The 124,584-nt window shown below is 39.8% G+C and overlaps 2 protein-coding genes and 2 pseudogenes across 5 annotated transcripts; 2 read left to right on the forward strand and 2 right to left on the reverse strand.

Moving 5' to 3' along the window:
- Window positions 1-11,080: 11,080 nt before the first annotated feature.
- Window positions 11,081-75,466, forward strand: Anxa4 (annexin A4). Of its 3 annotated transcripts, none has more exons than XM_005003361.4 (13): window positions 11,081-11,222; window positions 39,735-39,774; window positions 47,207-47,294; window positions 52,873-52,967; window positions 59,757-59,870; window positions 60,852-60,942; window positions 62,304-62,383; window positions 64,004-64,060; window positions 65,959-66,052; window positions 69,017-69,112; window positions 69,831-69,889; window positions 72,426-72,551; window positions 74,335-75,466. In XM_005003361.4, the coding sequence occupies exons 2-13, from the start codon at window positions 39,766-39,768 to the stop codon at window positions 74,392-74,394; spliced, it is 969 nt and encodes a 322-aa protein (XP_005003418.1). In that variant the 5' UTR covers window positions 11,081-11,222; window positions 39,735-39,765; the 3' UTR covers window positions 74,395-75,466. The 3 variants fall into 3 exon arrangements, with proteins under 3 accessions (XP_005003418.1, XP_003468978.2, XP_013007051.1); XM_003468930.5 differs by having other exon boundaries at window positions 11,085-11,222; window positions 72,429-72,551; XM_013151597.3 differs by lacking the exon at window positions 11,081-11,222 and adding an exon at window positions 12,589-12,613.
- On the reverse strand, window positions 53,845-55,376 carry LOC106027488 (hypoxanthine-guanine phosphoribosyltransferase-like; annotated as a pseudogene).
- Window positions 75,467-78,760: 3,294 nt separating the features above from the next.
- On the forward strand, window positions 78,761-119,057 carry Gmcl1 (germ cell-less 1, spermatogenesis associated). Of its 2 annotated transcripts, none has more exons than XR_010040600.1 (14): window positions 78,761-79,198; window positions 85,321-85,444; window positions 88,089-88,185; window positions 89,223-89,320; window positions 91,461-91,573; window positions 92,404-92,469; window positions 94,565-94,649; window positions 97,289-97,379; window positions 102,598-102,735; window positions 104,201-104,270; window positions 107,239-107,314; window positions 111,911-112,056; window positions 112,364-112,451; window positions 117,959-119,057. XR_010040600.1 is itself a non-coding variant. In XM_003468929.5 (14 exons), exons 1-14 carry the CDS (start codon window positions 78,939-78,941, stop codon window positions 118,085-118,087), a joined length of 1,581 nt encoding a protein of 526 aa, XP_003468977.1. In that variant the 5' UTR covers window positions 78,766-78,938; the 3' UTR covers window positions 118,088-119,057. The 2 variants fall into 2 exon arrangements, 1 of the variants encoding a protein (XP_003468977.1); XM_003468929.5 differs by lacking the exon at window positions 112,364-112,451 and adding an exon at window positions 112,515-112,602 and having other exon boundaries at window positions 78,766-79,198.
- Window positions 104,536-104,660, reverse strand: LOC111756583 (small nucleolar RNA SNORA73 family; annotated as a pseudogene).
- Window positions 119,058-124,584: the final 5,527 nt, after the last annotated feature.

Below are 124,584 nucleotides of genomic sequence, written 5' to 3' on the forward strand. Positions count from 1 at the left end.
TTCTCGTCACCTGTCTTGATATAACTATCATCGAATCACTGTTGGTATTCATCTTTGGATCTTGTTCGAACTGCATCATTTGTCTCCCTGATACCTTTTTCTGGACCAGGATTCAATCCCAGATTACGCAGGATATTTAGTTGCCGCCTCTCTTTAGCCTTCACGGATCTGAGACACGTGGGCGCTGACTGGCCCTGTTACTTCAGAGCAGCACTAGCTAGTCACTTGGAAAATGCCCTTGATTTGTGTTTGTCTGAAAGAAGCCCTCAGGATTAAAATTGGGCTTGTGTCTCTGCAAGAAGTGACGTTGTGTCCTTCTCAGTTTGTGATGTGACATCCAAAGGAACATGATGGCAGGACGTCTCATGGGGCAGTGCTAATTTGGATCACTCGGGTAAGGTGCTGTCTCCACTGTGAAGTTATGTTTTTTTTTTTTTTTTTGTCTTTTTCCTTTTTATCGGTACCAGGGATCGAACTCACGACTGCCTGCTTGCAAGGCAGGTGCTTACGCCGCTGAGCTAAACCCCCAGCCCCTGAAGTTATGTTTTTTAGTTAATAAATATAGAACGAGACAATATGTATATGTAACGGTTTTAATCATGCCTTTAATCTATAATTGGTCTGTTTTGTTGTTTTTTGTTTGTGGTGCAGGGGATGAAACCAGGCCTCGCACAAACTAGTCAAGCACTCACCACTGAGCCACATCTCCACCCTGGTCTTTCTTTTTTATTCTTTTCATGTCTTTTGATGAGAGCAGAAACTCTTTAAGTTTCCTATATGGTTAATAGCTTCCAGTCTAAGAAATGCTAATCTTCCATGAAGTCAAGATGTTCGCCCGCGTCTTTGCAGGGACCGGGGACGGTCATTCCATTCTGTGCCTCTTTGCCTGCTAATTGTTTCACACCGAGAGGGCCTGGAGAGCAGTGGACGCTGGAGGAGGCTTTCCTCTGACGTCTCCTTGTCTGCTCCCTGCCAAAGGAGAGCAGTTATCTCTGGTCCCTGCTAGGGACTAGGACAGGGAGAAAGACCGGGGCTGTCAACTGAGGTCTGGACAGACTTCAGTCACTCTTGCCTTCTGTTTCAGTTGTGCTCAGTGTTTCAGAGAGAGTACTTCACAATCCTTTGTTCCATAGGCTTGGTAGACTTTGTCTCGGGCCATTGTTTGTTTCTCCAAGCCCATTTTCTGTGGAGTCGTCTTGCACAGCCTCCATTGATTTTTGAGTATTTAATGTCTGGCAATTTCTTTTTAAAATATGATTACATGAGCAAACAGCAGAACACAGCTGTGATTCTCAGTTGGAGAGGATTCCTCCCTGTCCCTCTCCCCAGGGCATTTTTGGCAAAGTTTGGAGATATTTTTGTCACAGTTGGATGTGCGTCTAGTGTGAAGTCAGGGATGCTGCTGAACATCCTACAATGCCAGGATGGTCTCACAAAACAAAGGATTATCCAACCCAAAATGTCAAAATGCCATTCCCAAGGCATCCCACCATAGAGAGAATTTCCAGAAAAATGTCACTTAGTATTTATTATTTTTATACATTGTTCTTGGATTTTGGTATTTTACATGGCATCGTGTTCTACAGTGACATTTTATAATATTAGAGTTAATTTTTTATTACTGGGTTATGAATCCAACTTGACATTTTCTTATGTTTATAAGATATTATAATTGCTGAGAAATAATTCTGCATGGACTTTGTTTCCTTTGTTTCCATCTCCTGAACAAAATGCATTAAGAATTTATTCAAAGATGTTCGTGTAACAGACAGACTTGGGAATCTAAAGAGAGACTCCTTGCCGAGATTTGGAGAAGTCTCTCCCTGAACATATTATAGGATAATAAAGCTAGAAGTGTTGCTGTTCCTGTCTGGAGATCTTTCCTTTTCCAGGCTAGAAGACCTGGAAGGATGAGCAGGTTTATGAGTTGTTCCCCTTATAGGACGAGGGATTTCTTGGGTTCAGGGTTTGTCTTAGTTATTTTTCTCATTGCTGAGACAAAATACCCAATGCCCAAAGTTAACAAGGAAAAGGTTTATTTAGCTTTCAGTTTGTAGAAGTTTCAGTCCATAATCAGCTGGCTCCAAGGTGGCACACAGCAGAAAGGCAACCGTTCACAGCTGTGGAAGACAGCAAAAGCAACAAGAGAGGGAGAGACAAGCCTGTTTCTGTCCCTCATATTATATGCAGGCTACCTGCCCTAGGGTGGGTGTAAGACACCCTTAATCCTAGCCAGAACGATTCCAAACCAATCAGTGGACTGGTTTACTAATCATGTCTCCTTGATCCCAGCACTACACACTTTAGATCTGACCACTCTGAAAAGCCCATCACTCATGACTGCATGAGATTTTGGGGGGACATCTTTTTTTTTTTTTTTTTTTGATACTGAGAATCGAACTCAGGACTTTGCACTTGCCAGGGAGGCTCTGTGTCACTGAGCTATATCCCTAGCCCTGGAGGGGAGGGAATCTAGATACAAACCATAACAGTGCTCCTCATCTGTGACCCAGATCCTCTGGATTGCCCTGTGTCTACCTGGGGCTGCATCTGCATGGTCCCACAGAACTGGAGATAAGGGGGACCTCTGTGAACCTGAACCACACACAGCCTGGTCTGCTGTAAGAAACTGTATAAATCTATCTGGGCTCACTGTCTCTTCACCGGAAGAATCTATTGAAGTGTAGTCAATTTCTAGACAGAGGAGCCAGCAACCACCATATCATCATTCATATTAAAATTCATGGATTAGTTTAGTCACCAGTAGCCTCCCTATGTCTGTAAGGGTACAGCAGAAAGAATGGAGGTTGGGTTCAATCCGATCAACTATCTGAGACTTATTTCTTAGAAGCGGAGTCCCAGTTCTAATCTTAGGTACCTCGTACCTCGGTACCAAAAGGTGGCCTGCGATTACTGAGTCTTTGCTGTTTAAGTGTAGCATGGCTGGCTCCTTCCTTTTGCATAGTCTCATTCTCACGTCCCTTGTGAAGTTCTCCACCAATTAGCCAGGCTTTCCTGGACCTGGCAGCAGCCACAACCTCTGCTTACCCCTAAAACCTCTCTATAAAAACAAGCACTGTGTTAAAAGGTGGGTTAGGAACAGGACCTCTCAGCCTGGACTAACAGCTGCTTCGTGTTGTGACGGCCAAGTCAACTGCAGTTGCACCAGGGTGAGCCCCATCCGTCCAGGTATTTATGAAAACAAATGAGACCCATGCTTATTCCTATGATCAGAGCTCATTTTCATAGCAATGGTTTTATATGGCTGCACTGCAGCAGGAAAGGCCCAAGCTAGAAGCCCACATAGGGCAGGGGATGTAGCTCAGTGGTGGAGCCAGGCCCTGGGTTGATTCCCAGCCCTGAAAAAATAAATAAAATAAAAAGCCAACAATGGAGAGAAAATGCCATTCCTGACAGCTGCCAAACTTCTCAGGGGGACGAAGAGTGGGGGGAGATACTTCCCTGAGAGCAATGGTCTACAAATGCATTGATATTTGATTATCAAATTATGCTAAAATTTATTGATTTAATGCAAATGATTAGCCTTCTTGTGGTCAGATAAAATTTCTCTTTTAGTTGAGCTGCAGTAGCTCATAGTAACCAAACAGAATTGATATATGGGGGAGGATCAGGTATTAGTCCTTAGATACAGGGGGAAAACTGACTTAGCAAATGCTGCTGCTCATTCTTACATATATTTTCTGTAGAGAGAGTGTGGCTTAGTAATCAAGTGCTTACCTCCATGTTCAAGGCCCTGGGTTCCACCCGCAGTACTGGCAAGGGAAGATAAACAAGATGCATATCCTGTGGAACCTTAGACTACCTGTTCATAGGCAATGACCTGACATCTAAGTAGTCTCTACTGTTTAGGGACTGACGTCAGGAGAATGGGATTGGAGGTGCTGCTCCTAGTCTGTGCATTTGGCAGTCATGAAGCTCTGAGATCCCAGTATCTGACAGTGAAATAAATTGGGCACACTTCTTGTGCAAGAACAATGGAGTTCACTGATTGAAGACTCCTGCAGGAGGCCTGTATTAACAGGCTAATTATAGACATACCATCTATGAGTTGCCATATTGTACCTTACACTGCTTAGGAGCCCAGGCTGGAAGGGAAGCAAGCTGTGGGGCCATCGCTCTTATGTAGGAACCAGGACCCAATGCTTTTATCTGTAGAAAAGGTGAGTGCTGATCACAAGGCATAAAAATGCCACTACCACTGTATCCTAAGAAGGGCTCCCCCAAATAACCCTGCACATGTGTGATTTAGCAGATTGGAAACAAGTTTTTCATGAGCCCTCCCTTTGCAAACATTGTATAGTTGTTTCATCAAGCTTAGTGCATTGTTGTGACTTGTGGTAGAAATAATCTTTCATATAAACTCAGGGAATAGGGATTAGTACCATCTATGATCCCCAGATAGGTTGATACTTAGCAGAAAAATATACAGAAAGAAGACTCTCTCTCTCTGTCTCTTTGTTCTAGAATTTTTATAGTTAAATATTTTTCCTGCTTACTCATCCTTGAAAGTCAAAAGTTTTATCCATGCTTTGCATTTGTTCCAAAATGAGATGAGCTAATTCTTTCTGGCTCCCTGCCTGTCTGTTTAGATACTGCTGGAATCTTCCTCTCACATCTTAGGCTGCAGAGCTGGTTACCTGCCAGCAAACAGCCTGAAAGAATTGTGGATGGAGCCATCTGGAAAGGGATGTCACCCCTGCAAGATTTCGTCTCTGTGCTTTCCAAAGCCATTGATCAAGGGAACAATAATTTTCTGGTCTCCAAGCCTCACTTTCTTCCTGGCCAACGGCCAGATTGGTCATCATCCTGAGACTGTGATCAGGATGTCAGAGAAAACACTTGCCTTTCGGGTTAAAGATTCCTCTCTTTATCTGCTTTGTGCCATGTCACTGACTATTGGGAGGGGAGATTTAGCCCTCTGGACTAAAATCCCAGCCTTTTGTGGAAATGTATTGGTTATCACTTGCTCTAAAAAAGATTTCATGCTGTGAAAAAACAGTCACTACTATTGCTGTTATTAATAATTTTCAGCACGGAAGGTTGACCCCAGGGCTTCATGAATGCTAAGCAAGTACTGTGTCACTGAGGTGACCCCCCACCCCAATAGCCAGTTGTTATTATCCCTCATGACTCTGGTGACTGTGCAGGCTTACCTAGTTGGTTCTCCCTGAGCTCCTTATGTGATTTCCATAAGATAAAGGAGGATACTGGAGTTGTTCTGAATTCCTTCTCATTCTTGTGTCTGGCGCCGAGTCCGGGAAAGTCACAGTTTCCCGGATTCCAGGGCTAGCTTTCCTATTTTCTCTTGATTACCTTTTTGTTCTCCTCTTTGTCTTTTTTCTATGCAGGTGGCCCAAGAATTCAAGCAACCATAGATTGTGTACTATGTCACTAGTCCCAGGACATCTGCCTGGGTGCACCTGTACTAAATATGCACAAAATTTTCCTTGTCATCATTCTCTAAACAATACAATATGACAACTATTTACACAATATCTACATTGTGCTAGGTACCATAAGTAATGAAGCGATATTTCAAATTATATGAGAAGATATGCACAGGTTATATACAAATACTAGGCCGTTTTATAGAAAACACTTGAGCATCTGCAGCTTTTGGTATTCATAAAGGGCCTAGATCCAGTTCACCAAGGGTTCAGAAAGATGAAAGGACAACCTAGAATATTTGCTAACTTTGTTATCTTACCTCCCTACTGAGTTTTTGCTTTTGCTATCACATTTTTTATTTGAAAGATCTCTGATTCTCCGAGTATTCCTTTTAAAAGAGTATCTAGAAGACTAAAAATGGTGAAATAACCCCCAGGAGCAAAACAGCTTCTCTAGCATCTAGTATCAAAACACCTGGAAAACAACAATTTAATAAAGAAAAAAAAAAAAAAAAAGAAATAGCTCTCTAGGAACCAAGAAAGAGCTGACAGACAAACTAGAAGCTACAAAGAAACTGAACAAAAGGCAGAGAAAAGACGAAGTATTCTGCAATGCTAGCCCTGGCTCCCAGGGAGGACAGCCTGCTTCTGTGAACACAGGATAAGTTGGGGGTGGATCAGCAGCCCCAGGGGGAGACAATGGACTGGGCTGCCAGCACACCTCCAAGAAAAGCCCATGGTTATTACAAACTGCAAAAACCATGTGAGGGTTTATTCTGAAAGTAACTCCCTCCACGTGACAAACTAGAGTCAGAGAAGAAATCTGGTACAATATCCACCGTATTTGACTGTTTAATCAGTAGCCAGCTTGAACAGGGTTAATTATTTAAGACTGAGCTACAGAGCAACTACACTTTAGGATTTCTGGGGTTATGCTACCACATTAATGGCCACAAGAGACAGTTGTGGAGAAGGAGTGGGCTAGACTTAGAGCACCAGAGAAAGGACACAGGGGTGCTGTGCTCTGTGGTGGGAACCCAGTCCAGTTGCACATGATTTTCAGAGGGGGCTGGTTCTGAAAGCGCTGGCATTAAGTCCAGTGGACTGCTTGATCCCCCACCTCCACCTCACTGCTTCTGTTCAGCACCGAATTCAGTGGTCTGTTTACTTTATCTGCCTCTGTGACCAGAGAGACACACCTCAGCTCTGACAGTTGTCACAGCCTGGGGTGTACAGACAGACAGAAGGGCGTTTGGAAAAGAGAGGGGCACTCACAAACCCTCAAGCTGTGAAGCTAGGCAGAGAAAGCAGTGACTTGGAGCCCACAGTGGGACACAAATTAGGAGCAGCTGATAGGACTACAGTCCTAGGGCACACACTATTCATCAACCACAACTAGCAGAAAAGGTGGGGCAAGACTCAGCATTCATGCACAAAAATATGAGTTATATCAACTTATCTGTGTTAAAGATATAACACATGCATATACCAGCACAATCCCTAATAGCAAAATCTTGGAAGTGCTCTGTATGTCCATCAACAGATGAATGGATAAAGAAAATGTGGTATTTATACACTAGAGAGTACTATTCGACTATAAAAAATATAAATTTCTAAAAAAAGATTGCATTTCGAGGCAATAATGTTCAGTGAAATAAATCAGACACAGCCTAAATGTCACATGGCTTCTCTTATATAAGAAGCCCAAAGTATAAATAATTAAATGGAAAACAAAAGGTAAATTGGAAACAGGAGACAGATCTTTTGCAAATGGAAAGGGAACAAGAGATAGAGGGAAGAGAAAGGGAAGAAAAGGAAACCAAAAAGAATTGAGATGTGCCGTGCACATGTACCAGTTCCCTCGGTGAATGTAACCATTATATACTACAAACAGGTACTTCTAATAACAGAAGTAGTTTTAAATAAGATTATGCAATTTTTATTCTGATTGTATTCCTCAGAGACCAATAATAGATCTTCAGACCAGGGATATATCTCAGTGGCACAAGTGCCTGCTTAGCAAGCACAAGGTCTTAAGTTTAATTTCTGGTATCAAAAGAAAAAAAAACTAATAATAAATCCTCAAAGTTATCCTCTTTATTCTCTGCTTCTTTCCAACTTTTTTTTTTTCTGGTTATTCATTTTGGATTCTGTCATGTCAATTCTGATGACATTTGGTTTCTGTTCTTGTTTGCCAAGAACAAAATACCGGGTTAAATTTGAATTTTAGATAAATAATTTTTAGTATAAGTCTGTCCCATTGTAAGTATTTTATATTTCAGTAAAATATTGTCTGAAATTAGGGGCTAGGGATTTAGCTTAGTGGCATAAGCACCTGCCTTGCAAATATGTAGTCGTGAGTTCAATCCCTGGTACTGATGAAAAAGAAAAAAAGACAAAAAAAAATATTGTCTGAAATTCAAATTGAACTAGGTGCCCTGTATTTTTGTGGCATTGCTAAGAGTGAGACCTACACTGCTGCCCGAGACTGATACCTGCCTGAGTTACTGGGCCCTGATAAGGGGGAGTTTACTAACAGGTTGCTTCAATTTCACTGAGTAACTGTTTACAGTCTCAGTAAGGCTTTGCTCAGATTCCGCAGAGGAAAGTATTCTAAGTTTCCCACCAGTGAACATAATTCTGGCTGCTACAGGAAGCAAGTGGAGAAAGATTATCAAGCAGCTGAATATTCACATCTTAATTTTCACATGGCCTCTCAAGTTTGGTACAGTATGTTTCGCCTTATGTTCATCTAACAGCTTTGATTAAAGATGGTGCATATTCTTTGCACACACACACACCACGTTCAGGGACGAAGCCTAATTTCCCTTCCTTTGAATCTGGGTTGGCCCAGTGATTTGCATGCCCTATAAGGAATAAAATAGAAATCATGCCCAATAACTTCCAAGCTTAGATAATGAGAAGCCTGCTAACTCCTGGCTGGATTTCTTGGAGTATTTTTTCTGGAAACCCTGAGCCTCCAGGTAGGAAATCTGACAGTGCTGACACTGCCATGTAGAAAGTGCACATCCAGGTGCTCTGGTGGACCATGCCAGCTGAGACCAGTGCTGGACCTTCGGCATATGCAAGTCTATGAGACAGTCCTGCAGACTGGTTGAATACTGTCAATTGACTCCACCAAGAGACATTTATCGATGCTATGTGGAACAGGAAATTTGTCCAGCTACACCCGGTTTAAATTCATAAAACCCATAAACCCATAAAAATTTAGAGATAAAGTAAAATGGTCATTGTAGTAAGTCACCAAGTTTTGGGATCGTTTCATTTATTTATTTATTTATCTTTGTCTTTTTGAGACCGGGTCATACTCTGCAGTTCAGGCTGGCCTTGAGCTCACTTTGTAGCCTAGGCTGATCTCAGACTCACATCAATCCTCCTGCCTCAGCCTCCCGAGTGCTGCTGCGATCACAGGCATATGCTACCATGTGCAGCTGAGATAGTTTCTTAAAGAGCATTCAATAATAATAATGCTGCAACAGCTGCCCTATTCCAGAGACCTTCTTCTTTGTCCCTTCCTGTGGAGGTGCTTCCTATTTTCCACACAAGGTGTGGTCACAGCTGTGCAGGTGGGGAGCGGAGACAGCAGCTGCTTCCCGCAGGTACAACAGATCTCCTGCTTCAGTCTATCTATTCAGGAGAAGCAGCTCGTGCAGTAAACGCCTTGGTGTCCTGAGAATTCCTATCCTATCATGTTTCTTCTTGGCTTTCCCTGCCTTAGCACAGGAGTCAACTTTCTCAACTCTACTAATTATCACCTGACTCTCTGCTTTCCAGGTTCCAAAACTTTGTTATTATTTCTTTCTTGTTTTCTTGTCCTTGTGAGATTTAAAAAAAAAAAAAAATCAACTCTTGGCTTTAACAGGGTTCAAGAGGGATGAAGTAAATACACATATCTATCCTGCTGTTTGATTTGTAGCCTCCTTTGAGTCTTTAATTTCTTCAATTCTATTATTTTTAAAAATAGTCTTAGATCGGGTTCCCAGGGAAGCACAATCAGACACAGGGATTCTTGCGTTTAAGTGCAGAGTTGAGAGTGTTCTCAGCAGAGCCCGGCAAGTCAGTGAGGCAGGAAAGACCCAGGCAGAAGCTATGCAAAGATATGAAATTCTGCTGAGGGTCAGCCTCGGTCTGACCCCTTAAGACTATTTATTACTGACTTTTTGTACCCCATAAAGTCCTCTGTCCAAGGTTTCCCAACCCCTGGCCCCAGGGGTAGTTTTGGGGAGGAGGCAGCAGGGTGCTAGGAGCTGCCTGCACCTGCCTAGTGTAAAGAAAAGCAGTCTCTGTGTGGTGCTAACAGCGTTTGTTCGTTGTTATTGGCCTTTATTTTTTTGTATACCTACTTTTTTCCCCTCTTGTAGTACCGAGGATTAAACTAGGGCCTTCACACTGAGCTACACCCTCAGCTTTTCTTTCTCATTTTGAAACAGCGTCTCACTATGTTGCTAAATTGCCCAGGCTGGACCAAATTCATGATCAGCCTGCCTCAGTCTCCCAAAGTTCTGGGATCACAGACATTAACACTCATGTTCCGCCATAATTTTTATTTTTTAAGGGGTGAAACAGTCTCTCTAACCTTTCTGAGGAAGCAATTATACTTATTGCATTTTTTTAGTATTTTCTTCAGTCAGTTCCTAAACTGAAGCTCAGAAACTGAGTCTCTCAGACACATAGCAGAGCTAGATCCAAATCAGTCTGACCCTAAAACTTACCCTATTAACCATGTTAAGTCACCGCCTCTAACCACATCCTTACGAAATAATCTAATGTTACCTCTCTTGCTTCAAGGATGCTAGCGACTTCTTGGATTTTAATCTGTTGTATAGCAAACCTTCCCCAAAGCTACCTATTCTTTGTTAAACAAAATCAAAATTTGCCTATGGATGCAGCATATTCATTCTTCAAGCACTCACCGAGTACCTACTATGTGCCGGAAGCGTGCAGCACATGGCACAAAGGTGACCTCGACCTAGTGAGTGGCTTCACGCGCTGTGTGTACAACAGGGGAAGCAGAGAAAAACAAACAAAAGTGCGTTACAAGAAGCGAGCGGTGCGCAGCGGCCGACCCAGCAGCTCCTGCCAGGTGGTACTAAGCCCTAGCACAGTAGTTTTCCCGTGCAGAAAGATGAGCGCTGCTTCTCCAGAACCCTTTTCCCAAAGGTTTCCCCCGCCTGCTGGCCGCGCCAGGAAGGAAACCGTTCCCGCGAGCCGTGAAGAGCGGCTGCAAACTTTTTGGAACGCGCGTGTTCAGGAAACGCGGCGTTCCGATTGCACGTTCCACGTCCCCAGATGTGGCCACCAGGCCAGATGTGAGCCCGCGGTTAGGCGCTGTTTTTCCCGGGAGGCGGCTCTGATTCGCGGGCGGCGCGGGGAGCCAGCGGCGAGGTCGCTGCACGCGGCACCCCGACCGCACGGGGACGCTGGCATCCGAGACGTCGAAGGTCTCCGATCCCCTCTGCAGGGACGGGACCCGGGTCGGCGGTGCCCGCGGGCTGCGCGATCCAGGAGGGGCAGGAGCCGGAGCCCCGAGTGGGGGGCGGGCACTGCGGGGTGCGGGCCCCGAGGGGGCAACGCCAGCTCCGCCCAGGGTGCGCGCTCCGGCGCCTAGGTGCGCTCGCCCTGGGAGGGACTTTCCGGTCCCGTGGGCAGACAGACAACCAGGAACTCGGGCTCAGTCTCCACCCCGAAGTGGGGCGGGTCCGCCGGGATAAGACGCGCGGCTCGGCCCCGACGAGGCGCGTCCTCCGCAGCCGCAGAGGGAGAGCGCATCGCGGCGTGGTCTCGGCGCGGCAGGTGAGGTCCTGGGACCCGGGGTGCAGAGCCCGGGAAAGTGGGGCGGGCAGGGGAGAAAGGCTTGCAAGCACCTCCCGGGATTCCCAGCCTCGAGCCCGCCGGGAAGGGAGTGCCCGCCGCCACTGGGTGGAGGACCCGGGATCACTCCCTGTGGGCAGGAACGTGGCCCTTATCCCGGGCACCGTACGGAGGACCCTCGATGCCAGAGACCTGAGTGGTTATTGACTCTATATTCTGGGCTTGGGCATTAAAAAGACAGGATCGAGAGTAATACTTCCTGCAGCCTAGTCTAATATCTTTTAGGTTTTACTTTTTAATTCTCTTTTCTCTTTTTAAGAAACATACTCTTTATCCTTAATCTCTCGCCCTTGACCCTCCTTCTGTGTCTGGTGGCCTCAGCACAGTGCGTGGCACACAGGAATCTTGCTGTTATGAGCTCCTTGGCTTGTGTTTGCCAGAGTACAGTGCCACTGTCCTCCTGGCTTAGATGAGCTGAAGACTAGGAGGCCAAAGAGGATGGCTTTTTAACACTGTGCCTCCTTGAAGTGTTCCCCAAGTGGACGCAAGACTCCTGGGAGCGCTTTGGAGCATTGTGGATCTGGAGACACTCACAATTTTCCTCAAAATTGTGCATGTGGTCTCTAACCAGCTCTCAGTAACTGGGTGGGAGCCCTCTTCCTCCCACGGCTCATTAATTCCAGGACAGCACACTCCTTAACACTGCAGGCACTGTATGAATAGTCAAACCCTAGCTCTTCAGTTGCCCGTGAATTCCCAGATGAGAGAGTGGTAGAAGATCAGGTAGGAGAGGAAGGAGACAGGAATGAGAAAGCGGGTAACATCATGCCACTCAGCACCTGCTGACTTCCAAAGGCCAGATCAAATCAGACTGCTACTGATTTGGGAGCAGAGTCAGAAAAAAAAAACCATACACACTTCAGCAGTTGACCCAAAGATCAATGTCTGGAAGCTAATGGTTACCACTTTGAGCACCTCTTATAACTGTAGAGGCCAGAGGTAACTAAATTGTATTAATTTCATGAGGTTTCAATAAATTTAGTATTAAAATACTTATTTATATAAGGTTTTTCTTTTCCTGATGTATACCTGTTTTTGGCAGGCTCTGTATGTGCACATATACATATACCCATATACACACAGACACACAATTACTGGATCAGCAGCCTGTGTGAGTTTCCTCTTAGATGTCCTTGCATTTGGTTGGGAATAATTTTCCTCTGAAAACAGTTTAGAGGGAGAGCTTCCTAATCACCCCCAGACTCATGTCCTGCAGCACTTTTTCTGTTTATGTCCAGCCACTCAGAAGTCTTTTTTCTGATCTTGCATATCTGCTCGTGGGCTGAGTCTGCTCTTCTCTAAAGGAGACAGAGGTGAGTGGTAGGCACGGGGAAGAGGGCAGTGTACCTGGGAGTTCTTCAAATTATAAAATAAACGAGAAGGGATTTCCCTTGGAACTCAATTTCATCCAAATGTTTGAGGATTAAAAACACTTTTTATATGAAAGCATGAAAGATGTATTTTATAATAGAATAAAAAAATCATATAACTTTTTAATCTGACTCAAGAAACTTTAAAAAAGTATTGATTGGACTTTGTCCGTGATTTGGTCCACACCTGGCTCTTGAGGCCTTGTCTTCTCTGCAGTGAGGGCTACTTGCTGAGCTCGTCCTCCTTAACCCTAACCCTAACTCTAGCCCTGACAGTCAAAGCTCGCTCATCTAATCATCCTTCAACCTGAAATGGGGTTAACAGCTTTACAGATGAGAAAACCAAGGTTCCAAGCCACAGTCGTTGGTCAGGGTCAAGGTCAAGGTCGGATAACTGAAGAATGGAGGTTTAAGTTCAGATGTAGATACCAAAGCCTGTTCTCTTCTCCTGTCTGCCCAGCTGTGAATCCATCTCTCCAGCTTCTTGTCAGGGTGTCATATGAAACAGAGTTGGAAGAATTGAAGCTGGCTGGAGCTGGAGCTCAGTGGTAGAGTGCTTTACCTAGTGTGGGCTAGGACCTAGGTGCCATCTGCGTTATCACACACACAAAAGAACTGGATTTATTTCAACAAAAAAGGAAAACCTGTGAGTCTCTGGTGGTGGAGGTATACATTAGCAGCTCTAAATTCCTTTTCTTTCCCCCTGTGCTGGAGATGGAACTAAGAGTATGTTCTACCATGAGAACATCCTCAGTTTTTGTTTTTTTGAAACAGTGTTTTGCTAAATTGTTCACACTGGCCTTGAATTTGTAATCCTCCTGCCTCAGCCTCTCAAGTAGCTGGGTTTTACAGGCATGCACTGCCACATTCACCCAGTAGTGGCACTAAATTCTTGAGGAGTTTGGCACGTGGTTGAGTGAATAAACTTCTTCATTGTGGCACTGGGCAGGAATAGATTGGAATTTTTTGAATGGTGGACTTGTTGAGTTTGAAGACGTGCCTTTTGAAGGCCATCAGCTGGATGGCTGTTGGGAGGGTGAGACCTCTATCACCTTTTTCTGCTGAGGTTGTAAAGGGAGAAAATTAAGCTGAGATGACATTTAAAGTCTTAGTTCCCAGGCTTCATGGTACATCAGAATCCCTCAGGGAGCTTGTGCAGTATACAAATTCTTGCTCCACTCCTCAGAATCTCCATCAAATAGGATAGATTGGGGTCCAGAAATCTGCATATTAAACAGGCTACCAGCATGACAGTGATTCAGATGTTTTTAGGACCTCACTTTGAGAAACTATGCTTTAGAAACATTTATATAAATATGTGCATACTTGATAAATTGAATGTAATATTAACAAAAACATGACTTTCTCAGGGAAATGCCGGCTTGTCACTATGCTACAAACTAGGTAATGCTGAAATTCTGTGTAATAACATAAATACTAAAATCTCATTTGTAAGAATAGGGTGTTTTGGGGGGGATTGTTGTTTGCTTGTTTTGCCAGATGTGGTAGTTAATACACCTCTAATCCCAGCCCTCTGGGAGACTGAGGCAGGAGGATCACAAGATGAAGCCCAGCCTCAGCAATTTAGCAAACAAAATTTTAAAGATACTTCTTTGTTATACCCATTACACTCCTCTGCGATTTAACAACATGATTTTTCCCCCTCTAAACTCAACTTGGTCTTAATACTTTTACACCAATATATGTATCACTTCTAGACCTTTAGCTCCAACTGTAAGTTTTTGTTTGTTATTTAACATAATTAAAATTGAGATGGATTAATACATTAACTCCCGTAGGAACTTAAGATTTCTAAAGCATGTTATTGGTCTTACTGGGAGCAATTTGTTAGTGTTTGGTTGTATTTGAATTGGACTGAGAGATTTTGCAATGGGAACCTAAACCACCTCATTTCAAAAATTCTTTTAATTTTTATCAGCACATGTTTGCAGTACATGATTATTATAGTCATTGAGTTAGCACTTGTGCATAATACATCATAATTTTTTAAATTTTCTCTTTCATTCGCCTTCCTTTTCTTTTTTCTTTTTTTGTCTTTTTCGTTTTTATCGGTACCAGGGATCGAACTCACGACTGCCTGCTTGCAAGGCAGGTGCTTATGCCAGTGAGCTAAATCTCCAGCCCTTCTCCTTCCTTTTCTTCCATGTCTTGGTTCTCTTATCATTTGTGAAAGATCTGTCTCACTACTTCCAATTATCTTTTATTTTTCTGTGTAAATTATTTGTGCTTTTTCTCATATAAGAAAAGACATGTGATATTTAAACTTGAGCATCTGATTTATTACACTTAACATTATTGCCTGAAGGTGCATCCATTTTCCTATAGAGGACTCAAATATATTTTTACAGTAGGGCAGTACTGTATTGTGTATCAATACCTCATTTTCTTTATCCATTTATTTGTTGATGGTTATATAGGCTGCTTCCAAAACTTAGCAATTATGAATTCTACTGCTGTAAACATGTATACTAATACTTTTGAAGAATGTTTTAAAGGTTCAGGGTTTTTGTTGTTGTTGTTTTTTGTTTTTTAGGTTTAGGTTGTCTGATGTCACTAAATTACCACATTGCTTCTTGGTCTAGACTGCTGGCCATAAAAACTAAAGTGAATGTTACATCTACAATCAGCATCACATAAGTGTCCATCAGTAGATGAATGGATAAGCAATGAGGTATTTATATATAGTAGAATACTATTCTTCTATCAAGAAGGATAAAGTTGAGTCCTTTCTAGAAAAATGGATGCACTTTGACACCATTATGTTAGATGAAATAAATCAGACACAAAACTTAAACATCACATGTTTTCTCTCATGAGAAACTCAAAGTATAAAAAAAATGCAAGGCATTTTTCTGGATTCAACTTAGTGTCAACTTTTGCTATTGCTTCTTTTTGGTGCTGTACAAGGATCTATTGACTCAGCAGTTCACCTTCTAAGCAATACAGACCTCTATAAGAATATGATTTAAATGATGGATTTCCTCTTGAAAAAAGTAAACACATAGTTAACATTTTTCATATAGAGGGGTTTATAAATTTCCTTTAAATCCAGTGATAGATATCTAGAAAATATCTAAAATGTTAAAAATTGTCCTGATATTTGGAAGTGTTTGTTAAAGAAACAAATGTGTTTTACCTTTCATTCTAGCAAGATATATTTGGATGTGTGTAGAGACATGTTCAAAGATACATAGGTCACGGTCTTCTTTTAGTAGAAGATTGGAAAGAATCTAAACATCAGAAAAGAATAAGTTAATTATGGAAGCACCATGCAGTACAATACAATATACTGTTAAAAAGAGATGCATGTCAATAGGGACCAATATAGAATATTGAAGTGCACTTTTTTCTTTAAAAAAAAAAAGCAGAGTACAGCTTTGCATGGTACGCTGCTATTTCTGTACATAAAATGATGGAAGTTATTTCTGTTCTTACATGCTTGATAAGTACTTGCTTAAGTACTTCTGGGAAGAGATAAAGGAAAATTACAGTAGTGATGTGGATTACGTCAGAGGTGAGGTGTGTGAGACTCTCATAGACATCACTGTGTACCTTTTTGTATTTGAATTATATCATTTGTATATTATCTATTAATTTTTTTAAAAACAAAGAATTATAGCCATCACCTTTCAATTTACTTTGCTTATAAAGAGGGAAAGGTTGAAATGATATATATAACTATCAGATTTTCCAACCTTGAAATTATTATATGATCCTATACTTCCTTATTTGTGTACAAAGAGCTAACATGCAATTACACTTCCATTTCCAATAGGATGGAGTAACCACTGGTCATTCTTCCCTTGTGTTTTCATTGGGTTATTAATTCATTTTGTGACATGCTAGCTGATTCCCAAAGGATGTAAGGTGCCTTGAGATGGATGGCAGGGAAAGCTGTTTTTAAGCAGGCTGAAGGGTTCCATTGAGTCTTTAGCTGCAGAAGCAGAGAGAGGAGGTGACTACACCAGGTCCTGTAGAATGGATAAATTTCCTGGGAAAGAGAAAGACCTTGCAGCAATATCAGATCATGGACCCAAGGAGTCTGGCCTTGACTTCAGAGCCTGGATCTGCTCTTCAGCTAGACTGCCTTAGTCTATGAGGGCTCTGTCTCACTGTGTTCTGGAACCTCTGTGTCCCAAGCATAGGTAATGTTCACCAGCTATTTCCTATAAGCCAAATCTAGTGTCAAGCATCTGGAATATGGGTCTGAGAAAACAGATACTGAACCAAGATAAGGTACTGAACCTTGATTTTGGTGGCCCATGCTGTGGGATCAGGAGTTGTCCCTGTATCAAAGGCAGGCTTGGAGGCTCAGCACCTCAGGGACTCGTGTGATCAGAACCTAGGCAGGAGGTAAGTGGCTCCTGCCAGAGGGACAAAGATTCATTTATTATATACCAGGCACTAGAAATTCAAGAGTGAGGCACATAGACCCTCATACAAGGAAGAGAAATGAATCAACAATTTAAAATCATAAGGCCGTTGTCTTTCTTTAAAAAAAAAAATCGTTAAGACTGAGTCAGGTATGGTGACATGAGACAGAAGGGAAAGGATCCCTTGAGTCCAAGAATTTGATACCAGCAACATGCAAGACCCTGGCAAAATACAACAAATAAAACATAAACAAATAAACAACAGGACTATATGATAAGTGACTCCCTTGGAATGACAGGGGAGGTACCCCTAAATCCATTGTGGACAATCAGAGAAGGCTTCCTGCATGGGAGCCTTTAGGTTGTGCGTGGGTTAGGAGAAGAAGGGCTTATGCACAGACATGGTTAGAAGGGAAGTCCACGGCACACTGGAGCTGCAACACACTGCTCAGAGCAGAATGGTTTCAAAGGGTGGAGCTTGAGGCCCTCAGAAACCCAAGTCCTCCTGGAGGCCTTGGGGAAATGGGGAAGATCAGTGTGGAAAACAGGCCCTCGACCAGTGGTGGTGAACCGTGGCACATGTGCTGCGGAGCGCTGTTTATTATCATTGAAAGCTCTAAAATGTTTGCCATCACTTTCCCAGAGGGTCCAGGATTCCATCAAGAACTTCTAGGCTGGATCCTAAATTTCTATTTTTGGGGGCTGGGGATTTAGCTTAGCCGCGGAAGCACCTGCCTTGCAAGCTTGCAAGCACCCAGTTGTGAGTTTGATTCCTGGTACCAAAAAACCAAAACCAAAACTAAACTAAATTTCTATTTTCTTTTATATCTGCCCAGTACCCAAAATAGTTGTATAGTATAGAGAGCTGTTTCCTAGATGTTGACTCAGTCCAGAAGTTTTATATTTGTAATCCCATGGAGAAGTTATTGGAATCCTAGCAAGTTGATTCTAATCTGTCACTTCCAGTACAACCCAAGGCGAGAATAAAGACGCTAAGATATGTATATAATTATGAGGAGCCCGGGGTGGGGAGTCCTAAGTCCAGCCAAGATGGTGGTTCACTGGAACAAAGGCCACCACCCAGGGCCCAACTCAGGTTTTATTAATTCTCTGAAGGGAGTGGCTCCGAGAGCTGGGCTAAGTAAAAGGCCTGAGATCACCTCTGATACGCAGAGAGAAAGAAATGCAGAGAAAATAATCTTGCATAACACACTTAGGTAGTATCTAATATTTTGGGGTCAGTGCTTCAGCTCTGATACACAATCATTTTCACCCAGGGAAGTCATAGCCTCGAGGTGCTGTCCCAGCTGACAGTGTGGAACACGGTTCTCCATCCTGCCTGGCTGGAACATGTTTTTCTGGGGGGTCACTGGGCAGGGAAACGGTGACTGTGACTGTCGCCTTGGTTTAAAGATTACACATCGGCTCCTCAGCCAGCCCAATTTACATTGCTAAAAGCCAGTTGAAGGGACAAAGACATGGTCTAGGCAGCTCTGTACACATCAATACATGGAGTTAGGGCCAAGTTTATCCAAAATGGAAAGAACTGCTCATCTTTCAAGGAGAGTACTCAGGTGGTTTCCCACAGGGTAGTAAATGTTTTGAATAAAAGGTTTTTAAAAAAAAAAAAAGCTGGCTTTTACCAGAAGGGGAATAATCAAGGCAAAGACTGAGCCAGGGAGAAACATGATTCTGCTTCCCTGCCCCTAACCTGTCCAGATCACCAGCCTTTATCTTGGACATAGTCTTCTCTGATTGACTTCATCTGGGTTAGGGACCTCTGCTATGTCCTCCTCTCTCTCTGATGCTCCATCTGAGGGATGCTCATACATCCTGCATCTGGTTACATGCCTGACTCCTCCACTCAGTCCGAGGGCATTGACTATCCAGCTTCTATTGTTGGCCTAGCATGTCCTGAACACGTGATGGGTGTGTGCTAAAGTATGTCCAGGGAATGGCTGATTTCCCGTGAAAATTGAGTTCCTCCTCTGACCTCACAGAATGAAGCAATTTTGAAAACTTGCTTTGCAGTCTTTATTCTACTGCCTGCTTCTTTAAAGTGTCCTGAGGTTCCAGCTCAACTCCAAACTAAGTATTCTTTTAGCCAGTAAATCTTACTATTTATAATCACAGTTGAAGCCTCATGTTTATGGTTCTTTCTGCCTGGCAAACTTTTCCAAAGTCTCAGTCATGGGAGAGCTCTTTGAATCTCTCAGGAAAGTTCCTCCGCCTTCTGCCACCCGGCAACTCTGATAATAGTTCGCACCTGCTGCTTTGTCATCAGATTAGCTAGACACCTGCTGTTTCTTCTATTGGGTTACCTGCTCCTTGAGAGCAAGCTCACATCTCCTCAATCTTTGTTTCTCCTGCCATGTATATGACAGTACATGATAGGGGCAAAACAAATATTTAAGGAAAATCATGAGTGCTTATGTCACAGCCAGTGGCAGTTCTAGAACTGGGAAGGCCACTTGAGTAAGAATCAGGGCCTGGACATTCGTGAGAAGAGAATAACTGGGCTGTTTATTTTAACTGAATTAAGTAAGGTCTCTGGGCCTTGCTCAAAGATTTACTGACTTGAGTTCTAGAGTTCAGGGTCTCCCCCAAAATATGTATTTCTAAATGCTTGCAGGTGATTTTTTGTGACCTTTGAGCGTGAGAACTTCCCTCCAGGTGCCATTCTGGGCACTTTATATTAATTAGAGCCCATGACTCTGGACATCACATCTTATAATACTCAAGGTCAGAGGAAAGCAGGACCTTACAGTTAACTGACTTTTTAGTCTGGGAAGTTTTCTTTCTCCCAAAAATACTTGTTAGAGTTGAGCTTATTTCTCATTGGCTAGAAGTGAGCCATATGGCTACTCCTAAGTCACTAATGGCAGTTGGAATGAGCTGCCTTGGCCAATCATTAATTCCTCCTGGACTAGCCCTACCATCCTGGTTTACCAAGACCCACCCCAAAACAGAAAAAAGATACTCTTAAGGGCAGGGGGAGAGGGCAGAGGAGGTTGACATCATTGTAAATTCTCAAAGAAATCCTTGACGATAGTTTCAACCATCCCAGTTTCATATTAGAATAAGCCAGCTCTCAGCAATGGGGTTAAATCTGGAGGGCAGACCAGGACCTGAAACTCAGCTCTTGTTCTAGATTCTCTGCCTGCTTCCTCCATCACAGCCCACGGCAGCTCCACTGTGTGGGAAAAGAAATTAATCTGGAGTCCCACAAATATTATAAAATACCAGATCAGCCTGCCAGGAATAACACATATTTTCAGGGACTGGTTCTGAGAACGCCACTGTTTCCATGTGCTTTAGTGAATACAGCTCTTTTGGAGTCAGATTTATGCACTCCCCTCTTTAAGCCTTTCCCATAGGCCCTTACATGATATAAAGTTATGAATGGCAGGCCATACCTCTGAAATGCCCAGGGTGGGAGGGCAGGAGTTTGGAGATTTTTTTTTTTAATATAAATACCTGGAATCTGGGATCATTACCACAAAACCAAGCTTCTTAAACTTGAGAATTCACAGAATCATTTGGAAGGTTTCTTAAAGCCCAAAGTGCTAGAACCTACTCCTGGAGTTTGGATCTAGTAAGGCCCAAGGATTTGCATTTTAAACAAGACCCCAGTGAACACACTAAGTTGGGTGAACTTCCTTCATATTGAAATAGTGGTCTGATTTTATAAAAACAGTAGTATAAGAGAATCTTAATCAAGTATGTGGCACATTCTACCCTTCTCGGGTTCTTATGTGTTCCTTATTGAAGCCAGCCTACTCCAAGTCTCTTGATCCTAGTGTCTGGTTAAGATTTATCTGGCCTCCTATACCTTAGTAACTGTGATATGGATCTGTTTTTTGGAGATGAAAAGATGAAATAAGGTCCGTGCACCCTCCCTCCAGGCTGGAATGGTCATCCAGACACTAGCTGTGACCCTAAATGCTAATCTAAAAATCCTGCTTTCACTTTAAAACTGAACAATAGTCAGATATATGCTACAACATGCATGAACCTTGAAAATATTATACTAAATGAAATAAATAATCTGTGCATAAAAGGACAAATATTGATTCTGCATGTATGTGGCACCTGGAACAGTCACATTCATAGACACAGAGTAGAGGTTACTAAGGGTGAGGAAGAAATGGGGCGTGAGTTAGAATTCAGTGAGGACAGATCTTTTGGGGTGATGACAGATCGTCAGAATGGACAGTAGCAATGCAGGACAGTGTGGGTGTACTTAATATCACAGAATTACACACTTTAATAGCATTAAAGTGATAAATTCTGTGTATATTTTACCGTCGTATTGAAATAAATCTTCTTGTCATTACTATTGGTCTCCTAGGGGTATGCTGAAGTGTCTTTGTATTGTTCGTGATAGCTGATGGTTGAATTGCCAGGGATTTTGCAAGCTGACTTTTTTTTTTTTTTTTATTTAAGAGGAAAAAGAGAAAAACACAGAACAAAACAAAGCAGCGTAAGGTTACACATAATACAGAACTACAAAAAAAAAACATAACAGTAAGAAATCACCTGTTAATAGATTACATATTATCATCTTGGAAAGCAAGCTGACTTTTAAATTCAGCCAATATTTAAAATTAAATGATATATGAAGTTATGATTAAATAAATATATTAAAATATAAATATTATAAATAAATTTCATTTAAAATAACTCATTCCTAATATTTTACTATCTTTTACTGTAATCTGTTATATCTAAGTGGTAGATATATCAGTTAATGATGTGTTACTGCCCATCTAGTCTCAACTCGAACTTCAGGAACGTTATGTTAGTAACTTGGAATCAGTTAGGTGGCAGATATTCACAATGAAGACAGAAGTGACAGCCAATCAGGATTTTTTTCTTATTAGTGTATGCTGGCAATATATAATAATTCATTTATCATGGGGAGTTGGTACATGTACATAACACAGCTTAATTCTTTACTTAAAAAGCCCTCTGTTGGAGCTGGGGATTTAGCTCAGTGGCATAAGCGCCTGCCTTGTAAGCAGGCAGTCGTGAGTTTGATCCCTGGTACCGATAAAAAGGAAAAAGACAAAAAAAAAGCCCTCTGTTAAGCTTATCAGTGCACTCCTGTCCCGGCCTGCGGGTAAGTCTGCGGAGACCCTAGAGGGGGAGTGGGGATGAAAAGGAAAGGAGATACAAAGAATGGAGACAAGACGAAGGCCCATCAAGTCTCCTTTATTTAAGGAATGAGTATCAAATATATAGGGTATTGGGGAAGAAGAAGTTGGGTTCTGAGATGTCAGCAGGTAACTTAGCAACAGTGGCAAGACTGAGGGTTATAGGTTAATTCAATTTTTCAAAATTCCCGTGCGCAGACTCATAAAGCGGACTGATTAGCATAATTCCTGAATTGGCCAAACAAGCTAGGCAAGGTGCTGCTTAACTACCAGACTTAACTCTTAGAGGGAGTTAAGGTGGTGCGGCCTGCAGATATAACGTGGCAGCCAATTACAGGGCTTCCCACACTCTCCTGGTCTTACTGTACCTACTATGGTGGGTTTGGTGCAAGTTTGCCTGGCATGGTGACCCTTGCCTATATCCCCAGCACTCTGGGAGTCTGAGGCAGAAGGATTACAAGTTGGAGCCCAGCTTGGGCAACTGTCTCAAAATTTAAAATATTTTTTAAAAAGACTGGGGCCGTATCTCAGTGCAGAGGTTCTAGGTTCAAACCCTACTATAGCCAAAGCCAACCAACAACAAAAAACCCAAACAAACCAGTTTATGGAAGTCAAACACCAGTCACTTGGGATTTCTTTAACTGAATTCTAGTCCTTTCCAAATAACCCTGATTTGGGGCATTTTTGCTGTGTTTTAAAAAGAAATGGTTGTGGCTAAGGTTGGTGGGAGGGGAACAAAATGACTCATGGTAAGCAAATTACTTTAACCTCAGGGTCAAGTTTCCTCAGCCGTAAAATGAAAAGGATCGAAGAAAAACTGGTAGTAATACAGTAAAATAAAATTATTGTTTTAGCAATGGAGAACAGTGTTTTCAATTGTTACTGCAGACAATTTCCAGTATACACCTGAGAGAATAACAAAAAAGACCCCATATAACGACTCGTGTTCCAGCTCAACAATTATCAGTATTTCACCAGAAAGAGAGAAAGAGAGAGAGAAATAGCTGAATCGATTATATGCTTGTATGCATGTTAGGTGGTGATGTGGAGGGAAATTACGTAGAAGCCAAGCCAGCCATGCTAAGTAGCTTTAATTTATCCTGGGCAGTAGGGTACTTTAGGATATTTTGACACAGAGTGGAGTATGAGAGTGGTAAAAACAGTATGCAGATTTTCAATTATGGCTCTTCTGACACCGGTAAAGAATGTGCTACAGGAAGTTTGGTGGAAAGTCATAAGGAGCAAAAGGAGAATAGTAACAGGAATGAAATTGAAGGGACAGATCTAAGAAATATTTGAAAGAGAGAATGAATGAACTTTGTCACAGTTCTGTTCATGAGGGTGAAGAGTCAGTCGTGAGACACATCTTCTGGTCAGACAGCTATGTATTGGCATCTCACTCGTTCATTCTTAGACATGTCGAGTTATTGGTGGCTGGGGGACATCCTTGTGGACCTCCAGCAGGATTTCAGAGCTGAGAAAGGGCAGTTGCTATGCTGTCATACTTCACCCTTTTTACTGTGGTGGAATGAAATACTTGCCCTCTGTGCCCTGTAGTTACAGTTTTCATGCTTTAAGTCATTCCCTCCAAGATGTGCTACCTCCCCTCCTGTGGACAGATCTGTGTCATTTCCTTAGTATCTGGCACTCAGGTGCTCAATAAATGCTTAAATGGATAACTGAATAACAAAAGAAAAAATGTAATATGACTCTATCAAATATCAGGGGTGTCCAATAATATCCTAAGTGTTTCTTTTGGATAATTAAGTGGGTTATTTTCCAGGATAGGCTCTTCCTTTAAATATTCTGAAGTTTTGTTCAGAATGTGGATTGGAGAAGGGGTGTAGCTCAGGAGTACCCCACATACTCAGAGAGAGAGAGAGAGAGAGAGTTTAGAATGGAACAGAGAGAAAAAGAAAGGAAAAGAGAAAGGCCAGAAGGAAGAAAGGGAACAAGATAGAAAATTAATTGATATGTCCAAAGTAATATCATTTTAATACATAATCAATGTAAAAATTATTAATGCAGTATTTTGCTTCTTTATTCTGTCTTAATCTGGTTGATCTTTTACATTGGCAGCACTTCTGAATTTTATTACTAAATTTTATTACTAAGTCAAAAAGATTTAATCTGTATTTATATTTCATATTTTGTTTTCACATAAATTCGCATGTTCAAGTTATTCAAACACTTTTAAATGTTCTAGTAATTAAGTAAATAACAAAAAATAAAATTTCCTGTAGTGTTTGCATCCACCTTGGGAAAAAATGGTTCTTTTTAAAAAAAACTCTTTTTGATGTGAAGAGCCTATCATTTTTAAAGTCAAGTGAACTTTTGTCTGTCAGTTCAGTCTTTTTGTTATTATGCTTGTAATGCTTCTGCCACTTCCCACATTTCTACATCACAACAAGCCCTTGTTTTAAATGTTTTTTTTTGGTGGAGGTCAGTCTGGACCTTGTTTTAAATGTTAAAGTGACCTTTATTTAAACTAGAAAACCAGTACAGTATATCATAGTCAAAATAACAAATTGAATTGCAAATAACAATTGAATAGTTACCCCTGTTACCTGAGCTGACTGCGAGTCATAGTCAAATGAACACACTAAAATACTGCATTAGTGCCGAGGAAAGCTGCTCGGAGCTTTCCGATGAAGCTGCTGGAGCCAACTAGATTAGTAGCTGCATATGATACTAGAAAAGACGCTGTGTGCCTGACAGGTGGGCTGTACATGTATAAAATTAAAGTAAAACGTAGCCCTGCAGAAGCAATTGAGTTTTAATAGAAAAATACAAAACAACTTGGTTTCTTCGTCACTAGCCACTTACCAATTGCTCAGATCTTGCACTTCGATGCTGTCTGTCAAAAAACAGGTGAACAGAACACCCTTAGGCTCATCCTGTGTGCCTTTTGTGTTGGCATAAACTTTACAAGAGGAGACAGTGTCTGTTTCTGCCAGGTTTTCTCTTTGTCATCTCCGCTTCTTTTTCTACCCCATAATGACTTTCTCTGAAGAAAGACAGTTGTATAATGCAGTATATTAAATGTGCCTCTTAGCTCACACACTGTCAGGGTTCTCTTTCCTGAACTCATCTCCTTGAATTTCTTCTGCGGTCCTGGTTTCCTTCCCAGCATCTCTTGGTAGGTTCAAGAGTGACCTGAGCCAGCGATTGGCCTGTGAGATACCTATTTGCTTACTGCTGAGCGAGTGGAATGAATGGGATGATGTTTTGGGGGTAAGTGCTCACCAACAGAATTGGTAAAGAACACACACACACACACACACACACACACACACACCATTCAGCAACATCTACCTTAAGTTAATATCATTTCCTCTGGCTTCAGACATTATTTCCTGTCAATCTTTTCAGTTTGTTTAGAACACTCTTCCCTTTCTTCCTTGTGTCTTCACGAGGATTTGGGAGGGGGATGGTTTTTTGGAGTACTAGAGAATTGCACCTGAAGCCTCATGTTAGTCAAGTGCTCTGTCGCTGAGCTATAGCCCCCACCCTCTTCATGAAGACCTGAACAAGAAACTGGTAGAGACTTGAAAGATATGTGCAGAGAACTGGCATATACCTCTCCTCAAATACTTATTTTACTTGTGGCAAGAGCATTAGAAATTTATTCTCAGTGAATCTGAAATATACAAAACATTACTATTTACCATATTCACACTATGCAACGTATCTCAGAGAAAAAAGAGCGCCCTATTCCTCCCATCTAAGTGAGGCTTTGTACGCTTTGACCATTAGCTCCCCTTTTCTCCTCCCCTCCCAAGTCTGCAGTAACCACCGTTCTACACTCCGCGTTTTGTGCTCCACTGTTTTAGCTTCCACATCTAAGTGAGGACTACAGCACTTGTCTCTGCTTGGCTTATTCCATTTAGCATAATGCTCTCTCCTTCAATCCATGTTGTTGTAAGTGACAAACTTCTTGTTTTTTAAAGCTAAGTAATACTCATTTGTGTATATGCACCACTGTTTCTTTGTCCATTCATCTGCTGATGAACACTTGGGTTGATTCCTCAATTTAGCTATTACGAATAGTGCTACAATGAACATGGGAGTGCAGACATTTCTTTAGCATACTAATTTCAAATCTTTTAGGTATTCCTTTAGGGAAGTGAGACTATTATTCAATCATGTGGTCATTCTACTTTTGGTTTAGGTCCGGTTTGGTTTGGTTTGGTTTACTAGTGGTGCTGGGGATTAACCCCAGGTCCTCAGGGTTGCTAAGCATGCTCTCTATTGCTGGTTTACACACCCAGCCCTATTTTTAGTGTACTGAAGAACTTCTGTACAGTTTTCCATAATGGTTGTGTTAATTTACATTCCCACCAATAGACTACAAATTTCCTTTTTCTTCACACATCTGGTACTTTAGTTTCTTATTCAGATCCAGTCTATTCTATTCCCCTCCTGCATCACCAGGATTTTGCGAACAAAGATGGAGATGGTTTTAATTTATGTAGGAAAGATTGTAAGACAAAGAACATATGCTAGCCTCAGGGCTCTTACTTTGCTCTAATGAGGTACACTTGCTTTATCCCTAAGATTTATGGTACTAAAACAAGAGGGTACCAAGAGTACTGACCAACCTTGGAATCTGGCTGTCAGGCTATGGTGGCCTATAGTTTGTGAGCCATAAGGAGAGACCAGGGTGGCCAGGTACAAATTAGACATAAGAGAATCTCCAGGAATAAAACAAGCAAGGCCTGGAGAGCACTGTCAGTACCACATAATCAGCCAGCTGGGGTTCCTGTCTGAATTCTCTCCTGTCTGGAGCAGGTTACTTACAGTGTTTATAGAGTTAAGTAGGAAAATAGAGTTAAGCACTTGAGCACTTGACTCTAAAATAATTCTGAGAATCTATTAGAAAACATGGCATAACCCTGTGGCAGAGCCTCAGTATGCTTGACAGATTTTCTCTTGGAATAATTACTATAAGACATGATTTCACCCATGAAGCTGTGCAAAAGCCATATGGATTTTTGGATTCCACTGAATTGGATTTTGCCTTAGTGTGGATTTAAATGAAAGGTAGCAGTATGCATCTGTGTGCAAGGTTGACCATATGTATATTATTTTATTGAGGCATTATACATGCATTAAAATGCATTAATCTTAAACATGATTAGAGGTTGTAGGTGTATGTGTGTTTGTGTGTGTGTGTGTGTGTGTGTTACTGAGCTACAATCCCATCCCTTTTTAAGTTTTATTTTGAGACAGAGACAGAGTCTCACAGAGTTGTATAGGCTGGTCTTGAGCTTGTGATCCTTCTGCCTCAGCCTCTCAGAGTGCTGGGATTATGGGTGTGCACCATCATGGCTGGGTTAAAACTATTGTTTTTAATTCCATATAACCAAGGAGAAAAGCAAGGCATGAGAGACTATATCTTGGCTCAAATCAATAGCTAGGATATATCTGTAGAATTGGAAACCCATGTGATTCTACTCAAGTGCTCTAGCTACTTTGTTATGAAAGAAGATGGTGTAGTCATTGGGGAAGTTTGCTGAATGGCTGTTATGTAAAATTATCAACCAAGCTGGGAAGTTGGCTGCTCCATCCTGAGATCTGAACCTTCCTGTGCTGTTTCCCATCAGAAGATGAGATGAATTCTGTGTCCAAGGGTACATGTGCTACCTATGATGCCAGCATTTTCCAGATTTTGGATCAATCAAGAAAACTAAACACATTATTACCACATGCATTACCCAGAAGGTGGACCTATCACTCACCTCTAGAAAGATTGTTTGTGATCTACAGAATGAAGCAGTGAGCTGAGCATTCTCTAAATTCTTTTCTACCCCTGGCAGAAACACACATTTTCCCTCCTGCTTTTTTTGTATACTTACATCTCAGCCTTGGAGTTGCTCTTAGGTATGGTTTGCTTGACGGTTTGATTAGAAATACAGGAAAATGAACTGTGAGTGATCAACAGAATGGCGTGTTAAATCTGGAGGGGCCAGTGCCTCTCATACTATAAACAACTGCCATCTACAGCTTGAAAAAATGTCATAGCTGTGTCAGTCTCAAGGCTTTGAATGAAGGCATGTTTTCAGTTCACAGCAAGGCCTAGAGGAGCTATTTCTGGACTTCTTTTCCCCTCCCCTTGGTGCCTATTGGACAGCATTAATTCTGGGTTCATGATGTCTCCTCTCACTGGTTACAGACTAAGGGTAGCATGTCCCCACCTGCTTTAACATGGTGCCGGCCCTGTTCTGTTTTAAGACAGGGAATATACATGCGCTCTCAGCCCTTGTGCCCTCTCAGCTGGAAATAACACATTCTGACCTTGCATCTGCTCACAGGGGCGTTTCTTAGAGCTGGGTCACACTTGCCCCTCAGAAATGCTGTATGGCTGAACTTGGGCAGGAGCAGGCGGAAGTCAGAAATGTGCTACTGTCCTTAAATGATCTTAGTAGTCCTGGTGGGAATAGCTGGGAGAGGATGGCCCACCCCTATTGAGATAATAAGTCCCAAAAAGGTGATACCAATAATCCCAAGCCTCTGCTCATCCCTTAGGGAAATATGTAATACTAATACCATTGTGAATTTGTGGTCCCCAACAGGAATATTTTTGTTGTTCTGTTTTGTTTTGTTTTTAGAGCTGTGAAGAATAAGAAAACATTTAGCTCAGCAGGAGACATGATAATTTAAAGTTTTTACTCCAATATTATTCTAAAAGCTTCCAGAGTTATCATTTGCCTTTATCTTAATTGTATATGTATGTACACATATGTACTTGGCATATTGTGGAGTCAGTGGAGTCAGATCTGTGAAAACATTTTCCACACCATCTCCTTGTGTGAGTGACCAGGCCCCATGCTTAACTTCTTTGAAATTTAAGTTATCACACCAGGTTCACTAGATAATACAGACAAAATGATACAGTGTTGACAAAATACCTGAAATTCAATGCTACTCAGTGGTCAATATTTACTTAAAGTCTGTCTGGCTCCAAAGGCCAAAACAAGGAATGTGAACCAGCTTTCCTAATGCCCGAACCTACTTACAGTTACAAAGCTTCAGTGGAGGAGGGAGCAGGGAGCAGGGAGACCATGACCAGAGCTGGAAGTGACCACTCAACGGTTACAGAAAAGCAAGCTGTTACCAGCAGCCTCAGGAGTATCTGTTTTAATGATGGGATTTTCTGGGATGCAGAGGGCTTAGGGGATGGTGTTCTGTTACGAAGACTATAGTGGTGGAAATTAACGTGTACCTTTTGGCACCTAGAACAGTACTGGGCACAGAGCAGACATTCAGGTAATATTAGTTGAACGACCGAAGGAATGAATGTGAAACGTTAGTGAACCTATTGTATGAGTCCTGTGCGGTCCCATGACAGTGAGCAACAATCAGTGTTGTCATTACAGCAACTTCTTGTTTCTGTGGTCACTGGCCTTTGAGGAAGGGAATCTAGTTTGTTTCCAATTAAAAAGCAGAACAAGAGAAAGGGAGGGAGGGAGAGAGAGATAGACAGAGACAGATAAGAGAAAGGAGGGGAAGAGAGAGAAAGAGAAAAGAGAGAGAGAGAGAGAGAGAGATGATCAGCAAGAAAAATAAATCCAGCCCAGCCAATTCCAAAGGTCTCTAGTCCATAGATGTTGCCAGGAGTCACTCAGATAACAAAAACAAAAAACAGAGCAACAACAAAAAAGGCCTTAAAATCAGAAGTGCTATGTGATGCAAGTTGAATACAGTACTCAGAGAAATAAGGAAGGTTCACTACACATTCATAATATATTTGTGTCTTATTTGGAGCTGTTACATGAGGAAACTGAGGCAAGACACTTACCAAGGCAGGGATTGAAATAAGCACACAGCACTCAACCAGTTTTCCCAGCAATCATTTAAGCTTCACCGGTACTGAAAATGTAAATGTTTAACCCTGACTCTTAGTACAATATAAGCCAGACATCAAGTCCATGCATGTAATCCTACCTTTTTAGGATGTTGAAGCTGGAGAATTGCAATTTTTCCCCTAACCTGGGCAACTTAATGACTTAGCAAGACCCTCTCTTACAATAAAAGCAGGGCTAGGACTACAGCTCAGTGAGAAGGCCCTGAGTTCAATACCTATACACCCCCCCCCCCGCCAAATCTATTAATACAATATAGAACGTATCACAGCAAATTTTTATTATATCATCCATCTGGCTTTGAGATAACTACTGCATCCCAGTCTGACTGTATGCTAACAGTGTGATCTCAGGCAAGACACACAATTTTTCTAAACCTTGCTTCTTACTTGTATAGTCAGATAATAACAAGGGACTTTAAAGGTTAGTGGGCAGATTAGTGAAAATAATGTAGAAAAAGTCAGTAAATGTTTCTTGACTATTGACTATTTTTAGACACAGGAGTCATTGGAATTAAGTAAAAACTAATGGACTGGGATGATGTGGAAATGACAAGATTGGAGAATGAGTCAGGTTATTTTAAATTACATGTAAAATACCAGTTTCAAAATTATAGTAATAAGTGTGTTTTTTAATGTGTGGGTTGAAGTTGTTTACAAGGGTGTGAATAAGGGACCAAATTTTGAACAAAGAATTGTTAAGTTGTCAGGTGCTAGGTTGGAGATTCTTACCTAAAACTGCTTAATAGGCAAATGTTAGAAAATAAAATCTCAGAAAATGTAGTGGAAATATCTCACTGATTTTTAGTAATGATTCATGAATCAGGAAGCATCCAGGCTACAAAGGAGAGGGAGTTCCATTGGCGGTGTGCAAACGATTTTTTTAAGGCACAAGGAAATTTATACACACACACACACACACACACACACACACACAAAGTCAGTATTTCACATTACTATTCTTTAAGAGTTAAAGCAGGGAGAAATTCTTATTGCTTAGGCTCAAGTTGAATGGGCTTTTTTCTCAACTGCTGGAAATTTCCTGTTTTGTTTTTAAAAAATCGGTATGTTTGGAGATTTTCCGGGCTTTAAAAGTTTCCATTTGAGTACACGACATTTAGCATGAGTGAGACCACTTTGGTCTGATCTGTTAGGATTCAGTAGGGGCTCAGTGTAACACTTTCATTTAACACAGGCTTCCAAATTTACATGTGTTTACCTTATTTAATATGCTTTGAATAAAGGTTTGAATATATTTATAATCTCTGATTGAAATTCCATCCCTCGAACAAAACTAGCTGTAGAAGGATCTAAGTTCCAAAAAAAGGGTTGCTTTTATTTTCCTATTTCATAGCCAATTTTGTAAGTCTTTTAGTGCTTGGGTGGGGCTCCATCATACCCTCTACAAAGTCTAAATTTGTCATCCTTGTGGGATGTAAGACAAAACCGTGTACCAAAGAAAAATAGTGACTGACTCACTCACATGTGATCTTCCAGGGAAAGGAGAATTTGCCACGGTAAGAGTGTGCCCCAGACAGCAGATCCCTTCCTGACAAAGGCTCAGACAATCTGTCCTGGGATGTGGGTCAGTGTTGTGAACTTGAATGGAGGCCACCACGTTAAGTTTGGATTTCAAGGACAGTGTCCATTTCCATGATGAATTCACTACAGAAAAACTGTATTCATCAGTGCACTAAGAAAGGGTTCAGCCCTCGGGGACAGGTTTATACACACTCACACACACACACACACACACAGTTTATTTACATTTATTTACATTAAGAAATAGACCATTATGTATACAAAAGTTGTTGCACTCCACTTAAGAAGCCAAATTCTAGAATTCTAGCCCAAAATTCTAGAATTCTAGCCCAAAATTCAGTTGGCAAGCAGGAAATCAAAAGAGACTGGGAGAGATAATACTTTAAGAGATAAAATTCATCTTTGAAGTGGGACACGTCTGGGAGAGTGGCATGGTAAGTTTTTTTTTTTTTTTTTTTTTTAATCTTTTTGAGACTGGGTTTCGCAATGCAGTTGGCCTTGAACTCACTGTGTAACCTAGCCTGGCCTCAAACTCACAGCAGTCTCCCACTCAGCCTCCCAAGTGCCTGAATTGCAGGCTGTGCCACCACACCCAGTGGTATGTATGTGAACATGTGAATATTTTAAAGTAAGTCCTTGTGCCAGTATTGAGTAGAGCTTCTTTCAGGGCTGGTGAGCCCAGCTCTTCTTTAAATATGCTAATACCTTTTAGCAAGCCTGCTTCTTTGGGCCCAGGGGCCATTTGTTTACATTGACATAACTTTGCATATCTTTGTTTTGATGACTATTTGCTGATTTTACTTTCTAATGCTTAGGGGGAAAATCTACTTGTTCCAAATTCTAGGTAAGAGAAGAGAAAGTACCACACTGTTGCTGTAAATGGCCCACTACCCTGTAGGTGAAATCAGAGGTCTTTGTTCGCATTCCCACTGTCTGCCACAAAAGCTTAAGAAACTGTACTTGAGTCAACACCTGGCTAATACATTCATCGATATAGTGACCATATAATTGGAGGACTTGTGGAATAGTATACAGTTGTTCTTCTGGGCAACCACCTGGAAAGTAAAAGAGATGTACCCTCAACATACCTAATTTTTCCTTATGAATCCACTGTAAATTATTAATTTGTTTAATCTTGCTTGAAGGAGGTTGCACAAATGTACAACTTATGTTTCCATAGGTAACTCCTATTGGCATAGGTCATATATTTAGGTTCCAGCTGTCTTTCAGTTGTTCTAAACTTGTGTGTCTAAAGTTCTATCCCAAGCCCTGGTTAATAGGGTTCTGACACTGTTAGAAAATGGCAGTCCCCCACCCACATACTGTACACCCGCAGGTTTTTTAGCCATCACCCACCAAGAAATACATCACTTTCAGTCTTTACCCTTCCATCTTGCAGGAGTCCTGGTGTTTTTGGGGTCACTTGAACCACCCCTGAGAGTGGAGTGCATTTGCATTTTGCAGAGTTAAAAATTGAGGCATAATTGCTGGTTATTTTGCTGCTCCTGAGAAGCAAGTTTGTTGTTTTGTTTTGTTTTGTTGTCTTTTTCCTTTTTATCGGTACCGAGGATCGAACTCATGACTGCCTGCTTGCAAGGCAGGCACTTATGTCGCTGAGCTAAATCCCCAGTCCCGAGAAGCAAGTTTTAAAACCTCAGTACAAAGTCCAAGTCATTGTGAACCTGGTCATATTGTTCAGTTAATGGTACTGTAGGAAGGCCCTCAACGAGAGAGAACAAAAGAATCAAGGAAGCAGAGAGGGTAGAAAGTTTCCTGCCCTGGTTCTGTAAAGAGCAGGGCACTGCAGGGCAGGAGGGAAGGTGGGAGGCTTTTGAAGTGGAAGCTTCTAGAAGCAGGGTCATTCATCCATCCCGGGGCTGGACATTTCATGTAGCTGAGGAGAGTCTTACAGCGGTTCAGAGAGGCAGATCTTTCCTTCTGTAACCCTTCTCTAGGCCTTACTAGGAGCCAGACACTGTACTAGAAAGCAGTTGTGTGGGCTCAGTTTACATGTACAGTTGATATCCAATGAGAAAGACTAGGAGTAGCACATTCTGGCTTCATTTCTATCGTCTATTTAAACACTCATTTGGTACTGGTAAAAAAATAAATATACAACAGCTGTCTGTTATCAAACTTAAATAAATATGCAGCACCTGTCTCTGTGTACATAGATTTACACTGTGTGCTGTCTGCATTTTAAAATAAACTGGCTAAAGCACCTGGTTTTCAAGTATGATGCATGTTTTTCCTTCCTAGCAAAGTATGTCTAGCACCTTATGTAAATGTCCCTCAATAGTTCCATAAGGTTATGCTCAGTTTTTCCACTTGTTGCTGGAGTCAAAGGAGTAGAAGTGTTTGTATTAAAGGTTGTCATTTTGGGGTGGGTGCCCCCCTCCCTGGTTGTTCACTCGTCAATTTTTCTAAGGCTATGTGGAAGTGAAGAGAGGGGCCTGGCTCCTAAAAGCTGTGTCTGCCAAGCTGTCAACCAATCAGCAACTCGGTTCAACTCACGAGCAGCCTTTTGATTCTTTCTGTGCCTCCTTCTGTTCTGATGTGAGTTAATCATAGCGTTTACCACAATCAGGCTCCTGGTGTGGTCAGCAGATGAACAGCCGGGTTATCCTGAAGCATGGTCCAGCGTGGCTTCCATACAAAGCACAGCAGCTGATTCATCTGCAGTGTTCCACTAGGCATCTCTGTGGGGAGAGGGACAGACCTCACAGTGGCGTTATCCAGCCCACCGGTGTTGCCTTAAGAACATCCTCTTGTGTGCCTGGATCGTGCGCATCCATCCATGATAGTTCCATAGTGACCTCTGGAGTCACATCAACCCCTGCATGGTATGTTCTTCTACTCTGTAGCTTTTGAAACCAAAGACAGTGCCCCTAAATTGCTAACTGTCTTGGCGGCCAGAGTTCTTGGTGGTCCTGGCACCACCAAGGTTCTCTGTAGTCCTGGCATACTTTTTACCTTGGGTGGTCTGGTATCAAAACCCAACCCAGCGCTTTCCTTTAATTTCATTTTAGCTACAGCAGATAGCAATTTGTAAAAAGGGATTGAATAGTGCACCTTTTTCTTGTTAGTTTACATTTCCTTATGCACACAGTGAAGTAACTTCTCACACATTGGGTTAGTTTCTAAATTCCGGCAGTAACTTTTACCTTTAGTAGCTAATCCTGGCATTGTGCTCTTCCACATGTCTGTCCCGTAATCAAATCTTTCTCATCTCCCCTCCTGTCATCTTTCCCTTCCCAAATCATGTTTCGGTGAACCCATGGCACCAACTGTGTGGGCAAATGAACTGTGTGTCTCTGTGTAGTGGGCCTTCCATATCCACAGGTTTACATCCCTGGATTCAACTAACTGCAGATTGAAAACATGTTTTTAACAAATTCTGGGTGTGTGTTGAATTGTATGAGGTTTTTTTCCTTGTCATTAGTCTCTAAGCAATATAGTATAATAATATGTACGTAACATTTACATTACGTTAGGTATTTTAAGTAATAACAGGTAATTTAAAGTACATGGGAGGATGTGTATAGATTGTAGGCAAATACTATACATTTTGTATGAGGACATAACATTCCGGGATTTTGGTTATTTGGGTCCTGGAACCAGCCCCCTCTGAACACAGAGAGAAAACACTTAAAGCTTCATTTGGGCACTGTCTGGAGGTATGATATAAAGTTCACAGCCATTACTCCTATAACAAAAAAGAAAAGCATAGCGATTTTCACTGACTCAAAGTTCTGCATGACACAGAGGCCTGCAGAAAGGAAGACTTCCCCAAGAAAATGCTGGTTTTATACTTAGCTTTGATGAAAAAGGGACAGCCATATAGAAATGCAATTGGACAAAAGAATTTGACTTAATGATAAAAAACTGAGGGAGAGGATCCAGCAAGACTTCTGCTCAGATTCTCCTCGGACTCTGTGTAGCATTCTTTTCTCCTGGGTACAAGATAGGACCCCTCTGGAGTGAGTGTCTTGTGATCTACTATCATACAACACAGGTCAAAGGTTTTCTTTATGGCCAGTTCCTACACAGGGAAGTGGGGGACAGTTAGAGCAAATTGTGAGCCTTATGGCTTGTTTTGGAGGGGAGAGAGTTTTCCCGTTTTCATGACCTGCCCTAACAAAGAGGAATGCTGGTTTCTCTGACTGACTTTGGGAGAAACCAAGAAAGGTAACAGGTAAAAGAGCAGAAGGTTAGGGAAACCTTGGTTCTGAACCAGAGGCCTTCCATTCTCTGGTTCAAAACCAAATCCCCATACCCCAGGGTATTGTGATCGGAGCTCCAGTGACCAGAGGGTGGCGGACAGGGAATTCCCACCGCAAGCATTTCTTCAGTTCTCTGTGGACAACTCAATTCTGACACTGTCTATGTGGAGTTACTGTCATACTTCATAGGTTGAAGGCCCAGTCCTTCTTCCCCCTCAGAGGCCAGCCTCAAATCTGGGTTATATTTCTGACTGACTAGCCCCAAAGCAGAGGTTCCACAACCCTGTGTGTTGTGTTTAATTATTTGCTAGGTTAGCTCACAGAAGACAAGGAAGCAGTTTATCTACTGGAGTATTGGTTTATCATATAAAGGTACCACTCAGCAAGACAGAAGAGATGCATAGGACAAGGTCTCCAAGAGGGGACATCGAGCTTACATTCTCTTTGCTCCTTCTGGGTTCTTAAAGGTGCATTACTATGACTGATTAGATCTTAGCCATTGATGATTTAAAATAGGTCAACCTCCAGTGCTCTTCTCCACCTGAGGTGGGGATGAGATGGAGCTAAAAATTCCAGCCCTCTTAATCACATAGTTGGTTCCCTTGGTAATGAGTCTGCAATTTTGTAGCAATGCAAGAGATTTCCAAAAGTCACCTCATTGACACAAAATCAGATGTTTTGAACAAGAAAAATGCTCCTGGCACCTTTAATGCTCTTACCATTTCAGGAATTTCTAAGAGTTTTGGGAGTTCTATGCCAGCTGCAGAATAAAGAACAAATGTGTATTATAAGTCACAGTATCACAGGGCCATAATCCTTCTTCATCTCCTGTCACTCCAGCCCCTGTTCAGGAGGCTTTCATTTTTCCTTTAAGATTTTAAGCACAGTAAACTTATTTCTGTGTCAGGCCCTTTGCACTAAGTGCTTCTTCTACCTAAAAGAGTTCTCCTTCAGAACTTTGAATGACTGGCCCCTCAGGACTTCATTCAGTCCAGGTGTTAGCTCTTCAGAGAAGGTTTCAAATCACTCTGTCCAGCCCCACTCCCGCCTGGTAACCTAATCTTGTCATCCTCCGTACCAGGGGTCACAAACATCTCCTGTGAAGGGCAGGATACCTTTGCGGTCCCTATAGTCTGTCAAAGTTATTCTTATCTGCTTTGCAGCACGAAAGCAGCCCCAATAATACATAGATAAGTGTGTATGGCTGTGTGTCAGTAAATCTGTATGTATGGAAACTCTTAAAAGACAACATTCCAATAAATCTAGTTTTGCTGATCAGGCTACAGCCTGGATCAGAGACAGTTCAGAATGCCTGGGTCTGCACCATGGCCAGGTTTTTGTTTTTGTTTTAAATTTTATTTAAAGAGGAAAAAAAGCAAAACAGAAAAAAGGGTAGAAATAATACAGGATTTCAAAAACAATAAACAGTAGGGGCTGGAGGTTTAGCTCAGCGGCATAAGCGCCTGCCTTGGAAGCAGGGAGTCGTGAGTTCGATCCCCAGTATCGATAAAAAGGAAAAAGACAAAACAAAACTATAAACAGTAAGAAATCACTAGTTGATAAATTGGCCAGGTTTTATTTAAGACCAGAGAAAGTGATATATAGAAAATGGAAGTGAAACGCAGTGACAGTCTGATTGGTTACAGCTCTCATCTGTATTATTTGAAGATGGTTTGAACAACTGCCCACTTGTGATTGGCGGAAACTCAGCTACTTGTTACAAGGGTACGTTACAGTCCATTTGAACATCAAATTAGGTTACAGTTCACCATATACATGGAGAAATCTTTAAGCCAACCAAAATGTAGAGTGCAGCTTTAAAACATATGTAGAAATACTACAATTTCAATTTCACATAATTTCTACTTACCATGAAATAGTCTTATGATGTGTTTTTGTCAACTGTTTGAAAATGTGAAAACTATTATAGGCTACGAAAGCGGCACCCATGAGCTACTGTAGTCTGGATACCTGTGGATACCTGCTCTATGCCATTAGCAAATATGTGTTTATTTATTTATTTTTTTTTTGTCTTTCTCTGTTGCTTGATTGTGAGCTCCATAAAGGAGGTGCTTTGTCTTCCTCATTGCATTCTGTCTGCCAACTAGAATAGTACCTGGATATAAAGGTGCTTTATAAATTTCTGGTGGTTGAATGAATACTTCTATAGTTCTTGAGTCACTACATCTAATAAAGCCTTGCTCCCTAAAATCCGTATGTGTCATACCCTCAGTCCCACCCCTCCCTCTCAGAGCTTCCCCTCTGTCTGGCTTTAGTCTCTTAAGCCTTCCTGACTCTTGTTCCTGGGGTCTTGCTCACCCCAGTCTTCTGTATAGTGTGGCACCTTGCTAAAACATCTTTCATTATGCCATTTCTCCGCAAGTAAAAAGCTCACTGCTGCTTTCCCAGTTCCTACATTGTAAAGCTAAATTCTTTGGGTGCCTAAAGCCCCTCCCAGTCAGTTCCCACGCTTTTGCAGCTGTATCTGTGTGCCTTGTTGGCGTTGAGCCCTCTGCTCCCATAGCCTCATCTCCTTCTTAGGCCTAACCTCCCCCGTACGCATTCACACCTCTGATCTTTGCTCAGGCAGTGCCCTAGAACCAGTTGGCTTTTCCCCTAGCAAAGGGCTGAACTACCTTGTAATTCAAGGCCACTCTGCATGAGTGTGGGGAGACCAGGAAGAAAGGAGCTGTGCCAGAGAAAGCTACAGGATAAGAAGGGAACAGATCCAAAAGGACTGAAGTGGTAATGAGTTGAACGGAGAGGGACTTAGTTGTTGAAAGGTACTGCTTGATGGGGTTGTCCAGGCCAGTGTTCTTCAGGCTACTGTGTAGACAAATGTTTGGGGAATCTTATTAAAGTGAGGATTTGGGCAGGAGATCTGAAGGTGGGTCTGTGAGATTCTACAGTTTTAACAAGTTCCCAAGATGCCCAAATTTCTGTGCTAGGAAAACTTGGTGTCAACAATCTCACTAAATGCTTAGAAAAGTTACCTTGTCCACATGGCTTAGGTATGGGAGAAGGAGGCAGTAAACCAACCCATCGGGGGCCTGCCCATATAGCATGAGAACCCCCCAAAACAGTCCTAGACTATGGTGAAGATGCTTCTTGCATTCTGAATAACTAAAAACAATGTGTTAAGATTCAAGTCTTTTTTTTTTTTTTTTTTTTTTGGTCTTTTTCCTTTTTATCTGTCCTGGGGATCAAACTCACGACTGCCTGCTTGCAAGGCAGGCGCTTATACCGCTGAGCTAAATCCCCAGCCCCGATTCAAGTCTTTTTGATGAAAGAGGGACAGATTTGAATGAGTGAAACTACAATAAAGGGAAGAAGCATCTTTAATCTGAGTTGAAGGCAGTGAAAATGGCTTTTGTGAAATGAACAAATTCTAACGTTGGCTATGCTGCCGGCCTGCTAGCACACACGCGCGTGTGCACGCACACACACACACAAACACACACACACATACAGAATTTATAGCCTAGGGTGCTGTACTTTTCCCTGATGCTGACGGATTATCTCTTCTCTCCAAGGGGACACTTTTTCCAGTCCACCAAAGCATACAGTTCAGAATCTTTGTCTAGTTTGATTTCCAGTAATGGTGTTTCACCCTAACAAAACAGGAATCATTCCTGTAGTATGTATCACCAAACAGAAGAGCAAGTAGGAACTAGTTTGTTGGCATAATAAACACAACTGTTGTAGCAGAGTTTTTTATTTAATGATTAATCTGGCTCTGGTATCTTTGGCTAATGGATGGATAGCTGAGCTTTGATGAAGTTATGTGGCTTAATCTCATGCAAATGATAAGATGTCCTGCCTAGTGCTTTTCATAGTGCTTCCTTTATCTCAGTAAGTTACCCTCTGCTTTTTTTTTTTTCACAGAGGAATTTCTGCTGGATCTTGACCCAGAAACATGGCCATGGTAAGTACCATAGTGGAGTGCCTCACCCAGCTGGTGCCAGCTACAGACAGGTACAGGATGTGTACTCAGGGAGTGTGGACTTCAAAGCAATTGCTCAATTAGAAGGGTGAGAGAAGGACAGGAAAAGGCTGTTTCTTCTTCCATTATTTTGAGCATCGTTTAAATTTCTTTCAGGAGTATTGCGCGATTTGACTCTGAAAATTCAAAGACATAATCTTGTGAATGCTCTTAACATCGTGAGAAGACAGAAACAAGTTATAGTTTTCTATCTGTAATACTCTGTTCATTTTAGAGCACTTAGACAAATAAAAAGGGCCCCCTGGAGACGACTACTGTCCATGTTTATACCTCATCACTTCTGGCTCCTGGGCAGGGTGTTTCTTAGTAATGATGATGCTCACCATCTGCCTCTCTTCCTCTTCCTGCTTTCCACTGGGGTCAGCTCCTCAGGCCTTGGTTATCTGATCTACTCGACAGGCATGGAATTGGATCCCTTCGAAAGTTTATAAAGTTCAACACTGAGCTGGAAGCTAAGCCCCTTAGCTTCAAACATGTTTCAGCCGAAGGCTGGCCATCTGCTCTCTACCCATGCAAAAAAGGTTCTGAATACACAGACAGTTTGCATCCTTGGTCTTCTGGGAAGAAACAATAGAAGTAGAACCTTACACCTGGAGAGATCTAGAGATCCCACCAGCCCTAGATGCTTTCCTTTAGGAAGTGGATGTATAAACTGTTCTGCACACACAGCAAATACTCTTGAAAATGCATTGGAGATTTTAGAATTTTCTTTCTGATTCCTGATAGTCAAAGACTTATACATATCTGATCTCAAGTCTATTATGCTTTAACTTGAAATTCATAACCATTTCATACAAAAATGCCCTGCTTTGTATAGATATGGCAGTAGGCTCTGGGGGCTCAAAATGAGTAGGGTACTTTCTGTCTTCTGCATGTGAAGATTGTAGCCAAGTGATCTGTGAGTGTGCTCTACAGAATCACCTCAGTTGCTCTCCTCTTTCCTCCCAGAGCCTGTTTTTCCATGACAACTGTCATTTTACTGGATAGAAAAAAGATGCTTTTATTTTAATTTATTTATTCTTACCTTTTTTAGATAGGGTCTCACTATGCAGTTCAGGCTGGCCTTGAACTCATTTTATAGCCCAAGCTGGTCTCAAACTCACAACGATCCTCCTGCCTCAGTGCTGGGATTGTAGGCATGTGCCACCATGCCTAGTATTTAAGACGCCTTTAAAGAAAAGCAAATTATGTGATATAGTACAATATTAACGTTGTCAACTATTTTCTGTCATTTTATTTTAGACCCTACTCACACAGAAAATGTTTAATAACAGTAATAAAAGCATAAATCAAATTTATGTATTCTGCACTCCACAGTTACTATAGAAAAAATCTCAGAATAAAATGATAAATGAAGTAGATATAAAAGTTACATATTAGCCAGGTGGTACACACCCATAATCCCAGCTACCCTAAAAGCTAAGGCAGGAGGATCACAAGTGCAAGCCCAACCTGGGCAATTTAGCAAAACCCTGCCTCAAAATTTAAAGAGAAAAAGGTCTGAGCTATGGCTCAGTAATGAAGCACTTGCCTAGCATGTGTAAGGCCCTGTGTTCAGTCCCTTGTACTGCCAAAAAAAAAAACACAGAATTTTTTAACTTTAATCTATGCTGATTTATGTTTGTGAAACATTTTATATAATGTTAAAATTATTTGCTCTAATATTATAGTGTATTTTAGAGCATATTAAAATTAGTATATTAAAGTTATTTACTTGAAGTACTTTAATTTTTAAGATTATTTTAACTTTTCCAAATTCTCTCGAGTGTCCATATTTTGTTTGTTTTTGAGTTACTCAGGATTGAACCCCGGGCCTTGCACATGCTAAGCAACAACTTTAGCACTAAGTTATACACCCAGCCCTTTTAAAAATTTTATTTTGAGATAAGGTCTCAATAAATTGCCCATTCTGGTCTCGAACTTTCTGTCTTCCTGCCTAGCTTCCGTAATATCTAGGATTGCAGAGTTATACCACTGCTCCTGGCAACAGTGACCATATGGTTTAAAAGTCATTGTATTCAAGTATTTTAAAATTGTTTTATGGAGGTGTAATTGCACATAGTGAAATGCACAGCCTGTGAGGTTGTAAGTAGAGTTCTGACAGGTGATCATACACATGCAATCAACTCCTCCATCAAAATGGGACATTTTATTACTGCAGGAAGCTTCCTCGTGCTCTTTCCAGGCCATTCTGTACTCTGTTTTCCAGCCCGGAAAACTCCAGCTCTGAAACACCACCACTGTTTTGCTTGTTATCTCTGTAGATTAGCTTTGCCTGTCCTAAAAACATTGTGTAAGTTGAATGAAAAATGTGGACCCTTTTGTGTCTGACTTCTTCCTCTGAGCATTGTATTTGCTGCAGTTCATCCATGTTGTTGTATGAAAGTGGGGTTTGCTCCTCCATTCCTTTTCAGTGCTAATTAATATTCCATTGTATTACAATCTAACCTTTCTGATGCTTCTCATCTTCCCACAATCTCATTGATTGTGATACGTTACCTATTTCTAGTCATTCACTTTTGTTATTCTTTCCTACATGCTCTCTGTTTGCTTTGCCTGACACCACAGTGAACCTCCCAGGGCTGGGTGGAACCCCTCTCTTCCCTAATCAGGTAATGGTACATCGTGCCCTAAAATTTAATCAGTACAGATATTTACAGGGCTAACGAAGAACAAATGTCTTGAACTTTTTCCAGGAAGAATAAGGCATTTGTAATGCTGAACCACATCTCTCTATCGGTTCATCTTGTTATGTATTAATTTTAATCTCCTAATAGTATCTCTGAGCAATCCAGTGTGCTATGAAGTTCAGTGTAATGTTTGAATACCATCCAAAAAATTTCAGCACTCGAGTTCCAAAAGATTCCTTTGAAATGTTTTACTCAGAAAGGAGTTTTATGGCTGAGGGTGTAGCTCAATGGTATGTTTGCTTAGCTCATACAAGGACCTAGGTTTGATCCCCAGCAACTGTGCCCCCAATTCCAAAAAAAAAAAAAAAAAAAAAAACCTAGGTTAAGCTATTTTGGAATTTTGACAGCAATTCACCAATTTGTTGAAAAATATTAGAAGAAAAGAGGTAAGTTACCTATATTAGATTCCTACAGCGGCTGTAACCAAGCACCCTGAAACATAGTGGCTGAAAAGAATAGAAATGTATTGCATCACAGTTCTCAGAGTTAAAACTCCAACATTAAGTTGTCAGCATGGCCCAGGATCTCTTGAGACTTTCGATCGTAGGCAGTCTTTGCTTGCTACCATATAACTTCAGTCTCGGCCTTTGCTGACTTACAGCATTTGCTTTGTGTACCTCTGTCTTTTATTTTTTTATTTTAAAGATAGTAAAACCTAATAAAACAAAATAAAGCCAATCAAAACAAAGCAGTAAAATTGGTACAGAACTTTGAAGCAGGGTAATAGGAAATTAACAATGGCTACTATAGTATATCGTGTTATCTTCTGTCACAGTAATATCTCTGTCTTCACATAGACCTCGATTAGGGATGTCTTCGCCTGTTGGTTTAGGGGTCTACTCTATTCCAGGATGACCTCATTGTAATTACTAACCCTTCCAATGCCCCTGTTTCCATGGAAGGTTCTATTCTGACATACTGAGGTTTAGGACTTCACTGTGCCTTTTTTGAAGAAGGTGTTTAACGGGTAACAGTGCCCAAGGAGGTTGAGGTCATGGATCTTTTTTTTTTTTTCCCTCTCAAGGGTGGAGGTGGTGATGCCTAAGTCCTGGATATTGACCACCTCCAAAACAGAAAAGCCTGGCATTGTAACAGAGAAAGCCCATGTTCTGTGACACCTGAGGACTTGAGTGGGCTGATGTGCTCATTGTGGGTCTCAGAGGTCCAGTACAAAGTGTCTAGCACACAGGACTCAAGTCTGGTTTGCCAGAAAACACAAGGGCATAAAAATCCTGCATTTCTTTAGATGTGTATACAATGACTTTGGACCAAATTAAATTACCAGACACCTTTAGCTCTAGTTTGTACTATTTTATCACCTTGTACAAATGCTCTGTGTAGTTTCTGCTTTGGCATCACCCTATAGGCATGCACTGAAGAGTATTATCAGCAAGACATAAAAGAATCTCACTGTTTATTATGGCAGTGTTGTCAAGTCATATTTAAATGATGATGATGGTGATGAGGTATTGATAGCAATGCAGTTGGAGTCTTTGTTTTAGTATTTACTTTTTTCCAGGTTCTGGTGCCAAGTTTTTTTTTTTTTTTTTTTTTTTTTTTGGGTACCGGGGATTGAACTCACAACCTTGAGCTTGCCAGGCAGGCACTTAAGTCACTGAGCTAAATCCCCAGCCCCTATGCCAAGTATTTTTCTATATTATCCTGTTTCATTATTACAACAATCTCATGAGTTATTATAATTATTCCCAACATACAGGTTGGAAAAATGAAACTTCTCATAGGCCATGCAATTAGGAAAGTTTGAAGACCAGATACGAACCCGGGTCTGTCTCACTGTAGTGCTATGCTTCTGTCCCCTAAGGAGGTGACAGGGACTTAAACTCACCCTGGGCAGGTTCTTTTTGTGCATGGTTCTGGAAGTTGAACCCAAAGCCTCTGCTCTAAGTTACCACCTCAGCCCCTTTTTAATTTTAATTTTAATTTTTATTTTGAGACAGAATCTTACTAAGTTGCCAATGGCAGGATTTCAGCTTGCATTCTTCCTGCTTTGGCCTCACAAAGTTCTGGGACTCCTCTGGACAGTGTACTCCCCTGGGTTTCCTTGGTCTCCAAGAGTGGTCCTTTCCCATCATCCTTGATGGGTTCCCTGTCTCTGCCGGACCTGCAGTGGGGCCCTCTTGTCCTGAGATCGCTGACCTCATTCTTTACTTTCTCCCTGGGTCATGCTGCCATGTCAGGCTCCAAGCAGCTTCTTAACACATTGTCACACAAAAACATTTCAGGACACATCCCTGAGAGGTGTAGGAGGATTTATTAAGCAGAATCAGAGAAGTACACACTCAGAGAAAAAGAGTATGGGTCCTTGACAGGTAAGGCACTCTATGGTCTGTGGTTAGGGAAATTGATATGGTCTTGGGTATCCTTGAAATGGATGATGTAGGATATTTACTATTTTTTAGTCACTTATTATTTACCTAGTGTCTTATTTTTTTAAAGATCAGTTTGCTCATTAGTGGGCACAGCAAAAACTGACTATCAGATAAGCAGTTTGTGTACGTTTGGAGTTTAGACGTGTGGTATGCAGTGAATAGTACCTGTACTGTCTGCTTGAGAGTGGAAGCCTCTGAAATTTACAGATTTATAGCATGAGAAGAAAAAGACAAAAAAAGAAAAAGGTCAAATATATAGACTCAGTTTCTTTAGACTCAGGAATTTCGGGGTCAGGGGCTGGAAGAAAGACCAGTCTTGGGGTAAAAAGGCCTTGTAACTTCGGATAACCTTGATTGTGTCTTAAAGTTGCATTTTGCTACATCTTCCTTAAAATTACAGCTTGATCATCTCCTTTTCACCTATCTTGGTTTCTTCTGTCCTATCCCTCTGCTCCACGCTAAGCCTCTCATGGGTGGAAGTCGACCACTCCCTCCATCGTTAGCCTCTGGACAGTGTACTCGCCTGAGTTTCCATGGTCACCAGGAGTGGTCCTTTCCCATCATCCTTGATGGGTTCCCTGTCTCTGCCGGACCTGCACTGGGGCCCTCTTGTCCTGGGATCGCTGACCTCATTCTTTACGTTCTCCCTGGGTCATCTTATTAAATACCATCCAAGTGCTAATTAGGCCAGTGGTGGTGAGTCTATGGCACATACGTTATTGTACTTTTCTTTTGACAAAAGATGTTAATGTAGTTGGGTTTTTTTTTTTTTTTTTTTTCTAAACTAAATCCTCAGTGTTCAGGTTTAATTGCAGTGTTGGTGCTCTGGGATAAGTAACTGGATTTTGGGTTGCAGTTTGGCACTTGGTCTCTAAAAGGTTCGCCATCACTGCTTTAAACTTTTCTTCTACACTTACTTGGTCTGACCAGCTGTCCTTTTGACAATTCCACTTAGATGTTTAGCAGACATCCCAAACTTAGCCACTGTGAAAACAGAACTTCTAAATCCTCCCTTCCTACCCCTGCTCGCTGCCACCCCCAGTGGGGACATTCTCCTCCATTTTTTCCCATCTGGATGAGTGACAGCACTGTCCACCCAGCTGCTCAGAGAAAATGATTTAAACTTGATTCTCTCCTTTCCTCACCTCCCACACTAGTCCATCAGCAAGTTATGTCTCATTTGCTCCAAAACCTGTGCAGCGTCTGTCTAGTTATTCCATCTTAGCTGTTTCACCCACGTCTGACACCACTTCCCACTCCCAGCTTGACTGAAACCCCCAATGGGTCTCTGAATCTCAGTGTGGCAGCTGGCAGGATCTTTTAAATATGCAAATGAGGTGATTTGGCCCCATTTCCTGGCTTCAGACCTGTTGGTGGCTTCCTCTCAGGCTTTGAATAAATACAGATACCTTACTCTGCTTGGAAGGGCAACCTTGCTGAGGCTCCCCAGCCTATTTCTTTGATTTTCTTCCCTTTTTTATCTTTAATTTTTATTGTGGAAAGGCTGGATTTTTTGTTTGCTTGTTTGTTTTGATACTGAGGACTTCGCATTTGCCAGGTAGGCGCTTGTGCCGCTGAGCTATATCCCTAGCTCTGGGAAGTTTTAAATACAAAGATAATCAGAATACTGTAAGTACCCCTTTGTGTACATAGCTATCAATGATTATTAACTCAGTCAATTTTATTTCTTCATTTTCTTTCAGCATTGGTGGTATGAATCAGGGCCTTTACACCGAGTATGTCCCCAGCTCTTTTCTAATTTTATGTTTTATTTTGAGATGGAGGCTTGTTAAATTGCCCAGGCTGGCTTGAATTTATGATCTTCCTACTTCAGTCCCAGGGTGTTGGGATTACAGGCCTGTGTCATCATGCCTGGTTTATTTCCTCTTTATCTTTATCTTTATTCTTCATAGCTGTAATTGGATTCCTGCTATCTTTTCATTTCATCTGTAAACACACTTTCCGGCCAAGTTGTTTCATGTCATTTATCTCTCAGCCTAAATGTCACACCTTAGAGGAGTCCTGCCCAAAACACGGCTTTGTAATACTTCTCACCATATAGAATATTTATTTGTTGGCTTGTTTGCTCTCACCTTCCTCTTACCTAGAGCATCAGCTCCCTGGGGTGGAAGCTTATCCCTTAGTCACTTTTGTATCCCTGCCACCGGACTAGTATCTAGGCCATGGTAGGTGCTTAGCCAGTATTTGCTGAGTGAGATGCCTCCATGTTGGCGAGATGCCGCCTCTCAATCACATCATACTCTGTGTACTCAGGCAACCAAAGGAGGCACCGTCAAAGCTGCTTCAGGATTCAATGCCATCGAGGATGCCCAGGCCCTGAGGAAGGCCATGAAAGGACTTGGTAAGTCCCACTGCAGGTGAATTCTCCTTTATGTATGGTACACCACAGAAGTCAGGTATGTGTACTGGCGATCAGGAGTCTCCTTTGGGAAAACACAATGGGAACAAGTTAGCCTTTTAAAACAAATTGGATAGGAGGGTGTGTTAGTCAGATTTCTGTTTCTATAACAAAAATACTTCAGATAATCAGTTTAAAAAACTCGTAGTTTGGGTGGTTTCAGTCCATGGTCGGTTGGCCCATTCATTGTATTAAGATAGCGCATCACAGTGGAGTTTGGAGTGGAGGGTGTGGTCCCAAAATCACCTTCAAGAGCAACTTCCACTCGGCCTCGCCTCCTAAAGGTTCACCACTCTCCATTAACATCAAGCTAGAGACTAGTGCTTTAGCATGTGGGCCCTTGGGGGACATTTTTGATCTAAAGTGTAGCAGAGGACATTAATACTTATTCATTTTAATACAGACTTTTAAATGTAATTGCACTCATTGTGAATTTCCCCAACTCTTTAAATCTGCTTTGAGCTACAACATTATGAGTCTCTGCGTGAAACTTAGAATTGTATTTGTTTTCCAAATAGTGTTGGTCCATGTATGGTGTTCTGAGGTTTATAAGGCAATTCCACAAACATCTTGAAAGATATATGTAACAACTCTGATTTAGTCGAGGAAGCCATTACCGACTATTACTTTGCCCTGTGTTACAGGTGTGAAATTGAGACCCAGGGAGGCTCAAAGAACTCTTACCAGATCACGTAGGAAATGGCTCTGAGCCATGACTTGCATTTGTCAGCTCCAAGTCTGCAGCTCAGACCTACAGATTCTAATTACGAATCCTTTCCCTTGAGTTCCTGCAAGTGGGACTGCAGAGATACAGCTGCGGCAGCCCCGGCTACAGTGTGAGGAACCTTATGTGACAAGGCTCATGCTCCTTCCGGGACACTACTTTTGTTAGGCCCTGGAGGCCAAAGACCTCATGCTGGATAGACAGAGTCATTCAGGGTGCACAGCAGGCTACCCTGCCTCCAAGACCTTGCCTGGGTGGACTTTTGATGAGGACATTTTTGAGTGAAAACACTTGACTGTGAGACCTTATTTCTTAATCTTTCTATCCAAAAAGAGTTCATTTTTCTTAGCCTCACTGCTATAGATAGTAACATTAGTAATAATAGCACATCTTTATTAAGCTCTATTGTTGTGTCAGGCATAGATACTTTACAAAGATTATTTGTTCTTTATCCTGACAACAGCTTGCTTTGCTGATCAGAGGCTTAGGTCAGGGAGGCTGACTAACCTGCATGGGCAAATTGGGAACTCAATTTTTTTTTTTTTTTTTTTTTTTTTTTTTTTGTCTTTTTCCTTTTTATCGGTACCGGGGATCGAACTTGCGACTGCCTGCTTGCAAGGCAGGCGCTTATGCTGCTGAGCTAAATCCCCAGCCCCTGGCAAATTGGAACTAGTGAGTGAGGGGATTCCAGGCAGGTGATGTCAGGCAAAGCGACTTCACAGCTGGAGTCTAAGCCCTTCTGCTGCCCAGCTGACCACCTCTAAGCAGACCTTTGTCCTGACTCTGAGTATTCTCATTTTCCCTCTTTTGTAAATAAAATGGAAAATGTACCAGGTCTACTTTTTTTTAGATTTATCCTAATTCTTTGGTATAGAGCAAGAACACTGTGATTCAGAATGTGGACCACATGTGTTCAGAATTCTCAAAGCAAGAGTCAGGCAGCAGTTAGCAGAACCAGTCCTTTTTCAGGCCGGAAGTTGGAAGAGGCAGGAGACAGCCCTAGTCTGGGGACTGAGGGTGTAGCTTGGTGGTAGAGTGCTTGCCTAACATGCACAGGGCCCTACGTTCAGTTCCCAGCACTGCCTAACCGCACGGCCTGGCGGTCAAATAATCTACAAATGCTAGGACAGCACAGAAACCTCTGCAACTAGTTTGTGATATCATAATGATAAGAGGGGCACAGATAAGATCCTGTAGGGCAGTGGTGGTGAACCTATGGCGTACATGCCACCAAGAGCCGGAAAGCTCTGTAAGGTTCCCCATCTCTGCCTAGGGGATGAAGGAGAGGAGATGACATTTCATTTGGGAGCATCAGGCAAAACTTGTTGGAGGAAAAAAAAAAAAAAAAAAAAAAAAACTTGTTGGAGAATGGGGAATCTGAGATGAGCCCTGGGTGATGAGATAAATAGGGGACGTTTCAAGTGAATGGAGCTGAGGCACAAGAGAAACAGTGGCTGTGTGGGAAGTGGCTTTCGGCGGCAGCAGCAGGTGCTTGCAGAGGAAGAGGAGGTTGGTTGGGAGCTTTAAGAGGTGGAAAGTATCAAAGGGAAGTTCTGGTGGTGCTATTGAGAGGATCACAGACGTGGGGGTGGCAAAGGCACTGTCCAGGGAATCACAGGTGTCAAAATCAGGACACAAAGTGGAGGTGGTCAGGGAGACAGCTAAATCAATAGACTGCTAACGAAGGGGTCAGGAGACTGGAGGGCTGTACACTTCGGTAGAGTCAAGTTTAAGAATCTGACTGCCTGGTATCATTTTATATGGATATTTACAATAGAAAAGGGGAGGTTGAAGGGAGGCGCCAGTGCCCTGTAGGAGATTCAGCAGGCCATGGGGAGCCATGGTATATTTCTGAGCAGGTGAGGGATATAATAAATTACTTATTTATCTATTGGTTTATTTTGTGTTACTAGTGATTGGACCCAGAGCCTTTGCATAGAGCTAAATCACCCACCCTTTTGTTTCATTTAAAAAAAATTTTTTTAAGTCTTTTTTTTTTTTTCTTTTCTGTTTTTTTTATCGGTATCGGGGATCGAACTCACGCCTGCTTCCAAGGCAGGTGCTTATACTGCTGAGCTAAATCCCCAGCCCCTAAATTTTTAAGTCTTAAAACAGGGTCTTACTAAGTCACTAAATTGGGGACTGGGGATTTAGCTCAGCGGCATAAGCACCTGCCTTGCAAGCAGGCGGCCATGAGTTTGATCCCCGGTACCGAAAACAAAACAAAACAAAACTAAGTCACTAAATTGTAATCTTCCTGCCTCAGCTTCCCAGAGTCCTGGGATTACAGGTGTGTGCCACCATGCTCAGGGAGACTTTCCTTTTAGGAAAAAGTTGCAAGATTCTGGCAAGTTGTTTTTGTTTGTTGGTTTCTTTTGTTTTGTTTTTGCCTGTTTAAATACACCTCACTTGTTTTCAGATGTCTGGCAAGTCTTTGCAAAATGTATGGTGACAGACTAAGGTCAGTAAAAATGTCTAAGCTGATGGGTCAGTGAGGATTATGATGGCCTGTAAACACTGTACACCTAAAAGTACACCGATTTGTTGTGGGGAATCTTTGGATACTTTGAAAAGCAAAAGGTAATTCAGATTGTTTTGAGTTTTTTTAAAAAATCATTTAAAGCCATTCTCTGGCAATAAGACTTTTAAAAGTAGTTTTCTAAGTCATCTTGCTTTATGTCTGATTTGTTCAGATGTAGTCTTTATTTGCCTATAAGTTGATGTGGCTCTAAAATTTAAAAGCTGGTGTTCTTAAAGGAATATGGGAACGTTAAAAATGACTGCAAAGGGGGCTGGGGATTTGCTCAGTGGCATAAGCGCCTGCCTTGCAAGCAGGCAGTTCTGAGTTCGATCCCTGATACCGATAAAAACGAAAAAGACAAAAAAAAAAAAAAAAAGACTGCAAATATGCAAACACTTTAATGCTATTTTCTGCATTGGTGCTTTTAAAATTCTTTTATTTAAGAATTTTTATTAACAAGGGGCTGGGGATTTAGCTCAGCGGCATAAGCACCTGCCTTGCAAGCAGGCAGTCGTGAGTTTGATCCCCGGTACCGATAAAAATGAAAAAGTCAAAAAAAAAAAAAAAAAAGAATTTTTATTAACATTATTTTGTTTGGTAAGTGCTTTTGTGATGAACCATTAAAATTCTTAACATTTTATTTGTTCTCTAATGCAAAAAAAAAAAGATTCTGACAAGATCAATTAGGAAGGGAAAATACTAGTGAAGATTTTTACAGTTTACTAAAAAGAAATCCTGCAGTTCTCTGTGGGAGTCAAAAGGATGCATGCAAAAAAAAAGATGCATGCAAAAAAGCTACAGAGCAAGATTTTGCATGATTTGGCAGGAAATTTGAATGTTGAGGGAGAACATAAAAACAATCAGAGCTATCTTGAGGTTTCAGACTTGGCAGCTGGAGGACGCATAATGCTTTCATAGACAGGAGGCAAGCAAGAGGGAGTGCACCTTCTCCCTCAGCTGGGAGTTCAGAACCAGCAAAGGCCAGTGGTATCTATTATCTTTTTCTTTCTTTCTTTTTTCCTTTTTCTCTTTGTCCCTTTCGTTTTTCCTTGAGTTTCTGAACTGCATCTCCAGACCTTTTTTATTTTTTATTTTAAGACAAGGTCTCCCTGAATTGTCCAGGCTGGACTGAAAACTTGTGATCCTCCTGCTTCAGCTTCCCAGACTGAAGCAGTTGAGATTACAGGCATGTGCATAGGCATGTACTGTCATACCTGGCTCTCTGTCTTTTACCCTATAATATATAAACTTAAAAGTTTTATAGCCTTGGGGGCTGGGGATTTAGTTCAGTGGCATAAGCACTTGCCTTGCAAGCACACGGTCATGAGTTCGATCCCCAGTACAAAAAAAAAAATTTTACAGTCTCATCCCACACTTCACATTTTTCTAGATTTCTAATCTTGCAAAGAACATTTATGATAAATGCATATTTTTTCATCCAAGCATTTTAGTAGAATTCCTTCTGAATTACATTACAACTTTTCATACAGCATAAACAGCAAGGAAACAGAAAATTTACCAAACATCACATGAGTGTCCTGCTATTATAGAGATGAGGAACAGATTGGGAAAATCAGTCAAAACTTTCCTTGTAAAAGCTGCTCTAAGCAACAGACAAGCAAGATTTGAAACATTTCTAACTTGTAACATAAGTTTTGGTGGTCTGTTGTATAAAATGGGAAAAGGGAAAAATAATTTGAAAATGGAGACTATGGGAAGGATAGCTTGAAAATTAAAAATACAATTATAATTTTAAATTTTACAGTACACTTAATACACTGAGCAGCCAGTTTAAACTCTACAAAATAACAAGTCAGTGAGTTAGAGGAAAGTGTGAGTTGTTTTAAAACTCAGAGAAAATAATAAAGAGGGAAAAGGTAAATATGCAGAAGATATGAGACCCAGGGGATAGGAAAGGAATTCCAGAGGAGAGGAAAAAGAATGATCCCAGCCAACGTTTATTGAATGTGTAGTAAGTTCTGGGCTTTGGGCTGAGCAATTCTCTGAATTATTTTATGTGCCACTTGCAACAGCCCAATCAGAGTGAATACTGTCCTCATTCCCAAGTCACAGGCAAGAAGACTGATGCTTGGAAAAATTTACTATTTTACTATGTAAAGGGGAAGCTAAGATTCAAACTGTTTTCCAGTAAAATAGATATACTGTCCTTTCTGAGCAAGCTTTCAGCGTTTGGTGAAGGCAGTTGTCCCCAGAGAACCCACTTTCCCATTTTGCTGTCAAATCAAAGTCATTCATTGTCTCTGCCACGCCTGTAGGCACAGATGAAGACGCCATCATCAGAGTCCTGGCCTACCGCAGCACGGCCCAGCGCCAGGAAATCAGGACGGCCTACAAGACCACCATCGGCAGGGTAGGCACGGGTGTCCTGCTCCGTGTGGGTGACAGGGACGTCTCGGGCAGTGTGGAAGGAAGCAGGGCATCTCCAACAAGATGCCTGAGGGAGTCCTGTGTCTTAAAAGATGAATCCTTTGTCTTGTTTTGGTTTGTTTATTTGTTTTAATTTATGTGTATTTTTATAAAACTTGACAATGATTAACAGGAAATAATCTTGAATTAGTGGAAAAAAGAGTCAACTCTGCAGAAACATAGGGTTTTTTCCAACTAAACAAAGCCTCTTAGATGTTTCTGACTTTTCCAAACACATGATATAATGAAAAATAGTCAATCACTTCTGTTCTTTCCTGAATATACAAATATTAAAATACCAATTAAACACCAGGCATGATGGACGCACACCTGAAATCCCAGAACTCACGAGGCTAAGACAGGAGGATCACTGTGAGTTGAGGCCACTCTGTGCCACACAGTGAGTTCAAGGCCAGTCTGAACTATACAATGAGACCCTGTCAGAAAAACAAAAACAAAATAATAACAACAATAACAACAACCAATCAATTAAAAAACTAATATTTCTCTCTAAATTTTTCTTGCAGATACAATTTCAGTGTTCTTATTTAATAATGGTATAGTTTATGAGATAATTTTTTTTCCATTCACAAGTTAAGTAATCCACTCAATGGGAACTGATAGTCTCTAGACTCATAATGCAAAAAAAAGTTCAGGAATGCAGCAACTGACATTTTCAAGGTACAAAACAGACAAAAGTCTGATTAGGTTCATGCTGAAAGCTTTGCTAAGCAGATGACCACAAAAATAGAACATCTGATAATTTTGCTGGTTGTATCAATGGGACTCCCAAAGTTCGTTGATTCAAGTTGAACTCTTTCTTACCTGAGGCTTTGTGGCTCTTCAGGTGCACCAATGACACAAATGTAATTCAAATTCCTGAATTACTCATTATAGTCAACAACAACAACACCTTGTCTGGAATTTCAAATCCAACAAAATCTGGCCTGATATCCAGCACCTCAAGGGGTCCTTTTCACCAGCAAGCTTGTGACCTGGACCATCTTTGGACTGTACTGCTTGATTAAGGAAAGCAATATTTACATTGTTTTGCCAGTGTCAATTATATTCTCATCGTTCAGGATATTCTTTCCAGTGAAAATTGAGAGCTCATCTCCACCCATTACTTCTATGTCCTCTGTTGACTGATCTCTTGAGTCAGATAAAATCTACAGTCAAAGGAATGGTTTATCACAATTTCTATTCAGTGCTTTACTGTAGTCCAGCAGGTCAACAAAGTATGTGTAGCCCCCCTTGAGAACACAGAGGGCTACAGTGTGACAGCTTCCCATCTCTGCATCACGTCTCAGGCAAACCTTTCAGTACTGTCCGTGTTTAATCCACGAGGAATAAACACTTTTTCCAAAATGTTGACATAACGATTAGTATCTAATTACAAATCTGGGGCTGAGAGCCCCCATAATGAAGCCTGCGTTGATGGCACTAGGAAAAGGAAGATGGCAGAGGGGCAGAGGAGCAGGAGGCGGAGGCCCTTTGTCTTGTTTACAAATGTTCCTGGAAACAGTGGTTACCTGGGAAAGTGTAGGGCAAGAGGATGAAAAGAAGACAGTTACAGGGAACAGCTGGATACGAGGAACAACTTCCAGTGTTCTCTAACACACAAAGATATGTACAGTAGACAGCAATTAATTATTTCAAAAAAGCTGCTTAAGAAGATTTTGAATGTTCCCAACACAAAGAAATAGTCAATGGCCTACATGATAAATATACCATAGCTATCTACACCAGTTACCCTGATCTGATCATTATATACTGTATATAGATACTGAAAGGTCACATCGTACTCCATAAATATATACTACGTGTCAATTACAGATAATTTTTTTTGAGAGAGTCTTTCTATATAGTCTCTCCTGGCCTTGAACTCACCATGTATCCCAAGCTGATTTCATACTCATGGAAATCCTCTTGCCTCAGCCTCTCAAGTGCTGACAGTACCAGTATATGGTATATCACCATACCCAAGAAAAAATGAAAACATTTTTTTAAATGTCATAGGTGAATATTAACTTGGAAATACAGTCAGGATATATTGTTAAATAAGAAATGCATTGAAGTTTGTGTCTACTAACATTTTAATCTCAGAGCCTCTGTATGATGTTAAGTTATTGAGAACATTTTAGTTTTTGAAATTATATCTATTAATATTTATGATACTAAAAATGAGGATTTTAAAGCTAAGTAATTAACTTTTTTTTATAGTAATTAACTTCTTAATAGAGTCCTTTCCCATCCTGGTCACCATCCAGGAAGTTTATATTTGTAATCCCATGGATGTGTTATTGAAATTCTGGCAAATTAATTCCAATCTACTACCTTTAGTGCAACCCATGGTGAGAACAAAGGGATTTAAGACATATTTACAGTTAAGGGCAGCCAGGGTCCAATCCAGCTGAGGGTTCATGAAACAAGGGCCCCAACCCAGGGCCTAATCTAAATTTTATTAATTCATGAAGAAGGAAGTAGCTAAGGATGAGTGACTGTGAGAATGGCAGGAATTATGTGAGCTGAGCTAGCTAGGAGGCCAGAAAGCACCTGTGCAATATTCAAAGAGAAGGATATGCAGAAAGACCAATCTGCATAGCACAACTGAGGTAGCATCTAATGTCTTAAGAGGCTGGTGCTTCAATTTCTGGTGTGTAAACTTTTTGCCCTGGGAAGTCATCGCTTCTTATCTTGAGGGTCAAACCCAGTTGACAGCCCTGGAGCACTGGCTCTGCATCCTGCTGGTCTCAAACATTTAGGGAGACACTGGGCTGGGGGAACAGTCAACTGTCACTGGCTTCAAAGATTACACATCAGCACCTCAGCTATCTCTATTTACGTTGCTCAGAGCCAGTTGAAGGGAAAAGGAAATGGCTTAGCCAGCTATGTACATATCAGTACATGAGATAGGGCCAGGTGTAGCCAAGGGGAGGTAATTACTCTTTATTCAAGGAGAGCTGTCCAGGCGGTCTTATACACTTCTTAAAAATAAATATATTAGGACTTCTGGGAGAACATGGGGGACAGATAACAGCAACTACTGGAGGCTCTCTGAAAAACTAGGCTCAGAAGCCAGGTATGGTGCGGACTAAAGGGACATAAGCAGGTGGAGTTATGCTCTGCTGACTCAGGAACGAACTCGGCTGAGAGAAACCAACTTGGAATGCAGTCCTGGTGCTAAAACAGGAACAGAAAAGCCTCGCTGCTGAGGCTGGACCCTGCGCCATTGGAAGCCGCGATTTGGGTTTCCCGCCGCGCGGTGGCTGGCTGCCTCTACATCGGCTCGGCAAGGAGAGAGATGCGCGGAAGCTCTGAGAACGGGAGTCTGCGAATGGAGTCGAAAACAGGACGGGCAGGGAGGCATGTTCTGACTTGTGGCGAGGTGAGTGAGAGAAACTGACACTCCACCACAGTTTGACTCCAGCGGACTTTCTGGGCCCGAGCAGTCCTGCGGGAGCAGGGCGCGGTGGCAACTCCAGCGACACATTCCCCTCTCGGGCAGGATTGGTGAAAAGTGCCTGGCCTGAGTGACGCTGCCGGCGGACCCCGTAGGCTGGCCCAACCCAGATCCCAGAGCCTGACGGAGGCCGGGAGGGGCGGGCCCCGCGTGGGCTGCCTGGTGCGCAGTGGTGAGCGGGAACACCTAACTGGCGCAATTCGATCAGGCTGTGGCTGACTAGGAGAGAAGCTGGGCCTCTTATATAAGCTTGCATATATAAAGAACAGAGAAGAAGAGGCAGCATGGGAAGAGGCAGCAACAAGAAAGGCTCCTCGGCCCCCAATTCTGAGAAACAGGCAATAGCAGACACCGCACCAATACACATAAGGCACCATATAGAGAGCCTCATAGACCAATTCAGGAATGAAGTTATCAATGACCTGAAGCTAGAAGTATGCAAAATAGTTAGAGAAATGCTAAGTACCACCCAAGAAAAAACAGGTGGTGGAATGGAAGAACAGAAAAAGAGGGGAGAATTGTTTGATGGAGAAAACAGGGAAAGCATAGAATACGTGAAGCAGGTTCAAAGGGACTACCAAGAAACTAAGAAGTCTATCGAAGACTGGCATAACAGCTTGAAAGAAACTAAGGACAGACTATCTGAACTGGAGGGCAGAATTGTAATATGGGAGAATGAAATGAAAAACTTCTTAAAAATAACAAAGAAACAAACAGCAATAATACAAAGACAAGAAGATGATAAGAGGATCCATAACTTAAGGATTAAGAACATAAAAGAAGAAGTAGGGACACAAACAAATGAACTACAAAAGCTACTCACAGAAATAATCCAGGAGAATTTTCCTAATTTAGCAAAAGGTAAAGATACTCAGATGTATGAGGCATACAGGACCCCAGCTACCTACAACCCAAACAGAGCAACACCCAGGCATATAATAATAAAAATTCCAGAAATTCAATACAAGAACAGAATATTAAAAGCTGTCAGAGACAAGAAACAGACCACTTACAAGGGAACACCCATCAGAATTACAGCAGATTTCTCTGCACAAACCATCAAATCACGAAGAGCGTGGGGAGAAATAATTCAAGCTTTGAAAGATAATAATCTCCAGCCAAGATTGAGATATCCTGCACAACTGTCCCTGGAAATTGATGGAAAAACAAGGTGCTTCCAGGATAAAGAGGAACTGGGGGAATTTGCAACCACCAATTCCACTCTACAGAGAGTATTGCAGGATATTCTAAAAAAAGAAAAATACAAAGAATCCAGAAATAGTGGAGGCCACAACTAATGGAGCAGAGAACAAAGTGAAGAAGACAAACTGACAGCTACTGACAGAATAAGAGCTCAACAGAAATGAGACAGAGAAGATTGGATGATAGGAAAAGCTATTTTGGAGAAAATGACATCTTAATAGGTAATACTGATTTAGTATCATCTTGTTGTGAAGTCTCATCTAGCTTTTGTCCTTCTGTCTCCAATGGTCTAAATAGGTTGTATCTTACTGGATTTTATTATGTACGATAGTATAAGCAAAAATCTTTTAAAGACAAGGAGATTATACAGAAACCATTATTCATTTTCTGTTAGTCGATTCTAAATACTCTAATGCTGTCATTCTCTTAAATGGTTTTACATTGTTTTGATATACTTAATGCTACAGTATACGAAGTTGTACTCAAGGGTTTCAAGGAAAGAGACAATATGGTAACTACTTTTAGGTCAGGATTATCTGGTGGTGAAACACTATTCTGCTTAAATGGTTATGTTTTGATCTGTGCTGTTTCGTTGTTATGCCCTCTTTTATCTCAATCTCCACTCCATTATTTACTTTTTTAATACTTTTTTTAAAATTTTTATCCTTTTAATTAAAGGAAAAAAATAGCAGGATATATTATAGTAACCCACTTTGACTTTCCATTACCTCGATTTAAAGCCCTGTATTACTCTCACCATCTGGTTTTTAACTGATGTTCCCCTATTCTGTTTTGCTGGATAGTATCAGGTTCGAAAATTTAGGCATCAGCTGTGAAGATAATGAGATTCATTATAACGCCCATTCTCGTTGACTTTTATCTACTTTTGAAGACCTACAATGTCTCCAATGGTTTGGTTTTGTCGGTTTTGTTCTTTACTGTTTTGTTCAATTGTATTATAACTAATGGTATAGGCAATTCTATTAGAGATAGCGGGAGGCATTATGATAACCATTGTTGATCACCTTGTATTATGTTTTCACATTATCTATTATGTCCACCCTTTTGCCTTGACCGATTCTGTTCTGTTATGTCACATTTGGTTTTACTCTCTTCCAAAAAAGTAATAAGAACCGTGAGAGCAATGAAACCCAAAATGTGTAATAGTCATTGTACAAAAGAGAGGAAAAGAAAGTGCTCTAAACTATATAACTGCATGTATATTTAAGTGTATAAGATAGAATATGATATCACAGAGTTTTATTGGATCATTGAACAGAACTGTTTGCAGTATCATTGATGGAATGTCCACTTTACAAGCTTTAATTTTGTGACTTGAACAATTATTTCTAAGATGACAATATGTAATCCATTAACTAGTGATTTCCTACTGTTCATTTTTTTTCTGCAAATCTGTATAACTTGTACCCTTTCTCTGCTTTTTTTTTCTTTTCTCCTTAAATAAAATTAAAAAAAAAAATAAAATAAATATATTAGGGGCTATCGACATAGCTTAGTGGTATTAGCGCCTGCCTGGCAAGTGCAAGGTCATAAATTTGATCCCCAGTACACCCCCAAATTTTTTTTAATTAAAAATAAGTAAATATATTAGATATATGTTCCAAAATAAAATTTTAATGTGAAGCTGGCTTTGTTTCACATTTTATAAATCTCTGTAAAGTGTGACTTAATGGAGAAGATAGCTGGATTCTCATATCTGCATCTGCATTTAATTTGTTGCAGTATATGATTTTGTTTTTAGATAAATGAAGAAAATCTGGTCTTGTACAGAAATGTAGTAGGAAATGAGGGGAGTGTTTTAGTTAATACCCTAGCTGTAAATATGCATAGATATGTTGAGTAACTTTAGGAAAACTCCACTGTGTACTCTTGAGAGCATGACAGTAACAAGGCAGATAAAGTCTTAGGGTTACTGTGAAGACAGTCAGACCTCTCCTATGGCTTGGAAGGGTCGTGAAACCCTGGAAACCCCCCAGGTCACAACTGGAGAGCGGCTCATTTCAATTATTGTAGGTGTTTAAGCAGGGCTGCTTTCTCTTGTTGCAGGAGCTGATAGATGACTTGAAGTCCGAACTGAGTGGCAACTTCGAGCAGGTGATCATAGGAATGATGACACCCACCGTGCTATATGATGTGCAGGAGCTGCGAAGGGCCATGAAGGTGCGTGTTCTTCCCCTCTGCCTGCAGAGTGCTTGGCACAAACACTGAGGCTGTGTCTCCCAGCCCTTCCAAGGGTGGAAAGCAAAGTTATTTCTCACGACGTGAGGAGAAAGGTTTTCCACTCATGATCTCATGATGACACCTTGGAGACTTTCTAGTACCTATAATTTAAAAATTGTTTTCCAGAAAGTTAAAGACTCATGTGCTCCTTCCTGTGGCTCAGGGAGCAGGGATTGTAGTTATCTGTGTGGAACCAGGGCCTCGCACATTTGGCTAAGTGTGGGCTGTGCTGCTGAGCTCATCCACAGGAGTGATCTTAGTTGTGCTTTTGGTGTCTTTCTGGAAACTTTCTTGGTGTGTCAGTTACTTTTGAGCGATGGAACTTCATGACTGATGCCCTAGTGCCTCCAGGTCTGCTGTTAGTTTAGAACTGGCAGAAGAGTTCCCTACATGTAAGACCACTGTGCGTGCCCGAGCAGTCCTCTGGGCCCTAATTGGGGTCAGTTGATTTTCAGTGATTGACACATGACACATAAATGCAGTTATTCTCCTCAACCATATTAAAAAGGACTTGACCTTGTAGAATGCTCTGAGAAAGCAAAGAGGCAAAAGGTCTTTGCCAGACGATTCTACGCTTCATATGAAGAAAACAGTAGGCCACGGAAAGATTAAGCCTCCAAAGCACAGAAACTGTACTGAACCTGGCACTTGAAACCAACACAGGATAAACAGGCCCTAAGGGTTTGTTATAACTAGTAATGTGTATGGTAAACACTGGATTTGGAGGAAGATAATTAAAAGTTAACAAATCCTATTGCTAGGACTCAGTGGGTTGCCTTTGTCCCCTGCAGGTTTGAGTCTGTATTCCTTCTGTATCTGGGACTCAACTTGTAAAATTTTTTTAACCAATACCCCAAAACAGAAGTGTACACCAGCTCAGTATGCTGGTTCACAAAAGCTGTCCTCTGGTTTGCTGTGCAGGGAGCTGGCACGGATGAAGGCTGCCTGATTGAGATCCTGGCCTCGCGGACCCCCGAGGAGATCCACCGCATCAAGCAGACCTACCAGATTCGTATGTAACTTGTGCAGTGGCCCAGCTGAGGTTTTGCTATGATTGGAGAACAAGATTAGCAGTGGATGGCTATCCGTTGACTAGACTGTCTTCCTAGGCACACCGACCACAAGGGGTTCATAAGCACAAGGCTGTCCTTGAGGCAGAACCCTGTCTAGGCAGATGTCTGCTGGTCAGCTTCTGTAGACTTCTGAAGAGAAAGACATCACTCTGCATAGGCTGCCCAGTGCACTGTTTTATCAGCCTTCGAGCAGGAAAGTTGTTCCTTACAACCAAGCAAAGAATCAAAAATGCTTGTTTAACATGCTGGCATCAACAACTGATTCTTAGCATTTCAAAGGAGGGGCTGTCTGGCCCAATTTTTGACCTCCAGAATGGCCTGTGTGTCCTGCAGCCTTCTCAAAATGATAGCCATTAATCCTTTTTGAAAAGCCTCCAGATGATGCTACGTATGAAGAAGTTTTTAAAAAAAACTTGCCTTTTTACCCTAAGAATAGAACAGAAAATGTAAAAATATTTAGATTCTGTGGTGCTTATTTGGCATTGTGTATATTAGCTAAAAATGTCCAATGGCATTAGGTTGGCTAAACAATAAGTGGTATAGTCCTACAATGAATTAGTAGTCCGTAAAATGTATATTGCAAAAATGTATTAGTTTATTACAAAGTGTGGTATCTAGGTAAGTAAGAAGAACAAATCAAAACTAACAGGCAGCATCTCTTGTTAAAAGACAGAAAAAAATAAAGATTTACAAAATGTTATCAGTGATTTCAGTCGTCAGTATTTCTAAATGATTAGAACACAGAAGAGTTTTCTCCTCTCATTTTACTTATTTTTTCCCCTAAGTGTTCTCTAGTCAACATGTGTGGCTTTTGTAGAAGAAAACAATACGATCTGAGACACTGGTCAGTGTTCAGGATGGGCAATTCTAGCTCTTAGCAGTTTGGATGTAGCACCCCGGGCCTACCCCTGCGCCATGCAGTTTCTTTGGAGGTCTTCGAGGCTGGAGTGTCTCAGGACACCTTCCACACCCCTCACTGGGAAGCGCTGCTCTCACCATGTCCTTCCCTGATTCTACAGTGGCCATTCAGGGCAGAGCCTGGCCAGTGGGAACCAGAGGGAAGCACTGGGCCTGGTCTTCTCAGGCTCACATCTTCAGAGACAGGCATTTCCTGTGCCTGTCTCATGACAACATAAACTATCTTGAATTTAGTTTTTGAAGAAGTGTATGCAGGGGAAAGTCTCGTGGTGACCTGCTACAGCAAACACATGGGTCGGGCAGGGATGGAACCCACTGGAGGGTGACACAGAGGTGGGCAGGACTCTATAGCCTGATGTAACTAATTCCACTTTCTTGCTAGAATATGGACGGAGCCTTGAAGACGACATTTGCTCTGACACTTCATTCATGTTCCAGAGAGTGCTGGTGTCTCTGTCAGCTGTGAGTCGCTGCCTCTGTCACTGCTTCTGATGGGGGATGGGTTTACTGCAGTGTTCACTGTCCACCCCCTGTTTCAGCCTCCCTCATTCCTTCAGCCCCCCAAATATGACTATTTCCTAAACGTTGCTCCCGGGATTTTCTGTTCTTTTACCTTATTTGTTTTTCAGAGCTCCTGAGCAGTCATGTACACCCATTTGATCAATGCTCATGAGTCCTTAATATATGCCAGGTACCCCTATTCCAGCACTGCAAGTTATGAGGATGACTCACGGCGGGTTCCTGTGCCTTGAGAGTTTATCCTGTCCTCAGATACACAGGTTGCTATCAGGCATGAAATGATTAAGTGCCCCAGGAGAGCGTGTAGCAAAAGGTAGATTCAAGGAGAGACTTTGTTTTGCAGAAACAAAGAAAAAGCTTCACGGCAGAGATGCTAGTTGGGAGAGTACTTGGAAGATTTGTAGGATTCCAAGAAACTGAGATGTGGGTGGGCACGTTCCAGGCATCGAGGAGGCGGGAAGCATGGGGTGTGTTCCGGGCACACTTGCCTGAAGGGGCAGAGTGGTAATTGGGAAGCAAGCTGCGAGCGAAGACTGTGATTCTGTGTTGCAAGTTTACACTTTTAATTGGAAAGCAGTAGGGAGCACCGAAGGTTTGGGTGATGAAGATGATGATGGTGGTGACAATCATGATGATGGTTGGAACTGTGTTTTCCTAAGAGGAGTATGATAGTGATATTTGTGAAGAACAGTGGCGAGGAGGTGGGGACTGGGAGACCAGGGAGGAAGCTACATCAGGTCCAGGTGAGAATTTAAGCAGGATTGGATGAGGGTGGAAAGAGCACTGCCAGAAAATAAAAGACGATGTTCAAGACATTCCCTGTGACCTCCCTCCTGGGCGGGAAGCCTGCCTTTCAGGGCATTTCGGAGGTTTCTGTATGGCTAATCTGCCGTCACCTTATATTGCTCCTAAACTGAACCTGAACTCCTTTTCTGTCCAAGCCAGCTCATCGTCCTGCCTGGCCTGTGTCTGTTACTATTATTGCTGGAGATGGTCCCCAGCTTTCATTTAGCCTTATCTCTGACATTCACTTAAACAATGCTTGCATGTTTCTCTTACTGTCTTCCCATTTTGCCCTTCCTCCCATTTTCCTACCCTGAGCAGCCATGCCTGAACCACAGAACACTGAGGCAGTTCACAATAAAATAACCAACCCGAGGTCCTGGCACGCTTTAGGATTCCTCTGGGCCTCCCTTCTGCCTTCCCTGATCAGAGCTGTGGTGGGCAGGGGGAGATTTCATGGCTTCCTCAGATCCCACCGCAGGCTCAGATTCTCTTGGCACTTCCGTGCTCGAGCCCCTTTCTGGCACAAGCTGATCCTAGGGTGGCTGGTTTGGAAAACACTCTGCTGGCCGTGTCCTCTAGGCACAGCTCAGAGCCATGGTAACAATGTAAGCACAGCCAGAGGACTTTGTCCTGTTTCCCGGAGGCCCAGAGTTGCACCCTTGTGGCATTTTGTCACATTACCATCTCCTTGGGGGGCCAGGCCCTCTGTCTTGAACTGTGCCCCCAAATCTTGATGGACACTCTTTTACTCTGTCCATTTGTCTTCCTTGTCCTCAGGGTGGCAGGGATCAAGGGAACTACCTGGATGATGGTCTCGTGAAACAGGATGCCAAGGTTGGTAGAACCCACGTTTCTTCTTTCGGTTTTCTTCTCCGCGGTAGGCAGACAGGCTTCCTTTCCTACCTCAGTGTATGAGCCAGGCGGGGGCGTATAAAGATTTCCACGGATAACCTTCAACAGCAGGTGTCTTGCAGGGGTACTCGGGGCGGCACTAAATATCATTCTGTCTTCACTTCTGGATCTCAAACTTCTTGATATTGGGATAATTATGTGATGAGCTCAGGGAATCACTGATTGGCTTTCAAAGTAGGGTGCCGCCTATGCTCTGTTTGCTATGCATGTTTTTCTTCCCCACAGAGAATATCCAGTAAGACCCTGTAAGGGTAAAATTACTATCAAACCCCAAGAGATGATTGTTTCTCTGGCACTAACCCACAAATGCTTTTCCTATATCAATCTCAATAGCCAGACAACACTAATAATAATAACTCATAAGCCAGGTATGCTGGTGCATGTCTGTGTAATTTCAGCTACTAGGGAGGCTAAGGCAGGCAGACCACCTGGCAACCAGAGATCAGCCTGGCAACTTGGCAAGACTCAAAACAAGATATAAAAAGTTCTGAGGGTATGCCAGGCATGGTGGCACATCCCTGTAATCACAGCATTCGGGAGGCTGAGGCAGGAGGATCATTGTAAGTTCAAGACTAGCCTGGACTACAAAGTGAGCTCAAGACAGCCTGAACTGCAGAGGGAGACCCTGTCTCAAAAGACAGAAAAAAAAATTTAAAAGTTCTGAGGGATATAACTCAGTGTATGGCACCCTTGGATTCAATCTCCAGTACTGTGATAGAATAAAATGTAATAATAATAAAAATAAAATAGTAGCTCATAAAAGTGGGTACCAAATATTTCCCTAAGGTTTTATACTCAGTGCATCATTGAATTCTTGCAGTAACTCTATAAGTACTACTATCCCATTTTACAGACAATGAAATTGAGGCTCAGAAAAGCTTCTTGTCAAGTTCAGACAGCTAACAGAAGAACTGAGATTTATACTTGCATTTTTAACCAACATACAACCATAGTGAGGGACTGATTCCACTCCGTGTGTGACTTATGAACCACTGTTGTTTGTGCAGAAAATAAGCTGTGGCTTCCATTAGAAGGAAGGGGGTATGTATGTCCCTTAGGCATCAGTGTTTTAAGGGAGGCACCCCAAGGGCATGCATTCCTATCAAACCAATGGAAGCTGGGTGACTGGGTATACCCCAGTCTCAGAAATCACAGGATCTCCTATGCCATAATTTTTTTTTGAGACAAGATCTTACTATGTTTTCAGGCTGTTCTTAAACTTGAGGGCTGCAATGAGCCACCCAAGTACATTGGACTCTGGATGTGCCACTGCTCCCGGGCATGCTTTAGTAATTAAGGCAGTATATTAGAGGTTTTCAATAAACAGAACCAGTTGAATGGAAAGATGATAGGTAGATGACAGGTAGATAGATAGATAAATGATAAATGCCTCTTGACCTACAGTGCGATTATGTCCCAAAATGCACTTGCATGTTGAAAGTTGTAAGTTGAAAATGCATTTATTATTACCAAACCTACTAAACATCCTGGTTAGTTAACAACACAGTACATCTTCCTAATGCTTCTCACATTCCAGTAAAGCATCATACAGCTGTAAATAGCCTGGCAAAAGATCAAAATTCAAAATTTGAAGTATAGTTCTTACTAGCCATGTATCACTTTCTTACCATTGTAAAGCTGAAAATTCCTACAGCAGTCAGGTGTAAGTGAGGAATCTTCTGTTACGTGTGCATGTGTGTTTTTCTTTCCAGCCAACAAAATAAAACTAAGCCATTCAGCTCTCTAGAGTTCTGGAAGTATTTGCGTGTGTGCTGGCACATTTCTTTGATTTTTTACACTTGTACTTTTCTTGGCGTCAGGACCTGTATGATGCTGGAGAGAAGAGATGGGGAACAGATGAAGTGAAATTCCTAACGATCCTCTGTTCCCGAAACCGAAATCATCTGTTGCATGGTAAGCACTTACCTCACTTCCCAAAGACACTGTTTCAAAGATAGTGAAACGTATATTCCCCTAATTAATTTCCCTCTTGGTGCAGAAAACTGACTGTACTGAACTGCCTTTGATTCTTCCCTTAGAATGTATGAGTCCAAGGTCGCAAATAAGGAATAGTTTCTGAAAAATTAATTATGAATACCTACAATGTATTCATAAAAGTTTGACAGGAAACCTACCTTCATAGTTGGTCCTTTTTCTTTTTTTTTTTTTTTTTTTTTTAATTTTATTTAAGGAGAAAAGAAAAAAAAAGCAGAGAAAGGGTACAAGTTATACAGATTTACAGAAAAAAAATGAACAGTAGGAAATCACTAGTTAATGGATTACATATTGTCATCTTAGAAATAATTGTTCAAGTCACAAAATTAAAGCTTGTAAAGTGGACATTCCATCAATGATACTGCAAACAGTTCTGTTCAATGATCCAATAAAACTCTGTGATATCATATTCTATCTTATACACTTAAATATACATGCAGTTATATAGTTTAGAGCACTTTCTTTTCCTCTCTTTTGTACAATGACTATTACACATTTTGGGTTTCATTGCTCCCACGGTTAGTTGGTCCTTTTTCTAAAGCAATCCTAATACTTCCATTTTCACTTAGTTATAACTTTGAAAAAGTCTTTAGTACATCAGGAAAAAAATAAAATAGAAATGTTAGTTGATGTTTATTCCTTTTGGACATCCAAAGAAGTAATTTCTTTAGGGGTTAGGTTGCAGTAGATGAACAGGGGATAATTCAGGTTTTATTTCCTATGTGTGGTGTTTTTAGTCTGTTTCTGATCATTCTAAACTTTGTAATGTGCTTTTAACCTCTTTGGGGGAAAAGATACTACAATTGTAGAATATTTGTTTCAAGCTTATAGTCTTCTTGTACATGGCAATAAAGATTTAATAGGATATTTCAACTTTTATACAGCTGTTTATGTGCATCACAATTTTATAAATCCACCATACCCCTGTCATACACACACAGATTTACAAAGCTTCTGGGAAATTTGAGAAGAATGAGTTTGCCAGATTGAAACATAACGTAATTGAAACATACAACTCATTTTAAAGTTGTAATTATTTCAGATATTCTACAGGGACAAAAAATCGATTACTCCTAATAATAAATGTCATAGGCTACCATCAGACACACCAACTCTGCCATCCCTTGACTGATTTCAGATATCACAAATCTCCCCCTAATGGTACAGCCTCAGAACTGCAGTCTCAGAAGGTGATTTAGTATAGTACATCCATTCTGTAAGAATGTTCACTTCCGAGACACAAAGGCAGTAGTTAGGTAGGTATAAAATATCGGCCTGTAAGCCATGGGAGAAAACGTTTTAAGCACTTTTTGAATAAAGAAAACTTCATAATATTCTTGCAACCAACAATAATAGTGAAGATTCTAGATTACCATTTTGTTAATAGTTTTCCAACTTCTAGATGTGGTGTTAGGCTACCATAAGCATTGTTTCTTGCAGTATCCCAATGGAGTAATAATAATCTCCTCCAATTGACAATGGAGAAAACAGGCTCAGAGAATGTGTCAGTTTAATTCCAAGCAATATACACTGACTCCAACTCAAGTAAAAAAAGAATTGGAAAAGAAAGAAAATGAAAAACACTGGTGGCTCGTAAAATTGAAGGGAAAGTAGAATAACTTCAAGAACAGAAATCAAGGCAGTGTTGGGCATCTCCCTAGAAGCAATTCATAGCTCTTATTTCTAAGGCAGGTTTGCTGGCTGATGTCTGGTCTCCATTTAAAATGCGTACTTTGGGGGTAGGTATTGTAGTGTGTGGGGGAGCATTTGCCTACCTGGGTGAGGTTCTGGGTTCTGTCCATACCACCAAAATGAATTTTATACACCCCTTCTTCAGACTGTCTGAAGTAAAATCTCTGGGAGCCATACCCAGAAACTTCCTGGGTGATTTTTTTTTTTTTTTTTTTAAGACTGAGTCTTGCTGTAGAGTTCAAGCTGGCCTTGAACTTACTTTGTAGCCCAGATTGGTCTGAAACTTGCAACAACCCTCCTGCCTCAGCCTCTTAAGTACTGGGATTGTAGGTGTGTGCCACCACACCCAGATTTTTCTTATGTTCTTTGAAGGTAAAAGTAATTCCATGATTTGGGCCATTCCCATGATATGCCCAATTTGAAATTTTCAGGAAGGCAATCCTGACTGGGTGAACTGCTCATTTGTTTGGTAGAAGTTATGATGTATGTGGTTGGATATGGGTGTTCCTACATGGACAACCTATGAGAGTCACCTTAATTGAGACAAGACAGTATGCCAGAGAAAGAGATAGTTAGGAGATAAAAAAATATATATATAGATCTCATCTAAGAAAGCTCCAGAAGATGAGAGCAAAAGAAAAGAATAAATTCCATCACATTAAAAAATACTTGGCAAAAAAAGCAACAGAAATTTAATTACGTTAGTATCTATTAAAAGAGGCGAAGCAGCTGTTATCAAATGTGACTCAGTTTTGAAGAGGCTGAATTGCTTTAATTCTGATGAGTCAAAAAGGAAGCTGAACATGCAGGTGACTGCTGAGGCCTAAACAGCAAAAGGACACGTTGTGTGTTTTAAGGGAACAATGAGAAAAGAAAGCAAGTCTGCAGAGGATGTCTCCATTTATTTGTGAGGAAGCAGCATCTAGTTGAGGGAAGTGACTTACCTGTGTCCTTCAGGAATCACAGTTCTCTTTCCTCCTTGCCTTAGTCCCATTCTGCTGGGCCACAGTATTCCTCCACATCTCAGCCTCATTGCTGGTTACTGCACTCTTGATATATGACAAAGAACAGCATAAAGTTTTACTAAAAGATGCTCACTCTAAAATAAAAAAAAAAGATGCTCACTTTATTGATACATTTTAGTTTTGTGTATTCTTTTATATTTTGATGCCATTTTGTTATTCTTTGTAGTTTTTGATGAATACAAAAGGATATCGAAGAAGGATATTGAGCAGAGTATCAAATCTGAAACATCCGGTAGCTTTGAAGATGCTCTGCTGGCTATTGGTAAGACTGTAGGAAACGGGGAACAGAAAAACAAATCTATTGATTTTCCTCCTCACTCTCAGTTTGTTGTCAAGGGGTCTAGAATTCTGACTTTCAGAGAGCAGAATTGTTTAAATCACTTATGATACATTCCCGGTTTTTTGTTGGTGGTGGTTTTTCAGATAAGGTCTCCCTGTATTCCCCAGGCTGATCTTGAACGTCTGACCTCAAGTGATCCTCCTCCTTCCTCTGCCTCCCAAGTAACTGGAAACTACAGGCACATGCCTCAGTGCCTGGCTAATGTTCCAGAATTTTAAACAAGAAATATTGTGTACAACTTTTGATTGCTGTCGCACCTTATTTTTTTATATCTCATGCTGTTAAATCTCTTGAGAAAGCTAATACTATATATACTGGCTGCGTCTTGCAAGTCTAATGGTTAGAACGAATCACTGCTCTCATGGCAGACATAGTAATTATTGTGAAATTATATGTCTCCTTTTGCTTGGATGATCTTTTATAAATTATTTCTGTAGGAACATGAGAAATTAGGAATACTTTCCACCCAAGAAAATGCCTACAGTGTGGCTTATGATTATGAAATGTAGCATGCCCAAAATTTTTCTGGCAAAGCTATCAAGAGATATTCTTGTTACTTTGGTTTTTCCTTGATATTTTGTAGAATAACTGTCACTTTTCTCAGAGGTTTCTCCTGTAATCTTTTTTTTTTTCTTGACAGTAAAGTGCATGAGGAACAAATCTGCATATTTTGCTGAAAGGCTTTATAAATCTATGAAGGTAAATGGCTTCGTTTTTTAGCATCTGAATGTCTTTGGTTTATCTGTGTCTACCTTCTTAGTTTGCTTGTCTCCCCCACCCAGATTTCAGCTGAAATATCCAATTTACTTCACCATTTACTTTACTAAGTACTGTTAATAATAATACTAAGTTAATTTTTATTTTTTACCCTACTAGGAATTGAACTCAGGGCCTTTGTACTGAGTGAGCTATATCCAAGTCCTGTCATCAAATTTTTTTATTTTGAGACAAGATCTCACTAGCTTGCTGACTAGCCCACTGTTGGCTAGAATTTGCAATCCTCTCAACTCACTGATTGATGTTAAGTATTTATGATGTGTGGATCACGTTTCTTAATGTTTTATATATGTATGGATTAATTTTATTCTTTTTTTAAAAGAAGATAAAATCAAGGAAAATAAAACAATCAAACCAATCAAAATAAACTAGTATAAGTGATACAGGACTTCAAAACCGTATGAAATCAGCAATAGTTACCATACTGCCTTTTATTGTCTTCAAAATAGCCACAGATACCTTCAGACATAGTAAAAATCAAGCAGAACAGAATGGAGTAGAAAGAATAAAAACAAAACAATGAATGCAATAAAGGATTTCAAAATAAGCTAATAGGAAATCCAAAATGGTTAACATATGGGCCAGGGATTTAGCTCAGTGGTTTTAAGTGCTTGCCTGATAAGCACAAGGTCACGAGTTTGATCCCTGGTACCAAAACAAAAAACAAGACTATTGTAATCCCCAATACTGTGTACAGTATTATCTTGTGAAGAAGGGGAGTGGCTCAGGGATGAGTAACAGTGAGGATGGCCAGAATTATGTAAGTAACTTGAGCTGGCTGGCCAGGTGGGGAGAAAAGCATCTCTACAAATTCCAGAGATAAAGATATGCAGAAGAGGGGCTAGGGATTTAGCTCAGCGGCATAAGCGCCTGCCTTGCAAGCAGGCAGTTGTGAGTTCGATCCCCGGTACCGATAAAAACGAAAAAGACCAAAAAAAAAAAAAAAAAAGATGTGCAGAAGGATCATTTCATACAATCTAATTAAGGTAGCAACTGAATTGTTTTGAGAGGCTGTTGCTTCGGTTTCTGATATGCAAACTCTTGTGCCCTGGGGAGTCATAGCCTCTTTACTTTAAACTCTACCCAGTTGACATTCCTGGAACTATTGGCTCTAACATCCTGCTGTGTTCATATCCTTTACACGGAGAACAGTATGGAGAACACTATTCGAGGAAACAGGACTATCTGTTGGCTCTAGAGATTACATACCACCAGTAACTCAGCTAGCCTTACTTGCCATTCTTAGAGCCAATTGAAGAGAGAAGGAAATACGATAGCCAGCTCTCCATCTCAGTATAATGAAATAAATCTCCAAACAATCAAAGCTGCAGTAATTGTTTTGCATTCAAGGAGAGTCACTGGAGTTGTCTCCCACAAAAACAAAACAAACAATGGTTACCATAATATGTCTTGCTATCTTTTAAGTAGCTGTTCATGCCATCAGATTTAACATAATCAAACAAAACAAAAGAAAATAAAACCAAACCCAAGAAAACAATAAAAATGATACGGTTTCCAGGTGAGTATCACTTCCTTGTGACACCTGGTTCTCTCCCCCAACAGTTGGAGAATGGCACTGACTCATGGAGAGAAGCTTGGGTGTGGCTGTCTCCACTCCCCGGTTAATTTTATCCTTAAACGGTTCTATGAGGCAGATACTATTATGAGTCCCCATTTTACAGAAGCACAGACTGAGGCATAGAAAGGATATACAACTTACCCAAGATCCTCAGAGAGGAAAATAGTGATGCAAGGATGCAAACGCTGGCTGCCTAGCTCCTGAGCCCATCCTCTCACTTGGATTCTATTTGCAAGCACCCATGCAGGGGAACCATAAGAGGTGTGGGAAAGATCAGAATGTAGACCTGCTTCTCAAATAACATTTAGCCTTCTAGGCAAACAAGCATGTTCAAGCACCAGTAAGAAGACAGAATGTAAGATAGTAGTTGAGGATCCAAGTATTACAGGGACCCAGAGAAAAAATTTTATTTTTTTCCAATATCTGTTTTCTGGTTTTGGGGGAGGGGAGTCCAAAATTTAAAAAAAAAAGGTGAGGGGGAGGCTGGAGGTGTAGCCCAGTGGTAGAGCACATGATCTGAGACCCTTTGTTCAATTCCCAGCACCAACAATAAAACAAAACAGAAACTTGGTATATTTGTGCTGGAGCTTCAGGGAAGCTTTACATGGAAAGGGGGTGAGGCAGGCAAGCTGGACAGTACCAAGTGTCTTTCTAGAAGACACCGAAGTGTCCTCTGGTCAGAACATAAGGGGTTAGAAAAGTTAAGCCATGCAGAGCATGGAATCCTGTGATAAACAGCAAGATATTCCTCAGGCCTCCAAGGTTGGGGAGGAAAAGACACCATCCGGAGAGTCATTTGTCATCTTGCCCTACTAAACAGGGCAAGAGCACTCTGAGAAACTGCCAGCCTCTCTTATACAGGGATCCGATTTTCTTCAGCAGGGCTTGGGCACCGACGACAGCACCCTCATCAGAGTGATGGTTTCCCGAGCAGAGATTGACATGCTGGACATCCGAGAAAACTTCAAGAGGCTCTATGGAAAGTCTCTGTACTCTTTCATCAAGGTGGGTCACAGCAGCCTTGCCATGCTGCCCAGGGGGAAGCACGAGTGAAAAATGGGGCTCAGCCTAGAGCACTTTGGTCCCCTCCTGCCTGGCATCTGTCACCCCAGAGAGATAGTCCTGTACTTCAGGTATTTCCAGGCTCTGTCCTTCCACACGGTTTCCTCCGAAGCTAGAGTTGCACAATAAACTTCACATCAGGTTTTGATTTGTAACGAAATATAAAAATAAAAATAAAATGAAAAATAAAAACTACATTGCCTATTCAATAAGCATTGTCAAAAGAAACAGAAGCGTAACATGGATAAACAGAAAAATGGCAAAAGATAAAAATTAAATTATAATAATAAAAATAAACTCACAGGTTGGATAAAAACATAAAATTCCAGTTTATGTAATTTATAAGGAATAACTAAATACTGCTGGGTGTGATGGCACACGCATGTAATCCCAGCAATCCAGAGCCAGAGGCAGGAAGATCACTGTGAGTTCAAGGCCAGCCTGAACTGCACAAGTGAGACCCTGTCTCAAATCACATCTCATCAAAAAAGGAATAACTAAAATTTAGAGGCATGTAAAAAGCTTTAAAAAAAAAAAACAGGAATAAAACAAAAAACAGGGATCACACTATAAATAAAGAGAAACTTTCAAGGAGAAAAAACATTACTGAAAGCAATCGCTTTATATTAATAAAGGCAACAATTTACAAGATTACATTGTCTTGAAGCTTGGGTGTCAGATCATGTTACATCCAATTATCAATGAGAAACTTGAGACTACAAAAGAAAAAAGACGCAAAATACTATGCTAGTAAGAAACTTTAACGCCTTTTATTCTTTGGCAGATCAATGCATCCAAGTACAAATAAGGATATATCTAGATTGATTTTAACAGATACTATTAAGTTTTGAACTCTATAGATAAAAATTCTGCCTTTTTTAATGCCCATAAAGGACTAGAAAAAATTGATCTATTGGGCTGGGAGCATAGCTCAGGATATGCACAAGGCCATGGGCTCAGTCCCTCATACCAAAAAGAACAAAAAGATTTATTATTGGATCATAAAAACATTTCCATTTAGAAATTATGGAGCCTTTCTGGAAGACTCTCCACAACCCATAGCAAAAGGCTTAAGAAAACATACGATCTTTAATCCAGTAAGTCTCATTTAGTGAAAATTTATTTAGAATAAATCATGAAGAAAATGCTCAAAAACTCAGCTACAGTGTGCTTATTGCAGCAGTGTTTAGCATAAGGAAAAATTGAAAATAACATACAACAATGGGAAAGGTGAGGGTGTATTGTAGATGAATATTAAATAAAGTAGCGAAATATTGAGGCTATTTTATAAGGTAAAAAAGCAGGGAATGTAGCTCATGGTAGAGCACTTGTCTCACGTGTGCAAAGCCCTAGGTGGGGAGATTTGGCAGTATGGGGACGGTAGGATACAAAAGAGAACTATGGTGTCATCACAGAGGTATCTACACACATAGACAAGGGCCTAGAAGAATATGCATATACCAAAAAAGTTAACAATAATATAAGTGATGGAACTATGGGTAATTCTTATTATTCTTTTTATCTTTATTTTCTACACTGAACAAGTGTGTGTTAAGTTTGTAATAAAGGACCAAAGGATTGTAATAAACAGTCAAACAGATTGTGTTTTTTAAAGAGCTGAGGAATATTCAGCCAAGCTTGCAAAAGTTAAACTAGATGGCTGTGAACTGTGTATTCTATGTAAAACTTGCTTATTTGACTGTAAGTCTGTTTCCCTCGTCCCCAGGGTGACACATCTGGAGACTACAGGAAGGTACTGCTCGCTCTCTGTGGAGGAGATGATTAAAATAAGATCCCAGAAGGACAGGAAGATCCTCCACACTGAATTTGTTTTTTCTTTTTTGGTATTGGGGATTGAACTCACAACCTTGTACTTGCTAGACAGGCACTTACACCACTGAGTTAAGTCCCCAGCACTCTGAATTTGTTTTTAAACTTCATTTTTTCTACACTACTATTAGCATTGTCTCAGAATGCTTATTTCCAATTAAAACACCCACAGTTGCTTTGGAGGGTTAGAGTATATTATTATCATCTACAATTAGTCATTCTGATGCCTTAAAGCTGTACTTGCATTTCAAAGCTTATAAGACCTAAATGAAAATTTAAAATTAGAAACTACTTCTTGTTTTTAAGATTATTTCCTCATTTGTGTCACAGAAATTGAATATATTATTTCATAATTTCTTTTTTAGTAAAATGCATTTTTAAATGAAAGATTAAAACATTGTTATAATTTTCTTCCCTAAGCCTACTTTTAAAGTGACTAATAATTTCTTTATTTGAAGTTGTGAACATTCAGTTAGTAAGAATAGCCGTCTATTTTCTATTTGTGTATCCTCGTAGACAGAAAGCATCCATAAATCTCATTTTGGTTGTGTCTATAGTGTTAGCTGACACTTATGAAGTTTGGAAGACAGTATGGAGGACTGTTTTTATCTCATCAGACATTGAGATCATTTTCTTCAGGTCAAAGTGTACTAAAATCAATTCATCTGAACAGAATAAATTTTAAGTTTGGTTAAGCAGCTATGTGTGTGATTATCAAACATAAGTCCTGAAACATTCCAGAATATTATGGTTAATGTCTTAATCTAGTTTAAAAGGGAATGGGGAAAAAAATAAGCTTCAAATGCAATAATTCTGGTAATAGGATAATGTTCTGAATTTTGCTTGACTTAAAATATTTTGTACTAATATTTTTAAAATTTTTTATTTTGTTGATTTGTAGTAATTTTCATATACACTGTGCCTTTTCAACCCCATCACCATTCTAAAAATGTACTTGGATGTAATTAAAAAATTCAGTTTGTATACAACATGGAAAAATAATTTTAATAAAAAATGATGGCTTTCAAGTTAGTTGACTGGCTCACTTTTCCACTTCGGAGATTTTTCATCCTGAATGTGTTTGATGGGAGCTATTTTTGAAGGAACTGTGATACTCAATTTCTGTTTGGAGTTACAACGTAAGAAAAAACATGTAGTCATGTTTGTCTGCTGCTACAGAACTAATGTTTAAATATACTAAATGCTATTTAATGATAGTAACTAATAACTTATTTTGTGGAAAGGAATGATTCTTTCTGTTCTACACTGTAGAACATTTATAGTATAGTAAATTATATAGAAATATTGGAGCTGAGGATGTGTACCCCACTGTTTATCATGTGCCAGGCCTTGGGTTCTCAGCAACCCAGAGACAGACAGACAGAAGAAAGAGGGGAGGGAAAGGAAGGAAAGGAGGGAGAGGGCAGAGACAAAAAAGGAAAAAAAAATTTATAAAGACCATTTTTATTATGATTAGAATACTTGCCTTCTTTGTTCACTTTATAATATCAATTATATTTTGACATAATCATTTGCTCTACTTTTCAATTTAGTGCTTCTTGTCAATTATAAGTGCTGAAACTATTAGTGAAAATTTGCTTATGCAAATACTTCAACCATCCCATCTAACTATAGGAAATAATACTACCATCTCGGTACCTACTTGGAAGACCATGGAATTTCCAAATCAACTAGATTTGGCTTTGGAAGCATTGTAAGGTTTTGTGCGTGCGTGCGTGCGTGTGTGTGTGTGTGTGTGTGTGTGTGTGTGTGTGTATTGTGTTTTATCTTTAAATGATATATAGCTTGGTTGAAATTTTAAACAGATGGCAGTTATTAAAACTTGTAAGAGATTTCTAGAAAAAAGGATAAAACCACACTGAAGGCATGTTTGCTATATTAAAACAAGTAAGCCTCTTTTTCTCTCAATGCACATGTATTCAGTGAGCCTAATTCTTGTCCTATGCTTAAAATGTAAATTCAGATACTCTTAGGTTTTAAAAAAAGTACTGCTGTGCAGCCTCAAGGCTGTAAAGTAATATCACTTCTGTGATCAATATATCCATTCAGAATTCCAAACTTGATTTACAGTGGAGGCATCATCTCTTTCTCAGCTTTGGCTTACTGCCAGTTAGGAGGCTGGTTTTTGGGGGAAAGGGAAATGGTGGACTTACCTTTTTTCTCTACTGAAGCTTTCTTCTTTCCTGCACCTGCCCCACAACATACCTTTCTTATGCTGTAGCAGAGGAAGATTGAGTGTGGAGGATATGGCGGAGGAGTAAATGTACACTGATATTCTAAATAAAAGCCAGAGAGTTCTGAGCTTTGCTGCTATTCCTGGGAGTCTCCCTAATGCTGGGTGCTCTTAGTTGAGATAGGGGCTCGGCGCCTCAGTGATTTAAGTCTCGTTTCCAAGTAATCTTTCATTTTCTATGCCACCATGATCACACATGGCAACAAATGGGAGCAGGACCCGTTATTAACCCTGCTGTAGAAGGTCAAGCCTCTCTCACCTGGCAGATGTTGAAAGCTGCTTCTTGTGGGCATTCTTTTAAATTCTCCCTTCAGTCCCATCACCAGCGAGCCACTGGCCTGCAGGTCCTTTGGTATGGGGAGTGTTGTTCTTTAGTCTCTGAATCTGGTGATGCCTTTAGGTTTTCTGTTGGTATGGGGAGTGTTGTTCTTTAGCCTCTGAATCTGGTGATGCCTTTAGGTTTTCTATGCTGAATTCTATTTGCCCTTGCACCCAGGCTTCTTGTACAGGATCTAAGATGATTTTACTTTATCTAGCTCATGGTGGCCCACACATGCTCTATGGGAAATACCTACACATGCAAATTCTATGCATGCCGCTGATCTGCATGCAGCGATCATTCTCTGCCTCCCCTCTCCATCTCAGGCCACCTTGGCTAGGTTCTCTCAGTTCAGATTTCTCAGGACTGGATCTGATGCCAGTTCATTGTAGCCCCAAAGCACATGTATTGACAATGGAAAATATAAATTGGTGTGTTGATGCCATCAATTCTGAGTGCAATTTAGCAATGACTGGTACAATTGCTTAGCAAATCCATTTCTGATCTGCTAGTTGAATCTTTTGCACATGTTTGTATTTACTCCATAAGACCATTAAAGTGAAAAAACACTCCCTCAGTAAGAGTGGATAAATTATGGGTCAGTCATACAACAACAAAAATTTAAAGATTTAACCAAACGTATAGTTTTGAGAGGAGAAAGGTTCAAAATGAGAGGTATGGTATAATTCCATTTAATTATATGTTTAAGTGTGCAAAAGGAACGACGTTGCATACGGATGTGCATATAAGGGCATGCCTGGAATGATACACACCATTCTCAAGACACCCATCACCACTGGGAAGGCAGACAGATGGAGACGGAGGGCAGGTGCCACAGCAGGCTACATGATATTTCTATTGCTCTATTTAAAAAGAAGAAATCATCAATCATACCTCAGTAAAGGTGGGGAAGAATAAGTCAAAATGAATAGGGTCTAGGGATTTAGCTCAGTGGCATAAGCACCTGCCTGGCAAGTGCAATCTCTGATACAAAAAAAAAAAAAAAAAAATCTGACAAGTCAAAACGAGTAAAAACACTTCAACCCTTGAAAGGATCCCTTGGTGTTCCTGTTACTTCATGTGAAATATCATAAACATTTTATGGAGTCAGGGACTAATAGCAGGCCAAGTCTATAGCAAGGGATGCTACCCGAGACCTATGAATTCTGCTAGTTCTTCCCTAAAGACACTTGAAACCCTAGAGTCCAGCTCCTATTGAGGTTCCGCTGGTGCTGGGAGGAAAGAAAAAGGGTGCAGGGAACGTTCGCCATTAACGCTAAGGATTCATGTCTGTAGCAGAGGAGGAACGTCGAAACCTAGAGCTCTTCTAAGTCCTCAAACATGAAGCCAGCGCCAAAGCCGCGGCGCAGGGCCCATCACGTGGGAGAGCCTTTAAGAAAGAGCCTGATGAGCACGTTTTTGTCCCTTGGCTAGCACCCCATAAGCATATGGAGCTTAGGGACCTTTATAGAAAGGATGAATGACCTGGACCTCCAAGTCTCGCCCTACACAAGGAGGTTCTTCCCCGCTAACCCAAGACCGCTTCCAAACTCGCATCAGCCCGCTAGCGCAGGGAAGCTTCGCGAGGCTGGGCCACCGGAAGACACCAGCCCGGATCTGCGCAGGCCCCGCCCTCGGACACGCCCCTTCCGGAGGCTCGCCGCGCGCAGGCGCCTAGAGGCCCGCACTTTGTGGCGAAAGCTAGAAGGCGTGGCCCTGCGGTCTGCGCGCGGCCGCACGGCTAGACGCGGCGGGCGGGGCGGAGGATGGACGCCGGAGCATCCGCTGCAACGGTTGTGGCTGCGCGTGGGAAGGTGGCTGTGTAGTCACCTGGATGAAGGCGGGTCGGAGGCGGACGAGCTATGGCGGGGGACCCTTTCTGGGTTCTCTGAAGTGTGCTCCCTGAAGTTCCGGGGAGCCAGGTCCAATGGGGTCGCTGAGCAGCAAAGTGCTGCGCCACCCCGGGCGAGCCCGTCCTCCGCAGGAGCGGGGTCCCGGGGTTCGGGGCTCAGCCCGGAGGCCTGAGGCTGGCGGCGACGCGGCCGGCCCCGGCTTCTGTTTCTGCCCCGGCAGCCGCAAACGCAAGCGGAGCAGCGGGACCTTATGCCTCTGTCACCCCGAGTCGGAAACAGACGAAGATGAGGAAGAAGGCGACGAGCGGCAGCGCCTCCTCAACACCCCTCGAAGGTAGGCGAGGGGACGCTCCCGGGCTGACCGGCGACTGCACCTGTTGGGCCGGGGACGAGCCGGCGCCCCGGCCTTAAGGAGCGGACGTAACCTTGACGGAGTAGCTGAGGGAGTTGGCCCGATGAGGGGCGGCTCCGGGAGACACCCGTGCTGTGCCTCGTAAACCGCAGACGCCGCCGCGGTGTTGCTGTAGTTCCCAGGTGACGCCGAGAAACGCCAAGCTTGAGTCTCTTTGATGCCTGGAGACGACTGATCGGCTGGCCTGGCTCGGTACACCTTCGCTCTCTTGAGTGTGTGGGTGACCACAGAATAAATTGTTTTTCATCGGGTTGCCTTAAATAGTAGAGAGGTGTGTATAGTAGGTGAGATGGACACCTTTGTTGTCGCCCACGGGGTGAAGGGGAAATAATCACCCACAGGTGTTCTTAACTGTAAAGGTGAAGTTTATCAATAATGTGCATTCGTTCCTACTAGGAACACGGTCTTCCAAAGTCTGTAGCAGTTTAAATCGTTGCTTAACCATTGTGTTTTGGGGAGGGTGTTGAAGAACAAAATAATTATGAACTAGAAGGTAACTTACAGTAGAATATATTTTCACAAACAATCTGGTTATTCTGTGATTTTTTTTTTTTAAAGGTTAGAGTCAGGGGTGGGATTTTCACAGGTGTTATATATTTAAAAATATGGGCGCTGAGAATGTAGTTCAATGGTAGAGCTAGCACTTAACTGTTACTGGTAAAACTTAATAGTTTGGTTTACAAAAGCTTTCATACCACTTTTATGCGTGAATGCTTGTGTTTATTTACAAAAATGGATCCTTACGGTGAATATTTTTCAATAATCTTTTTATTAGAGTCAGAAGCATAGTTTTAAGAGCTCAGATTGAATTCTTATCTGAATTTTGCACTAGGTATCCTTTTCTTCACATATAAATGGATATATTAATACTGTCTTATAGAGTTAACACAAATTTAAGAATGAACACAGTGCCTGGAATGTAAGTAGGTATCGTATAGGCAGCACGTAGTTGAGTTTTGTGTTTTTTTAATGCAATAGGACCATCTCTACCTTTTGTTTAGCGTTTAGGCTACATATGTTTCATTTAATTACTGAAATATGTGTCAGGGCCTTTTTGACAGAGAAACAGCACAGTAATTTGAATAGTTAAAGTTTAATGTAAGCATTATTGATTAGGGAATTGTTAATGGCAAAACACCTAGGTAAGAAAAGCTCTTTAAAAAACACAGAATAGAAAATATATGCAGTTACTGCATTTAGAGCTTAGGCAAAATATCCAACGTTCAGATCTGGAATTGCGCTCTCCGTTCTCAACCTTAGATTCACATGTTATTACAGGAGTTCCGGTTATAGCCATTTAGGTGGTTCCCTAAATGTGGTAGATCTACGGCTGGCGAGCAAGACACTGCCCAAGGGATGCAAACAAAATTGCTTGGAGGCCTTCTGGGTCCCATTAACTGAAGATACTTACTGTCTAGACCAGTGGTGGTGAACCTTTTAGAGGAGTACCCAAATTGCAACCCAAAACCCATTTATTTATTGCCAACATGCAATTAAACTTGAATATTGAGGTTTAGTTTGGGGGAAAAAAAACCTCAGGTTAGGATCCTCTGTCTTAAAAGGAAACACAATAGCAGAGCTCTTAATGTTATGTACAACTTTTTATTAAAAGGTAAAGGTTTGCATTTGATGTGATTTTTTTTTTTTCCCCACAATTAATGTCGTCTTTGCCATTGTATGCATGCGATTATTTGTCAAGGCTTGGCTTGGGCAAGAGAGGACTGTGTGCCTGCTGCGGGCACTCATGCTATAGGTTCACCACTAATGACCTAGATCTACACAGAAAGATTTGCCAACCCTGGAATTACAACTGGCGAGCTGGAATGCAAAGTTTAAAGCAAAACTTTATTGGAAAATGCATGTCAGAATATAGTACTTGTGTACTAGTGGGAGATCCTGACTTACTCAGCCCACTATAGCTGAAGGGTATAAGAAAATAGCCCTGTAATTTTGTTTGTTGACACTGATACACTTCCTGAGATTATCTGTTATGCTTTCACACCTGAACCAGATGCTTCATGAAAAGCTTTAGCTTCTAGGCTTGTTTTCCACTTCATACCTTTTGTTAATTGTATGTTTGTTACTTAACAGAACTTGTGAAGCTCACTATTTTGCAACCATATCTTCAGTATTTTGTTCATAGATTGGCCCTAAAAATTGAAACTAGTATTTATTATAACTATAAAGATTGTTCACTGCAGAGTCAGCGAGTATGCTAAAATTATAAATCATACTTAATGGATCCAACATTGCAATCTCTTGATTGTTCAAAGGGAGAAATTTTCTAACCTTATAATTAGGCAGACACTTTTCTTAAATCCCATCAAGAGCTTACAGTTGGTCCATTTTCATTTGTGTTTTACTTGTCCAGTACCATTTTTTTAAATTGTCCTAGAGTTTCGTCCTTTTCTTCTCCACAGACAAGAGTATTCCTTCGATCTTCAGACTTTTCTTTTCTATCTTTTGAAATACACTTGGAGAGAATCCATCTCCTCCAAACCCTGGACCTTCCTGTAGGGCCCCTCCAGCTTCCTTTTCCCATCTGGATTTGTTTTTATCCTGGGACTTATTTCATTTCATGTCTAAGATTGGATCTACTTTTTTCTCTGGCCTATATCTTCTTTCTCATTTATATTAGTGAACTACATCTTCAAATATTTTGTCATGAAACAGTACAAAAAAGGGCAATTTGTGCACACAGAATCTAAATATAAATTTAGTGTCTAATTTTATTCATCCTTTGACTGAATATGGAACTCTATAATAACTTTTCATATTATTGATGATATTGTTTCTTGATTTCTGGCCTATTGCATGGATGGGAGATTTGATCCTGGTCTTAATTTTCTTCTAGGTGACTTTATCCCCCTCTCTGAAACTTTTCAAAGTTTTTTCTTTGGTACTTTTGAATTGAACTAGAATATACCTAAGTATGAATCTTTTAATGACCTTGGCAATCTTATAATCTAGAGATTCATATACTAGCCTCAAAGAGCTCTTTTTCTGAGTTTCCTCTATTATATTATGTTACTATTTTAGAAATGTAATAATCTGAATTCTCTAGGTATATGAATGAGAGAGGTTTTAAACTTTCTTTATCCCAAATTACAGTATATATTTTCTCAGGGCTGGGGTCAGTTTTCTTCCCTCTGTGTCTCTTAGCCTATCTCTTCCTCCCTCCATCCCTCTCTGTTTTATGTATCTGTCTTTCTCTTGCGTTCTTCTCCCTCCCTTCATCCCTCCCTCTCTCTGAATCCCTCCTCCATGTTCTTCCCACCCTCCTAATTTTCCTAGGTTTGAGTGATACTTTATTGTCCTCTCATATTTACGAATGAGTGACTGGTTATTTGAGTAGGAAGATTGCATAAATAGGATATGGTTGGGGTACACTTTGTTTTAGAACAGAGATTCCTAAACCTTGTGTTTGTAACACCCTTAGTATCTCAGTAAATTTTTTTCATGATACCCATTATGGGAAAAAAAATAACCTCATGATCCAGACAATTTAAAGATAGTATGTTGTCTGAAAGATTTTTTTTTTTGGAACAAGGTCTCACTGTGTAGCCGAAGCTGGCCTCAAACTCACAGTAATTCTCCTGCCTCATCCTCTGGTGGCATGGGTTACAGGCATGCACCACCACACCTGACTGTGAAAGATTTTGTGTGTCTTTCAGATTGAAAATAATCCACATGTGCTAGGGTTTGTGGTTTGTAGCCCTGTAAGTTCAAAGCCAGCCTGAACTGCATAGCAAATCCTTGTCTTAAAACAGAGCCGAACAAAACAGTCCACATAGCTCTGTGGTTTGCTGTGGTATTGCAAATGCTTGTGTTGCTAGGGTTGGAACCCAGGTCCTAGCACATTCGAAGCAAGGGTTCACAGAGCCACATCCCCAACCTTCCGCAAGTGTTTTGACTCACGGTTTGGGAACCATGATTTAGGGTAAATGGGTTGGGAGCTAACAGAATAGATTCCTAAAATGCTAAAACAAGGACTCCCTTCTCTAGAGGCCCAGCCCCTACACTGAAGCCTTAGATCTTTCTGGTAGATTTCTTCTATTTCTTTGGAGAAAAGCCATTGGAGTCTTTTTACGTAGGTGTCTGTACTGTTTCTAAGAGCCTGAGTGAGGCCATTAGGGAAGCAGGTTTCCCTGTTTCCTGCTCCGCTTTTCAGTCGCGTCTGCCTTTTGTTTCCCTGTGACCCTGGATTCTGAAGGGCACATGAATCTAACCTCCGTCCATAGTTTGGGCTGTGGCTTTTTCACAGCTCTTCTTCATTCCAGTGTTTCTAATTTCTACATCCCTTGTAGTGTCTCTCATCAGGTGATGGACCTAGTCTTATATATTTGCTGTTGAGCACTTATTTCTTTTTATGTTTTTATTCTTTAACGTGATTTGGGCAGAGGTGAGAAGAAAACATGTACTCATTTTGCTAGCAAGAGCCACAAACTACATTGTCTCACCTGTTTCTAATAATAGCTCAGTGAATTGCATATTATAATATCCTTTTATAACTGGGAAAACTGAGCTATGGAGAACCCCCCAACTCAGAACTGTATGGCCCCCAAGTATGTGCTGTTTATTATTAATTTGTTTTTCAGCTTAATGAGACTAGGTCTCGGTTTGTTGCCCAAACTGGCTCCAAACTCGCATGCGTGAGCAGTCTTCCTGCCCCGCCCTCCAGAGAGGCTGCAACTGTAGGTTCACTCAGCCATATCTACATTACGTGTGTTATTATTTTTAATGTATGTTACAAAGAGGTACTGAATACACTGGTTAGAGTCCATCTGAAATAGTTACTACTGCATCTCTCGTTTTTTTTGAGACAGGGTCTCGCCTTGTGGTTCAGGATAGCCTTGGGCTCACTTTGTAGCCCAGGCTGGTTTCAAATTTGCCACAATCCGTCTGCCTCAGCCTCCCAAGTGCTGGGATTACAGGAGTGGGCCACCATGCCCGGCATCTCTAAAAAGAGATTAAAGGTTTTTTTTAACTACTCGCAGAGGTGTCAATTGGCTAGAAATTTAAAAAATTGATCAGCTTTTGCCTACTCTTTTCTTACTTACTGCAGCATCTTGTTCTGTGATTTCCAAATTTTTTAAATGGATTCTTGTTTTTCATTATATCCTATGCAGAAATCCTATAGGTGTATGGGTGTAATAGATGATTTGTTCTAGATAAAGTTATGTGGGAGGTCCAGAGCGCACAGCGTCTCTCTTCCGAGTGATCCCTCCTATGCTTCTCTCCTGAAGATAACTTTGAGAACCTTTAAGACTTTAAATCAAAGGGCCAGTGATAATAGCTTAGTGGCATAAACACCTGCCTGAAAAGTACAAGATCATGAGTTTGATCCCCAGTTTTAAAAAAAGACTGTAAATCTTTTGCTTGGGGGAAGAGTTAATGTTTCTAAACCAATTTTAACTGGCTTAGTTTGTTAATGAAAAAAGATTAAATGAACTTTTTTAACAATTAACTTGAGTAAAAAAAATTTTACTCACTTTCTAAATACATGGCAGATTGTAATAATAATTATATGTAATTTTACATAATAATTATTATGTATAGTTACACTGAATTTTTCCATAGTGCTGGTTTTATTTATTTGTTCATCTTTTTTTTTTTTTTTTTTTTTACCTTTGGTACTAGGGATTGAACTCACGACCACGTGCATGCAAGGCCCGTGCTTATGCCGCTGAGCTAAATCCCTGGCCCTTGCTGGTTTTTAAATAAGGAAAAAAGCAAAACCACCATGGTGACTTACTGTCTTAGTTTATTGAATATGTAATTAACTCAAAAGTCAAAAATGTATCAAAGGTATATGAAGGTCTGCCTCCCATGTTGCTCCCATCTATCAGTTTTTAACCCTCCTGTGAGATAACCACTGTTACCTTACGTACTCCTGGAATGAGAAAATTTGAATTTCTGTCCTTATATTTTTACACAGTGTATAAGCTGACTCTAATAGGAATTAAGCAAAATGAATATTTTTAGTATGCAAAATTAGAAAAGCCTTCAGTATTCACATGTAACTTTTGCATTTCTTTTAACAGGAAAAAGTTAAAGAGTACATCCAAATATATTTATCAAACATTGTTTTTGAATGGTGAAAATAGTGATATAAAGATTTGTGCTCTAGGAGAAGAGTGGAGCTTACATAAAATATATTTATGTCAAGTAAGTATTTTATTCTTTTGTTGACTGATCAAGTAATTATTTTTTTTAAAAAATTAACGCATTAAAGTCATGTTTTTCTCATTGCCTTGCTCAGTAATTTTTGCGTGAACCTAATAAAAAGTCTTTTATTAGAAACAGGCAAGTATTAATAAAAGTTAAATTTAGATAGAAAATAAATTTTGAAGTTTTTTTTTAATCATACTAGCCCATCATTACCTCTTTGTCATTACTTGAATAAGGTGCTTATTTTGTGCTTTCTATTTATGAAATGGGGAAGTTGGGGGAAAATGTTTGAACCTTAACATTTAAGACTGCTAAATTTTTTTGTTGATGATTATTCATGTTGAATAAATTCATATCTAAGATGTTGCTTCATACTTGAGGTTAACTGTGAATAGAAAGTTCTTGACATTTTTCCTTTTCTCCCAGAAAATCCTGTTACGTTAAAGACCACAAATATTGACTAAAACAACTGATACACTTATTTGACTTTTGTGCTGAAAATTTTCCTGCTACCCATTTAAAAGATTCAGATTTCAAAATAGAATAAAATTCTTGCCCTAATGATTCAAATACTGTATTCATTTTTTCTCTCCTATGTGCTAGGCATTGTTTTAAGAACTGGAAATAAAACAGTGAACAGTTCTAGTCCTGTGGATGTCATTATTTGAGAATAATTATATAATTAAGACAATGTAAGCAGATGTAGTGGCACATACTTATAATTCTAGCACTCAGAAGGCTGAGGCAGGAGAATCGCTTGAGTGTGAGGCCAACCTGGTACATGGTGAGGCCTTGTCTCAAAAAATAAAAACTTTGAGAATGGGGATTTAGCTCAGTGGCATAAGCACCTGCCTTGCAAGCAGGCAGTCATGAGTTCGATCCCCGGTACGGATAAAAAGGAAAAAAAAAAAAAAAATCAAAACTTTATAGTATAGGATTTTTCAGGAAAAAATTTGAAAAGGAGTTTTTTCTCTCTCATTTTAATCATTTTTTTTATTCTTTAAACAAGTTTAACTTAAAGAATGTGTATAGTCTAGAGAATACATCAGATTATTGGTATTAACATATGGATATGGTCCATGTCTTCCTTTTAAATCACAGAAAAAGATTCTCAGTTTTATTAACTTAAGGGTCAGAATGTCTCTGTTAAAACTTTGTCTCTTGCTGAGCACAGTGGCAAATGCTTATAATCCCAGGTACTTGGGAGGCTAAGGCAGGAGTATCACAAGTTAGAGGCCAGCCTGGACAATTTAGCAAGTCCTTGTCTTAAAACAAAAAAACCCATAAAAAGGATTGGGGACATAGCTCTGTGGTGAAGCACTCCTGCATTCAATACCCAGTACCACAAAAATATAAATAATAAAATAAAAACAAAAAACAACCACTTTACCTCTCATGGAAACAATTGATTTTAGTTCAAGTCACATGCTGCAATATAAGCCTTCTAAGGACAGAAATATTTTTTGTTTTCTCATATGCTCGTAGGGCCTTCTCTGTACAGTTTGCTGTCCATCTCCATGGGTTCATACCTACAGGTGGAACCAATCATGGATTAAAAATACTCAGAAAAAAGAAAATTGCATCTACACTAAAGATGTACAGGCTTTTTTTTCTCATTATCCTCTTAGAGTATAGCCATTGATTTATGTCACATTTTCATTATATTAGGTATTATAAATCTTCAAATGACTTAAAGTATATAAGAAAATATGTATAAGTTATGTGCAAATATAAATGAGCGTCTGGGGCCAGGGATTTAGCTCAGTGGCTTAAGCACCTGCCTGGGAAGTGCAAGGTCGTAAGTTCAATCCCTGATGCCAAAAAAACAAAAAAAAAGAAAGAAAGAAACGAGAATCTGCCAATTGTGGTGTCTGAGGGGAGTCCTGGACCCAATTCTGCTACTGATACAAAAGGGTGACCATAATACTCAGTAACATTTTAAAAATAAATTTGTTAATATTTGATCCATTCTACAGTACTGTAATTCTAATTATGAGAGACCCTGTCTAGGAAGTAACTAAAGAAATCATCTATTCTAGAACCTTTCCTAAAATTCTGATACCAGACGAGATCAGGTACGCTCCAGGTGGTATGGCCGTAGATGACTAGAAAAAAACCAAATCTGAGTTTCTCCTGATTTCTGTGGGGAGTGTCCTTTTAGTGGTGACTTGGAAGTCTTACTGAGGTACAGTAAGGATTTAGCAGCTTGAGGACTTTTGGTTCCTTTTTCTCCTCAGTACATGGTTGTGCATCCACTCTGTTGTAAGAGGTACTTAACTATATCATATAGTTTCTGAATTTAAACTTAGAACTTCTTTGAGAAGGAAAACATATATAGTATACTCAGAAATTGTTTAAATAAAAAGCTAATCAGGTTCAAATAGTAATGGGAGAATTCAGTTTAGATAGTAATAGAATTTGCTTTATTTTTTGTTATAATAACTAAATGTGTTTTAATACATGTAATAATAAACTTGTCTTAATATCTTTTTTCCTATACACATATTTAATAACTCCTTTTCTCTTGAAATAATATGGTAAATCAGTTTTGATAGAATAGTTGCTTAGACTTGGAAATGAGAGGAAAATAACTCAGGAGACAAAAGTACTGGATAATCATTGGTGTTTTTTTTTCCTTAAGTCAGGCTACTTCTCTAGTATGTTCAGTGGTTCTTGGAAAGAATCCAGCATGAATGTTATTGAACTGGAGATTCCTGACCAGAATATTGATGTAGAAGGTACTATCTCCTTTTATGGAAAAATCCTAAAGATCACCCTTTTTATTCTTTTGATAGAACATATTTTTGTCTAACTTCATTGATTAGGGATAAAGCTTCATTTAACGCCTGAAGGTGACAATTTTATATTAATTTACACCCAGGCCTATCGGTTCTGTTCTTCATCAGCCTATTCTTTATTCATATGGGCTTTAGCAATCTATTTACTTATCTTTGTCAGTGTCTTCCCAGAATGTGGTTGTAGGAGGAAGGAAGGGAAAATACCATTTATTAAAATTATGTAGTTTTTTAAGAAAATTAATAAATCCAAATAAAAAGGAATGAGTCATGTAGGTGATGTTATTTTAGATTACTGAGACTCAGAGCAAGCATGGGACTTGTTTTGGATCTCCAAGCAGTTAGTGACTCTACCATCAGCTAGCTGTCCCTGTTCCTAATTTGGTACTTCTGCTCCCCTCCTTAATAGGGGTCAGTGTCCTCTACACAGACACAGAGAAAACTTGAGTGTATAAGATGATGCAGGACATTGTTGAGAGGGCAGCGGAGAGGAGGATGGCCAGGCTTAGGGAGCTACAGGACAGGGTGTTGGGGGAGTAGGGCTAGGGAGGATGCCGTGGGTGAGCGTGGCATAGACAGATCTGTAGCTGTGTGCTGCATTACTCCCCAGTGGCAAAGCACAGAAGAGGCAGAATTAAGTTTATCATTGAATCTGTACACTTGGACTTGATGATTGCTTTACTTGGGGCTGTCTTATAAAACTTCTTCCAAGGGTTTGTGAGTTGTGATCCTAACTACTACTGGGACTTAATGTAGAAGAATGCAACTAGCTTTGGTAGTATAAACAGAAATTTACAACACAGTTACTAACATCATCAATCAGTAGCTATTACCATTTCAGTAGTGACATTTCTCTTACCCTTTTATGTACATACCAGATTTAGACAGATGTCTTTGTAAAGACAATTATTGTTATTTTTGCAGCAATCTTATCTGTGTAATTGCTGTTATTTCTTTATACATGTGTATTTTGCTTGCAGCACTGCAAGTTGCTTTTGGGTCGCTGTATCGAGATGATGTCCTAATAAAGCCCAGTCGAGTCACTGCCATTTTGGCAGCAGCCTGTATGCTGCAGTTGGTAGGTATCACGTTATTCAAAAAACACTGTAACAGTGTCTTTGTTAGTATCTCTTCCAAAACCAAAAATAAAGCTTAGTTTTTAAGATAAAAATGGAATGCATAAATGCCTTCTTTGGGGGGTTACTGGAGATCGAACTCATGATCTTATACTTGCTAGGCAGGCACTTGTGCCACTGAGCTAAACGCCTGGCCTTTATAAATGCCATTTATTTATGAATCGTGGGCTGGGGATTTAGCTCAGCGGCATAAGCTCCTGCCTTGCAAGCAGGCGGTTGTGAGTTCGATCCCCAGTACCGATAAAAATGAAAAAGACCAAAAAAACATTTATAAATCGTTTTATTTATTTATTTGTTATCATGGGATTGAACTCAGGACCTTGCACTTGCCAGGCAGGCACTTGTGCTGCTGAGCTTCATCCTTGGTACTATAAATCATTTTAAATTCTAAACCAAAAGTAATTTATTACTTAGGAGGTCATGATGTCTGGGTACATTAAATGCAAGCTGTTTGTGTGCAGCTTAATATAACTATAATTAGAAAATGTTTAAATTCATTTGTAAATTTCTGTTAATTATTACTCTTGACTGTTAGGTAGTTTATGATTACTAATTTAGTTCATGAGTTCAAAAAAAATCAAATGCTACTGTGTAAACTTTCTCATAACTTTGTGTGTACTATATGTTTGCATTTTACTCTAATAGAATGACAGATTTATTCATTCAACAGAATTATATTATGTCAAACTAGTCCTAGAGAACCAAAGGAAAGTTAAGATGTAGTTTCTAAATATGTACAACCTTTACCTGTGAATTTTTCAAAAAACAATTCTTATATTAAAGGAGCTTACAGGATAGTATATTTGGGAAAGGGGAATGAGGAGAGTTGTTTTATGACCCCAAAGGTAAAATAAGTGCTATCCAATAGTATAGGTATGATAACATTATATGTATGGAGAGAGGCAGAAGACAGATCATAAAATTTCCTCTTTACAGTGACGGCAAACTTTTTAAAGCTTTAGCGTTACACACAGCTCGCCGTGGCACGCACGCTCTACGTTCACCACTGCTGCTCTACACGTTACTAAGAAGTGTAGACTATACATGTACAAGACGTTAGATTGCTTTAATCAGAGGAAAGACAAAAGTTACATTTCAGAAAGAATACTTCACAATCAACACTATGGACAATAACTTGAAAGAAAAAGGAGTACAGGATTAGAGACAAAAACCTGTTGTAGTGATCCAAGTGAGGGCTAAGTTAAGGTAGTATAAATAAACATGGAGAAAAAGTAGATACCTGAGAAATTAAGGAAGGATAATTCACTGGATATGGTGTCTGAAGAAATGTTATACAGGAAATGGGAAAACCCTAGAATAACTTTCAGGTAAGTTTAAAAACCAGTGGAGTTATTGTTTTATTTTAATCAGTATTTATCTTTATCTACAATTAACATACTGATTTATTTGAAATACTAATTAATAGCTTGCTAACTGTGCTTTGCAGAGATTTTGATTAAAATACTTTCACTCTTTCAATATTTAATTTCAAATAAGTATACTTTATTTTCTAACTTTGGTTTTAACATTCCATGTCTGGTTTCTGCCTTATTTTTATAATTCACTAACTTATAGTATGCTCACATGGTATTTCAGAAGTTGCAATGAAAAGTAACAGTATTGTTTCATACAAAAGTAGTTTATTTGAAGCCTATGTAATCAATTTAGATTAAAATATAAGTTGTTTAGAACTATAATGTACTTGTTTTAGGGGCATCTCATTATGAATAATGCAAATTCATGTCATTTATGAAACTCATCACTGGATTAACTGATATTGCTACCAAAGAAATTTGCAAAAGTCCCAGAGGTGGGAAAAATAAAAAATACAGAGAATAGTGATATTCATACTCCACAAAAAAGTCCATTTTCCAATTATTAGCATTTAGTTGAATATTTGCTAGATTTTTTCGCAGATTTTTATTGGATTTATTAAAAAAAAAAAAAAACCCTTAGGATTGCTGGGCTTAATCAGTTTTCTTTGTTTCTTCCTCTTTTTCCTTTTTAATATGTAAAAGCACATATCAGAGCTAATTTTGCCTAAATGAAATGGGCCTTTCCAGTGCTTATTTATATTTACAGGATGGTTTAATACAACAGTGTGGTGAGACAATGAAGGAAACAATTAATGTGAAAACTGTGTGTGACTATTACACATCCGCAGGGACCTATGGATTAGATTCTGTAAAGAAAAAGTGAGTTACCCTTTCTTATTTTTCTTCCCATCCCACTTCTGTGAATTTGGTTGCTTTGATTTCTTAAAAGAATGTATAACTATAAGATAGAAAGAATTAGGAGAAAAAAGAACATGGGGGCAAGATTTTATTATTTAAAAATCCTCTTTTTTGATTTTGAACTAATTAATAAAATCCTCAGAAATTTTGTTTTTGTAAATGACCAAAGAAGGGTTGTGCATAAGAGTAGGTTTAATGTACACCTGTAAACCCAGCACTCTAGGAGGCTGAGGCAAGAGAGTTGCAAGTTTGAGCCCATCCTGGGCCACTTAGTGAGACTGTCTCTATATACAGAAATTATGGGGCTGGGGATTTAGCTGAGCAGCATAAGCGCCTGCCTCGCAGGTGCGCAGTCATGAGTTCAATCCCTGGTACCGATTAAAAAAAAAAAAAAATTAAAAAGGGATGGGGATGTAGCTCAGTGTGCAGGATCTGGGTTCAATTTCCAGTAATGAAGGAAAAAAAAAAAGGTATAGAAAGACATTTTACCTATGTAACTACGGGCAATTTTTAATCTATTAAGTAATGAATTTATTTTCAAATTTTAAATATAGAAATATGTAAGCCCCCTCATAAACCATTTAACACAAACTTGAATAGTGGTTGCTTTATTAGAAATGATCTTATTAATATAAAGGCAGTATTCCCTTAATAATGACTGACAAAAACAATACTAAATTTCAGATTATGCTAAAATTTTGAGCATGTCATAGCAAGATTAATGCCATCTTCTTATTAATAAATTCAAACTGTATAATAGATAATATAATAATTACATGTTATAATTTCAGGTGCCTTGAATGGCTTCTAAACAATTTGATGACTCATCAGAATGTTGAACTTTTTAAAGAGCTCAGGTATTTGAATTTTAAATAACTTTATAATTAATTATCCTAAAATAACATTTTTCATTTGGTAAAATATGCAAGTTATTTTTGTAGAACATGAAAAGTACACAATTTAATGAAAGATACTGTGAACTATAACCATAAAGCGAAGAAACACAGCATAAGTTTCTTGGTTGCAAATGATAAAATTATAACTATTGTTTTAATCAATTTTAGCAGACAAATGTATTGCTGTTATAAAATTTAAGTTTCAAGTGCTACCTCACTTCTGCAGAGGTGATTGTGTCATGCTTTCTGCTGTCAAGGAGATTTTTGGAGTAATGAAACAGATTTGAGATGGATCTGAGAAACTTTCAGTGGAAATGAACCTTTGAAGACTATAGGGTACAAACATCAGGAGTATGTGGCATTTTGAAGGGAATGTATAAAACCAAAGATTTAACTTACACTGTTTCCTATCAATTTCATTGTTTGTATAGTGAGAAGGATATTAGAGAGGTACACATTTTTATGTTTAAATACATTATGGAGTAAAATACTCATTTCTCTTCATTCTCAATGTAAAATAGTTTATAATTTTTTGTTCTGTTCTGTTTTCTGAGACTGGGTCTAATTTTGCACTTCAAGTTGGCCTTGAACTAGCTATGTAACCTTAGCTGGCCTTAAACTCACGGCAGTCCTCCTGCCTCAGCCTTCAGAGCGCTGGGATTACAAATGTACACCACCACACCTAGCTTGGTTTTTTTTTTTAATGATTCGATTGCCTTGAAGGTGGTTGGACTCTTTTCATTTCTCTGTCTTCAGAAGTATTGCAATAGAGAAGTTTGAAAAATATAAACAAATCCCTGCCTTATGTTTTGTTTTGTTTTCCTGTAGCATGTTTGTCTTGAAAGTAACACTTGTTCCTTTTCTTTCTTACCTTCTTTTTTTTTGGTGGTGTTAGTAGTGATATTTGGTATTGGACTGAGGACCTTTGTAGTAAACTACATCCTCACACCTGAGTTGCCAGGTTGGGATAAAACTTGTAGTTCTCTTGTCTCAGCCTTCAGAGAGCTGGGATTAAAGTATGCACCACCACACATGGTCATAATTTCCCACCGAGTTTTTTCAAAAGTAACCTAGGCTGAGGGACAATTGCAAGTCTAAGCTTAGTCCGGGCATTTTAGTAATTTAGTGAGACCTTGTCTCAAAATAAAAATGGTGCTGGGGACAAAGCTCGGTGGAGTGGCTTCAGGTTCAATCCCCAGCACTAGGGGGGAAAAAAAACCTGATAATAGGAGTAGTCTTAAAAATTCACAAGTGCCACATGCCTGTAATCCCAGCGCTTCGGAAGACTGAAGCAAGAGGATCAAGAGTTCTGTCCCAGCCTGAACAACAACTTAGTGAAACCTTGTCTCAAAATTTAAAAAAAACTTGAAGTGCTGAGGCTGTAGCTCAGTGTGCAGGCCAGCCCTTGGTTCACTCCCCAGCAGTGGGAAACACACACACACAACAAACAAGAGACCCAGAGTTCTTCCTTTTTAAAATAAAGGAAGAAGAAAAATCCTTGATGGTATCATTCCCACTCTTAAGCTAAAACATATTTCTTGATCTTACTGTTTTTAATAGTAATAAAAATGTTTTATAACTAATCAGTTCTTTTAGAGATGAAAGATTAGTATATATGCTGAAGTGGGCACATAGATTATTTTTAAAATAAAGCTGTTTTAGTGAATTTTGATGTGTCTTTTTTTGTATTTTGTTTTGTTTTTGAGGTTTTTTTGTTTGTTGTTGTTTTGACACAGAAGTGTATGCAGTGTGGCCCACAGAAGGCTGCCACTCATGGCACATGTTAAAGTTACATTAGTGGACCTTGCTTAGATTGATAGATCAGAGCATGTCGATTGCCTATCAGTGTGCTAACAGACCTTTCACATCATACTTTCTGAATTAAAAGTATTGCTGATTTCCAAAATATTAATAACTAAGACTCATTGCCTTGGACAAAAAACTGTTGTCATTTTTAATTTCACATTTTCATTTGGAAAAAAATGTATTTAGTGTCACCAGAATTCTTGTGAGCCTATACAAGAAGACAGGCTCACTCTTGTTTTTTTGTTTCCAGTATAAGCGTCATGAAACAACTCATTGGTTCATCAAACTTATTTGTGATGCAAGTGGAGATGGATGTATACACAGCTCTAAAAAAGGTATTGGCATAATGTGATGTACACAAGGATATCATCCAAGCATTGCTCATAATAGTAAAAAACCAAAAACAGCTAATAAGTGTCCAGTGATAAAGGGTGGTCATTATGTAAGAAAAGGTAGCGTTATAGATGCTCCTTAATTTATGATTAGGTTATATCCCAATAAACCCTTATGTTGAAAATATTTAATATACTTAACCACTAAACATGAGACCTTAGCATCACCAATCTGAACACGCACATTAACTACAGTTGAGCAAAATAATCTAACACAGCCAGGCATAGTGGTGCAGTCCTGTAATCCTAGCACTCAGTAGACTGAGGCAGGAGGATTGTTGAAAGCTCGAGACCAGCCTGGGCTACAAAGTGAGCCCAAGGCCAGCCTAAACTGCATAGTGAGACCGTGTCTCAAAAAGACAAAAAATAAAACTCTTAACACAAACCCTATTACATAATAATGTCACATCTCTTATGTAATTTATTAAACTATACTGAAAGTGAAAAATGCATGATTGAGCACACTTCCACAGTCATAAAATTGAAAACTCTAGACCAAACCATAGTAAGTTGCAGAATTGGCTGCCAAAATATTATATTTAAGGATTTATAAGTGATTTTAACTTTGTAGTTTTCTATTTTTTCTCAGAATTTTTGAGCAGCAAGCATTATTTACTTAATCTGAAATTTTCTCTGTAGAAGGTATTATTTTATGACACTTAAATGTTCTTCATGATTCTCAGGAATGTTTTCAAAGTTGAGCTTTGGTTGGATTAATGATTTTATGATTAAATTTTCATGTATAATTTTTTCTTTTAAAAAGGTACAATTTTTATTTATTTATTTTGGTGCTGGGGATCGAACTCATGACCCTGCGCCTGCCAGGCAAGCACTTGTACCACTGAGCTAAATTCCCAGCCAAATTTTAGAGACCATTTGTACTTCAGCCATATGTTTCATCCCATCATTAGGAAACATTTCAACATGTCTAAACTAATTTTTATTTTGGCAACTCTGAAGAAACAAATTAGCAATTATTCTTTTTTATCATCCATCTTTTATTTTGCTTTTTAAATTATTTATACTTTGGGTTTTTCATGTAAGCAAAACCATGTAATATTTAACAGTTTCTGATTTATTTCACTTAGCATTATGGTCTCAAAGTGCATCCATTTTCCTAAATATGACTTGAATTTACCTTTTTTCAGCTGAATTGTATTCCATTGTGTATAATATGTTTTTTAATCCATTCGTCTGTTGGTGGCAATATAAATGGTTTCCAAGTTACAGCTGTTACATATGAGTTGTGCTGCTCTAAGCATGAGTATGCATGTGTCACTAGAATATAATGTTTTAACTTTTTTTTTTTTTTTTTTTGTCTTTTTCCTTTTCCCTTTTTATCAGTACCGGGGATCGAACTCACGACTGCCTGCTTGCAAGGCAGGCGCTTATGCCGCTGAGCTAAACCCCCAGCCCCAATGTTTTAACTTTTTAAGGAAGATACCTAGAAAGGGAATAGCTGGGTTGAATGAATTTTTAGTTTTAATTTTTTCGGAGAGCTCCATACTGATTTGCATACTGGTTGTACTAATTAACATTCCTAGCAACAGGAATGATTGGTAATTCCTACCACTCATTGTTTTTTGAGTTTTCAGTAATAGTCATTCAGGGCCTGGGATTTAGCTCAGCAGCTTAAGCATCTGCCTGGCAAGCATGAGGTCGTGAGTTCAATCCCTGGTACCAAAAGGGAAAAAATAAAAATCAAATAAAATAATAGTCATTCTTTCTAGAGTAAGATAGAGCCTCAGTATTGTTTATATGAGCATTTCTCCGATGGTCAAAGATGCTGAACATATTTTATGTACGTATTGATCATTTGTGTCTCTCCTTTTGAGAAGTGTGTGTTTCTTTCAGTTACCTAATTTTTTATTGGATCTTTTTATCTTTGGGCCCAATTTTTTTGATTTCTTCATATATTCTAGATATTGGTCCCTGTTCTTGGTTTTTTCCTTTGCTGTGCACAAACTTTTAATTTGAAAAACAGAATTCTTACAATTACTAAGTGGCAAGCTTGAAGCAGAGGACAGATTTGTTTGTTTGTTTGTTTTTTTGTCTTTTTTGAGACAGGGTTTCACTATGCAGTTAAGGCTGGCCTAGAGCTCACTTCATAGCCAGGCTGGTCTCGAACTCTTCTGCCTCAGCCTCTCGAGTTGCTGGGGTTACAGGAGTGCACCACCATGCCGGGCAGAGGACAGATTTGATAAGTCCTGTCCCCTGTCTTCTTGCTACATAATTTTGCTTTTAGCCTTATGTTTCTGACTTGGAGCATTGTGTACAAAATTAGTGTAAATTTACTAATGTAGTATATCTTAAAGCTTTACCTTTTAATAAGGTGTGTTTGTGAATACTTTTCAAGGATTGACTTCTTGATGCACATCCAGTTTTTATTTTTGACTGTGTGTGATTAATGCCATGATGAATTTAAAGTTTGTAAGCATGTTTTATAATAGTGCTACATTTTTCTCTCAGTTGCTTGTTCAGTGGAAATTAAAATTTTGCTGATATTATATTTAAAGGTGGAAGCTATTTGAAATATAAAATGATGAAGTCTTATGATTTTTTTCTTACTGTTTTTAACCTAGTGGATGTTCCTTCAACTTGTGCCTTCTTGGAATGGATCTTTAAAACAGCTTTTGACAGAAACAGATAACTGGTTTTCTAAGCGGAAAAAGGGTATGCCTGAAATTTTTATTGAGAACTTCTCTTTTTTAAAGTGGAATTTACTAGATTTGAGTCCTTAGGAAAACAGAAAGAAAAAAAAAGTATTGTAATCCAGCATGGACAGTGTAACTAAAAGTGTACTTTGACTTAGTACAATTGTCTTAAATGTTTTATGTGTTCTTTGGCCTGTTAGTCTGGTATTTAGTCTGTATTTATGATAATTAACTCCAATGCTGGAAAAATAAAAGGTGGATGGAAGGAAGGGGAAATAAAGGAACTGAAATTGTTCTGTACACACACCAGTTTCTTACAGTAAATATAATCCTTGTGTACTGCAAACATGTACTAATAAAAGAAAACAGACCCAATTTGGTTATAGACTGGCTGTTAGATCTGTTAAGAACCCTTGCAGTTATCCAGTTGAACCTCTTTTACAATGAGAAAATTTTGGCTAAATAAGAAAAATGCCTAGGCTAGGATTATCTGAATTGTTACTCTTTGATCTGTCACCATACCATGATTCCCTACAATTGTTGTTTCTTCCATTTTAGTACTGATAGATCTTCTTGATTGCATTTCTTTTGTTTAACTACACTGCATGATTTCCCTGGCAAACTATATCCTTTTAGTACAGGGGCCTGTGGACAGCGTTCTTTGTGCCACTAGTCCCTGAAAGTAGAATGGAATCTGATAATGTACTTATGTGTTGCTTGCGTTTTTCAGGGGCAAGGGAAGTTTCAGTATCTTTCATTAGATTCTTGGCAGAGACTGATCTAACTTTGGTTAAGGTAACAGTTGTCTTACCTGGGTAGACAGGAGTATGCAATTTATTATTTTTACTTTGCTAAAACAAATTTGGAAAAAACTTTTAATGGCCCTCATATACAAAGAAATGACTAAATCATAACCCTTACTTCGTGACCTTCTTAGATTACTGTTATTTTTAAGAATTCTATGCTGGTGTTTTTTTTCCCGCTGGGAATCAAACTCAGGACCTTGTGCTTGCCAGGCAGGTGTTTGTGCCACTAAGCTATATTCCTGGCCCCAAATTATTACCATTTTTGGTCCATGCATGACTGCCTTTTTAAATTTTTCATTAATATGTTGAACTTCCGTGAACTAATCTTGGCTTCCTAACTTCACTCTGCGTGTTTCTCACCTATTAGATCCATCTTACTCTCCCTAACCAGTATCTTGAGTTTTACGTTTATTATTTTGTTTTAAACAAAAATGTTGTCACATACATAATAGTGTATAAATAAGGTAACTCTAAAAAAATTCCCAATTTGTAGCATTTTTCAGGCTAGCAGCGTGACAGCTGGGAAGAGATATCCATGGTGAGCTCCTTGGAGCAATCCTAGGTCATTTTGTTTGAGCTGTTACAAAACTGCCTCACATCCTTTTTTTATCTCCTTAGTAACTAAAGAGATTAAGTGGCTCTTGCATGTTTATTGATCACATTTCCTCTTCTGCGAAATGTCTACCTGAACATTTTCCCATTTTTATAACAGATTTGTCTTAATGATTTATATGTGTTCTTTACATACTCTGAATAACCAATCCTCTGTCAGAAATGTGTTTTGCACTTTCAATATGTTGGCTATCCTTTTTTCTTAGTGTCTTTTGTTGAATAGAGGTTCTGAATTTTAAAATTTAGTGTGTGTCTTATTTAAATAAATTTTGTAGGGCCGAGGATTTAGCTCACTGGCATAAGTACCTGTCTGGCAAGTTCGAGGTTGTGAGTTCAATCCCTGGCACCCAAAAATAATTAATTAATTAATTAATTTTGTGAAATTACTTTATGTAGTCAGATTTCCTAGCTAAGAGTGAGATTATTATTATTATTTTTTATGCAACTCCTGAGCCAAAAGGATTAAAAAGGACACCAAGTGTATAGCTCAGCAGTGCAAGCTACCTACCTGGCAAGCATGAGGTCCTGAGTTCAGTACCCCATACCAAAAAAAGAAAACAGGCTATGTAATAAAATCTAACTTGATTTACTTGAAGGACAAAATACTAGGTTTATGTTACATTATGGCAATTAAAGAAAGATTAGGAAAATAATAGAGGCAGAAAGTGAGGAGACAAAAAAATCTGAAAAAGATAAGGAGAGTGGAGAATAAAAAAAACCAGAGTTGGGGAGCTGGTGACACTACCTCGTGCCTATTGGTGTTCCAGGCAGGTCAGCCACAGAGAGAAACAGTCCTGAGCTGAAGTGACAAGAACCAGAATAAGAAGCTGTGGTTTGTTTCTGGTGTTCTGACTCTAGTATCTTCCTAGCCTTAGTGTGTCACTGTGTACAGTTTAAGATAACTTCAGGAGACATTTACTCCACAAAGCAAAATGTATATCTGATGCTTGTGTTTTTCTGAGGACTTCACAGAGTCATTGCAAACAGTAATAAAATTCTCAAAGTGAGGTATACCTAATATAATAGATATAATAGAGAAAAATCACTTGTACTTGACCTATTACATATTGGTATATTTTTTAAGTTGTCTTTATTATCCGGTTCCTCAGGTATATAAAGATCCAGTTTTGTTTTGTTTTGTTTTAGGTACTGGCAATCAAACTAAGGATCTTGCACTTGCCAGGCAGGCACTTAATGCTGCTGAGCTATGTCCAGGGCCCAAGGATCCAGTTTAAAAGAAACAATAGCAATAAAAAAAAATTTCACACAATTATACTTAAGGATTTATATTGAATTTGGTTAATAATTAGTATAATTACATGTTGGACAGCAGGATAGTTTAAAACAAACTTTTTGGATTCTACAAATTCTTAAGCCAGTGAACCAGTTTGCTCTACCGTCTAGAAGAAAAGGCTCCATGGGATTACCAGATTTCTCTAAGACCATCTAGAATTAGAAAGTTATAATTTATTCATGTGGCAGGGCATCTGTAAGAACATAATGATATTGTTGGTCAGGCATGATGACACATGCCTGCAGTCCCAGCACTTGGCAGGTGGAGGCAAGAAGATTGCAGTGAATTCAAAGCCAGACTGAACTATAAAACAAGACTTTGTCTCAAAAAAGGAAGAAAAAGATGATGATAATGACGTCAACAGCATTATTTAGTCTCAGTATACAGCCTGTGAAATTTGCAAATTGGCTTTTTTTATGGCAGTATTGCGAATTGAACTCAAGGGCTTGCTACCACTGACCTAAATCTCTACCTCTTTTTCTTTTTTAGTTAGATAGGATCTCACTAAATTGTCCAGATTGGACTTAAATTTGTGCTCCTCCTGCTTCAACCCCCAGTAGGTGGGATTAAAGGAAATTGGCACATTTATTTCAACATGAAGTAGAACAATGATTTTTTTTAAGGCTACCAGGGATGGTGGCATACACCTGTAATCCCTACACTCTAGAAGATAAAGGCAGAAGGATCACAAGTTTACTCCAGCCTACATTACTGATTTAGTGAGACCCTGCCTCAAAAACGAGTAGGGAGTAGAGGCTGAAGATGTCGCTCTTACTAAGAAGAGAAAAAAATCAAGAGATGGAAATCCAGCTGCATGCCTGATATAAATAAGTTAACTTCTTTTAAAAATGTATATACTCTTTCTTATGTTTTTTCCTTGACTTTTGGAAGGTACCAGAGGAATGTCAAAAGATGCATAAGATAGAATTGCAAAAATTCTTTACCTTAGATGTTTTTACCATTTTCAGTTAAAAAAAAAAAAAAAAAACTTTGTTGGAGAACAACTTTTTAGTTCATGAAAAACTCTTTGTTTCACATGAGGCATGATTAACCCTTAAGGTATGATCTATTGGGGTGGGGATTTAGCTCAGCAGCAAAAATGCCTGCCTGGAAAGCACAAAGTGGTGAGTCTGATCCCCAGTACCCCAAAAAAGAAAAAAAAAAGATATGATCTATAATAACTATCATTTTAAAAAAAAATTTTTTTTTTGAGATAATATTTCAGTAGATGAGGCTGACCTTGAACTCACAAAGTAGCCCAGGCTTGCCTTGAACTTTACCATAATCTTTGTGCCTCCTGAGTATTAGGATTACAGGCGTGCACCACCATCCCCAGTTTTTTTACTGGAAGAGGCTTCACATTTCCTTCCTATTCATGAAAGTACATAGGAATGCAAATGAGAATTTTTTCAAATGACCTTAAATTTCTCCTAAATGAAAATATTAAATATTCATTACTTCATAACATGAACAATGAATTAATTCTATACATGTATTACAAGCTACAGTAAGTGTCTTTTTTAAAGACAAGAGGTTTAATTTAGTTCAGGGGTGGCAGTATCTTTTTGGTTTGGTTTGGATTTTTGTTTCAGCCTGGTCTTGAATTCTCTAGGTAGTCTAGGCTGGCCTCAAACTTGCAGGTATCCTCTTAGCTCAGGCTCCCAAGAGCTGGGATTATAGGCGTGTACCACCATGCCTGACTCTAATTTGTACTTCAATAGAGAATTAATATATCAAGTAGTGTTTATCTCTTGTAGCTGAAGCAAAAGTTACAAGAAGCATTGATTCATAAAAGAACTTACTAAGATTACCAAGAGGTGCCAAGGATTTAGCTCAGTGGCCTAAGTGCCTGCCTGGCAAGCGCAAGGTTGTGAGTTCGATCCCCAGTACCAAAAAAAAAAAAAAAAGTTACCAAGAGGTGTTCCATGTACTGTATATCTTGTGAAAACACATGAGTTAGGCATTTGAGCTCCAGATTTCACTACAATATTTAGTACTTGGATAGGGATTCCAGAGTGATAACAGTCTCATATTTTTCTCAGACTTTCCTACCTTGTGGGATTACAAGCTCTAAACTGTCAAAACACAACTGAATTCCCAGTCCAGTAGTCTCACTAGTACCAATTTCTAAATCTCCCTAAATTTTTATCCTCACACTTCAGATTTATAAAAATCTTCAAAATTTTAGGGGCTGAGGACTTAGCTCAGTGACATAAGCACCTGCCTTGCAAGCAGGCGGCCGTGAGTTTGATCCCCAGTACTGGGGCGGGAGATTCTTCAAAATTTTGAAGCTAGGGCCGGGGATATAGATCAGTGGCACAGCACCTGCCTGGCAAGCATGAGGTCCTCAGTTCGATTGCCTGTATCCACACACACACAAAATTGTGAAACTGGCTTATCTGTATTCTAGTGGGGGAGGTGTGTGTGCCCATAGAAACATTTAAGAATATAATAATAATAGATTTTTTTAATGTCTGTTGTTCATTTGCTCTATTTTTGTTTTTTTTTGTTTGTTTGTTTTTTAGATTGTAAAAGTATGGCATTCCTTGAAACTGAGCAAGGAATACCATTCATGTCAGTGTTTAGACAGCTGAGGTTACAGTATATTATTAGTGATCTGGCTTCTGCAAGGATTATTGAACAAGATTCGTTAGTACCTTCAGGTAAGAGAGCATGATGAATTCATGATTTTAAACTATGTTTTTCTTGTAACAGTAATATGTATCATAGAAAGGGGTAACTATCCTTAATGTCAAAAAGGTATACATTTTTATGTCCAAATGGAGTCATACTGCATATGTAATCTTCTACCTTTGTATTATATGTGGTGGCTATCTTCCCATATCAATTTCATCAAATATTCTCTAGAATATTAAAATAGCATTCTGTAGTACAAATGTTCTTTCATTTTATTTAGGGTTCCCCCCCCCCCGCCCAGAACTGAAGATTGAACCCAGGATCTTCATAGTGAGCTACATCCTCTGCCCATTTTGTATTTTGAGACAGGGTCTTACTAAATTGCTAATTTGCCTATGCTGGGCTCAAATTTCAGTCTCTGAGCCTTAGTATCCTAGAGTGCTGTGATTACAGGTATGCACCATCACACCCATTCTTTCATTTTATTAACCAGTACACTACTTTGAATCAGACTTTGAAAAATGACTTTAGAAGTATTGTAAAGTCATAACTAGCTAGGCATGGTGGTGCATGCCTATAATCCCAGCCCTTGAGAGGCTAAGGTTAGAGGGTCGCTGTGAGTTTAGGCTGTTCTGAACTACATCGTGAGACCTGTCCCCACACCCCAATTGTAACTTTTCTGGTAGTACTCTGAATTCACTTTAAATTCACTTGACTTGGTTTTACTTTCCTTACTTTTTTTTTTTTTTTTTTTTGTGGTACTGGGAGTTGAATCCAGGGCCTTTGCATTGAATTACATACCCAGCCCTTTTTTATTTTTGAGACAGGATCTTGCTAAATCACTAAGTTGCCCAAACTGAGCTCAAACTTACAATCTCTTATTTTTAATAACAGTATCCAAATCTAATTTTTCCAAATTATTCTCCTTTTTTGGTACCAGGGATCAAACTCATGGCTGCGTGCTTGCAAGGCAGGTCCTTATGCCACTGAGCTAAATCCCTGGCCCTCCAAATTATTCTTGAATGTACATTCTTCATCTACTAATTTAGCTTATTTCCTAAAGGATAAAATTGTTATTTTCAGATAAAGGAAAAATCTATTATTCAATTTTTATTAGAAAATTTTTATTGTAAAAGCTGAAAATAAAGAATGATTTTCACAAGATGCAATTAATTTAAGTTACAAGCTATTAAATTCAAGATTGTACTTTGAATTTTAACTAAGGACGTTGATCCTAACTGAATCGAAATGTATGTAATCTAAAGTCTACTTTGAGGCAAAATTGGGTAACATTTGCCATTCCAAAGCCATAAACAGCACACCAAAAAAAGATTGTTAAGCTATTATTATAGCATGCTTATAAAATGCAAGCTACCTGCTTTTTATATTGCTATTTTAAACAAAATTAGAAATAATTTTATCAGTTACTTATAATGTTTAAATCCTCCATGTTCTATTTGTGTCTGTTATTAATTGATGTTTATACTGCAGAATGGCTGTCTTCTGTATATAAACAGCAGTGGCTTGCTATGCTGCGGGCAGAACAGGACAGTGAAGTGGGGTAAGTGTATTACATGATTGTTCATTAAAAATCAGTAATTTTTGTTGTGGTTCTGGGGGTCAAACCCAGAGTGTCCTCTCATCTGGTCTGCAAGCATTTTGTCAGTAAGCTACATTTCTCATCCAAAAAAAAGAAAAAAAATTGCCATGAATTTTTAAACGCAGTTATTATATTGAAAAATCTGTTCTAAAAATTTAAAACTCAAATTGTTAAAGAAATGACCATATAATCAAATTTTATTATATATATATATTTTTTTTCTTTACATTGTTTCCTGCATGGTTTATCTCCTCAGTCACTGCCCAAAGGACTCTGAGAAGTTGTAGGAATATGCAGGCGTCAAATTTTATTATATTTTTAAAACAGTCCTACAACTATCTTTCTGATCAATTAGTGTAATAAAATGTTTGAATTGTCACTTACTGTATTATTAAATTTGAGTAATTCATATACTTTGTTTTACCTGGTACTGATTTGATTTCAACATATTGAAACATTACTTGAAATAATACTTTCATACAGCATGATTTTCATATTTACCTTAAAGGTAAGGTTAATTGGGGTAGTATTGTCAAATTTTCAGTAATAAATAGGTTGTTCTGAAGATCTTTTAGAATTAAACATGCCCTTCCAAAAGCATATGATACCCTTAAAAAGTATTTCTACAGTTCATAGAAGGTACTTTCACATTATTGATCATTGTGCTAGCTCCTTGAAATAGATGGGGTATAGTGTACCTGTGAGTTAGAAGAGGCTATAAAAAGTTTAATTTTTCTGCCCCAAATCTCTTTTAACCCATTTAATACACCAAGAATTTCTCAAAATAATAAGTAGTTTTAAGTTTATAGCTAAACAGTGAATGTATGAAAGTGTTACATAAATTCATGATGGATTATAAAGTTATTGTTATCCATGGTTTTAGTTTTTATGTATAATTTCATCTTTTCCCAAATATATTCATAACATACTTTCCCAGCATAAGTATAATAGCATAGTTGAAATATAAATCAAGGGGCTGGGGATTCAGTGGCACAAGTGCCTGCCTGGCAAGCGTGAGGTCATGAGTTCGATCCTGGTACCCCAAAAATAAATAAATAAATAAATCAAGGACCAATGGGAGTGGTAGTACACACCTTTAATCCCAGCATTGGGAAGGTTGAGGCAGGAGGATCGTTACAAATTCAAGACCAGCCTGGGCTACAAAGTAAGCCCAAGGCCAATGTGAATGCATAATGAGACCCTGTCTCAAAAAGGCCAAAAAAAAAGAAAAGAAATATAAATCAAGGGCTGGGGATATAGCTCAGTGGCATAAGCAACTGCCTGGCAAGTATAGGGTCCTGAGTTCAGTTGCTGGTACCAGGAAAAAAATAATGTAATCCAAAAAATGAATTATTTAATGCAATTCAGATTAAAAGCATTTTGTAACATGAAGTAATTATAAATTGTTCTACATTTTTAAGATTTTTCTCATCTTTATCCTTACTAAGGGTTGATACATAATCTTAGCTGAGAAACTTGAGTTAGAGGAAGTGTCTAGTTTTCTTGACCACAGAAGTACATGATTAGGGCCAAGAGTGTAGCTCAGTGGCTAGAGGATTTGCCTAGCGTATGAGAGGTGCCTCAGCTTCAACCTCTGGCATTGAAAAGAAGTGATTAGTAGTAGTAGGTGATTATGATGGTACTGCCCTGATAAATGTTATACTTCATGACACTGAATGTGTGGTCATAGTTAGCTACAGAAATATAGCTGTGTCAGTGCCCTTCTTAAATCTATCCAGAGACACTTGATGACAGTTAAGAGAGATTACTGCTTTGCTATTTAAAACTATTGAGGTCAGCCAGTGCCTGACCCATGCCTGTAATATCGGCCCCTGGGAGGCTGAGGCAGGAAGATTGCTACAAGTTAACCGCCAGCCTGGGCCACATAGTGAGTTCAGGGTTGGTCTGAACTATACAGCAAGACCCTGTCCCCCAAAAAAGTAAAAAAATAAAGATTACTGAGGTCAGATGATGACAAACTTTGGCTTATTATTCTACCTGTTTTCTCTATTTCCATGTGTTTGCAATAATAGAGTTTCATATTAGCAGAACACATGTGTGAGAACTCTGTCACTTACAGGAAAAGTTGAGATGTGGCCTGTGGAACCTTCAGCAGTTTGTCCCAAATGTCTTTAGTTTCTTCTCTTCTTATTGCTCATCTTACACTCCAGCTGCCCTAAATTCTTTGTTCATTTGATATTCTGTTATTCTTCAGTCCCTTTTTAAAAGGTAAAAACTGAATAGTAAGCTATTCTTCCTGCATATGTTCCCTCCCTCTGTACAGAATACACCTCCCACCTCTACCCACCGGGCTCCCACTCCAGTGCCAACACTTCCTCTGTGACAGTTCCCTGCACTCTAGGTGATCAGTCTGCTTTTTTTTTGGTCTTTTTGAGACAGGTTGTCACTATGTAGTCTAGCTGGCCTTGAACTCACTTTGTAGCCCAGGCTGATTTCAAATTTGCAATAACCCTCTGCCTCAGTCTTCAAAGTACTGCGATTACAGGCATGTGCCACCATGCCCAGCTCAATCTGCGCCTCCTCCATGCTTCTAACATTACCCCTCTTTCCAGATTTTCATGGTCACTATTTCCATCTCATTTTCTACTTGCCCAGGCTCTTGGATATCAAGGACATGTTTTATTTACACTTATTATTGTTTTATTACATATTGTTACACTTACTGTTATTATTATGTGTTTGGACACTTCATATGACCTTATCCCTATAAAAATTATTTTTAAATCTAGAAGCAAGATTTGGGGGGGTGATACTGGGGACTGAACTCATGACCTTGCACTTACCAAGCAGGTGCTTACACCACTGAGCTAAATCCCCGGCTCTGAGATTTTGTTTTTAAATTACAAGTTTTCTTCAGTTATTAGTTGCCTATTTTCTATGAAAATTCATGACTTACATATATTTTTAGGCCTCGAGAAATCAATAAAGAAGAACTAGAGGAAAATAGCATGAGGTGTGGTAGAAAACTTACCAAAGATGGTGAAGTAAGTATGTGTTTATTAACAATATTAATATTCTCATATAAATTATTGAGAAAATTTGGCTCAGTATTTTCTCTAATTTCATGTTTGCAGTTTTTCATAAAAAGATTAAAAGCATCAATATCTGAAAACTCTTACCAGTTAATACATTTTACATGATAATGTGACACCTATCATATTTTGGAAGAGTTTATTTCATGACTTCTGGAACATGAGGTCCTGAGCAAAGAGTTGTATCACTGTGCCCAGTGTAGATTGATTATTCACCCTTGTGTAAGACTGTTGAACTTAAATTTTGGGTCCAGATAAGCAATTTGGGAAAAAAAAATCCTATGGCAATCCAGAAAGCAAGGTAAAAGAAGTTATTTGGGGCCAGTCCTGGTAGCATGTGCCTATAATCTCAGTACTTTGGAGACTGAAGCAGGAGTATCGCTGCCAATTTGAGGCCTTCCTGAACTATATAGTGAGTTCAAGGTTAGCCTGAACTATATAGTGAGACCTTGTCTAAAAAAATAAAAAAATGACAAGAATGAAAACAAAAAGTTATGTGGGATGTGTTACTTAGTCTTTTTTTTTTTACATAGTCGTTAAAAGTGATTTGTTTTATATTTATCCTAAATGAAGATATTCAAGCCCTTTATGTGTTATCCACATGAGTTACCTTTTTCTTTTTCCCCTAATATATATACATATTGGTTACTTTCCTCTCATTGCTGAGACAAAATACCTGATGCCCAAAATAAAGGAAGGAAAGGTTCATTTAGGTCACATTTGTGGAGTTATAGTCCATACTCAGTTGGCTCCAAAGCAGGGTGGCACATGGAAGAGGGCAACAGTTCATGGTAGTGGAAAAGAGTAAAAGCAGCGAGAGCAAAAGGGAGGAGGGCGAAGAGGAGACCCTTTCTATCCCTGGTGTTATATGTAGGCTCCTCACCCTAGGTCAGCGTAGCCTTCACACCCATAGTCCCAGCAGTGGACCATGACTCGATCACAGATTCTACAAGTCCACCCCTGTGACGGCATGAGGCCTTGGAGGGACATCCAGGCACAAACCATAACAATATACATGTAGGAAAATACTTAAAACAGTTCTTACCCTTGCTATGTCTAGAGAACTTGTTTTCTAATTATTTTAAAAAGCTGATCATGACCCATTAAATCAATTTTATAGGCTAATCATAATTTTCATCTTTAAGAAATATTTTCCTAATTTAAGTAATCATGCGCTTCGTTTTCTCCCAAATTTACCTTCATTTAATTTTTTAAAGGTCAGTTATTTTATGTGTGTTTTCACAGTTGTGACGAGTATTCAGAGTATGAGTTATCTTTTTTATTCCTACTCCTTCTTTGTTGCTGCTTCCATATCTTGTTCTTCTTTCATCATTAAAATCCAGTGTCTTTAAAGCTGCAGTGTTTACTGCTCCATCCACCACCTTATGCTGGCTGAAATACACAGGATTCACTCTGGTCACCACTTTGTTACCACTTGTGATTTCACTGTGTCTCTCCCTGACCCTCCTTCTCCTGGTAGTCGCCAACCTCGGGCTTGCATTCCCAGCCAGACATCCGCAAGTTTTTCATCACTGGTTACTGTATCTTCAAAATCTCCATTTCAGGTATCCCATTTTGGGGCTCTACTTCCTCTTATCCTTGTAACTGACTCCCCAGTACCTGGATTACAACAATGTTGTACTCCCACTGGGATTTATAATACATTGTTCTTACTGCCTGTTTTCCAGTCACCTCTCTAACCACATCCTTACTTTTTTGTTAATTTGTATTTTATATTCCATATTAAAATTGGCCTTTTTAGCTTCTCTTTTCCCTTACTGACTCTGTTATACCCATCTGGCTAAACCCCAACTTGTTTTAAATTCTATCTTTTCATGCAGTTCATGCCTATGGCCAAATAGATGAGTATGACTAAATACACCACATCCCAATGGGTTTCCTTAAAATGTTGTAGCCACACATAAACATCAAAGGGCCTGTAGTGCTACAAGGTGTTTCTCCCACATCTCTAGTGAATTTATCCTCTTACTATCTCACATGACTTAACCCCTCTTCAAAAAGGGAATGCTACATGATAACCTTGTTCCTCACTGCAGTAGGCAGAGAATCAGTACCTCTCCTTATCAGCAGTTGTATCAGTCCACCTGCATCTGTGATTGTGCCTGTGCTTTTCTGTTCTGAGAATGGTTGCACTGTCTCATCTTGCAGTATCATCTGTCTTCAACTATATCTGACTCCCCATTCCCCTCTAGCTCCTCTCATTTCTCTGCACCCCTTTCAGACAAAACTCACGGGAAAAGTTGGCCGTATTCATCCCCTCTACTTAATCTTTTCCAAGGCCAGCAAAGTTGTTTTGTTTTGTTGTAGTCTCTTGATGATTATCTACAATTATCAAAGTTTCTATCACTTCTCTAGCACCTTCTTTAATACACTCCCATTTATTTCATTTGTACAACTCCACTGAAGCAGCTACACCAGTATCGGCAGTGATCCCAGGTTGCCAAATCAGGTAGTCAGGAATCTTATTCTGACTGCTCTTAGCAGCATTCACATCTGTTTCCTCAAGCATTAGTGAAAGATCTTCTCCACTTGGCTTAGAGGACAGCATACTCTGCTGGTTTGCTTCCTACTTTATTGACTGCTCCTTCTAAAGTCTTTGCTAGATCATTTCTTACTCAGCAAATGTTGCTATAACTGGTGGCTTAGTTCTTGCACTTCTTTTTTATCTGTGCTTATTCCCAGTCCTGTGATGTCATAGGTCATCTCTTCACTGATAAGCCCTAGCCCCAAGTTCATATATCTTAACTGTTCACTTGGCATCTTTCTTGGATACCTTATCACATCTCATTCATAACATTCCTGGAGGCTGGGGGTGTGGCTCAGGTGGAGCACCTGCTAAGCATGTGCAAGGCCTTGGGTTTCCTTAGCACCATCAAAAACGAAGCAAAAAAACCAACCAAACAAAATCCCACTGTCTCAAGCAGAGTGCTTGAGTTTCATCCTTAAACAGCCTCCATCCCAAATATTCAGTGCATTGGCAGCCCCCTCCATTTATCCATGCATACGCTCCAAACTTCAGACTTCATTTTGGACTCCTCTTTCTTTCGTACCATTCTTGGTGTCCATGAGAAATTGTGCAAGGCTGTATGCCTAAAATACATGGTTAATATGCCTACCACTAACACCCAAGTCCAGGGCACCTTATTCCCCGCCTGGGCTATGGACTAATCTCAAACTGCTCTCCTGTTTTACTCGCCTTTCATACAACAGTCAAAAATGGTCTTTTTTTTTTTTTTTTTTTTTGGTCTTTCATTTTTATCGATACCAGGGATCGATCCCATGACCGCTTGCTTGCAAGGCAGGTGCTTATGCCGCTGAGCTAAATCCCCAGCCCCCAAAAGTGGTCTTTTTAAAGTATAAGTTAAATTATATCCTTTCATTTTCTAATACTTTCTATTCACCTCTTACCACACTTAGAAGACATCTGAAATCTTGCTTACAGTGGACTAGCAGGCCTTCCTTTTTTGGCCTTGGCTGTCTCTGTGAACTCATCTCCAGGTTTTGTCCCAGTCAGTCACTGCCCGGGCGGTGTAGCCCTGCTTGCTCCTCTTTAAATGTGCCAAGCATGCTTTCCCTCCGTATGGTTGTGCTTGCTCTTCTCTCTTCCTGTGACACTTCCCCAGATGGCTGCCTAGTCCCCTCCTTCGCTTAGCCTACTCAGGACTTCCTCTGAGCACTGAGTAAATTAGCAGGCTTCTCTCTGTCCTGCAAGCTGCCCTCTGTCCTGTCCTGACTTTCTTGTCTTCTCCATTCTATGAGCATTATTCATCCTTCTTCCTACCACACAAACATATTCACATAGTAGAATATAAACCTTACCAAAGCAGAAACTTCATTTTATCTGCCTGTGTTTCCATTGCCTAGAGTAGTGGCAATACCTGGCATATTTGCTTAACACATATTAGTTAAATACTGCATTAATGATGCATGAATGCATCATTCATGATGTCAAACAAACCCCTGAAGTCCTAACTGTACTTCCTTGCACCACACTACTTTACCTAATACACTCTCATTGCCTATTCACTGATAGAAAAAACAAACTCGGACCCTCATGATGTATTTCAAATAATCCAGTTCTGCTGGGCATGTGGCACACACCTGTAAACCCTGCCCTCAGGAGGCTGAGGCAGGTGAACTGCCATGAATTCAGGTTGTGCTACATAGCGAGTTGAATGCCACCCTGAACTGCATAGTGAAACCTTGTCTCAAAAAGACAGAAAATAAAATAACCCAGTTCTGTGTATTTCTGTATTTTAGACTTATTTCTAAAGTAAGATGCATGTTAATGGCTTCATCTGGCTATACTTAGAACTGTAATGTAGAAAGCTAGAGGAATTTTAATCGTACAGGCTGCATTTCCAGTTTAGGTATATAATTTTATGAGAAGCCTTAAGGGAAAATATTAACAAAGTAAGGGATCTATGGGCAAAATACTTGGAATGAGTTAGAGAAAAAACATTTTCAGTTTTTTATTTTTGACTTACATGATAAACTAAACTAAATGTCTCTTTTGTAATCTTCTAGTACTGCTGGCGTTGGACAGGTTTTAACTTCGGCTTTGACCTACTTGTGACTTACACCAATCGGTTCATCATTTTCAAACGCAATACACTGAATCAGCCATGTAGCGGATCTGTCAGTTTACAACCTCGAAGGAGCTTAGCATTTCGGTAGGGTGAGATTTCCCTTCCCACTCTGTGGGAAATGTAAAAAATTAAATTAAAATCTGATCTTTTATATCACTAATAGTATTTGGTAAGACATAGAATAATATATTTTTATATTTTTTTATAAGTATAAAATCATAGGGGCTGGGGATTTAGCTCAGCGGCATAAGCACCTGCCTTCCAAGCAGACAGTCGTGAGTTCGATCCCCGGTACTGGGAAAAGAAAAGACAAAAAAAAAACATTCTCTTAAAAAAGAAATATATATATATATAAAATCATTTATTAATATTTTTGATTTTTTTGTTTCAGTGCAGGTTTGTAAATCTCAATGGAATCAATTTACAATTTAAAAAGACAGTTTGAAAAGAAAATATGGATGAGAAAATATTAAAATGAGGTAGGGCTTGATTAATCTGTGGTTTTAAAAGCATGCTTTTGTGCTTGTTTTTTTAAATCCTAGACTTCGCTTGGCTTCTTTTGATAGTAATGGAAAACTAGTGTGTAGTAGAACAACTGGCTATCAAATACTTACACTTGAAAAGGACCAGGTATGTTTGGTTACTTTTCTGTTGTTTCATTATATTTGTGTTTTGAATAGTCTTTTGAAAATTCTTAACAGAACTTGACATTTAAATGATGATACTTTGATTTAAAGATTGATTTGAAAGTGCCATGTTCACTTCAGCATAACTTAGCAAATCCCACTGCAGATCTAGCATCCTTAATCTAAAAATCTGAAATGCTCCAAAACTTGAAACTTTTTGAATGCTTCAAACAAAAACCCCATACAGACCAGGTGTGGCAGCACACGCCTATAATCCCAGCCCTTGTGAGTCAGAGGCCAGTTTGGGCTACATAGTGAGTTCAAGGTCACCAAGAACTACATAGCGAGACCCTGACTCAAAGAAATGAAAGCAAAATCCCACACAGTTGTTTTATGTACAAAATTATTTTTTAAATTGTGTAAAAGGTATCTTAGGTTTATATGTATAAGCAAATTTCATGTTAAGACTTAGGTTCCATCCGCAAAATAACTCTTATGTATATGCATATACATATATGTGTATATCTCAAGCATTTCAGACAAATAGCACTCTACCCACAGTAGCATTGTTGGTATGGGGGAAAAAACCAGTTTGATTTGAGGAGCAGAGAAGTTAATAAGTAAATAATTATATATCTTGAATATAATTTTCAAAAATTATTATTTATAAGCAGAAATGTTTCCACAGGTCCTGAATACTAAGAAAACATTTTTTTCTAATATACTAGGTTTCTAAAGTGACAAACATCCATAATGTTCTCCAAGTTATTTCTGGAGCCATTTGTTTCTTCATAAATCCAATGCGTGTACAGGTTTCAAAGCATTGGAATGAGAAGATGTTAAAGTATATATAATCATGACTCAAGCAGTCAGGAATTTAAAGAGTACCTGGCTATGTACTTGTCTAGCATGTGCAAGGCCTATGCCCAGCACTGAAAAACATAAAATAATGTGTGTAAAAAGTACCTGGCCAAGATAATTGTTTTTTAAATCTTGCTTGATTTTTTGCACACATTTATCTCTACTGTGTGCTAGCTTCTGTGCAAAAGGAGTATTGGAAATAAGCACAACTTGTGTCACATAACCCAGTACAAGGTGGCTGAGAATGAGCTCTGCTAATGTGCAGCGTTGAGGGGGAAGTCTAACCCAGACTGTGGAGTTGAGGGTGGGTATTGTTATTAAGAGGAGGAAAGGGAAGTCAGCTAATGGCAAGCCTTGTCTCCTGGAAAAAATAAAAAGGGCAACCAACCTCAAAAGAATGAGATGGAGAAAAGGAGCTCATTACTCACAGAGCTGAAGGGCAGCACAAATAGAACCAGGGCATGATAGACTATCAGTGGAGTCTGGACAGGTTGTAGTTAGGGAGTTGTGTATGTGTGTTTCATGTAGGTTATAAATGTTTGTTGTGGGAAATTAGAAATATAAGCAGAAACAAAAAGCATATATATCAGATACACCACTCTGATATTTTTTCTTGTATCTGTTTTCCAAAATTAGTTATGATAACTATTATGATGATAAATATTAAGTTTAGAATTAACCAGGTAGAATCAATTTAACAATTCCCAGTTTTGCTGGAAACATCTAAAGCATCATAGCCAGGCACGTGGGTTCGCTGCATCAGGCCTGAATGAGGTGTTAACCCTTGGCCACCTCGGTATCACAGAATTGCTTTGTGTTGGTCAGCCTGGGCATCCGCAGTGAACACACTCTGCCCTTTTCTGTTTTTGCATGGCTGATTCATTGGTTCTAGGGCTCTTGGAGATGGCATGGTATTTAAGTTTTAGGGAGAGATCAAACAGGATCATCTTGGCCTGGTCCTGGTAGTAAAAAGTGTATCTCCTCTTTTGGAGACCAAGGGCAAGAAAGCCTGGCTGCTGTGTCAGATGATATGATAGCAATTGTGTTTTTTTCCCCCTTAAGGTTGTTATACATACTTTTAAAAATTAATATATATATTTACAGCTGGGCATGGTAGCATGCACCTGTAATCCTAGCATTTGGGAGACTGAGGCAGGAGGGTCGTTGTGAGTTTGAGACCAGCCTAGGCTACAAAGTGAAACCAAGGGCAGCCTAAATTGCACTGCAAGACCCTGTCTGAAAAAGACAAAAACCAAACAAATAAATACATACATATAATTTACATCATTTTTATCAACTGCATAATTTCAGTTGTTTTAACTATTCTGTAACTCCCATGTATTGAATAAAGATGATTATTTTATTATGAGAAATAGTTTTTTACATTTTTAAAGATAAATTCCAAAAATTGGAATTAATTTCAAACGCTGCATACATTTTCTGTTGGTCAAATTGCACTCCAAAAACATCATCCATTTACACTCCCTTTAGCAGTGTAAGAGAGTGCACCCAATGCAGTGTATTACCATTTTCTTTTATCTGATGTAATAAATGAAAACAAATATTGTTTTAATTTTCTTTTCTTTGGTTACTGGTATAGTTTGAATATTGTTTGACATTTTATTGTTTCTCTCTTTTTTTTTTTTTTTTTTTTTTTTCCTTTTTATCGGTACCGGGGATCGAACTCATGACTGCCTGCTTACAAGGCAGGCGCTTATGCCGCTGAGCTAAATCTCCAGCCCCGACATTTTATCTTGTGTAAATTGACTGTATTGTCTGAATTTTTTATTAAGGCATTCATTTTTTTGCTAATTTTTTTTTAAGTCTTTTTTCCTTTTTATCGGTACTGGGGATCAAACTCATGACTGCCTGCTTGCAAGGTAGACGCATATGCCACTGAGCTAAATTCCCCAGCCCCTTTTTTTGCTAATTTTTAACAGCTTCTACAAAGAATAACTTTTGTGATATGTTACAGTTTTGCATTTTTGTCATTTGTCTTTTCAGTCTTCAAAATGGCCTATTAATCCTTTAATGATTTCTTTGGCTGGTGAATTCTTAGGCTTCCGTACTCACAGGAAAACTATACAAATAGTCATCTGTATTTTTTCTGTTCCTTTTATGGTTTAAATTTTTACATGGGAGTAGCTTGAAATGTATCGGATATGTCAGTGTATTTGAAATGACTTATCATATTGTAAATCCTCTTAAACTTAGTTCCATTTCAGTAGTTTCATTGACTTCTTCATTATAAAGACAGCAGTGCATTGTTTTGTTTGTTTGTTGTGGGCCTAGGGATTGAACCCAGGGCCTTCACACTGAGCTGTATTACCAGGCCTTTAAAAACAATTTTTTTGTGGTGGTGATGCATACCTGTAGTCACAGCACTCAGGAGGCTGAAACAGGGCGATCGCCGGGATTTGAAGGCCAGCTTGGGCTATATAGTGAGTTCAAGGCCACCTTAACTACACAGCAAGACCCTGTCTCCAGAAAAAAATTTTTTTTTGTTTTTACATGGTCTTGATAAGAAATAGGTGGTAGTCAGTGGTAGTTTCAATCTTAGTTGCTGTATATATAAATGAAGGTTTCCAATAGCAAGTTAGATTTGGGATCCTGGAATTTAGCCCTGTAAGATAGGACCTGAAGGAAGATATAGAGATACAGTATAGAGTAAGCGTACTGTACTCTGAGCATGGGCCTCAGAGAAGTGGGGATTTATATATAAAGAAATGGAAGTGGAACGCAGTAAAATGCTGCTGTTCTGCCTGCTGCTGTGATACATGAGTTCCACTACTTACACTTCCATAGTGGAGCAAGGACACTGTGTTGAAGGTGCTTCAAAACGAACACAGGTGTACACTGAACCCTTAGGTAGAGTTAAAAGATTTGATAGACCAGATACGGATCTATCTTGTTTAGGAATGGAAAGTGGGAATTCATGCAACTTAATACTCCAAAATTGGTCTGTCTGTTCAGCTTGTGATGTGCACACCGACCTCCTTCAAGGCCAAGAGTTAGCCCTTTTACCTGCCCCACCCTGTCCCAACTTAACTAAAATTCCAGACTGCTGATTTTCTTTAGAGCTTTTGTTTTGTCATAATATAGAACAGTGGTGGTGAACCTGTGGCCTACATGCCACAGCCAGCTTTTAAAGCTTTAAAAAGTTCACCATCACTGGTATAGTATCTTGATTTTTATCATCAGGTGTACACACTGCCAAAGTATTTGTTCTCATGAGACACTGTAAATGTGTCTTCCCAGTTTACCAGTACAAATTTTGACTAGACTGAAGTGATTCAGGCATCTAAAGACCCAATTGTGCTTTAACATCACTGTCACTCCTTTCTGGTGACGCTGTTAGCACCATCAGTTTAGATGAGAGCATCACCTGATTTTGTTCACTGATTTTTTTTTTTTTGTCTTTTTCATTTTTTATCGGTACCGGGGATCAAACTCACGACTGCCTGCTTGCAAGGCAGGTGCTTATACCGCTGAGCTAAACCCCCAGCCCCGATTTTTTTTTTTTTTTTTTTTAAGCACACTTTCCCTCTATAGGGGATATAGAAAGAGAGAGGGATTCAGTCAGTCAGTGTGGTCAAGTATTTAAAAAGTAGGCATTCTGGGGCCGGGGATTTCACTCAGCGACATTAGCACCTGCCTGGCAAGCGTGAGGGCATGAGTTCAATCCCTGGTACCGGTACTGCAAACAGCCGGGCGTGGTGGCTCATGCCTGTAATTCCAGCACTCATGAGGCTGAGGTGGGAGGATCCTTGCGAGTTTGAGACCAGCCTGAACTGCATAGCGAGACCCTGTCTCAAAAAGACAAAGAAAAAAAAAAGCATTCTCATTTAACTTTTGCTGCTTTAACTCTGAGGGTTGTTCTCTTCACCCAGTGTACTGATTAAAGGGTATGTGAGGTTGCAAACAGCCAGCGATAGCATCAGTAGTGGTTATTTTTGTGCAGTCGGATAAGCAGTGGGAGTTTGGAGCATTCTCACATGTATTTATGTACCTGAACCTGAAACTGCTTTTACATGATCATGTATTTTATGTTCTAGGGGACAAATATCATGTTTGTCACAGGACAGGGGGAAATCTTAGACAGGATAAATGCTAATAACCCTCCTTAATGGCAGTAATGACTCCCTACCATCGTCATAATATGCTGTATCTCAAGGCCTGAAGCCAAGTGCAAGACTCACTGGTACCTGTTTGTGGCTTCTCTTCATAAAATAAGTAGGAAGCTCCGTTTGACGGGGTTGCACATATGGTAGGCCGGAGTTTTGAGGTTTATGCTGTTGTGCTCAGACTTCAAGTATAAGCTTTTAGTGTCATACTTCGTCCTTTGGTTCACCCCATTCAACACCTTGGCTTTTTATTTTAATTTTATTCTTAAAATATTGCTATCTATATGCTGGTTTCTCCTCAGATCGTATAAATCTTTCGGCTTTTTAAAATATTGTTATCTAGTTGTCAGTAAATCTAAAAACTCTGTCTTACAGGAACAAGTGGTGATGAATTTGGACAGCAGGCTTCTAATCTTCCCTTTGTATATCTGCTGTAACTTCTTATACATATCGCCAGAAAACAGAACTGAAAATAATCATCACCCAGAAAACTCAGAAAACTGAGGATCTCATCCATCGGAAATAGCAGCACTTTGAAAACTTTTTAGGCCCATCTTTAACGGCCCTATCAATATTCATGTCTAAGGTGACTAACAATGACAAAGGCCTTATGAACTGTACAGACAATACAAAAGATGTTTCTTACCCTCATTACATTTCTATGCATATATGCAAAAGCATTTTAAAGCCAAGAAAATATCTGTCAAACCATGCAAGTTGTCATTAATGATTTTAATTTAGCATTAGAAAACTTCTGTAGGTAAATTTCACATTCTTTGCAACAAAATAGCTTAAATTCCTGCCTAATGTTAGTGAGTTTCATTTATTTATCTTTAATTTCTTTTTATTTTGCTGAAAGAAAGCTAAAGAAATAATTTGAAGAGCCAATTATAAATGTTCTTTCAGTTGGTGCCTTTAAGCTGTCTTTTAGTCATCTACTGCTCATTTTTGTTCTTTAATTTAGTACAGTATTTTGCCAGTCTGCTTGTTTTAATCATTAAACAGTTTTGTCATGGTTTTGGGAGACTAAACTGAGGGATTTTTATTTTTTAACTTGAGCATTTTCATGTGTATTTTCAAATTTAGCTTTGTTAGACTTTTAAAAACAACAGCAAAAATCTGCTTTAGTCCTTCAAATGAACTTGAACAAGGGAAAAACCTGTTTGATTTGAGGACATTCCTTTGCCTTACATGGTCTTGTCTTTGACATTCTACATACCTTTATTGTTAGGTTATGAATTATTTATGTATTAAATAGTACACTTTTAAATATTTTCATGTTAGCTGACCTTTAGAATTATTTATGTTCAAATTTTAATTGGGAATCCCATTTCCTACTTAAGCTCAGGACTTTATAACCTCTGAATGGAGTGCCTTTGAGTTATACATGCTAATAGAAATTTCATAGTAAATGTACATAAGGTTGGAGGATCTAATATTGAAGCTGATAATAAAGCATTAATGTAAAAACAAATTATTTTGTCAAAAGTAAGACGTATACTTGTCATGATTTACATATGTTGACTTCTTGTGTTTATTGCTGTTTTCAGATGTGCCCACTTTCCTTGCAGTCAGAATAATTACTTTTGTGGCTAATGTATATTTTTCATATGTTTCTAAAAACGGGAATCATTTTTATGCAAATAATAAGTGCCCATTTGGAAAAAGAATAAATTAGCACTTAAAATCAGCAAAAAAAAAAAAAATCAGCCAAAATCAATCCCTAGCACCAGAAAGAAAACTACACCAAACAAGATAAAATGGACTGAAAAAAAAGAAATTTAATCAAAACCAAAAAAAGATTATTTTGGCTTTCTGGTTAGATTTTTCCCAACTGTTTTTAACTTTTTTGATTTATTGAATTTTTCTCTCCCAGTATATGTTCTTACATCATCATTGCTTTTATCCCCTCAGACATCAAGGAGTATGTATCTGTCTGTCTGTCTGAGACAGGGTCTCACTATATAGTTCAGGCTGGCCTTGAATTTATTTTGTAGCCCAGGCTGGCCTCAAACTAACAGTAATCCTCTTGCCTCAGCCTCTTGAATGTTGGGAGTACAGGTATATACCATTGCACTCAACAAAATGTTTCTTATACAGTGATTTGGCTCTATCAAGAGGCCACTGCATAGTGTATTTGCCCTTTATACACTTAAAAAACATAAATATCAAATTTCATTGAATTACCTAAATAAATTTTCATAAATCTTAGAAAAAGTTTGAGTACATTAATGAAGAAAAGTCACTTTTGTTTAATTTACTTAAATTAACCGACCAAACTGGAATTATATATAGTTCTTCTCCATTAGGTATTTCCTGGTCAAGTTGCTTATGACTTCTAGATACAGATAATTATTTCTTCTGTTCAGAGATTGTCTTCTTGGGGCTGGGGATTTAGCTCGTGGCATAAGTGCCTGCCTTGTAAGCACGCAGTCGTGAGTTCGATCCCCGGTACCAAAAAAAAAAAAAAGAGATTATCTTCTCATTTGAGAAACTGATGATTATTAGCTACTACTTCACATTGATAGTAAAGAATCTACTACTGTTTTCAGACCACATACTTTTTTATGTGTTTATATTGCTATAGTGTTCTCTTCAATAGGAATATTTCCTATTTGGAAAGTATCAGCTGATGTATCATATAAACTTGTATATAGAAGCTTTTGCATTTTTTGGCCTCTACCAGCTTTTTTGTTCTGTGTTGCTAGGGCTTGAAAACAGTTCTTAGTGACTTTTCTTGTTGCTGATACAAAAATACTCAACACTGAAAGTTAAAGGGGGAAAAGTTTATTTCAGCTCACAGTATGTAGAGGTTTCAGTTCAAAGTTGACTGACTGCACAGAAGGCTGGCGTGGCACAGGGACATGACGGAAAGACAGTTGATGTTGTGGCAGGGCAAACAGAAGGCAGCAAAACAGGGAAGCAGCAGCAATCTGTCCCTTTTATCCCTTCCAGGCTCCTGCTTGTCAAGTGGTGCCACCAGTACCCAGCATGGGCCTTCCATTATCCATACCCAGAACTGTGCTGGACCAATCAGCAGACGCGTTAGTAATCACACACCCTTAGTTCATATTCACACAACTCAATCCCAGCTTTACACAGTTTTAACTCCAGTGTCACATAGCTGAGATCCAGCCACCTCCCAAAACTCCCACATATGAGTACATGAGGGTTAGACACAAGCCATAATAACAGTATTTATTTACTCATAATTATTTTTGCTTGTCTGTTAGTAAAGAAGTTCTTAAGAATTTGACACTGAGGGGCTGGAGGTTTAGCTCAGCGGCATAAGCACCTGCCTTGCAAGCAGGCAGTCATGAGTTCAATCCCCGGTACCGATAAAAAGGAAAAAGACAAAAAAAAAAAAAAAAAAGAATTTGACACTGAATTATTAAAGGATATAGATACACCATTTTTAATGGATTTAGCTTGGCAAAATTACATGAAAAATAGTGTTACTCATGAGCATTTTATTTTACTTTATTTCAGTACTGGGGATCAAACTCAGAACCTCATGCTTGCCGGGCAGGTGCTTATGCCACTGAGCTAAATCCCCAGCCCCCTCATTTCAGATCTTTAAATAGAATTGCCATCATAGATGAATAGTTTTCACCAACAAATGCAGAAGTAGGTTTAGTAAGCTGTTTAAATTTTTTATTCATTCATCCATTTTTTTCTCCTATTACTTGAGGTTAAATCCCAGGTCTCATACATGCAAGGCATACATACATGTTCTACCACTAAACTCACAGCACTGAACGCTTTTAACATTTAAAATTGACTGCTGGACAAGGGGCACACATCTCTAATCCTGCATTTGGGAGGCAGGATTGCTTCAAGTTCTAGGCCAGCCTATGCTACTGTGTTGGTTACTTTTATTGCTGAGACAAAATACTCAGCATCCAAAATTAAGGAAGGAGTTGGGCATGTGGTACATGCCTGTAATCCCAGCACTCAGGAGACTAAGGCAGGAGGATGGCTATGAGCTCAAAGCCAACCTGAGCAGCATAGTGAAACCCTCTCAAAAAGACCAAAAAATAATAAAGAAAAGGTTTATTTAGCTCACAGTTTGTGAAGGTTTCGGTCCATTATCCACTGGCTCCAAGGCAGGGTGGTTTATGACAAAAGCAACAGTTCATGCTGGTAGAAGCAATGGGTAAAATGGGAGGAGTAGGAGAGCAAGCCTCTTCCTCTCCCTATATTGTATGCAGGCTCCCTGCCGCAGGATGGGTGTAGCACTCACAACCATAATCCCAGCACTGGACGTCAGTCAATCATAAACTGTAGAAGCCCAGCCCCATGAATGCATGAGGCCTTAGGAGACCATCTAGACACAAATCATAATGGCTACAAAATGAGTTCAAGGCTAGTGTAAACTGTGAAGCAAGATGCTGTCTCAAAAAATAACTGACCATTTTGTTCTTAAAAATTAGCAACCTTCTGAAACTCTAATGTTAGTCTTTTTGTTTCTGTGTTTCTGGCCATTACTTGGTGGTCTTTATGGGTTCTTCCTCAGGATGTCCCTGAACCTTTTTCTCTCCTGACCCCATACTGGATCATTTTGTGAGCTCACATTGCTTCAGAGGAACCTTTGACTGTGATATGTGACTCTAATCCTTGCTACTTGGGAGGCAGAGGCAGAAAGACCAAGTGTTTGAAACCAACTTTAGTAAGGCCCTATCAAATAAAGGCCTGGGGATGTAACTCAGTGGTAGAGTTCTGTGGGTGTAAAACCCAGTACCACATAACATATACACTTAATTCATAAGAACATATATATTTTCCATCCTGCATATCTCTTCCAACCTCCAGATACATGTCTAGTTGGCTTCTGTTCATAGGTGTTGAAAGGGGCATATCAAACTAATAGGTCTAGCATGAACACATCTTTCCCTAGAATTGTCTTGTGTGCCTCATTTCAAGAAATGATGCTACTCCTTACCCACCTGGATGAGACAACAATTAGATGTCATTGTTAAATTTTCTACCTTGTGCTGTACATCCCGAAGTTAAATTCTTCTGATTCTCTCAAGGAGATTTTGATTGCAACCTTTTCACCTTGCCCAGTGCTGTGGCTTGTGTCTAGATGTCCCCCAGAAGCCTCATGCAGTCAGAGGTAGTGCTTTTTCAGAGACAGCCTGAATCTAGAGTATGTGAAATTGGGGTTGATGCATGGTGTAATGCTAGAAGCAGGGACACTAGGACTAAGGTGGCGAGTGCTACCCACCCTCTGAATGTGTGTCCTGGGTAGATATAAAGGACAGCAGAGCCGTGGTTTCCTCGTTGCTTACCTTTTGCCCACCATGAACTTGCTCCTCTGCCACCCTGCCTTGGAGCCAACTGATTTTGGACTAAAGACTACAAACCAAGCTAAGTAAACCTTTCCTCTTCTAACTTAGAGTGTCAGGTATTTTGTCTGAGAAACAAGAAAAGTGACTAAGACATCCATTGCTACCATTCTAGGACAGGCTGCTGTAATGTCCAGCTGCTGTGGTTTCTCTCCCAAAGATCGTGTGAAAATTAATCCCCAAGGCAACAGTGCTAAGAGGTACGACCTTCAAGAGTAACCATAAGAGCAGAGTTTTCGTAATGGATTAGAGCCATTAGAGCAGGATGGTCTCCTGTCCTCCTCTGTGTGCATGTCATGATGCAGGATAGTCCTTGCAAATGTCAGCCTTCCAAACTGTGAATCTGGTATTCTGCTCCTCGCAGCACAAAACAGACAGCAACCTAGATGATTGTGCCCACCTATGTTTTCCTCTAGTCAGGTCTCCACCTTACTCACACTGTTCTCTGAATAAACTCAGATCTCATTCTCTCCCATCCTTAAATTCTCCCCATTTGCCTTCAAGATAACCCAAGGCTCACAGCCTTTTCTTTAATCTCTTACAGTATCTTTGTCTGGACATCCTTACCCCCTCACCCCACCGTAAATGTTACTCCATTTCATCTGGCTGGTTTCTAATCATTCTTAAGGTTTTATTGAGACACCATTTCCTGCTGGAACTTTTTCTCAGTGACCTTCCCCCTCCAAACCAGCCAGGCACTCATCGAATTTGCATTACCTTCCTACCATTCTGTTCTCCGTCGCGGTTTCACACTGTGGACTTGTCTGTATTCTTAACTGGGTGACCACCCAGTCCAGAAAAGGCTTCTGTCTTCTTCACTTTCTATCCTCCAGTATGTCATTGGTGTGCCATGACTATTTGTGACTAGTAACTATTAATCATGCTGTTTGTTTTCTGATGTTTCAACACCTGTGGCCTTGCTGAGATTGACACTCCCAGGCAAGGTCACAGCAGTGCAGTGATGGTCTTTGGAGTGTATCCTTCATATGCAAAGCAGCCAGTCTCCCAGTGCATTGCCCAACCTTTTTGCTTTGCCCAGGCTGAACTTGAATTTGTGAGCCTTCTGCCACAGTTTTCTAGAATGCCAGGGTTACTGGTGTGTGCACAAAACTTACCAGCCCTAAATTTTGCTGTGTGACTTAGTCAAACTTTCCCAACCCAACAACTTTTAAAAACTGTCAAGCCGGGGCTGGGGATTTAGCTCAGCGGCATAAGCACCTGCCTTGCAAGCACGTGGTCATGGTTCGATCCCTGGTACCGGGGTAAAAAACAAAACAAAACAAAAAAAAACTGTCAACTTTTAATAAATCAATATTCCCCTGCCCTGATCACCCCAGAACCTGTTCCGCAGGACCTGCTGAAATGGTTCAAACTAGGCAATCTGAAAACTGCTTACCTTTCCTCACCCTCTTCTTCCTATGCAAAGGGTCACAGCGGCTCCCAGTGCTTTCTCCTGGCTCCCACTGACCAAGCCTGGTGCGTCCCTGTATGGCTTGTCATGCCATGCCTCCTGCTCCTGGGCAATGCATAAAAATCTTCACGACAGCTGTTTCCACGTCTGTACTGCTTACACTGTATGATGAAGACAAATTGCAGGACACTTAAAAAATAGATTTGGGGGCTGGGGGTTTAGCTCAGCGGCATAAGCGCCTG

The sequence above is a fragment of the Cavia porcellus genome, unplaced genomic scaffold, assembly GCF_034190915.1.
Source record: "Cavia porcellus strain 051 isolate PalLab524CR breed Dunkin Hartley unplaced genomic scaffold, mCavPor4.1 scaffold_18, whole genome shotgun sequence".
Lineage (NCBI taxonomy): Eukaryota > Metazoa > Chordata > Mammalia > Rodentia > Caviidae > Cavia > Cavia porcellus.

Excerpts from the sequence above, each read along its gene's own strand:
- Anxa4 (XM_005003361.4), top strand. Across the intron at positions 59,871-60,851 it reads AGCTGCGAAGGGCCATGAAG|GGAGCTGGCACGGATGAAGG; the intron begins GTGCGTGTTCTT and ends TTTGCTGTGCAG. Across the intron at positions 69,890-72,425 it reads GGCTTTATAAATCTATGAAG|CAGGGCTTGGGCACCGACGA; the intron begins GTAAATGGCTTC and ends GATTTTCTTCAG.
- Gmcl1 (XM_003468929.5), top strand. The coding sequence starts at position 78,939 with ATGGGGTCGCTGAGCAGCAAAGTGCTGCGCCACCCCGGGCGAGCCCGT. Across the intron at positions 91,574-92,403 it reads TTAGATTCTGTAAAGAAAAA|GTGCCTTGAATGGCTTCTAA; the intron begins GTGAGTTACCCT and ends TTATAATTTCAG. Across the intron at positions 107,315-111,910 it reads AACTTACCAAAGATGGTGAA|TACTGCTGGCGTTGGACAGG; the intron begins GTAAGTATGTGT and ends GTAATCTTCTAG.